Genomic DNA, 144,179 nt, shown 5'->3' on the forward strand with positions numbered 1-144,179 from the left:
TAATATTTCCTTGAAGGGGCAATCAGAACCACTGTAGCAGAATCAAATGGGTGAAGCCTGTCCATTATTTCCCAAATTTCAGAAATGTTCCCCAGACACCAGGGTTTTCCAAAGACACCAGATAGAGGCCCTGTGGGGATGCTGGTCAGCTCCTTCAATGCCCATTGAGTCCTTCACCTTCACACTTGCACCAGTTCTTCCTTGGTTTGCCAAAGGTCTACTGCTCTCCTTTCAGCCAGAGCCAAGCACATCAACAACGAAAAGAACCAAGGCAGCCATGATTTTCCCTTCAAGCTTGCAGCACCAATATCTATCTACCAAAGCTTTCCAAATATTCCCCCAAGACAAGGGAAAATTAAGAGCAGATGAATGTTAGTGATTGTTGACATTTTTTTTCTCTTCACTTTGTATTTGATCTTTTGGTTACAAGCCTTTGTTTTTTTTTTTTTTTTTCTTGCAGAACTGCGCCTTGACTCTTGAACTTTTGTGAGGAATTCCATTTTTACATTAGTGACTTAAAGCTATCAATCAGATATAGAGAAGATACAGGAAGGAAGGGAGGAAGGGAGGGAGGAAGGGAGGAAGGGAGGAAGGGAGGAAGGGAGGAAGGGAGGAAGGGAGGAAGGGAGGAAGGGAGGAAGGAAGGAAGGAAGGAAGGAAGGAAGGAAGGAAGGAAGGAAGGAAGGAAGGAAGGAAGGAAGGAAGGAAGGAAGCAAGGAAGGAAGGAAGGAAGGAAGGAAGGAAGGAAGGAAGGAAGGAAGGAAGGAAGGAAGGAAGGAAGGAAATATCAGTAATATGATAAAGCCATTCAATTTTTCTACTTTTCTGGAAAAGCACTACTATGATGTGAAGAACATTAAACGTGAAAGGCAGAAGAAAATCAAAGAGAAAAAAAAAAAGAACTGCTGAAAGAAATCTCAGCAGGGAGGCAGGGAGGAAAAGCCTAAATGTTTCCTGTAGTAGCTTTGAAATAAACAGTGTTTAGATCAGAAATTCACTCCTTTGCCATTTTGGAAGTCTATAGCTTGGGCTTGATTTAGCTCATGTGCCCTTCATGTTTAACACAAGTGATGTGTTTGAACATTGAATATGTATTTTGCATAGTGTCATTAAGGCATGAAACCATAAATATACAATTTTGCAAAAATTCTTTGTTCACATACCTGTCTATGTAACTTCACTCTCTCAGGTCGCTCGCAGAAGAACTACTAATGTGCTTAATGTTTGTGGAGGGTCTTAAACTACAAGCAGCAGATAGTGAAAAAAGACTACAACAGCTGCAGGCAAGAGAAAATAACCACCATTTCCTGAGTCACTCACTCAGGACATGGTATCTGTTCTGCAAGGCAGATTGGCAAAGGATATCTCACAGACTGCAGAGATACCAACTATAATAGGAAAAAAATTACAGAAAGGGACACAAGCACCTCACAACCTCAATTACAGTGAGTCCCTTGTGTATTGAAAATTGCCTACAGAACCATTTTTTCTTAAGTGGAAAAATATTTGAAGTGGCCTAATATTCTGCAGTGACCATAGACCCAATGGACACAATGGACCCAATGTTTGTTTGTTTGATATATCACTGATATTCTTTCTGTCACTGAATTCCAGAATCTTTGTGTCTTCTTCAAACAAGGAATTCTGTGAATCTAAAAGATTCAGCAGAAGATAAAGGCATAACCATCAGCAGGGAAAAAAACCATCTATTGTATTTTTGTGCAAATTATACAAAAAATCATGGATACATGGATGCGATATTCTCATACTTCCAGGTTTTTGTCTTGTTTTACTCTGAAGAAGAGCCACACAGAACTTGATAATCAAAAAAAAAAAGAAAAAAGAAAAAAGAAAAGACTTTAGAAGTATTAAGCAAGTTCTGTAAACGTGGTTATAAGCATCCCTCTGGGATTTTAACAGATAATCTTTCTTTAGTCTATGCGAGCACCAAGAGAACTTAGTCAATCAGATGCAAAAAATCTATTTAACTATTCTTCCTGAGGTCAACACCAGTTGACTACTCTGTAGTATTTCCTTACGTAAGTCACACCAAATTGAAAGAAAAATAAAAGAAAAAAAAAATTCTAAGAGCAACTTTTCTTTCCAATTGCTGTAGAAAGGACTTGATCCAAGGTCACCAAAGTTTATACTATTTTGATTCCTTGACTTTTTGAAGTTTTTATTTTCATGACAGTGGAAATAAATAAGTCAACTTGCTCCAGTCAATGAACACTCGGCCCTTAAATCAAGAAAATAGAATTACAGCTCTTTGTAATCCTGCTTCTCTGTATCACCAAGGCCAGGGAGCCTCTTTATACACATCCTGAGTCATTTCCTTCTCTCTTGCCAGCTTTCTTTCCATCAGAAAATACATTCTGTGAGACACTGGGACTATATAGGTCATTCTCGGCTGCAGAGTATCCCTAGTGCCTCCCTTTAGGTGTTTTTTAACACACAGGATTAAAAAATAAAATAAAATAAAATAAAATAAAATAAAATAAAATAAAATAAAATAAAATAAAATAAAATAAAATAAAATATCAATTTAAGAAAATCCCCTTGACTTTTTGCAGTGCTGTTCTGCAACAATGAATTAACCAGGCTAGTGATCAAATATTTGCTACTTTTCAGTTTCTTTAATATTCCTTTGCTCATATATCAGTAGAAGGTGATTAGAAAAGTCCTACCTTCTACACAAGCCACCACAAGATCAAGTGTCTATTATCAACACTGCTATTATCTGTCCTATAAAATCTTGCAGAAGGAATATGTTTTCCCTCCAAATTTTCTAAGGATGTTCTGAATCACTAACAAAAAGATTATTATCTTTTCTGAAACTTCACCTAGACATAAAATATATCCCCACTTTATATATAACTATTGACTTAATTAGAAAGCTGCCCTTTACCTAAAGCACATAAAAATGTCATTTAAAACATTGCTAACTCATTTGGCTTCCTGCTCACTCATTAGCTATACACACTTTTCACCTGTATTTTTCATTATTCAAAGTAAGTTTATTTTTTACATGCATATTTTGACAACTTTTTAACAGCAAATGTTCACTGATTTTTCTGACAGTACTCTGCAGAATTTTCAGCAGTAGATGATTCCTTGGCATGCTACCAGCAGAACCTCATGTTCGCGCTTGTGGAAATTAACTTGGAATATGAAAGTCCATTTTTCAGGGGGTTCTAATCTTTCAGTCGGATTACTCAGTCTACAGCAAATGCTGTTAATTCATACAGCTTCATTGACCTCAATGAAGCAACAACAAATTACATTTCAAAATGCATCCTATTATCTCAGCTGAAGGACTTGAGAATCCAAAAACTAATAAACACAGTTCTGAAAGAATGATCGTAGTGATGCATCCAATGATGATTCTTAATGAGGCAGAGGTAACACATCTGCAGCAAAAATTCTGAGAGTTGATAATTATTATTACTATTATTATTATTATTAGTCAGTGAATAATTCATAGCAGCTTCAGCGGATCTAGTTTCTTTTTCTGCTCTATAGTTAGACAGTGCTTCTTTCTGGAATATTTGATTTTCCCCAAATTATTTGTCAAATGCAGTCTCTGGTAGATTCATGATGGTAGACATGTAAGAAGCAGTTTCTTGCAAATATTTGAAGGATAGAATTCAAATGTGAAATAGTTTCATCAGGACACAGGACTCAGGACAAGTTCCTTATTCTCCACATTGCCAAATCAGAACTTTAGGACACAGAAAGGACCTGGAATTCATTCATTTAATCATCAGATGTGGATTTATTTGGGGGATTAAGGAAATTTTTTGCTTCTTTTGCCCTCACACATCAACAATATATGAAAAAAATCATACAACCCCTACCAATCAACTAGTTTAGATTCCGCCTTGAATTTATAAAATATTTTTCACAATACATTGAAAGATTTCTATTTTTTTCTAAAGCACAATTTTCTTAATTTGCTAGAATATCTGCAGAAACAAAAGCAAATCATGAAAAAGTATTGATTTTATAGTATAAATAATTAAGGCACAGAATGAATAAGGAATTTGAACAACCATACGAGCTCTTTCATACAACTGAATCCATTCCTGCTAACAAACCAGGGATTTAACTGAAAAATGAAAGATTTTCCCAAAATAATACTTACCCAACCCACGTTCTATTTTGGGTAGACTCAGACTGTATGAATTCTTTGAGAAGCTTTCTAATATTTGATTGTTTAGCTCACTTCCCTCCATTCCAAAATGCTGATTCTTTCTTAAGGAGAATTTTTCTCCACACAATTTGTTTAGTTTTGTCTGTGTTTTTCTTCTCCTTAAGGTCCACTATTAGCCAATTCAAGCACTGAAATATCATCTTGTGGTTCCATATAACATATTCCCCACTGCTGAGTAATGTTAACAGGGCTAAGTTACTATTTAGGGAGATCCTTCAGAAGGATCTGGGGCTTCACTACATCTCTTTCCCCTCCTACAAATTTATCCAGGCTTAGCTCATGAACACTTTGTGTGCATGTGGCAAACAATACTTTTTTCAGACTATTTTCTACTAAACAGTCTTATTGAACATGCTTTCTTGCATGGCAAAGAGAGGACTCTGAACATTTTTCTTGTTTATACTGAAATTTATCAATAAAAATAATTTTCTCAAAGGATGTGTTGCACAAGAGCCTATAGCCTGGAGGAAAACTGTGAAGGAGGAGAAACTAAACACTTTAAAACTTACTGGCATTCAAAAGCGTCTCCAAAATTTTCATTTTTCATCAGTCTTTGTCAGTTATAAAAATACCTTTGCCATTAATTAGGAGCAGCCAATGAGCAAATTGCCAGATGTTGCTGTCATTGACATGCCATCAGAAATGCCTTGCTTGCACACATTGCCTAACTCCACCAGTGCTCCCAGGGAGGTTAATTTGCAGGTGCAAGCAATGCACAGGCTCAGTAAGTGCAGCATCTGGCCTACAGTGGTGGGGCTTGTGCTGCTTCTCTTTTGTAAGTGAAAGAGAAGGCATAGCCCTGCTTTTCTAGGAGCATGTGAGAAAAGTACCTGGATGCAGGGTGCCAGTACGCTTAACAATTTTCTCTTTAATCCAAGAGGCAAGTGTTTTCTATAATAGTTTTCCTCTTTCTCTCTGCTTGCTCACTTAGAGCAGCAGTGCCTTTCAGTGTAGAAAACCCACACTGAAGACAGGAGAATTATTCATTTTCTGGAGGCCTCTCATAACGGTCATATTAACCTAGCCAACTTTGTAGGTGAGTATCTTTCTAAAACGCAGAAGGCAGAAAAGAAATCCAAGCTCTCTGAGGTTGCCTTATTTATAATTTACTTTTCAAATGTATCAAGGTGCTTTTCCTTCTTTTTCAATATTTTTTCACAGGAAGTACCTGTGAAAGTACTTGTCAAATATTTTTCGCATTTTTTTTTCCATAGCTTCTTGTCAAGGGATAGGAAAACACAAGGCTTCACTCATGAAAAATCCAATTTTCACTTAACATGTTATGATTATGCTGATATTTTTGATGCTTTGTTATTTTTTCCTGAAGATTTATACAGTGGTGACCTGCACCATCTGTAATGATACAGTTGACCTTTGCTTATTCTCCTGTTCTGAGTACAAAAGATGTAAAAGCCTATCGTCTCCCTGTGAGAGGCTAAAGCAGTGCTAGAGTCTGTGTTTTATAGTGAGAAATTGAAATTCGGTAAGGATCCATAAAGTCTACAACAGAATTGGAAAGTGCAAAATGGCTTCCAAGCCCAGCATTGCCTCATAAAGTCTAAAATTTTCTTAGGATATGTCTATCCCTTGCTTTCCAGCACAATGTTAAAAATAGCTGAGCTTGCTCCAAAAGAGCCCATTTGTACAGTGGTAGTAATTTAACACCGACATTAGTGCTGGAGAATTTCATGAGAACATTGTTTAAGGCAACTTCTGTATTAAAAATAGCCTTTATAATCATCAGACTTCTTTTTAACTGAACAGATTTTTAGATTCTTCCATTCTTAAGTTGTTTCTGGAGTGTAAGGAAAATCTTTTGTGCTATGTACACGTCTGATTTAACTATTGCTTCTTCTCTACTACCTCACAAGAAAGCTATTCAGGATTGCATAATTTAAAGGCTCCCTTGAACAAATGCCACACACCAAGTTCAACATTTTCTTTCTAAAAACATGACCCTGGGCCAATCTCACAAGTCACTTTTTAACAGATCTTCCATGTACATGCACTGCAGTCTCCTGTGAGAGCCTAATCCTACCAGCTTTCAGCATTATTCAGCTTTCAAGACATTTAGTTGTATCAAAGAGTTTGGGGTTTTTTTTTTCCAATATCATTTTGAAGACGGTTTAAGTATAATCTTCAGTGTATCCCAGTTTATATCTCTGCTGTGTAGTCCGAAATGCATAGGAAAAAATGCTGAGTATGTCCTTCGTACAAAGAGTTTTTCCTCCATTCCTCACCTTTATCAGGGAATTTGACTGAGAAAGACTGGTTAGACAGATGTCAGATGTCCACCTTGAACATCTCTGAAAGAGTTAGCATGCACTGTAGGTTTACAGAGTGATCAGCCCAGCACCACGTCCATGGCCATCCTTTAAAGAGATTTTTGTTTTGTTTTGTTTTGTTTTCTCGGTAAGCCATGTTTTAGGGAAATTGCAATAAGAAGGAATATCAAAAGAATATAGAACGTGCACACACACATTCTAGTGAGTTAATACTAGGCAGAAATTAAAAAAAAAAAAAATAAAAGGCAAGCTACTGGAGAAAATATAGGCCTACTGGTTAACATCAAAAGGCAGAGTTAAATCAGCAGGTGTGGTTACCACATCTGTCCACTGGCTAGGAAGTGTTTTGGAGCTCAGCTGTCCCTCTCCCCCAGCTCTGGAGCTCAGACAGACCCTCCAGATTTTTCTCCCTCCAAAGAACGCCAGAGAGGAGATTCTGCACAAGGCCCAGATCCTCAGAAGGACCGGAGCTGGGTGCTCACATCCCTTTCGGAATATGGACCTGCCTCCCTCAGGGTGCTCCTGACAAGCTGCAGTGTCTGTCGGGCAGCTTCAGGCAATGCCTACAGGCACGAGTGAGCCTCAGGGGTTTCCCACGCGCATGGCTGCAGGATTCAGATTTGCTTGTAGCAGTAATACTTCTTAAAGCCATTAATTTGGGTAAGGTCACACCAGCTGCTCACAGTGAGGTTCTGCAAAGTCCAGCAAACAGCTGGGTTGAGTCCATGCTCCCTCTGGGCTTCTCCAAGGCTGTTTGCCAATTTTGCAATCCTGAGTAAACTTAAGAAAGCTGTGAGCTGGACAAATTGGGTGAATTATTTCTTACACAGATGTTGTTGTGGCTGTTTTGCTTATTCAGTCTTTTCTATTTTTCACCACCACTCTTATAATGTAAGGTTGATAAGTAGCCATGATATCCCACTCTCCTTTTCCTTTCTTATCTCCAAGTCTAGAAGGAGCAAGCGGGAACCACAGTAAAAAACATGGGGTACTGGAGATACCAAAGCTAAAGTCTTCACGTGTACTGAAAGAGTTTAAAGATTGCACAAATCTATAGTAATTTTTTATTTGGCAGAGACGTGAGGGCAATGCTACAAATTGACTGACACCATATGTCAGCAATGCATATAGAGTATTAGTCATTTTTTTCCTTCCATTTATAGATTCACAGAGTTTCCTGAGATCCTTCTGAGCCAGACAGTTCCAGTGAGAACACTATCTAAATCAGATGAAGTGAAGACTGTGGACTGTGCACTACTATCCCGCTGTGCTAAAGGTCTCTCATCCTGCTTTTCCACAAGATAGATCAATTATCACCAAAAGGGGCAGAACACATAATAAATGGCTTGATTCACCCATTCCTTACTAATTCTTTGTGGAAACTACATACAGGTCCAGGCAGATCTGACAGTAGCAGAGTTCTTGGATTTACAGTGCCAGAAGAGGCAAGGGGTAGGGTCAGGCAGTAAGAACTGTCTCACTCTCATTTATGAGGTACAAGAGAGGTGGCACTTAGCCCTTACTGATGAAAATCCATTAGACTTCACAGGGATGACTTCACAGGATTCAGTAATGGGTTTTGCCTATTAGGAAATAGGCACACACATATCTGGAGTACAGAGTACACTGTAAATTCATACAAGACTATAACCAGAGTTAGGTGAATTTTTTCATATATATATAATGAAAATATTTAACATTTTTAAAGTAGATTTGGATACCTGAAGGTAGCTGAAAATTTCAAAAATACTTCTGACCTGGAAAAGACTTGTGGTGGAAGGAATGTAGGATTTTCTTTTTTTCTTAGAGTGTCAAGATATATTAAAAACATAACATTTCAAAATACCTGCAAGGGCACTTAGAAAACCTTGGGCATCCATTAAAGCTAAAAAGAAAAAAAAAAAAAAAAAAAAAAAAAAAAAGGAGATGAAACAAAATGGTTTATTCTGAGCAAGTGAAAGAATTAATTTTACCTGTATACCTGAATAGTTTTTTTTTTTTTTTTCCTAATTCTCATTTTTTTCAGTGATTGTTTGAAGGGGGAAAGAAAAAATTTTGTTTCAGGCTGAGTGGCTAAAAATGGATAGACGAGCATAGGAGCAAGCAATCTGTCTCTGGCAAACCAAAGGAACTTCCCCCTTGGGGAAAGGGAAGCAGAGCAATAGGGGTATGTACAAGAAGTCAGACACAGCCTATTTCCAAATGAGCCAAGTTGCTCAGAAGAAACAGGCCTTGCAGAGGGCCGCTGTGATGTACCCAAGACAAGTGCCTCCTTCCTCATCCCAGAAGAAGGAAGAAAAAAGATCCTATTTTTCAAAGAAATGATGAAGAGGCAAGCAAGCAGAAAAAAAAGCAGCAACAGAAATACGAGTGGTGACTTTAATCACTTGTCCTTAATGCCTTTCTCACTGCTGAGGGGTTGAGCTTTAACTTTGATGCACAGTCACTGATCAAGGCTGAATGCTTTCCGTGGTCGCTGTTCCTTAGCAATCAACACCACGAGCAATGCAGTGTTTTGCCATGGTCTGCCTGCTCTGACTTTAGTTGAATGTTTAACATGGGGAGAGACGCTCTTACTGCAGCAACTGCCATGAGAAAGGGAAAAGGTGGAAAAGACAGGAGAAGGAGCCAATGCTTAGGCAGAAAATCAAAATTCAAGCATCAGGCAAGATTTAAAAGTTTATTCTGCTGGTAACCTTGGAAGAGGGACTGCAGAGCTTCCAGAAAGCCCAGTGTGTTGACACAGGGCAGCCTCAAATTCCCTTATGAGACCTCTTTTCCCACACCATAATATGTTTGCAAATGTAGAGGGAGAAATAATTATGCACTTCCCCAATATTACACAATACACTTTGATGGGGTTTGTGCAATTTTTCAGATCAATTTGTACAAATATTCCAGCCTCTTGCAGATCAGCATTTAGTGATTTAAATGCCGTCTTAATTGTAAGCATAGGGAAGGTCATATTTAAACGATGTTCGAGTGGACAATAATGCCAATAATCAAATTGAAAGATTTGCAGAGCCAAATTGATTCTAGTCAGAATTATCATATCAGCTACGGAGTTGGCCCATTCTCTACAGCTTTAAGGTCTAGCTGTGATCAGTTTTAGGGCTGTCTTAAAATGAAACTTGAGTACATTACATGAAACACTCTTTTTTTAACCAATTTAACCAATGTAATCTGTATCCTAAAACTAGACGGAAATCCATTACTACAATGAAGCTTCTAATAAATGACTTATATAACTTATCATAAAACTATACTTTCTTATAAAACTTTACTGCATTTAATCCAATAAATAATAAATACACTTCAGACTATGCAGTTCTAGTCTACATGTTTATGTGAAGTTTCTATCAATCAGCCTCATATACCTTCTTGGTGTAGATAGTAAGCTAGAAATCACAGGGTTTTGAAGACGTGGTAGTTTCAACAAGGTTCCACATAAATAGCCTTTCCCACAGTGCAGGAATAATACCTGACTCTACTGTGCTTATCAGCTTTATACAAACCTGGAAAAAAAAAAAGGATGTAAACACAGGTAACTGCTCCTGAGAGACAGAGTGCTTATTCACCCATCCTGAAACCTAACTCCTGCAGTTTTAGAAAACATCACTTTTTTCCTCTTGTACACTGTATGTTTCTACATTCAAAGACAGTTCTCACAGACATTTCATTATTGATAAAATTTCAATATCATTATTGATACAATTTAATATCAATTTCATTATTGATACCGCATATTTCATTATTATAAAATTGAAGAGCCTTGAATACTTGAATTAAACGTACTCATTCCTTCAAAAACAGTGAGGAAAAGTTATGGGAGGAAGGCAGAAGGTTTTCAGAGAAGATAAGAGGAAATAAAGATGTAAGTGATTATAAGACCTGAAGACAGGAAAGAAGGTAAGAAGAAACAGGAATCACTATTAACTATTAAACAAAGTATTGGGTATATCTTTATTTATAGATCTTTGAGGGTGCACTCAGCTGTGGTCTATAGATCACCCCTCTGCTATTTGTGGCTTCCTGGAGTACCAAGGGACCAGTGAGGAGGCATTTTGCCATCATGTTCATAGAGTGCAGTGTGGACAAAACAGGCTGTATAAGTCAGCTGAAAGATGACAGCAACATGCAGATATAGGAAAATGCTAACAGGATGGATCTAGGGATATATATGAGGTGAAATACTTTTCACAGACACAGGGCACATCAGCACTGTTGCACAAGACCTCATTTGGAATGCTGTATGTACGCTGCTGGAGACCTCAGCCCACAAAAGGTTAGTTTAAATCAGCAAATGTGTAAATGTGTAAATTTAAATGAGCAGAAGTTCAGTTATTTTAGGACATATGGACCACCTACAACAAGATTAGAAGCATTTTTACTCACTCAAAGTCTGCTTACACCAAATAAAAAAATAAAATAAAATAAAATAAAATAAAATAAAATAAAATAGTAAAATACTGGGAAAAAAGAAAAGAGGAGAGGGGAGGAGAGGAGAGAGAAGGAGAGCAGAAGAGAGGAGAGGCGAGCCATATGGTGTTTATTCATAATTACCTCTGAGGACAGATCTCAAAAAAGAGGGAGAAAACACTTGCATTCAAAGAAACGAAACGATTCAGTTAAAGAATAAGGCTAGCGTCAGGTTAAATTGCTTGTGAGAAATGAAGTCTCAGAAAGATCTCTAGCCGCTCCAGGAGCGCAGCTCTGGAGCAGTCTGTCCAGCCAGACAGCACAGATCCACGCAGCTTTAAAGCAGAGCTGAATCAGTTTGGGGAAGGATGCCAGAAATTCTACAGGCAGAAAATAGATTCAGATCTTGGGGTATCTATCATGTTGGTAGACACCGACTGCTGCTTTCCTGCGCCATGCTGATACTGTGTTCACCTCATAGTTCAGAGCTGCCTGAGAGAGACATGAGTATTATTTCCTCTCTGATGTACTACTTGGCTGTGGGACAGGGTTTCTTCAAATCCTGAAGACCGGTTATGGAGCAGGGGAATAAAGCAGATCATGCTGCTGCTCCGTTTGGCATTAAAATCTCAGATTTAGGGCTCACGTGTCTTCTGACAGTGTCTAGGAACAAGGCAAACTACCAGAATTGAGACAAGGCAGGGACTTTCCACAGTCCCTTGCACACACACACACACACACACACACACATGCGCCTCACCCGTCTCTATTTCCTCCTACGAGGAGGGTGCTCTGTCATAAAAGCAATTTCAGAAAGTGTTCATGCCTTGATGAGCAGAGATTTCAGGTCCCACATGCTGAAAAATGATTAGATTTGGAGCAGTAGCTGAGTGAAAAAGACATCTAGAACGATACTGTATTTCCCAGAGTGAATGGGGCAGAAATGAGGAATATGCCGGCTCCAGTCAGGGGCCAGGTCCACTACCCTCCTCCCGGAGAGGGAGGTGAAGAGGGCTATGAAAGTCAGTGCTTCCCATGCCAGCTACGCCGGGGACAGCCTGCAGCCCACGTCCCGCAGCAGAGCTGGCAGCACGACTGGGGCAGCAGACAACGGCTGTGAGCCCTGGCAGGGGGTGTTTCTTCTCAGCCCCTTAAAACTGTTTCACTGCTGCCGGTACCCACTTTTGGGATGTTTTCAGGCAGGGAAGCCTCCTGAAAATACCTGGCAGAGATTCCAGCTGAGAGGCTTTTCCCTGGGGGAAGAAACACTCCGGCCGGACACCGGGCAAAGAGGGACGGAAGGGGGGCTGAAAGAGAGAGAATTTCACGGAAAACCCGCCCCTCCCGCGGGCGAAAAGACCCCCCGGCGCCGCGGCTGCCACCGCGAGCTGCGGGGAGGAGCCGCGCGGCGCTGCGCGGGGCTGCGCGGGGGCTGCGCGCTCGTGTCGGCGCTCGCTGCAGCGGGAGCGCAGCGGCGCCCAGCGACCGTCCGAGCCCGCCCGCAACTTTTCTCGCCTCCGGAGCCGGGCAGGGGAGTGAGCGGCGGAGCGGAGCGCGGATCCGGGCAGGCAGAGCGCGGGGGGCGCCGCGCGAGTGACCGGCGCCGCTCGGAGGGCGGCGCGGGGCCGGTGCGGCCGCCGGGGCGGGGGTCCCCATGGGCGGCGGCGGCGGGGGCGGCGGCGGGGGCGGCTCGGCGCGGGGGGCGCCCGCCGCCGCTGGTGCCGCTGCCGCCCGCCCGCGGGGCGGCTGATGCGGGCAGCGGCGCGGCGGGGCGGGCCGGGTCCGGTTCTGTGGGTCTCTCGGCCATGTGGCGCTCGGGCGTGTGCGGTGTCGCGGTGCGGGCGTGCGTGCTGCTGCTGCCGCCGTGCGCGCTCGTGCTGGCGGCCGTGCCGGGCTCCGCGTCGCACCCGCAGCCCTGCCAGATCCTGCGGCGCATCGGGCACACGGTCCGCGTGGGAGCCACGCACCTGCAGCCCCGCCACGCCGGGCCGCCCTGGCCCGGGGGGCCGCCGGGCGGACGGGGCGGGCGGCGGGCGGCGGGCGGCAGCGCCGAGGGTCCCGCGGGCGCCGCGGACGGGGGCGCCGGGCCGCGAGGCCGCCGGGCCGGGGCCGGGACCGGGGCCGGGACTGGGACCGGGGCCGGGGCAGGCAGCGAGCAGCGGGCGCCGCTGCCCGCGCCCTCGCCGCGGGACGCGCTGCTGCTCGCCGTGGCCAACCTGAACGGCGTGTCCGGGCTGCTGCCCTACAACCTGTCCCTCGAGGTGGTCATGGCCATCGAGGCGGGGCTCGGCGACCTGCCGCTCCTGCCCTTCTCGTCGCCCAGCGCCGCCTGGAGCAACGACCCCGTCTCCTTCCTGCAGAGCGTGTGCCACACCGTGGTGGTGCAGGGGGTCTCGGCCATCCTCGCCTTCCCGCAGAGCCGCGGCGAGATGCTGGAGCTGGACTTCATCGCCACGGCCCTGCGCATCCCTGTGGTCAGCATCGTCCTCAGCGAGTTTCCCAGAAAGAGCCCGGTAAGGAGCCGCGGTGTCCCCTGCGTGTTCGCACTGTGGAGCGGGATGTCACCCCCCGGCTGCCACCAGCGCCACTGGGAGCCTCCTGTGCAGAGGGGCTGGGGTCCAGGCCATAAGCAGCTGGTGGGACAGCTGTGTACCCCATCCTACACCACTGCTGCCAGCATCACCTGGTATGGGTCAGCAGGGAGACGAAGGGACTTAGCACTGGTCCAGATCAAGGGAAAGCTCTGATTTTGAGACTGTTTCTTATCAGGCTCTCTTCTTGCAAGGACACCTCTTCTCTTTCAGGAGATCGGGGTCTAAGCTGCTGTTGGGAACAGTGGGGCAGGGACAGGCACTATTTACTGTGTGAGGCAGTGACCAGGCTGTAAAAACCGAAGTTGTGATTGCAGAGTTGTGCATTACTAGGTTGAGAAAGGGAACTCCTTTGGTGGGGCCTGCGTGCTCTGGAGAAATTGCTCTTTAAAGGGTTCTTGGCCTCTCTTCTGACCCTGGCCCCTGAATGTCATTATCCAAAAAAAAGAGAAAAAGCCAAAACTAGCATTTGGATTGGTTAAATTATTACTGGTCTAAATTATGTTTGACAGTTTGTGGGGTGGATGGTATAGATTATTCACCATCACTGTTTACTAATTACTATTTACACGTCTCAGGGAGTTGTGGGCTAAGATCTGATTTTGTTATCTTGCTGTGGTCTCTAAAGCATAGGGATTTTCTTTTTTCATAGTTCTTGCGATGCTGCTCAGATCAGATATTTCGAGCACTAGATTATTTAGCCGACCACATAAACTAAAACTTGACTCTGTTTGCTTGTCAGAATAAAACAGTAGAAACTGAATTCTGACTGTATTTGGCTGTCTAATGAAAGCTAGTGTTTGAGAGGAGCTAAAGGTTCTCTTGTTGAGAGATGGCAACTTTATACTAGACATTCTGGAAAAGGATGACAGTTCAGTGTTTTGCAGGTGTAGGTGTGTGTGTTTGTGTTTGATCCCAGTAATCATATTCAGGAAAAAGAAGAGGAATCTTACGGAAAAATAACTCACTCTCTTCTGTGTAGTCGAAGTTAAGGACTACTTGTAAGTAAAATGGCAGAAGCTGCCATTTAAGTAGCCCGGAGAAACCATTGTTTTATACAAAATATGATATTTTGCAGCCAGAAAGAACTTTTGGACTCAAAGTGTAATCAGAAAAACAGATTGCCAACTGAAAGTGTGAAAACAAATGCAAACCAAAACTTCAATCATTTTCAGGCCTTTGCATTCATATGTTAGATAACAAAATAGGAAAGGTAGGCAAAGAAGGTCTATGCAAGGCACCTAGTAGGCTATAATGGAAGGTGTAACTGCTTCATGCCTAATATGAACTGAGCTAGTATTGTCTAGTTCAAAAAAAGAAAAAAAAATGTATTTTAGGTTTCTCCACAGATTTGTCTAGAAACTCAAGGGTAGTGTGCCATACTTGCTACCTGCTTGGCGCCAACAGAACCTAAGCTAGCTGAGTTCATCTAAAATCCTTGCAGTTACAATCTCAGATGCAACTGAGTCAATATTCCAAGACTACTAATGATGAAAGTCTGGACCCAGCATATCCTTACTGCATCTGTTAATATCAGAAATATTTTCTCTTCCATATAAACTGTCTCTAAGTTGCCTGAGAACACTAAAACATCAAATAAAAATGGGAACAAACTGCATACTGTTATTGGCATTTCCATTGGATATATCTGTCCCGGTGGAGGTTTTTTCTTTGGCAGACTTTAAATTGTCTTCAGTGACACTGAAGCTAGTGGCTAGCACTAAACCTGTGCTTAATGGCTGAAGAGATTTCCTTTTCTTCGGGTGAAGAAAAAAAAGAAGTCCAAAAGGAAAAGATTCTTCAAGTCTTGGTATATTAAAAAGAACTCCTACTTGTCCAAAAAAACTTACCAAAGGCTATCAGGTAATCCAAGTAGATTAAGTGCCAGGATTGGCTTGCAGGGCTGTGACATATTTCCTCATGCTGTTTTTCATATATTCATCCAAAATAAAATAATAACAATAAAAGAAACATTTTCAGGCTAACACTGGAGGCCATACCCCAGCAGCCATACCTCACACGCTTCCCAGGGTTAAACGTTTTCCACCACAAGGGAAACATCTGCCTGTGCTGGCAGCTGGAGGTTTGGGGCATGGTGCAGCCCCATCCGAGTGCTGCTGGTGAAATGGGCACCTCATGGTCCTCCCAGCTACCCACCTTTGCATCCTCTCATGAGCCCAAGAGACAGAGACCCAGAGCTCCCAGTGACCAGTAGTTTTAGAGGTGGGCACCTACCCCTCTATAAATGACACCTGGGAATGTAGAACAGATTTTGCGTATAGATCTAGGGCCTAGCTTTCGCAGGGGAGAAAAGTTATGAAAGTCTTAGTGGCTAAGATCCTTCTGAAATGTGAAGTATTGGCCTGCCTGACCTACCTTGGCCATTGCGTCTTTTCCTCGCTCCAAAACAACACGGCACAGAACCTAGCCCCGCAACGAGCCTTCTTCCAGGCATGGATAGAAATAACTCTTTAGCTCCTCTTTGACCTTGAGGAGCATTTCCTACTGTTTGTCTAGGACTACTGCTAGGTACTGTCTCAAGCTAGCTGCTCTCAGTGCTTAGACTTTTTGCTAGAATGTTTTTAAAGCAGACTGAGGTTATAGCTTCCATATCAGGACAGCCCAGGAACGTACACACGTCACATTTCTGTTGCTATTGAATGTAGCAGGAATATGTAATACTGGATATTCACTGTAAGTGATGAAGTATTTTATTGCTCTCTAAATGATCTCTGAAATGGCAAAAAGGAAGGTTAGGAGCCAAAACTGAAATATGCTTCGTTAATTTGACCATTGCCTCCTTTACTTTTGGTGACATACTTCAAACATATAACATCCAGAGAAACTCTGCAATGTCAAAGCGGGGCACCTAGAGAAGTCAGCTGGACACTTAGAGTTTCTACAAGCTCTCTGAAGCATCTTTTCAGAGAAATTCACATGAAATTTGTATTCTCCTGAAGTTAAAAAAATGAGCAAACAATTGTCTCACACAACAAATAACAATCAGAAAACGCCGAATACCACGAAGGTGTAGAATCTCTTCTGCCACAGGCAGCAAGCTTATGCTGAAGGTTCAGTACTGTGTAGGTCAAAACATACACGCAGATTCAGAGGATGTTGCACCAAGTAAAATGTGGCATACTTTCTTTTCATTTGTATTTCTATATGTGGTTTAATTAGTAATGTCTACTGACAGTAAATCCAAACTGTTTTGACCTGAAGGACAGATGCTTACTTTTCAAAATCTACTCTCACTGTAGCAAATTTTTACCCTCTCAGTAAGCAAAAGTAATATTTTTTTTTCACTAGCATTTATCAAGCAAAAAGCTAATAGATTTCCTTGCTATTAGCACAAATGCAGATTGCATTGAAACTTTGACAGATAGTTGCTTTGGAGACCACAGTTCACAAGTACTGACGCCACTGAACTTTTTATGTTATATAGAAAAACGTGTGTGGAAAAGCATGCTTTATTTTTGAAATCCATGACTGACAATGCCCTTGATAACTTTTCTCAGGGATGAAAGACAGAAAAGGCAGGAGTATTGAACCAGAAATAAATGCACTGGTATCACTTCTAGTACTACAGTTTTGAGCCGAGAGCTTGGGAAGAATAATCTGTATATAGCCCATAATATACACTATGCAGGTGATGCTTTTAGAAGCACAAAGGAGATGATGATTGCAGCAGTATTTTCTGAATTTTAGAACTAATGGCATATTTTCTGAGGCTAGACTTAAGATAAATCATAAGCTCTTATGTCTTTCTAAGCATTAAAAAGAAAATTCATTGAGCAACAAAACAGTTTAAAATACATCCGTTATCATCTTATTCCCTCCATACTTCTACTGTTTTTCTCAGTAATGGGAATTTCTAGCATTTTCAATCATCACTAAGTCTTCAGAGAGGGTTAAAAAATTAAAAATCAAAAGTAGTTTTAGGTTAAACTCTGAATTTCCAGATTAAGTAGGAAGCCCAGATTTTGAAGAGAAGCTATAAAAAGAAATTGACTGTTAACTGAAAATTAAATTCTCAGTTTGTTTTTAGAGGAATTAAGCTTTATCTTGAAAACAGTCTTATGGTACCTGTAAGCATTTGCTAGAACATTGTACATCTTTCCATTTGGGAAATACCCAGGAATAATGCTGATTTTTAAATGGTGTCACTATAAAGCTTCCAGTTCTGAGCACCAGTGAATATAGACAAGGAAGTGGAGATAGCGTTAAATCTTTTGTCCAGCTTAATGCCCAACTTTTTGCATAAAAGTATTTCTGATTAACAGCAGCAAAAACAATAACAACAACAACAACAAAAACCCCTTGTCCTTTTTTTCCTAACAGAAGATTGCAGGAGTAAAGTGAGACAGCAAAGCATAAATATCTAATTGCAGCCAGTGGTACTTCTGACCATCATTCCTAATCTGATGTAATCTGGCTACTGAAGACTGTACTAGCTACTATATGTAGATGTCCAATACATCTTCAGACTTTCCCTTCATCACCAACTCTCCCTGTCTCATGCTGCAAAATATTATTGTGTATACCTGTTGTATACTACAAGGGAGTTTACGAGAGATGCCCTGAAGCTAGGAAAAAGAATGGAAATTGAAAGGACATGCACATAAATGTCCAGTTGATACTGTTAACAAATGTCCTGAGAAATTCTGCTTTTGAAACTTATTCAGTTTGGGCCATAGTTTTTCTATAAAATAAATTCTTTTCATTATCAGAGAGTGTGAAAGAGCTTAGCACAACTAAACACAGTTTTTCTCTCTAGTCAGTTATCCTAGAGAATCATTATTTTTTTAGGCACTAATTTCAGAAGTGTAACTCAAATTTTGCAAGCAAAGTTGTTGAGCCAATGTCATGCAAAATATCTCTCTACTGTAATATGCATTGATTTAAAAGCCATAATGCACTAAATGCTAGCTGATCCGATTTAGACTCAAGGTGAAATGTGCTAGCCTTTGTCATGTACTCTCAGATACTCTTCCTTTATACCCAACATAGTCCTCAAAAATATTTTCTTTCCCTTCCCTTCCCTTCCCTTCCCTTCCCTTCCCTTCCCTTCCCTTCCCTTCCCTTCCCTTCCCTTCCCTTCCCTTCCCTTCCCTTCCCTTCCCTTCCCTTCCCTTCCCTTCCCTTCCCTTCCCTTCCCTTCCCTTCCCTTCCTTTCCCTTCCCTTCCCTTCCTTTCCCTTCCCTTCCCTTCCCTTCCTTTATGTGTTCTCCTGTGCTGTGTTGAGATTCATGAGTTATTAGATTAGAAGAGTTCTTACTGTCCACTTGTCTTGTCAGCTGAAGTCAATCTATCTATTGCCCTTAAGTTGATAAAGTGTTGAAGGGAAAGGAGTTCTTTTTTACATTCTGGTTGTGACCTGAGAGCCTGCAAGTTTTCAGAAAGTGATGTTGGCATAATGCTTAGAGTATGTAGTGGTATCTAATGTATTTTGTGGTCTTTTTCCCTTGTTTAGTGTCTTAGCTCAGCTTCTGTTTCTTTAGAGTATTACACACTTGATATTCCAGGAAGTCGTCCTTATCTGTCCCCAAAAACGGTCAGAGTCATGGTAAACATCACTTTAAACACCATTAGAGGATGACTGCTTATTTCTGTTCTTTGCCTAAACACATGGTGGCTTCTTTAAATATAGTACCTCCATGAGTAAACTTTGCATTCACAGATGCACAGGGCCATCGAAGGAAAATAAGGAACTATTCTTTTTATTTCAGCTACAAGGTGTAAAGATTAATCATGACTGACTTTTTTTTCAGAATCTCAAAAGCAGTGAGAATATATTGGGTTGCAATTTTCTCTTTTAGATTCTAAATTTTAACATATAAGTGTTAAGAGCTGGAAGGAACCAGAACTTTGTGGGAGCCAACTTTTCTAAATAGCACTTCTAAATACTATCTTCAACCCCTCTCATTTGTAGGGATTGCTGCTTATAAACCCATTGAATTTGCTGTCCCATTACCGGGCTTCTGAAATGAAGAGATTTTTCAATTTTCAGTCTGAATTTTGGCATGATATATGCATGATGAATGTCTGTGAAGTTTTGAATTAAAATTATTGCTTCATTGTTTTGTTGCTTACAGAGGTACATGTGTGCCATACTTTAGAGATGGAAAAGAATTTTCAAAAGTATTAATTCAAATTTTAAGTTATTTTTAATTCTAGGAAGTTATTTGCATTCCTTACAGCACGAATTGTTGTGAACTATTTCAGCAGGCTTCTTAAACTCTGCCAAGTTAGCTTTGCTTCCATAGTATAAGACTGTTCTTATTTTATGGTGTTCATAATTTAGAAGTTTTGAGGCTTGGTGTAGACAACCTTCATTCACAGCATATTTGCCATCTATATTTTCATTTCCCCTCTCCTCTCCTCTCCTCTCCTCTCCTCTCCTCTCCTCTCCTCTCCTCTCCTCTCCTCTCCTCTCCTCTCCTCTCCCTCCTGTCACCTGTCTCATTTTTCCTTTCTTCTTTCCCTTTCCCTTCCCTTTCCTTCCCTTTCCAGCAGTTATTATGTAGGGAAATCTTGAATACATCTCAATTTGAATGTCTACTGCTTTTCAAATTAGAGGAAGCAGAAACACTGTACAATGTCGTAAGACCTTTAAAAATGGATAGGTCAGCATTGTTTTAAATAAATACACCAAAGTTTCATCATTCACATCATTTCAAACACCGAGCAAACTGTATCAAATACATCAAGGAATTATTACGTAGATTCGGAATGAATATTGACTCTGTAATTATTTAAGGTATCTGTCTCTGAGGATCCTTAGGTGAAAATATTTCATCAATCACTTTGTTCTTGAAGTATACCTAATTCTGTCCAGTCTTATCAAATCACTTAGCTTTATGAATTCTTTAGCATTTTTAGTTATATTAATTTAAAATTTTAAAATGATTGTAAAAATCAAAATTTGGGAAGGGGGGGTGGGTGTTTGTTTTTAGATTGAACTAGTAGACATGTACAACATAAAATAAATAACTGTACAAATTGAATTGATACCAAAAAAAAAAATCAAAACATAGATATTTACTTTGTAGTCTGAAATACATTTGTCTGTTATTCCCATTCCTCTCCTGTACTTATAATACCTTAACAGAATTTGGACAAATATCTGAGCTGCATAATGACAAGATTTTCTCATTCCTAATCTTGTACTACTTCTGTTATGCACAAAAAGCTAGCATTGGCTGTGATGCCTTACATGAGACCTTCTTCTGCATTTTTTTCTATTACAGATACTCACAAAGCAAAGTTTCACTTCTTCCACAGTCTAAAACAACTCTTAAGTAATCAGCATTTTTATGTTAACAATGACTGTTGAAATTATGACATCCTCTATTACAATTTAATCATTTTAAATCATTTATTACTTTTTTAAAGGAAAGGCATTATCAGAAAAAACACCAAAGAATACTTAACAGTGCCAAGACAATTTGCTTGCAGATACCACATTAATACAAAAAAAAAAAAAGAAATGCATTTGAAAAAATACTATTCCTAGTATTTACAAAAAAAAAAATCTATAATTGTTCATTGGGATGGACAATGTAGCTGTCCCCAAGAATCCACAGAAGTCCGAGCATGTAATCTTTCTACCAACATACAAAGTTTGTCTGGGTAAGCAGAGCTGTAGAAATTGGCAAACAGACAAGGATCTTGTCATACTCAAAATTCAGTTCAAAGACCACTTACAGAAATCCTTATCTAGGGTATGTTTAATGAGTTATTTATTATTTAGAAACATTAAATAATGAATACTCATAACATGAGAAGTTTAGGCTATGTTGGTTTTAGTTATAGTTTTAAGTCATCAAGTAAAATGTTTAACTGTTGTGTTATGTTCTTTCTACGTGATTTTTTGAGTTTGAAAAAAAAATCTGGGCATTGTATTGCTAGAATTTTTGTATTCCCTGTGATTAGCAGAAAAAAGCTCTTTTTTTTAATATTCCAGATCTATCAGTCAAAAAAAAAAAAAAGAAGTACGTCTGACTGAAAGGCTTTTAAAGAGGGAAGGATCATCTTTAGAGTTGTGTTTTACAAGGGAGTCTTCTGGATCTTACCGCAATGTGAATTGTTATATATTGCAGAGTTTACTGTGAATAGCTAAAGTATGGGCCAAAGTGAAGGAAGAATATGAGAAAAAGAAGTGGGAAAACTAACAGAAAAAAGTGTAAGTGTCCCAGGGAGAGAGAATGAGAAAATAAATGAAACAGAGAAAAAAGAGAAGTGTCCTTCTCTGTGCCTTACTCTGTCACTCTGGAAGTGTAAAAAGGAGACCTGAATTTTACATGACAGCATTTTACAAGCAGCTGGGATCACCAGCACAGAGTGAAACAGCTTGCCCAAGCACAGTCCAGGTTGGATTAGCAGGAGCATCTTGATCTCTGGCTAAGGATGATTATCTCCAAAGTGTGATGCTTTCCAAAAGAATAGTGAAAGCTTTGCAGCGGACTGCTAAGCCAAAATCTAGGAAGCAATGAAAGGTACAGGGACTAGGTAACGCTGGATGGGAATTTACCCTGCTGTAGGGAGAACTTCTGGCAAAGAATATGAGTTTGGATGGTTGCAATTAATGAAAGGCTTTTTTTTCCCCTTGGTACTGGGAATGAGACCTGGGCAGAGGCCAGTCATTCCGGAGCACTGTACAAATCTGGGGTTCAGCATTTCAAGAGTGCTTGGAGATGGGCCAAGCCAGTTTGGACACTGCCAATATCAGACCAGTAGGTACCCAGAAGTGATTTCCTGATAAACAGGAAGGCTGTGAGCAAGCTCAGGCATGGGGAATTTTGGACTGAAGTTTTTAGTCACCAGTGCCAACTCTTTGCTTCTTATTTGGCGCTGAAAGTCTATCCACTTTCCCAATTATCCCACCGATCAGCCAAATTGGTTCTCACCACAATGAGGAGAGGATGTGCAGATGGTGGAAGTTACAGCAGATTCTGGAGGAAGATTTAAGCTTGAGTAGGCAGCAAAGATAGATGATTCATTTATTAAGAGAGTCACACGCGAGCAAAGCCATTTGTGCAAGGGACTTCTCAGCAGTGTGACTAAGAGGTTCACAATCTGGCCTCGAGTGTTTCACAGCTGTCACATCAAGTAACTAACATTATTTGTGGTAATTATTGGCAACTGCACACACATACACACAAAAATCCCTATATCAAGAAGGGACTTGTCAAGGTGGCTTATCACAAACTGCAATAAACCACAGTATGTATTGTGTGCCACCTAGATAGGGTAGTGGGATTAAATGTTTATGCTGCTTGGGACCTGGCTGTGGGTGTAGAGATTCGCAGAACCTCACCCCAGTCAGACTTAATGTTTCACCCCTGTGTTGAAATCAATGATGTCCTTTTCCCCTGAGTCCTTCAGTACAGGCATTCAGGAACTACCTGCATTCCCATATGCCTCCCTGCTGGTATATGCAGAGAGTCAGTAGAGTACTCTATGGCATGGGAATACATAGATCTGATCTGCAGCATGCTAGTTAATTAATTTTTATCTAAAAGTTTTCAGTCACCTGAATCTGCAGCAAATGGGGAGGTGGAGAAGGAGAGGAAGAAAAGAAAAGTGAAAATACTCTATCATTTGTTCTTATTATGTAGGAGAAATTGAATGTGAAGAAATTTAGAAGCAGGCACCATTTTCAGTTTCTTGCTATAGTATTTTCATTACTTTTTCCTCACCAACTTTCATCTGTGATGGTAGTTTCCAAAGCTTATTTTACAATGTGGAAAGTATTTGAAATGTGTTATAAAAATCTATGAATATGCTGCACAGGCATATTTTAAACATTTCACATTTCCCTAAAGACATACTATTCCACTTTCAGCTTTTTTAAGACTGTGAAAATCATTGCCCATGCTGTTCGTAAGACGTTTTATAAGGTTTTCTGACTTAAGAGAGATTTTCAAGAGTAAGCTGGGATTTTAAAAAATGAAATTTTGAATTTGTTGCAAGGAAAATCTATTAGACATAGCAATTAATATCCAGCAAGAACAGCTGTATTATGCACCAGGCTCTCTTGATGCTACTGATAAAGCAGTTACATTACTCTCATCTTAATAGCCTACTTATTCAAACCGGCTTAAAAGAACTCTTTTTTTTTTTTTTTTTTTTTTTTTAGCAAATCAGATGAAAAGTCAGTATTATGAGTTTAGAGTTTGATGATTTTCTGGTGCTATTCTGGATGATAGCATAATTATTTGTCACTTTCTCAGCTTGTACGGCTCAGTCATATATATTGGTTAAACAGCTCTCAGTAGGAGCACATTTATTTTTAAAAATTTAGTGTGCTCAATAAACAGCAGAGCATAGGAAAAAGTAGATCTAAACTTTATCAGGAGGTAATAGCTGCCCTCTTTAGACAGGATGTGGGAACTGTTTGAGCTATAACGTAACTTTTCTCAACACATTAATACCAGAAGGCTGCCCAGAGAGGCTGTGGAGTCTCCTTCTCTGGAGATCTTCCAAACCCGCCTGGATGCCACCCTGTGCCACGTGCTCTGGGTGTCCCTGCTGGAGCAGGGGGTTGGACTAGATGATCTGTAGAGGCCCCTGCCAACCTCAACCATTCTGTGATTCTGTGATTCTGTGGTAAAGTTAATTTTGCTTCTACATTAGAAGTCAATAAGAAGAACCAAAGTTATGTATTTAGATTTCCTCAGTTCAAGTTTCATGTGATAGCTGAATACTATAATGCTCTTAAGGGACGAATATATGTCCAATAATTGACTTGAGGGAAGCAGATGTAAGTAGTTAAAGCAAAAAAAAAAAAAAAAAAAAAAAAGTTTTTTCTGTTTTAAGCTTTGGAACATGAAGGCTTCCAATGTCATTGCACCATGTTACACTTGCCATTTCCAAGAGAGCTTATTTTTATTTCCAGAGAACAAAATCAACAACTCTTTATACTCAACTCTCATCTCTTTTTTTTTTCCATGATCATCTGGCATGCATATGTCCTGTGTGCATGGCATTGTCTTGCCCCAAGACCTGCGCTGGAGGGACCTTAGCATCACATGAATCCCAAGACCTTCCTAATTCTCTTTGAAAAACTATTCACACTGCTCTGCATGGCAGGCAAATGTCCTGTTGCAGTTATTAGCCACCTTCCATGGAGGGGCAGCTCACGCCAAGGACATCAATAAAATTGCCTATTGCAGAGCTGTGTGTACTGTACTTCCCTTGATGTAGTTTGGTGTTAGTGATCATGAGACAAGGGATGCTAAACTGAGAAGATCAACAGATCTTGTATGCTCTTTGAGTCTAAAACTTAGGAAAAGGTTGGTAAGAGGGAGCAGTGTTCTCCTTTCCATGGCTTCCACACTTGCAAAGGATGTGAATAAAAATGTCTAAATAGTGTAGCTGACACACTCTGCTCGATCAGCTATGTTTTTCAGCACGAAGAGTAAGGAGAAGATGATAAAATATGGCAGTCATTTTTGTTTCTCAGATATTCTGGAGAAAAACATAGCTATTAAGTAATCACATTTTTTAGAAGTTTGTATGAAAATATAGCAGCGTAGAAACATACTGGGTGGACTACTAATCACAGGTCACAAGGTCTTGTGACCTCTGAATAAGAATCTTGCATCAACAGTCTTTAGAAGGAAGCCAGAATCATCACTTATCCACTCATCCTGATGATCTTTTTTTTATATACTTGAATTATTTACTTAGGACTGGCTACTTAAATACTTCTTAATCAACATCGTTTTTTTTTAATTCAGGTATATCCATAAGCCCTCTTTAGGTTATGTAATCCTTCTAAAAGTATGTATTACACATGCATTATGCCGTAATGTGTTTAATGTTATCTTTCTTTTTGTGAATAGTAAATCCTTCAATACAGAATACTCACGAAAGGATTCCTTCTTATGGAGGACTTGCTTAGAGAGAGAGGGAGAGGTGGATGGCTGACCTGCTTTTAATATTAATGCCCAGAATCCTCAACAGGCTTCAAATTTTATCCACTTTCTTTAGACCACATCACTTGCTCCCCTACTCTTTCATTTTTCAGTTCAGCATGCTCATATAATCCTTTTTTTAACTAGCCCATTGATCTTTGTTCTGAGGTCTTGTTTTCCACTGTAGGATTGTGCAGATCCTAAATTAATAGAGTCTTGACTCCAGAAAAAGACCTTACGGCTCTATTGTGATACAGATGATCAGCAACATAAATTGCTCATCATTCACTGTTCATCACATTTTCTGAAGAGCACCAAAAATAAGACACTTGTTTATAAATAGTTCAGCCTACTAGATTCCAGTGAAACAGAATTTTGTATCTTCCCACCATTTCCACAGTGCATATAAATATGTAACATATAGTTATATGAAAGTTTGCTGTTTTAGTTATGTCCTCCTTGGGCATTCACAACCCATGCAGATTCACAGCAAAATTGAAAATTGAGATCTGTGGTGGGATGCAGGGACACATGATTAGCATAAGAAAAATAACTTGCTTGACAGAAAATGGGAGGCAATTGCCCAGATCGTATTACTTTTGTACTCCTCCCTAGAAGTGTCTGTTAAGGAGAAATGAATTGAGAATTCATAGTGAATGGTACACCTGATAATTACAGATGTATTGCTGTCTGAAAAAACATGTAAAATTTTTTTGAATAAGCACAAAGAATGTAAGCTTTAGGCTTGCCTGCATGTCAGAACCTTCCCAAGGTTTATGGATGTGCTGCCTTTTACTTCACTGGCTTTAAGAAGTAAATCAGTTTGAGAGGTCGTCTTGGTTGCCTAGCTAAGCTACCTTTATTTTTTTTTCCTTCTGATTGCTCTAACATAAGAATTTGAGACACACATGGAGGCTGGACCTTACAAATACTGCCGTGTTCAGTTTTGCTATTCATTTTCTGTAAACGCTTATCCTAACATAATTTGATTACTCAAATGTTCATGGAAAGCAAATGTTGAAGAGTACACGAACAGCTGAACTGTTTTTGTACTTCATTCACCTGAGTATTTGCCATTATAAAAAAATCAATATATTCAGATTTCATATACTTTTAAGCACAAGGGTGCCCCTTCATAGGATGAGGAACTAGTCCAACAGGATCCGTGGCTTGTAGCTATGATATTATATATTCACAAATAATCTTAACAGTTCTGTCAACTTTTATTTTGTCTGACTTTGCCTTATTTTCACCAGAGAGTTCCCTCCACTTAAAAACATGTAGGAAACTCTCCGCTGAGTAAGATCAAGTATAATTTGGACAATTCCTCTCCTAGTGAGAGCTTTTATTATGAGAGCAAATGCACGTCTTATGAGAGCTATAAAGAATTACTGCAGTATTATCTGGGATTAAACAGAGGAATGGCTTATTATTGTCGATAAGAAGCGGATAAATGAAATTTCAGACTGCCCATTTAACCCTTGTGAGGATTCAAAAGGGATCATAGAATCATAGAATCACAGAATGGTTGAGGTTGGAAGGGACCTCTAGAGTCCAACCCCCCTGCACAGGCAGGGTCACCTAGAGCACGTGGCACAGGGATATTCTGTCTTCTCCAACTGAGGCTTACAAATTAATAGGAAAATAAAAATGACTAAAGACTGAAATAAATGTTGGTTCGCCAGCCCAGGAACACTGGAGTCCAGGTTCTTTTCCATGCTTTGGTAGAAATTTCTCTCCAAGCTTAAAAGTTGTCCAAGTCTGACAAAATTAGCAACAGCTAATTGACTACCTCTGTGTAAGCACTGAGCCAACTCAGCTCGGGGAACCATGTCTGTAGTACTGACTTGCTACCTGGCGCAGGATAAATGCATGGAACTGGGCAGTGCTCTCCTAATAGAAGTGAAGAGGACTAACGGGCCAAGGCCTGTGATTTTGAAAGGCAACTCTCTGTTAATTTGGGACTTACAATAAGGTGGATGGAACTCTAACGGGAGTCAGCAAGAACAACAGCAAGGAACAGGAAAGGGAACACTGCCCTCCTGGTGGGAAAGTTCCCATTTCCTTCGCCATGAATGTCAAAGGGTTTTTTTCCAGCAGCTTTCTCTTTGTCCAACCCCTCTCCCCTTCAATTGCTTTTAAAAATTGACATGTGCTCAAATCAAGATATTCAAATCAGTACAAAATCCTAAGTCAGTTTAAGAATGGTCTTCAGACAAACACTGTTTCTTTCCTTTCATTTCAGGGGAAAAATAAAATATTTTTTAAAAAAGCTTTTCACAGAAGATCCTACTCTCCATATTAATCTCTGTGTTTTTTTTTTATTTTTTATTTATTCCCTCACAGCTGCCTGCTTCATTTCTATTTACTCGTAATACATATGATTTTCACTTCCTACACTCAGGCAGAAGGGACAGTGAACCCTCCTTATTAATGCAAAATATCAAAACAGTGGTATAACAGAATTCAGACCTTACAGCTTTTCCTAAGCTGTATCCCATGTTTTGGAAAACTGACCAAGCCTTATATTCAAGTGATAGTGTCATGTGTTAAAAGAGAAATAAAACTGAAGTGGAGCAAGAAAAAAATGCATTCCTGTTTCCTTAGGGAATATACTGCTTTTGTGGCTTTTATTACAGGTTTTCTCTCCCTGAAGGAAATGATACTATCATTTCCTGCAGAGAGAAGCAGTAGCTCTGATCATATGTTCTTGTCAGACTCATAAGAATGGTGCTTTGTCATCCCTTCCTTTCAGGTTGTCTGGAAGAATTAGATCCTCTGCTACAACATTCCCCATTGCTCAGATAGTTAGGAAGAATCACTGAGCCAAAAATAGTCCAAGTCCGCAGGCTTGGTTCACCAGACTCCACAGAGCCATCACGGGGTTTTGGCATGGAGATAGACACACACGTCTTGCTGAGAGTCATTAGTGAGACATGACACTTCCATATTTTATCATAACTGCTTACCCATGCTAAAATCCCAGGGTGCATTTCATTTTCACAAGTCCTTACACTCTCCTGTAAGAAGAAACAATCACCGACTCAAGAAGCAGAAGTAGTGCATGTCTAAGTATGTCACAGAACAAATGATTAACGCTAAGCAGTTTGTGCTAGATGTTTGCAAACAATCCACGTGCTGGCAATTATGTGTCGAAGCAATTTGGTGAATACCTAACTCAGGGTATTTTGCATAACTCAAGGTTGATTACTGTATCATTATATTCATCACTTTTGGGTTGTTTGTTAAATTCATAAAATACATTATTTCTGCAAGACTATAGTATTAGTAGCATTATAGTACTTTCCTAGTTAATAATACTGTGATGCCAAAGGTTCATAGCTCAGATGAATGAGATGCAGCTCAAAATGAGTTACAGCTGCTTTGCATTAAGAGTTTATAAACCATGAAGTGCAGAGGAAAAGCAGACAGTTGCATTAATATGCCTGATGTTTTCAGATTTGCAGGTATGCAAATCAAGATACTGATTTGCCCCGGTTGCACCCAGGCTACGCTCTGATATTTCGATTTACTGCTGGAGTGTGTCATGATGCTTGTGGAGTTGGTTAGCATTAAGACCTGCTCTTCAGCCTCTTCATCACAAGTCTGTTATGTTGTTGCTAAAGAACTGACCTAAAAAAGGCATAGGAATGATACAAGTCTTCAAATGTACTGGAATAGAAAGAGCTGAGCTGGAAGAAAGAATGTATGTCAGTAATGTCAGTAGGAAATTCATCTCTGGCGAAGTATATGTGGGGGAGAATTTTTAAGACTTTTCTATTCACTGAGATGTCCAGCCCTACCAGATTCTAAAGCACAAAGCCCTTAAAAGATAAATTGAATACTTTCAAAATACTTTAAATAGTGTTTTGCAATTAGAGTGGTGATATTCCGTTTTTACAGAGCTGTGCAACTTTTACATAGCATTGAGCAGGAGTGAGTTATTTTATGAGGGGGTATACTGAGGCAGGCTCCAGCAAGTCTCTGCCACCCACCGGTACCGGCTCGGAAAGCTACAACAAACTGGACAGGAATTCTCTTTCTTGACTGTCAGTCCCTGTTTAAGTCAATGACACCTCCCCAAAAATTAGTTGTACTCCCCAGCACAGGGGAAGAAGCATGCCTACTTGCTTCCATACCCACATAGACAACTAGAGAGCTCCACACATTTTACAGAGCCACTGGAATAACTGACTGCAAAACAAATAAACCTAAACTATGCTATCCACTCAGCTTCCTGGATTCTGACATGGGTACCATGTCAGAAACTGTAGTCATTTTTTTACCCCATCCTCCTCTCATTTGTTTGTTTTTCCTCTTGTATGTGTGGCTGATTCCCCAGGAAAGCCTCTTCTTGAGAGCGGTGCTTTACGCTGATCTCCAGCCTTAGCAAGTGCTACAGCATCAGCTTCTCTGCTGCTGAGCTTCCTCCAAGGCTGCGTATCAGCATATCTGCAGCTGAGCTGGGCTGCACAACCACGGGGAGGTTGTGGGAGAGCAGCAAAGACAGCCTTAGAGCTGAAAAAGCACAGAGCCCGACTGCTCACTGTGTGTCCGTCCCTATGGCCCCAGTGGCGACTTGTCCATATGGTGCAGAAAAGGCACCTGCAGGCGAAAGCTGATAGGCTTCCGCTGGTCATTTAGTATTGGAACTGACTGTACTTGCTCTAGGCAGAGCTAGAGGAAAGGAGAATTGCATTATTTGACTTGTGCCAGTGTCTTGTGATTAGTGCTAGCTGCTGGCAAGTGATCATGTCAGAGAGCAGTGGAGCCATGTGGTCCCACCAGCCATGGGATTCTGCCTTCCCCAGAGTGCACTGCCACATACTTGCCTTCAGCCTATGCCCACTGTCACACACTACGTATTTATGGATGGATGCGGCATTTAAAGACTAAATTCTCAGACTAAATTCTAAAGACTAAATTCTCCCATTGCTTCACTGCATCCAAACTTGGTGGTAGGTACAAAGGGGGCATACCTAAATATCGTTCATATTTCTCAGTGACTTAAAAACCCCATGCAATTACTTGGTCATTGATCTGAATGTCCACTGAATGTCGGGTGAAAGAAAACTTGAAAGCTATAATCCGTTCAGATATTTATGCACAAAAGAGGGCTGACAGTGCTTTTGAGCATTCAGATGAGAAATGAAGATTGAGTCACAACAGGAAGCTATAAATATTCACTCAGATGGTCTTAGGCATGGCAAATCAAAGGCCAAAACAGTCATGGAATGTGTTTTAGTGTATCTTTCCTACCTCTAGGCATATTATTCAGTGTAACCACTTTGCATGTTTTTGCAAAGAGGTCTGGTTTCATGACTGTCTACCCGAGACTCTACTGGGGTATAAAAGATAATTAACAAGTCCCTTATCCACTGAAAACTTCTGAGGAAATCACAGCTCTCTATTGCTTACAGGCATCAAGTCTTGATGAAGCAAGAAACAAGGTATCAGTTAACTCTACTCAGTAAAGAGAGACTGGTATACTGTACATACCACGATGTACTGCACTATACAAATGTCCACATTACTTTAGCAATAACCTGTAAAATGCCTGATTGTTACTTCATACATTCTTTTATGTAGTGAGGCAACTGTGTCTAGCAGTGAAAGAAATGGGAATTTCAAGGCCTAGGCTCTCTTTCTGTCAAAATCTTTATCTGTCCCTCTACAAAAGGATGTGAAATATTTATCTTACTTGAAGCTTTAAGAGTTTGAGGGCAGAAAGCCATCTCACAAAGGAGTGAGAAAACTGAATCTGCTACCACCGTTATCTATACACCTTGTACTCTTTCTTCATTGTGCTCCCTTGTACACCGCTTTTCCGCAGGGGTTCTCCCCATTTTGCATTAAGACAGCAATTACAGAAGTTTATTCACTAAGGAAGAGCCGTGTGAGAGAGGGATGTGACACTGGATCACCCAAATCCTGCATTTAACATCCAGACGCTGCCTCTTCTCCCTGTGTGCTACGTAACAAGCCCTGTGCAGTCAGTCACATACTTTTGTGGCTGGTTGTCTTATTGGAAATCCATATGCTCCTGCTCTTTGGAGGGGGTAGGCAACTTCTGATTACAGGATTATGCCCTGTTTTGTATTTTACATGCCCCAGGGAATAAATTTGCTAACACTGCCAAAAAACTTCTGCCTCGAATGATCGCTTTTTTTTTTGATTTTTATAAACGGAAAATTAATTCAGGGTTGTGAAAGAAAAACAAGGAAGCAGTGGTTAAAACCTTAAAGTGAACATTACTCAAATCCCTGCCTTCTTTGGAAGAACGGTGAACAGGAGCGCTAGGAGCGGACAAGCATCTCCAAGGGTTTGGTTTGGTTTTGCTTTGTATTTTGGCGGGGGCGGGGAATGGGGCATTTTTTGTTTGTTTGCCTGTCCCCGCGTCCTGAGGAGGATGCTGGTGCTGGCGCAGCAATCCCGCTCCCACGGAGTGCAGATGCAGTTGCAGGGAGCACCGCAAGGGAGAAGCGCTGATGTGAGGCGGGCAGCGGGTGCCACCTAATGGGCTCCACCAGGACCCGGACGCAGGATGTGCTTGCTGCATCGTCCATTAAAAATAACCACTACCTGTGTTTATCTCCAAAAGAGATGTTAGATATATTATCATTCCTTCACCTCCCTTCCCCTGCACACTCAAGAGCCAATTATAACTCTTCTGTCTAATTTCCTGTATTTCTAACTGAATGCTTAGTGTATTAAATAAGAAACCTCAAGTGAAGACTTTTAAGTGCCATGCCTGGTTTCAAGCCAAGTAGGTACATAGAGAATTCACCTCAGAGTTGTGATTTAAGCGTCTAGCTTCAAAAAGATGAACTACTAACTTCATGTATCTGGGCCTCATTTAATAGAGTTAAGGGATCTGCCTTTGTGGGCTTATTTTGTAGCTTTTTTCATATGAAGAATCATTATGCACCTGTAGATGGATTTTATTCTGTAGAACTTGCCCCAGCAAGGCCTGGAGGAAAAGGATCTAGTGGTGGGCTTGTGCTGTTTTGTTGAGGAGCGCAAATTAGAATTCATTCCTCCCACTGCATTTTCCCATACACAGTTATCACTTCGCAGACTGCTGGTGTGCAGGCACCTCTGCGCTTAACTGCATGCAGCACAACCCCAACACACAGCATCATTTAGAGACGTGGAGGCTAATTTGCACTGGCCACCGTGTTGGAGGAGCAGCACCCAGACTCCAGCAATATCTGCCAAGAAATGCCACAGCAACCCAAGCTGTCATGGCCTGGAGGTGCTGTTATGATCGTGAATATCTTTTTATGTCTTTGGCTCATCGTGAATAGGAAACAATATTTTTTTGTTGAGTTGCCACCTCCTCCCCATCTGCCTCCAGATCGAATGACCTAGTTTCAGTCTGCTGAGCCGTGAAGACAAGACAGGATTGCATTGCCTCTTGGTAGGTACATAGTCATTTGTAAATATAATGAGACTTGGAGGGGGGGCCTGTTACTGAGAGCATAGGGACTGCAAAGCCACAGCGGGAGGTGAAGACAGCTTTGGAACCAGGCTGCTGCTGGACTGGTGGGTGAAAAAGATACTCTTTATTTTATTCCTTACTGCAAGTGTTGATGGTGATAGAAATCTAATTGGCTTCAATACTCTGAGTACACACTTCAGCATGGACACTGTCAGTTTTCATAAAACAGGATCCAATTCTTTTTACCTGCATAGTCTGAATCTGTCTTCTCTGTACACCCTTTCTTAAATTCTACACTTTACATGTATATATATATATATATTTTAATGATGTTTTTCATGCCTGAGAAGCCAGGCCATAACCTGTTTTGCTCACGAGAAAATAGCATTTTTCAGTGATTTATTGCAAGGCAATCCATCTTGCTAAGGAGAAAGTGAGAGCTGTTGTAACACGGGAAGGAGGGAAATCCATTTCAAGAGGATTTTGAGCTGAGGAGCTGAGCAGGGGTGATATGCCAAGAACCATGGTGTGGAACTATGCTTGACAGTACTTGTTCTAAATTACACCCTTGGTTGTCTAATTCTCTGCTAGGTATTTTTAACAGGTAGTCCTCTAGAACAAGGCAGCAGGCAATCAGCATGTCTAATTTATGTGAGCTATAGAAAATCATCTTATATACAAAGCCAAAAATATATTGTTAGCCTAATTAAAGTTTCACAGTCTAATCAAAGACTTATTATTGGTCCCATTGCAATGATAATAATGCTATAGGTAAGTTTTCCAAATATTAAAGCTCATTTTCAATAATGGTACAGAAAACATTTTTATGCACGTGCTTTCTAGTGTCTGTTACGTTTCTTAGGAAAGTTGTGCTCATCCTTCCATGCTCCTCTGTGCCCTAATGTCAACATCACAAATCTTCTTTATGGAGACAGAGCAAATGAGGTGGAATGAGGATGTGACGGCAAGACATCTGTGCCCTAAGTTCTCTGACAAGGAGTATAATGTTGATGGTGGGAATTTCTTTCTCCTCTAGGTTTGCTTCTGATATTTTTATATTTATTAACTCTGCTTAATTTCTTGCTCCAAATTAATTAACAGTTCCGCCTTTTGTCCAAAATTGCAATGTTACAAATTACACATATTGAATACTTGGGGTTTTTTTTCTACTTTTTTTTACCCCTAAAACTGTTTTTAGCCAGTTCTCAGTTTGCATTCTCTTAGTGATCAGTAATGGATCCTTAGCCCTGGCAATTCTGGTGTCGCCCTGTGCTTCCTGTTTCAGGGCTTCCAATATCATTTGGTGGTTCCACTTTTGGACATTCTTGATATAACCCTTTTTTTTTTTTTTTTTGGTAGCCTTGAAGCGGTGGTTTCCTGATAACCCAAATAACATTTTGTTAGTGGAGCACATATCCTTTACCTGGGTTAATAATCACTTTACAAAAATAATAATCCACCAGAAGACATGTACACATGCACACACAACAAGTACTCTGGTAACCACATAAACCACAGATAAACTACAGATAAAACAATGCCATTGATATGGTGTCAGAACCACATTACCACAACAGGGCCTTCCTCTATCACACCTCAGGCATAAAGATGTCCAGGAGTAAAGCAGTAGAGATGTGACTTAGCAGTCCAAAAGTGCATGTTAACATAACAGTCCAGATGAAAGCAGACATCACAAAATACGTTACTGGGAAATGTCATGATAAAGAAACCCTGGGGCAGAGCTAGCAAAGATCTTATTCTTGATGGTTCATACGTGCTTGCTGGAGAGACGCTGATCCCATTCTGTTTGGAGATTCAAGAAAATACTGTTCAGTAACGAATTGTCCACTGCAAAAAATGTTCACAGGGCTTATTTCCTAGCATCCTTTATCCAAACACTTTCAAGGGCTTTGCAGACATTAGTTACATCCGCTTTCCCTGAAGGGAAGGCTTTTCCATATAAGCATTTTGACAAGGACATAAATAATGATTTACCAAGTGTCAATAGTCATGTTAGGAAGAAGAAATAATCATTCAGATTCCCCACATAACCTGTAAATTCTTTAAAAGCAGACAGAAATCTCCTCTCCCACCACCTATGTCATCTGCAATAATGTTGCACTTCAAAGTAGAGCCGTGGTCAAGGAGCACTTTCTCCAATATGAATCCTGTTACAGAGAAGAAGAGATTCTCTAGGGCTTTGCATTTCATTTCCAGGATGGAGGAAAGCTTGCCATGGAGAATTAATGCAGCTCCCCCACATCTATTTTTATTTACAATCATATGTCTTTTTTAATTGTAATGATAAATTTTAGACAGGGAAAAACTATTTTGGCTCTTGGCATCTGTATGAAATTGCCTTTGACAAACTTTAAATAATTTCCTTTTCTCCCTCTGGAGCAAAGAACACAAGGTTTTTGAAGAAATATTTTACTTATGATAATTTGTAAGTGGTTATGTAGATAAATAATGAGTTTTACTTTCCAAAAACAGCTGAATGTTTGCTTTCTATACCGTCTGTTTGACCTTGTAGTGAGCTTTACATATTCAGATTAATTTGTAGTATTTGCATGTACTCATTTGAGATGTGAAAAAAACCCTAAGTCAAGAATATCTGGTCTAAAGAGAAAAATCTTTTAAAAATCATTTTCAAGACAAACTAAGAAAACTTTAAATTATTGTAGTTGTTGTGGATTTTTATTCTTTTAAATCAGCAGTAAATGCCTTGTTAATATTGGCCTTAGAATTTGCCTGGAGAGATGCCAAGCCTCTTTTGCTGCAAAAATTAGATCTGCTTTAGCTAGTTTAAATTAGCTTTTCCTTCTCAGAGACCAAAAACTGTCTGCAAATAATTGCCTTTAATTTTGAGATCTACCTTGTTTTATTTAATACTCTTTGTCAAGCATGTCTATGTGTGAAGACAGAAAAACTGTGTAAGAAAAGAAATAGGTGAGTTAGTTAAGACATCCTTTCTTTCTTGGGCCAATGAAAGAGAAATGTCTTGCTTGATAAAGGCCCGTCCTTAAAAAGATAAATGGCCTAATCATCTTAGGGATAGCATGTTTTATTCCCCAGAGAAGCAAGAGAGAGCATTTTTCTGCTGGCTAAATAGCAGAAGAGGCTTACTACAGATATTTTTAATCATACTGATGATGCTTAAATAGAAGCTTAAGTGCTTTGCTGGATGGAGGATGTATTAATGCCTAGAGGCCAAACCTAATGATGACTGAAGGCCATGGCAAGCCTCTCTGAGTTCCAGTGGTGCTGGAAGTGAGCCTAGGAAAAGCGTGACCTCATGGCCCAGTGCTGGGTGTTGTGCGGAGTGGAAGTGGTGGACGTGTCCTCTGCAGTGCCTGGAAAGGAAGGAAGGGAAGGAGGAGGGGAAAAAGGAAGGGCTGTCGCAAAGTTCACCTCTTTTCACCTGCAGGAAACGCCAAGCGGTATTCCCAAACTCAGAATTTCCCTCTGCTTTGCCAGGTGCCCTGTAGACCAAGTAAGTAGCAACATAGTGGGCAGCTCAACATCATATGGGGCAGTTGGCAGGACATCTCCATCAGAAATCCTGCCAGGAGCTGCTAGTTTTCAGCATAGACACGTCGCAGCTTCAGCTGTAAGGCAAATATCCCATTCCACCTGCAAAAAATAAAGAAATAAAGCATGTCTCTGTATGACATCAAATGAAAAAGCAGTGGGTCCAACTTTGTCATTTAGGGAATGGAGTTTTAAGTCTAAAATTTATAAGTTCAACCATTGAAGAAAAAGACTCCAAATTTCTGCTGCATTAGTGATTGTTGTCAGTCTTTGCAAACCTGTGAGTCCTCAGAGTTGTTCTGTAAGCCAGAAGGCATCCCTTAGATGAAATTGATTCTGAAGTAACAATGTAATGTGCTTTCGCTTTTTTGTTCTTATTGTAAATATGTATTTGAGTATAGCCTCTGCCCCCAAGAGGGGAATAACAATATTTTCTATGTTACTTACTGTTAGAGTTAACGAAAGAACATTTGCATATATGCTTTTAACCCTGCTAATGAAGCTATAATAATGTCAAATAAAATGTCACTGTAACTGTGCCTAATTAGCATTACAGATTTGGCTGAAGAGATACATGGTAAGATCCTTTGGGTTGTAAGTCAGTCTAGCTCCAGGCATTCACTGTGTTTGTGAGATTTACAACAGCTAAGAGTGGGTCTACAGACTACTGAAACACAGGCTTGAAAAATACTGAAGGAGTTTAATGAAATGCAAGTCATGTTTCAGTTGTTAAATGAGCCTGTTATCTCAGGTATCTCAGGCAATGAAAATGTAAAACTGTTCTTGTTATACAAAAAGTAAATAAGTAATTACTGTCTCTTTTGATGAAGGGAAGTGAAACAACACAAACCATATAAAGTTTAATATTCCACGGGCAGCTTGGTTCAAAGACCGCTGAAAGTCAGTGCAAAGAATGTTGACATCTGATCCCAAGGCCATTAGTCAGAAATTAAAGATTCTAGTCCTGTCCTTTTCTCAGTTAAAATCGAAGTTGATCTTGGCTGGTTTATGAAACAGAAACAAAAGATAAGCAATAAAAAAACAAGTTCTCATGAATGCATAAAATGTTTTTCCTAAATCAGACTACATAAATGCAAGTGTATTATTAAAAGTGGATCACAATTAACATTATTCAAATGAGTTTTAATTTTGTTTGTGTAATTTAAAGAAAAACTTATGCAAGTTGTATCATCTTTAATAGCAGATTAAAGGCAAAATTAAACAAACCAATTGTCTTTCCATATGTGCTCCAATTTTAAATGAGACCATTTAACAGAAATAGTCAAACTGTAGAATTTCTAAAGCAAGTTTATAGTGATTTTTTTTTCCTAAGAACTTCAGTAAGGATGAATGGGCACAGTTCAGTACACTGAAATTACCTCATAAATCTTCTGCTTCATGATACATACAGTTATGTACTTCTAAACTATCATTTAAGATGTCAAAAGTCTTTGTTATGGGAATCTGCAATCTCAGTGATTGATGCTGTATCACTGGATTAGCATTTTTGGATATTCTTCATTAGAAAGCAGAAATTGTTTATCACTTTAAAGGATGATGAATCAGCAAAAATATATAATAGCATTAAGAACGCTGTAATATCAGAGACTGTATCCTGACATGTGACTTTTACCATGTACATTCTTCATGGCCTATTTGCTCAACTAAGTCATGCAAATGATAAATAAAGCTTTTTGGTAGAAAATTAAAAAGGTATTAAAACCTCTCCAAATATTATTACTCATCCACATGATTTTCTTGAAGATATTACTTCTTTTACATTAAAAAAAAAAAAAAAGTAAAGTTAATGAATAGTACTCTGGTCTCCTTGGTTAAGGTGTAAAGCTGCCTGACCTGTCAGGTATCCCAACCCTCGTTCCCCATAAAAGCAAACATTAACTGCTAGAACAAAATTAACTGCCAGTTCTTCCCCAGCATCTGCAGAGAGGCTGCATGTTAAGCTGGAGATGAGGAAAAATGAACCAGAATACAAATCCCTACTGACTGGGTTTTATGCATATCATTGCATCTGAAAATTCTGAGGACAAATTCACAATTATTTCCCTTTGGACTATGATCTGTTCCCAATACAATAAAGAAAAGATACACAGTAATATGGAATTGAGTAACTAATAGATCATAATGGTGGTGAGAGCTTGCATAGATGCACCTGTGCTGTCTTTAAAAACTGGTGACAGGAATGCAATTTCACATCATAAATCATTTTTAAAAGCAATCTCAATCTAAAACAGGTTATCTCAAAAGCATCTCTGTTGAATTAGGAGGTGATGTATCCATACCCTACAGGACCACATTAAGAGATCCAAGTATTTCACATGTACAACACACATGTTTTTACCCTGGACATACTGTGCTGTGGCCAGACAAGAGAGGTTTTACATCGTGTAAAACAGAGCGCATGCTCTGGCTATAGCATGAGGGCACATGGATCTTTAAAGGCTGAATGAAAAATGAAAAAGGATGAAAAGTGAGTTCCCATGCAGTCTTATACATAATGTCTCGTGGAAAGGATCCCAAAATGTGCTAGGACTGAAACTGCTGGTGTATGGTATCAGAGACAGCTTAATCATGTGGGCCAAAACCAGATCACGGAAGAACTAAGCAGTGGAGGCTTGATTGTATTTCATTTTGTTTTATTTTAATTTATTTATGCATCTGTGTATTTATGTATTTATTTTTCTTCCCTTGGGTCTGTTTTATTCATTAGTGTGGACACGGTCGTTATTGCTAAATTCTGTTGCTCCTCAGCACATGGTAATTTTTCCGCATCCAATAAATCTTATATCGGCACCTATGCTGCGATAATTTTACCACTGTGCTTTGGATGTTGTATTTCTGGTTAACCTAAAGATATTTGCTCTTTATAATACTGGTATAGCCAGGCTGTGTGCTATCATTTGTATATATAAAATATACATTCTCACAAGAAAAAACAAAGTCTTGATTTAGATTGAGGGTACTCATTTGTTTAAATTAGCTTCCCAAGCCCAGGTATCACACATACTTCTGTTTCTTTTATTTCTTTGTTTTGTTTTCAAAATTCATGATGTATTTTAAGCAATGGACACTGTTTTCCAGCATAGTATTCAAAGTCTGCATTGCTTGGATTCATGTGCATTCAGTAACTTGTCCTTTATCAAACAGTCAAATCTCTTGTTTATTGGCAGTACATGATGTGCATTGATCATGGACAGTGGTCTATTTAATTAGCTTATTCATGTGCCCGTGTTAAAAAACCTACAGGTAACTTAAACAAGAGGTAGCAAAAAGAGCTGGGAGAATCTTCAATTATAATGTTCTGCGTAGCAGGATCAGAATTTAAATTATTTGCTGTGGAAAACGCAGGATGAGTTCATGGAACTGCAAGTTAACACAACGAAATCTGGCTATTTATAAATAGCATTCAGCCCTTCTCTGTGTTTCTCATTCCGCCCTTTACATCTGCATTGAAGCCCAGATTCTAATCTTAGTAAAACTAATGCAAATCAAGAAATTATTGTATTATTCCAAATTCAGAATGGCATTTCTAAAATCCAGACAAACTAGAGTAGATAATGAGCACTAAAATACTAGAGATAAAATCAACACAACAGAATTTTGCAGCAACTTTGTTGGATTGGTCTTATACATAATACAGTATAAAAGAATGAAAAAAGGGTTTTAAATGTAAGTGTCAACCAAATAAAATTATCAGAACAGAGTGATTAGCCTTTGATCCTTATTCCTTTTTTGGAAATAGTGTAAAGTTCTGTTATATCATGAATTGCACAGAAAAAGTGAATATGGAATGATTATTCACCAAGTACTTTCCATCAAACAGTTCATGGAGTGTGCCTATCTTAGCCTCTTACACTTTCAAAAAACTGACCTTTACCAAAGAATCAATCTTCTCATGTGTTATTGGCAGTACATAATGTGCATTGATTTTAGACTGTGATCTATTTAATTAACTTATTCATGTGCCTGTGTAAAAAAAGACACGAAGTACAAAAACAGGAGATAACAAAGAACTGATGGTTCCTCTTATTATTTTTATCTTTTGGCAAAGTAGTTTGCAGTATCTGTTAAATTTAACCAGATACCAGGGCTGAACCAGAACAATACAGGCATGCTTTTTCATGCATGATGTTACAAAAACTTGGAATTCTTTGCCTAAGAGTGCCAAAGAAACCAAAACTACAAGTGTTTTTAAATAAATATAGATTCTTAAAAGTAGGCTCTTGCGTGGCTGTTGAAGTCGGGAAAATCTTGCTCTTGAAGTCCTTGAATTAGCAGTCTGTGTAAGCAGAGTGGATATGGATTTCCTTGTTCTTCATGTTGTTCCCTTGGTCAATCCTGGACAGCAGCAAAAGTCAGTAAGCAAAGTCATTAAGGTTTGGCTCTGGAGGTCCCTTCCAACCTTGAGCATTCTGTGATTTTGAACTCCTGTGATCCAGTATCTTTCTAATCAGTATCTTCCATATTTTTAATTGCAGAATCCCCTGCACCTGCAGATGAGCTTAGAAAACTCATTGAGTTCTGATGCTGATGTTACTTTCTCAATCCTTGCAATGAACAACTGGTACAATTTCAGCTTGATGTTATGCCAGGAGGAGTGGAACATCACAGATTTCCTCTTCCTCACACAACAGAGCTCCAAGTTCCACCTGGGATCCATTATAAATATCACAGCAAATCTCACTTCAACTAATGACCTTTTAAACTACCTACAGCTTTACCTGGAGAGCATCAAAGACACAACATCTACTATTGTGATGTTTGGATGTGACATGGAAAAAACACGGAAGATATTTGAAATAACCACCAAGTTTGGTGTGATGCCTCCAGAACTTCATTGGATTCTTGGGGATTCACAGAACGTGGAAGAACTGAGGACAGAAGGTTTGCCACTAGGTCTCATTGCTCATGGCAAGACAACACAGTCAGTTTTTGAGCATTATGTGCAGGATGCAATGGAGCTGGTGGCAAGAGCTGTAGCAACAGCCACCATGATTCAACCAGAACTAGCTCTTATTCCAAGCACAATGAATTGCATGGACACAGATGAAAGGAATATCACTTCAGGACAATATTTATCAAAGTAAGTTTTTCCCTTTCTTTTTTTGCAGCTAATATTTATAGTATAATATTATATATTCATTTTTCTTCTCCCTCCCCCACCATTCTCAAGTAAATGACTTGACCATAATGTTGTTATTCCTCCCTAACTTGCATTTATTTCAGTATTTCTTTCTGCTTCTAATAATGAAACCTAAACATAGCTATAGAGAGAGATGAGATCTGGTATATAATAAAATACTGTTACGTGGAAGTAGAGACAGCACAGAAAACATAATATAGGTTACTGGCTAAGTTCCAATAGCATTTTGTGTTTATGTTCATAAATATAGCAGGAACAAATGATGTGGTTTTCAGATACTCAAGGGAATACAAAACGCACAAAGAACAGTCACTCTCACTCCAACTCCCATCACAGAGCATAAGAACAAGTGTGTAGTTCCACTACGCTAATGTGCTTCCATGGCAAAGAAACCTTGACCCCCTCAGAGGGCACTGCAGCAAGCTGAGAGCTGACAAAACTAAAAACAGTTCTAGAAACCTATCTCATTATTACTGGTGCAGGAGAGTCTTCTTAGAGCTTGTTCTGAGACTATTCCCGTAGACCATTTCACATCGCTATACTGAACTTATACCCAAAACAGCCTGGGGGCTCGTGTGCACAAATATTCTGGTTTTGAAGAAACAAGAGCAATGTAGGGTCTCTTTTAGAAGCAAACAAACAAAAGTCAAATATGTAAAATTCTGTCCGTGTAAGGAATAGCCTGAGAAATGACCTGAATAATCTAGGAAAAGATACAGTTTATGGAGGATATGACAGAGCTCTGCAAAATCACTTTTGAAATGAAGAAAGCAGATACATACATATTGCTTATTGTCTTTTATTGTAAAAGAATCAAGAGTATGATGTAAAGGTGACATAAGCAAGGTTCAAAACAAATACATCTTAGTACATCTTAAAGATTTCTGCCAAAAAGTCAGCAAACATAAAAAGTTTAGTGGTCTCTTGCAAAAGAGAGATCCCAGGGGAAATGCTGTCTAGACAGATCACTACAGGTTCTTGAAGTCCTTGGAACTCACTTATAGCCTTAAGAGGAAACATGATATGTCTTGTCTGATTTTTTTCATTTTGTTTTGTGTTTTTATTGCTTAGGCATGTGCTTATGGGCACTGTTAAAGACAGGATAACAGGTTGGCCTTAATCACTTCAATTGCCTTTATAGTACTTGAGTGGGACAGATATTTGGTGGTCAGGGCTGGTGTATTTGAATTAGAAACCTAACATTTAATTCATTACAGTAACAATGATTTCTTAGACATGGACCACTGATGAGCAGCTTCATTGTGAACTATCTTGTGGATTTCAGTGGTGTTTCAGGCAAGCAGCTCACCTTCGCTGAGGATACTTTTAGCTTTAGTATTTAGTCATATTTCTGTTTGAGTTCATCTGCCTTTATTTCTAGCCCCAAATATTTATATTTGGATATTTGGATGTTCGTAACTGCAGTGGGCTGCAGAAGGCCAAGTTTTGGAGGTGGAGAAGGCACAGTAGAACAGATTTTCAACTGTTTCAACTGTAGAACAGACCATCACTGTTACAGAAATGGAGGTTGATGGAAGTGATCCTGCAGTGAAATAGCACTCCCACAAACTGGTATATCTGAAATCTGAGCTTTCATCCAATACGGTACTCAAACATTGTCTCTGCAGACCTTTAAATGCCACCTTATGGCATCCCCAAGAGCAGAATAATAACTATAAGCAGGAAGATCATGCCCATGACACAGAATGCTTTTTTTTTTTTAACTTTTTCTTTTTCTTCCTTTTTTTTTTTTTTTAAATACATTTAAAGATTAGGCTGTTGTAATGCTCCATCATCATTAATTCCTCTTATAATGAGATCAGATGCCAGGTCTGTTCAAGTCTGCTCAGGGGAGCATCCCTGTTGCCAGAACAAGGCATTAGAATATTAAAGTCATCTAGTCTTATAGCTTTAAGAAGCTCTGCTTCTTGGTAGCATCAGCAGCTTGCTATTTGACTGGCTGCTCATTCTGGTTATTGCGTCTTGTAAACTGTTCAGAAAGAAAGGGAAGAACTAAGACATCAAGCTTGAGTGAAAATGAAATCATTTAATTAAATCATTCTCAAAAGTGCCACAGAGATATCTCTGCCAGGATATGACAGAACTGCTAAAGCTCTAATAAGCCATTATTACAACAACACACATTGAAAACAGGAATAAAGCTGCAAAGAGCAAACAGCACAGTTTGATCTCATTGTCATTAGCTAAATTGAAGCAATGCTAGCAAAGCTTTGATAGCAGTTTCATGTCCTATTGGTCTGATCACCAGCTCACTGATAATGACATAACCAGGAGGAAATTAAATCAGTTGCCTAATCTGAGGATCTGTTCCTTTACCTTCTGTAACTTGTGCACGTGGTCTTTCTGTACAAGTCTGTAAGGAAGCCAGCTTAAAAGAACAAGTTCAGATATTGCCAGTGTGTCTGTGATACTCGGCAACTATAATTCCCAAAGACTTCACAACACTGGAGATTCCTAGCCTAACCCATGTAGTTAAGCTCTCTTATTGTTTTACCTGTGTCTGAAAGTTGTTGACGAAGGCAACTTCTCCATGAAGCCTCTGTTACGAGTTTTACTGCGTATAGCTTTTACTGCATACGAGTGCTGCATATAGCACAGAGAAACGATTACCATCTGCATATATAGCAAAGCATTGTTAAAACGTGTCTCTCACTTGGTTTCCCTCATTTATTTTGACTAACTTCCTGTCACTACCAAAGACATAGAAAATGCAAATCAGCTGTAAAAGTAAACCTCTACTTTGCTAAGGCAGAAGATACATATATTTAAGTGCTACTAAATCTCTCAGGTAAATGCTTCTAACACAGTTCAGCCCCCAGAGGTACAGAGGGTTTGATTCATTCTCATGGGCACACTTATTTCTACTGTAAAACTCAGGGAACACAGTGCATAAATTGCACTGTTCTCATTCTATCTGTTGAAAATAAATCTAATGCACTATTCTGTAATTTCATCTACTTTCAAGACACCTGGTCTGTAGTATTCCAAGTTATATTGTAATAGAAACTGTAGATATCAGAGATTTACTGGTTTATTCCATGTGAGAATTCAGCTGCCTTAATTTTTGCATTTTCTGAATTGCAAACACTATTTTCAACACTTACCACTTCTTGCAAAATTTCACACACAGATACATCCACACATTCACTGCTTTTATAGTAGTGATGATCTCAGCGTATAAGCCCCGCAATGTTCCTAAGGAAAAAGGAGGATTTTTTTTTTAATTGAGAAGACAGATGAAAAACAGATAAGCTTATGGGTCATCTTTCTTTCCTAGGATTGCCTTGAATTTCTAGGATTCCTAGAAACTTTGCCTTGATTACATTTTCATACACAAACACGTACCAACACACACTATTAAATATATATAAAACAAAAAATGGGAGGAGAGCATTAGTCAAATCACCAGCAAACACCACTGATTAATAAGTTACAGTATCATTTAGCTAGTATTAGATTAATTGGTAAAAACCCATTTTGAAAATGTGGGTCAGTTCCCCTATACAAATATCTATATGCATTTTTAGGTACAATTCTCATGCAGAGTGAGACACATACAAATCAATTGATTTTGACCATACTGACTGCATCAATTTTCTGCAACACAACATACTCAAACTGAAGCCATTTTAGAGAAGGGTCACTCACAAAACCACAGTAGGAATTATCTCATCTAGTTTCGTAAATTTGACCTTTGCTGGGGATAATAAATTGACATGACTTCAAGACCTATAAAGTTAGGAGTTTTAACTGCTCCTAATTCACCAAAACCCATCAAAATATAATAAAAGGTAAAGTTCAGACAAAAATGTGCATCTACCTTTTCCAAATCAATTTAAGGTTATTGTTTTCCACTTTAACTATTGACAAACGATTAAGACTACTTACAGTTTATGTTTTGTCCATTGAAACTAGAATGACAGCTATTGTCTTTACGCCTATATCAATACTTGCTTCTATCCAATTTCTAAGACTAATGTGACATGTTGTATTCTACTACAACAGCTAAATAGTCTTTCTCCTGAAAAGCATGTGCTCTTTTTTTTTTTTAATCTTACACCATGTTATTTGCAATAAAACTCAATTGTTTCTGTTGAAATCACACTATTAAGGCTTATGTAGTATTAGTAGGGGACCTCTAAAGCCCTCAAAAATGTGTAGCACCTTCTTATTAACAGAGTTAAGTTATGCTAGCCCATATGCTTCCCCTCCTCCCCCCCAAAAAAAACCAAAAAAACTCTTTACAACAATTGTTTCACGCTCAGATCTATGCTCCTTTGTCCGTGTGATAACTCATTATACGAGATGCTAAAATGACAAGTTTTTCAAGTGAGGACAACCACGAGGAACTTTACTAGCTCAATATAAAAATAGTTTTGTAGACGTTTTAATAAACTTTTTTTTTCCTCTTTAAGAATAAAAACCGTCTCTTCTGAGGTAATCATCTTTATCTGAGTCCATTTCTTCATGCTAAGGTGGCTAACAGTGAATGCCAAAATTTGCATTTTGAAAACAAGATTTGTTCACTTCAGAGTGTTTGAAAGTTGTTGACAGCTCTTCACTATCACCTCTTACATAAGCTAAATACTACTAAGAATAGAGAATTTTCCTTGGAAGGATATTTTAAACATCATTACTAATACCCCATTTTTGATACGTATTTTTATTTAGAAAAAAAAAAGCTGCAAGTCTATTGAGTTCACCTTAGAATTAATCTATATGTTATTTATTAGGCAAAGTTAACAGAAAAAAAAAATCCCTTATTCAGTTCTTCCAATGAGTAAAAAGTCCATCCTTCCTGAAGGGTTTTCATTTACTTTATACAAGATATAAACAAGAGAGAGAACATTCACAAGTTTTTTATTCTTAAATTAAGTGGCTTGTTGATCATGTCATAGGGGAACTATGACAGATGTGAACATTCATCTAGATCTCCTACTTTCATTCTGTACTCTCAAAACCATCATGTCTTGTACAGCATACAGCTTCAGCGATCTGTTTCTGCTTACTCTACTTTCTCCCTCCGACAGGTTTTTAGCCAACACAACCTTTGAAGGACTTAGTGGCCATATAAAGGTGAAAGGGTCTTCCATTGTCAGCTCAGAAAACAACTTCTTTATCTGGAATCTGCAGCATGACCCCGTTGGGAACCCCATGTGGACTCGTCTAGGGAGCTGGCAGGACGGAAAGATAATCATGGACTATGGGATATGGCCAGAACAGGCCCAGAGACATAAAAATCACATGCAACATCCTACCCGGCTGCACCTCAGAGTGGTGACTTTGATTGAGCACCCATTCGTCTTCACAAGAGATGTGGATGATGAAGGTCTTTGCCCAGCAGGGCAGCTGTGCCTGGATCCTATGACCAATGATTCAACTGTGCTAGACAACCTGTTTGAAACTCTTCAAGGAGGGAATGACACTGTGCCCATTGAGCTCAAGAAGTGCTGCTATGGCTACTGCATTGACCTGCTGGAGAAGCTGGCTGAAGATATGAACTTTGATTTTGACTTGTACATTGTTGGTGATGGAAAATATGGTGCTTGGAAGAACAGCCACTGGACTGGACTGGTGGGAGATCTTCTTGCTGGGACAGCTCACATGGCAGTGACATCATTTAGCATCAACACAGCCCGCAGCCAAGTGATTGATTTCACCAGCCCTTTCTTTTCAACCAGCTTGGGCATCCTGGTGAGGACCAGAGACACAGCAGCACCAATTGGAGCCTTTATGTGGCCACTTCACTGGACTATGTGGCTAGGAATATTTGTGGCTCTCCATATTACAGCTGTCTTCCTCACCTTGTATGAGTGGAAAAGTCCTTTTGGGATGACCCCCAAAGGAAGGAATAGAAACAAAGTGTTCTCCTTCTCTTCAGCCCTGAATGTCTGTTATGCAATTTTGTTTGGAAGAACAGCTGCCATCAAACCACCCAAGTGCTGGACTGGAAGGTTTTTAATGAATCTCTGGGCTATTTTCTGTTTGTTTTGTTTGTCCACATACACAGCCAACCTAGCTGCTGTCATGGTAGGAGAGAAGATCTATGAAGAGCTTTCTGGAATACATGACCCAAAGGTAATGCATGTCTACTGTTATTCACTCAGAATTTTCTTCTTCTCAGTCAAAATTGTCTGCTGCAGAATTTATGTGCTTTTTTTTTCTGATAAAATCAGAAAGCAGTCTGTCTACAAAACAGTGGTTGTGCTACAATTAATTATCATCTACCTATACTTTAGTTGAAAATTTCAGTGAAAGCATCTTTAACAGATATGCTTTTTAAAGTGTTAAAAAACTTAAGGGAGAAGGAGAGTCAAGGATTTAGGTTTGTCCATTGCATGTAACAAGTGGCTTCCATATAAAGACTAATGTTTATGTTTTGATTCTGATATTCTTTTGGCTGTCATTGTTTGGATCAGTTTGATGATTTGGGTCGTCCTAAGATCTATCCCCAAAAATCTGAATTATGAAGCCATAACCACTAACATTCTAGATAGAACACTTAAAAAATTCTATGGGGTTACCAGAAAAAAAGATCACCTGAAGAACCGATCATTTATTTTTCTTTCCTAAGCTGTATAAGTTGTTGAAACTGTTCCTCTGGACAAGGAAGGCCAGCTTCTGCCCTGTAAAAGTTTATGTAAACTTTTCATTCAAAGTAATGACCCTTCTGTTTTAATCTTCTGCATACAACTTCTGACTAACTTCCTCCAGTGTAGACAAAATTTTTACCTGCAGAAGTATTTTAAAGAAAGAACACTACTTGCTATTGTTGGCCTAAGATACTCTAAAATTAGTGCCTGTCCTATACCTGGTTGCTAGTAGTGACCTGCCTCTCCCATCAACAGAAAAAAGTCATAAATATTGCATTGCTCATGACATACATGTAAGTCTCAGCATTGTCTGGAATAATGTATTTTTTTTACTCAAAGCATTCTGAGCAAGCAAATGAGAGGTTAAAGAATTTTAGGCTGAACTTTTCCAGTTCCAGACATACCTGTTTTCTTCAGTCTGGGTCACTCACTGCCTGAGTGGTAATGCTGACTTAGAAATGAGGATACTCTACTCTTTGCATGTGTATCCCCTAATCCATGAAATTTAATCCCTTCAGTTTCTATCCTGTTTTTTTATTCATGGTTGTTGTAACCGCAGATGGAATTCAGGGCTTGGAGGCGTTTCTACAATTACAAGAAAATGAAATTAATATAAAGCCATACTGGATCACCTTGACAGCAGGATACAAAATCAAGCACAAAATATTGCAGCATATGAGATGCTACAAACACAGAACTGAACCAGTGGTCACTTATGGCTTGGGCTTAACAACATCAATGATCCTATTAAATTAGTAGAATTAATAGCACTTCTTAGGTAGTCATAGGAAAGTTCACTGCTTCATGGAGTATATTGGGCTAAACGTGAAGGTAGCTACCAATTTATGATGTGGTATTTAGATGAAGTAGACTTTATAGGAAAGAATGGCTTGCTGTAAGATGAAGTGCAAGAAGAGTTTCATATATTTCCTTCACACATTTGTTGCAGAAGTCTTAACTTGACCTATAGGAATAGTTATATATATAGCGGAACAAGTGCTGACTGCTTTCTATGCAGTACTTGATCTCTGTCTTTTCAAAAACCTCTCTGACTTTTACAGCTTCGGTTTGGAAGTATTGGTGTCACAACAGTTGTAGAGGTACATGCAGTGCTTTAGTTACTTATAATTATTTTACATGATTTACAGATTTTATGTTGTTCTGAGATGTGCTTGCCTCTTTCATTTCAGTAGTGGATACTATCATTTTAAAAGTATGACATCAGAATGCAAAAATAATCTTTTAAATATTAATACATTTTAAACATTCTCTTGATGCTCTCTAGACAAATATGTCCTTGTCCTGTACTTCTGAAATTAAAAAAAAAAAGCTCAAAATACATCAATAACCTTCTTGAGGTGATGAAAGATACATCTAATTTCTTCAAGATGGCAGCCACATACAGTAAATCTCATTTGAGCTTGCAAACAGTCAGGAGGGAAATGCAATCTGGAAAAAAAATCAAGAAAAATCAAAAAAAAATCAAGATAAGAAACATGGTATTTAAAGTCACTGTTGCCCAGGAATACTTATGTTCTCTGTCTTCTTCTTAAAAAGAGAAAGGAGGAGGGGAAGGAAGGTTAGTTATAGCCTGAATAAATGGTATCCATCTTACTATGAATACACATGTTATTACTGTGATGCTTAGTTGACCAAACAATAGTTTTCCTTAGCGTTTGGTCAGTATGGCTCAGCGAAGGAATCACAGTGATTCCATGTTGTTGGATGCTTGAAAGCACAACGCTTTTTTTTGGCAATTGAAAGAAGGTGAGCTTCATTATAACCACTAATATACAATGTATTGCGGAATTAAAGGTTTGAGTTAAATTTTAAAATGTATTAACAATTTAGAATTAGAAGCAGTGAATTGTTGAAATATCAGCATGTTGTGGAAAACAGGAGTGGCCAGTAACACAAGAACCATTAATGAGGGCATAAGGGGAAAAAAAAATAGGAGGAAGAATTAAGTTCTTGAAATACGTCTTGATTTTGGAGTGATTCTATGTGTTTTCTGTGTTACTCTTCCACAGTACCTTAACAAAAGTAACTAGAGCCAAACTTCTGTGTTGTCCATCAAAACTAGCTGCCTCATTTACTTGTTTTTGGCCCAGATTATCCATCTGACAATTCTGAGAATAATGAAGTATTCCATCTATTTTTGTGCTGTTTCCAGTCCTTCTCATCACATTCTGAAATAAAGGATCTGCATTCAGTTTACCCACAAGATGAAGCAAGCAGGGGCACCAAGTACAGCTTCCTCAGGAAGGTCACATCACAAAGGCAGAGAGCCATGGCAGTCTGCCTGACTTACAAAGTCCTGGAAAGGCACCATGCCGCGCGCATTCCAGGTGACTTCTTTACAGCGGGAACTGCAACACTTACACAGGCAGCAAGTTGCAGAAATAGTAAAACGATGTTCTGACACCTTAAAATCCTACTTTTATAAGCAATAGGACAATTTTGGGCCCCAGCATATTTTCCTTCATCCCTTTTTTAGTCTTTTGTTTCTTCCTTTGCATTATAAACCATAAGCTCTTCCCGGTGGAAACTGGTAAACACAGCCTTTGGGAAAGCAACACTCACTCGAGCATATTCAGAGTGCTGTTTAAACACAAGAGGATAGCTACAGCCTGAATGTGATGTTTACTCGCATAAAAGTTTCAGCAGTGCCCTAATTTCCCCAGATGAAGTGGCAGATAAGTTTCACAGCCTGTTTGCAGAAGGGGAAAAACCTTTTGTGTGGATTATCTTATTTTTCTTATGTCCCTTTTCTTTTTTTGAATTCCAGAAGTTTATTCTTCACCTAACGTCACATCTTTTGATGCCCCCCCCCCCAAAATAAATCCACTATTCCTCCTAGTCAGACTATTTGACAGAATAGTTCCATGTCAGTCCACTTCTTTGAAAGTCAGTAATTCAATCTGCAAGCATGCCAGCCGGCATACTGCCTTTGAGTTGCTCTGATGAATTGTCCTACCAGCTTGTAGTGGCCTCTAGGACAGCTGGCATGGATCCTGACATCTCCCAACCCTTGTTTATTTTCCAGGTCCTTAGTACCTCGAAAATGTCACAACGCTCAGTCATAGTTCAGAAAGCTGCTGTCCTTGAAAAAGTTGCTTATATCCTTCCTGAGTCCTGATGTATATTTTCATAGTGGCAACGAGTAGCTCACAGTAAGCAAATCCTCAAAACAGAGCTGGTGCTAGAAAAGCATTTAGGTACTCAAATGTAGTCAGGTAAGCCCAAGTCAGCTGGCCACCACTGTCCTTCTCTTCATTATCAGGTGGCGATGGCACCTCTACAGCAGCAGGCTGAGCACACAAAGGTGCAGGCACAGGCTAAGGAGAGATGGGGCATGTCAATAGGCAAGAGGCTCCACATACAAAAATGAGAATAAACTACCATTCTGCTTCAGTCCTGCACCTTTATGGCTCTTTTTAGGCAGTATTGTGACAAAACCCTGTATTTCACTGTTTAATTCACAATGTGTTTTCCGTAAAGTGATGCCATCTGTGTGTAAGTGATATGGGTCTTGGTTCCACAGAATGGAAAAAAATGAGAGTTTATTTTAAATTGCATGTGTAGTCCCACTGCCTACCCTTTGCCAAAAGCCTGCAATCTAAGGCCTTGATCTAGTGAAACTCTTCATTATCAATTTCAAACAAAAAATAACAATCTTTGAAAAGCAGGGACTTTCAGGCTTCTCATGGAAGAACACATGATGAAGACGCAGCAGAAAAAAAAAACACAAAAATCAGGCATAGGCCACATTATTTGAGGCAAAACAACTATGGAAGCCCGGAGTACAGAGGACACAATTCGAATATGCCAAGAAAATAGCATACAACAGCAGGAGCTGAAGAACTGGACAGATCTTCTAGTAGGTGGTCCGCCACCTGGCCTTTTTTTCTGCTGAAGGGGTAATTTTTCAACATAATGAACTTTTCAAGGGAAAAATCTTACATCATCATTTCTGCAACAGCTGTCAGCTTTTCTTTGCTGTCTTTAGGATCTGCTTTAGCATCTGTGTGTGTTAATTTATTATGGTTATATTTTAATTTGTCCGGATCACTTGGCCTTCAAAACATCCCTTGAGCCTGCCAAAGGTGATCTCCACATTGTACTTTGACAGCAAAAACTGATGCTACTAAAATCCATTTAATGAAAAGAGCTAGGCCTATGAATCCTGCCATTAGCAAATTGACCTGTCTCCAACAGGTACATTTACATATGATTTGCTCATTCCAATATGCTTTCATGGTTGGTTGAGAGAGTTAGGCACATCTACCTGTGATTCTCCTAAGACAATTATTTCAGGATGACATCGCTCAAGCTCTTCCCAATTAGTGCCTACTTCTCTCCACTAAACGCAGTGGAGCAGTAGCATGGCCAGCATCATGGGCAGTGTTGTACAAACGCTGCAGACCTCCACAGTCACCTGGTGAGCCCTGTCTCAAAAGTCCTTTCAACAGCTTTGGATTTCACGCTCAGCAGTCTCCCATTTTGTGCTGATAATCTCTCTCCCCCACTGTTTGGTATACCACCAGAATGCCTCTTCCTATGTGCTGTCCATGCTTTCAGTTGCAAAACTAATCGAGCTGAATAATCAAAGCAAAATGCTTCTAAATGGGATTTTGTTGTTCAGGATTTCAATTCTTATAATCACCTGGATTTTTTTAATTAAAATAACCTATTTAATATCTCACTTTTAAAAATATGATGCTGCAAAATTATACTTTTGATTTATGAAAATATCAGGTAATTTAGAGGCTTTACGGCCATCATTATATCAGTTAGGGACTACCTATTTGATACTATCAAAACATTACAAGAATATCAACGGGCAGATAAGTGCAGATTGGCTTCAGCAACACCACATCACAGAAAAGGAAAGGTCAAGTTTGTTCATTGACCTTTTTCAGTCAGAAGCATGTTCTAAATACCACTGAGTTTAATGAGATTTCCTCTCCAGTTCAGTGAGCTTTGGACTGCAACCCTAAGTGTTGAGTGTTTATTGATAAATTTGCCAGGGAAGTGTTTTAAAAATAACAATAAAGAAAAAGCTTTTCAAAGTTGAAATGGTAGCTGTGCCTACCTCATGCCATGGTCTGTCAGTGCAACAAGCTATGATGAATCATTGTGAGGAGCACTTCTATGTATTAAACACATATATGTATGTATAATAGAAAATTATATATATTTTACAATATATTATTATTTAATATCTATAATTTAATAGCATGTACTTAAATTTGCATTACATGCATTAAATTGTATTTCAATATCCAAGCAATTAACTCAATGAGGTTAAAAGGAATCTTCTCAGAGCTCCCATGAGGTTTTTGCATCTCTATATAGGACTGCAGAATTCTTTTTTTTTACAGTTACAAAGTTGGCTGCAATACCTATGGACAGATTTCTCTGCATGACTTCACTGGACACAGGAAGATCATGACTTACATCATGACAGCCTGCTAATTAGTATATGGTGCTTTTCTGAGTATTAATGAGTTAGCGAAGCATTTGAACGTAAGAGAACTTTAATCTCATATAGACCAAAGTGAAAAAAGAAAACCCAAAACAAAAGAGAAATTAAACATTAAATTGAAGTGATAGAATAAAAACCAGCATTTGCAACTTACGGAGGTGAAAATGTTATTTTTTTTAGGTTCCCCATCACCTCATTATAGGGCTTTACTTTAAAGTTACAGTGTAGAAGGCTGACTAGTTTGCATATTTATCGTGCCAATACCCATCTTATCACAGTTCACTATATGTGCTCCAAATCTGATTTCCTTCTTCACTGAGATGCAAGTTTTAATGCCTTCCAGCCAGCACTGATGCTTTTGGAATCGCTGCATACCTACTCTCTGCTGTTCCTGGTCTTAATCTACATGAAATGGCTTGTACTGTAACCTACTCCCTTAGCAGCTCTTTATCCTACTACACTGATTGATCTGAAGCATGTAGAAAGAGAGATGGGAGGGAAGAAATCTTGTTCTCTTCATTGCACTTGGTGTAGGTAATGTAGGTTGTTCTTTCTGCTCCAGAAACAATTAATGTGTTTTAATGTTTTTCCAGCTGTCTCCAAATCTTTTTCTTTTCTTTTCACTCTTGAGTGCAGTACATCTGTACGTCATTTTATTAAAAATGACCACCAGAAATAGCAACAGCACCATAGATGGAGGTCAGCCTTGCAAGAAGTAATGTGAGTAGAAAATATGAGGAGAGGTGCTGGTGGAGTAAACGGCGAAGAGGAGCAGATAGAGGAGAACATGAATAATGTTGATCTTATCCTCTGACATATGGAAGATCATTATATAGCTGACTTAGTAGCATTAAGGAAATTTATTGTTGTTCACAAAGGTCATAGCTGTATTTTGATCAACAAACACACACCTGGATACTAGCCTGGCTCAACTTTCTGATGATTCAAGCCCTCAGTGAGTTCCAGCACTGTTGGAGTTCGGGATGCAGAGAGGTCAAACTCTCTGGAACAACGGAGTTCTCATTGAGTACGATAAGATCTGGCTGAATAGGTATAGTCATATAGATAAACCCATTATTTTTCTTTTAAACTTCGTGCTTAACATGATTCACTATGTTTAAAATTAATTCCAAAAGTGCACAAATAACATTTACCTGCAAAGTTAAATCTACCAGCAGCTAAGCAACACTGGTGCAAAGTCATTATCATTCAACTTCATTTGATGCTTTTCAAGCAAAAGCTAGTATAGCAGATAACATATTTGAGAAATCAGGATTGTGCTGATGTGAAATTCCACAGTTGGCAATTAAAAAGCTCTAATGTCTCTAAGGACAGCATGCTAATCACATTATTTTCACTCTAGTAAATAGTGACCTATTTGCAACATGAAACTGATGTCTCCTCCTTTCCTGGAAAACACAGAGCACTACCCTTACTTCACAAGTTCAGACAAAGTTACCCCAGAAGACTGTGCTTAACAGATTCTCCTGGTACCTGGTTCTGTACTGGTACAAACTAACCCCTTCCCCTGATTAACTCTGTCTTCTTCAGAATGAGAAAAGTGGCCAGGATCTTTAGCTCTATTTGAAGCCCCATTTTCTGGACATGGGTACAAGCATGGGCACTGACTGAATCGTGTGCCATTTAGGTGGGAGAGGCAGGCAAGGCAGAAAAATGCCATATCTTCAGGGGCTGGCAGCACTGTCCTAATCAACCAGCACTAGCTGAAGTCTGTAGGATGTTCTGAAAGGAGATTATTTCAAAACACGTGATGTCTAGGAAGCTATCTACATGATATGCTACCGTAACGCTAGGTTTCCCTCTCCACCAGCCACTTGATTTTAGGGAAGATTCTCCCTTGCCTTTTCTTCAGCAGATGTGAGGGCCCAAGTGGAAGCAGAAAGGGGCTATTCAGCCAGAAATCTCCCATGTCATTTTGGACTTCAGCTGTCTCAAGGCAATGTTAGCACTGTTTTACTGATAAGAAGAAAAATAACACAGTAGATAAGTGGTTCCATCTAGAACATGTTTATGTCTGCTTTGTGCTAAGGTACAATCAGAACCAGTGATCTATTTCCCATGAAGAATTACGTTCCTTTATTTTTCCCCCTAAATCTGCCTACTTTGCCTACAACTATTTACACTTAGTATCTTGCAGTTCTCAGCTCTGCAATCCAGCAGAATAAATTCCAGCTCAAAGATCCCTCTGTCCAGGAAACTCTTAAGTGCCATTGAAGAGAGATAAACACACCCTTACACTGCTATTCAGTTCTGCTCTTGTGGAGCTTTTCGCTCTAAGGCACTGCCCAGCAATCTAACCAACAGAGCAATCCTGATAAATTAACACTTCCATAGAACAGTGTTACCCCTTAGCAATAAGGTTTCTGCAGCACACAGGAATAGAGCAGCCTTATAATTAATTCTTAGCACTCTCAGTGGAAGTGTCAATAAAGAGATTTTATGTTTTTAAATAGAGGTCTAAATAACACTTTCTTTTCATGTATGCTTGGGTTGGTATAATGGAAAATAAACTCCCAGGGCTGCACTGTGCATTGGTTTCCTGATTAAATCTGCTCGTAGACATCAATGCAGCTGTAAAGATATATGACAACTTATGACCTGTCTGAGCTTGATTCAAAGTGACAAGATGTTTAACAAAAAGTCTGACATTATCCTGGTAAGCCAAGTGTCAGCTCCACTGACACTTTCTGAACTAGAGAAGTGAAGGTGAACTTCCAGATCTATCCTACATGCACTGGCTCCCGAAGACCCTGGAAACCTTCGCATCCCAGTCCTGGAAATACATGAGCTAATACCTGAACAAAGCCTCACTTTGGGTTCAGTTGTGCATTTTCATCTTGTAAAATTCGAAATTCATGCATTTCACTATGAATAATTTTCCTTTCTTTCATTTCCCTCCCTACCCCATAAATATTCACAAGAGTCACTTTTCAAAAACTGATACAGATAAATTGGGGAAAGCTCTTGAAGAGAGTTCTGTAATGTTGCTTTGTTTTGTTTTATTTTGTTTTCCCATGAAACTTAGTTGTGATTATTAACTCTATTTCTTTTATTACTGGGTCAGGACAAATCTATAAGCTAGACAACCACTTAAATGTATTAGCTATAAGGCAAGATAAAATACTACTGCTTCATATGCCAAAAATGGAAGTCCTACTGCAAAACTGCAGATCCCCAAAAGCATTTTCCGTTCTTCACAGCAGAGCCAACTACTTAATGCCACCACCCTCTGGAGATTAACAGTTGGAAGTGAACATTTGTTCAAGGTTCTGCAGCAACTGGCAGAAACCATTTTGTCATTAGTAATGATTTCTGCTCCTATATGAGTTGTTCATTAAGCACTACACATGGTGTTATATCAGGTAACAAGCATTATTATTATGTGGTGGGGCTACATAATATCTCCATAATATTTTTAATATTATTTTAATATTTTATCTTTCCATAATATTTTTTTCCTCAAAGTTGCTGGAATACTTAGGAAAGTTATTTTGGCCACTTTTTGTGCCTCCTTTTTATGATCTATTAAAATTAAAAAGCGATATTGTAGATGGTGGTAAAAGCTGAATCCATGTTAACACTGTAGGAGACATTGCAGGATGCAGTCACTGGCACTCCAGCTTCACTGAAAGGTAGTTCTTTTCTCATTTCCATCATCAAATAATTAATGGAAACAGAAGGTCGTGTATTTTTGGAAGGCAAAGGCTAACTGAGTGAATGATGAAATCATTTTAATGATTTGAGTAGCAGATTAGAAATCAAGTTCCATAAGCATTTCTCCTCCAACCGGCTATCAAGGTGCACAAAACATCCTTTGAAGCAGATCAGTGAGGCAGTTACTCTATCCCATCAATCAAGTACTGGAAAAGCATTTGCTGGACTTAAATCACTGAGATACATTAATCTCACTGATTATACAATTTAGCCATAATTTCCTTTTAGCAACAACCACTCAGTGTTGTACTTTGCTTACATCGTCACAGTTTCCTGCAAGATCACATGAACAGAAAAAAGCAACACCAAACCACTTTTCAGCAGATGCCACGGCTTATTCATGCTTGAGAACAAGCCATGTCATGTGGAGACCCCATAGTGCTCCACATATTAAGTAGCTTGAGATAGCACAGTATCTCCTGCTTGAATGACTAGTTTCTGTTAAAGTTGTCAGGAATACAGTGGAGGCATTGCAATCATCTGTTCCATATGTATTTTTCCCCTCATCATTTACACATGCACGTACAAACTCTATTTACTGTGGAGAACTATGCAGGCAGGACACAGATTTTCCACAATAAATGTATGTTCTTCACACTGGGTAGTTTTTCTCACCATATTGTGTATCCTGCCTTTCTGGAGCTGCAACCATGTTTTCATTATATTTGTGCCTTGAAAATCTAGGGTTCCTACATGTTGCAAAGACACCTGTGAAACCAAATGTAATGTAAACCACAAAAATATTGAATAAAGTAATTGAGATAAGAGGAGGAAAAGTCTTCAAGCCAAATCTTCTGTTGTTGTAGTATGGAAAGTTCTTACAGAATTCTACCTTGCTAGAAAGATTGCAAACTCCAACAGTCAACCTTAAGACTACATCAGGGTTATCTCCTGGCAGCATCTCGTGGATGTGTGGTGTTAAATCCTAACTTGCACAGGACATTTCTATGCATAAGTCTTTTCAAGTCTGATTTTAGGTGATCTCATCCTGGCTGATATACAGGATACAATGGTGTCGGAGTTAATACACAGTGAAATCTCACCACATTACATAAAGTAGAATATAACGACTAATGTAAAATCCCTGACATTTAGGATGTTGTTTTTCTGTGTTTCTGCTCCTGTGGTTTTATCACACTGGCATTTTCATGCATAATTGGCACCCCAAGCCATAGATTTTTGCACATGCCCAATTCTTCTCAACATCTCCTTTCCAAACTAAACACAAGTTCTCCAGTTCCCACTCAGCAGATGTTTTAACAACACAACACAGAAAGCAAGAAGATTGATGTGAGGTGCCAAGCCAAGAGAACTGGTAGCTGCAGTACTTTGAGTAGTAAACACCACAAACATCATTTGTGTAAGAACACAATGTCTTAATGTCCATTCTAGATGGCTCTGAGAAATCCCTAAGTTTTCACTTATACCCTCAGAGAAGCTGGATGTTCTGCAGTGCTCTTGAGTTTCCTTAAATGCTGGACTCCTCTCCTTAGTGCTCAGGTGACCCTTTTCCAGAGATGATCATTTGATCATCTTGGCACTTAAAGACATCCAAGTCTTTTGGAAGTTTAAATGCTTTGTTTTCCCACATTGTTTCTACCAATACCAGCATAACTCACACATCCTGCAATATATACAGTACTTAGTAGTCACAAAGACAGCATTGGGACCCTAATTACAGACCATCTATTCATTTTCAAAGCTCTTTAGGCCTTCTCCTTCTACACCATCCTGCTCTTCCCTGCAGCATTGCCTCCACCTCCCTCTGAGAGCTCTGTGTCCAACAAAGGAGGATCCTCTCCTCTTCTCACTTTGGTCCCTGGTCCCTGGCCAAGATCCTTTGGTTTCTGCATTTCCCCGCCCTGGGTCTGCATTACAGGAAGACAAGCGCTCAGCCCCTGGCACCCCTTTGCTGTGAAGGCTGCCGTGTCTCTTCAGATTTGATCCTTACAAGAAACTAGATACAAGTAAGGGGCTACCATGTTCTTCATTTGACTTCGTGGCTACCACCCATCTCACAAAAACAGCTTTTAAAAATTTGGAATGCACCTATGTAGTACAGCCCTTTATGATCAACATCAGTTCTGCAGAGGTATAAACTCTTATTAATATGTAACTCTTATTAATATGTAATCCCTGATGTCCAGTAATGGAGCTGCAGAAATGTTATTGTTAGTTGGTAATGCTCCCCTTCCTTTTTTTTTTTTTCTTTTCTTTTTTTTCTTTTGAGCTGTTAAGCAACAACACTAAATAGGTTTTTAAACCCTGAAAAATACTGGCTTGTAACTACTGCAGAGATAAACTCATTCACACACTAGCTGTTATGTTGCCTGGCTGAGCATCGTATCACCAAAACAGATATCATATTTTAATTCTGGGCCAGGAGATACAGGAGTCTGAAGGCTATATATAGCCCCTGGGAATGACAAATGTGCTTTACATACAACTTTACTGCACTGGCACTATTAGCAAAAATACTGTCTTTAAGAGGGCTCTGGTTTGACAGGCTTCAAAGTCGACATTTCCCTCCGTGTTCAGCAGGTGACAGAGACTTGCAGCTTTCTAGGGAAGCGAGAATACTTGAGCCCTCCTGGCCAGCCTATCCATGGGGTGCCAGCTGGGAGCTGCACTTGGATACCCCCACCTTGGGCCCCCAGCTCCAGCTGTGCCAGCTGCATCTTGTGCAGCTCAGTGGCCTCACCGGTTTCTCACTGAAAGCTAACGAGCCCCGTGCTCTGCAGCAGGGTTTGATGGGCATGCACTGCATGGGAGAGGGTGCTTGGAGGCACACAGAGCCAGGCGGCCTACTGGCTGAGGAGCTCTTACATGGAGGAGCAATGACCCTTTCTGAAAAATGGATGAATGATTTCCTTTGCTCACAGGCCTTCAAAGGCAGGTCTGGCAGTTGGAGAAATGATATATTAGTCGTAGCCATAACTATATAGCATGTTCTTTGAATTATCAAGTATCCTCTAGGTCTCCTGAAGAGGATGAAATCCAGGCCAAAGCAAACCTTGTTCTTTTGATTTCTTACAGCCATAGATATCTGTATTTGGAGTTTGTCATCTCAGCCGTGTGCCAAGAAAGCTCATGTGGCAACCTGGAGATGAATCTGCAGTGTTTGCATTCATTTATATTTAACCATTCTTGAATTGCTATCAAATCTCCAGGTACTGCACAGAACAAGAAGTGCTGACAGCTTCCTGTGCCTGTCACCTGCTTTGTGATGGTTATTCACTTTTCGGACAGACTAGATTTAAAATGAAAAAAAAAAAAAAACACAGTAGAGTATACCCAGAAGCATGGTCTTCATATACTAAAATGCTATTTTTTGGCTTCTTTGCAACCAATTTTCTAGTAAGACTGCTCTCATATTTATTATTATTGATTACAAAAATAAGTAATTATGTGTCCCCAAATCACCTGCTAAAAAAAAAAAAAAAACAGTTCCCGAATCTTCAGATTCAAACCTCTAGGTTTGACCACTCTCAGAGCTCATTCTTTAAAGGGTTTCTTGGGAACCGCAAACATGGTCATTCTCTTATGCATTATAAGGAAATAGATTTCAGCACATGTTCCGGTAGCACACAGAAACACAAAACAAACAGAATATGGAAGCAGAAAAGATATCTATGAAAAGAGACAGCTAATAAGGCAAGATGCAGGTGAAGATCATGAAATTTAGCTATAGCATAGGGATCCAAATATTTGAAGTATCCAGTGTGTCACTGAATCTTCCCAAAAGAGGACTACATAAAATAAGAAAGCAAGGCTGACAAATGAGAAATCTTGTTTCCATACTGAAATTTTTATCTATCTGCTGCCGAAGCAAGTAACCCCTAGAAGAATTAGTAGATTAGACAGTGAAGAAAGTGCAATTAGTCCATTATCTGCTTTTGGCAGCATTTTGTGCTGTTAATCTCTACCACACAAGCTTTTTCATCATTGGGATATACAGCACTAAAACAAAACAGGAGTCACCAAAACATATTGGCTTAGAATAAGGTTAAGACTTATCCTTTGCAGACAGAATAAAGAGTCATCAAATACAAAGTTGCAGGCACATCATTATGCTTAGAAGAAAGCACAGATTACCAGAAGCAGGAAGAGCATAAGAAGGAAGGGATCAATGCATACCTTTCCCACACACACATTACAAGACTTCCCTCCAGACATCTGGTATTGGTAGAGGTAGCATGGTAGTTCAGATGGACTTTGGACCTGTTGCATATTTCAGTATCATTTGTGGTGAAATTTGACAATATGCCCAACACAAAGCAAAGCCTGACCAGTCCCCAGTGAGACTTTAACACAGAAAACTGCACAGAGAGGCATGGAGCTTTCCTCGCCTTCCTCATAGAGGCTTAAAAATTTAGCTAGATTTAGACACTGGCAACAGTGAGAGTGAAGGATGTCTTCTGGTGAAGCCTGCAGATCAGATGTTGTACTGCAGTTGGCGTACAAAAGCATAAGGAAGCAGCATGACGGTTCAGTCTTCAGAGCCAGTGTTTTTTTTTTTTTTGGTCTTTCCATTGAAACTGCCAATAAATAAAGTCTAAGTAATTAATCAGTGCTAAATGTGGTGATAAGTATATTGGGATATGGAGTCCATGGAGCCGATTCCAAGCTCATTCTCTAACCAGACCATCTTGAGCGTCTCAAGACTAGACCCAGATTCAAACTGGCAGCATTATGCTGGAAGGCTTCACAATGTATTGTTAATGCACTACTTTGTTATTTATGTCTTTGGCACTTAAATGATACTTCCACCCTTCCAGGCAAGAACATTTCCCTCTGCACCCACAGTCCCCCTGGCACAATGAGCACTGTGTCCAGATCCTCACAGAGGCACACCCCGTGCTACAGATCCCACGGTCATCCAGACCAGGATGCCCCACAAAACACTGCCAAGACCCCCTGTACACTTACGCACTTGCTGTTATCTGCAGGTCTCACTCGTGGATTGCAACACAGGAACCAGGCCAGCAGAGAACAGAGTGGAAACCACGTGTCCACTGTATATATTCGTAGATTCCAGGCCATCAAAATACCTTCCAAAACAGTTCATTCTGTCCCTTGTTGGACTGAAGTCTGTGAGTTTGTTGATGGGCTTAGATGACCGAATGTTGGTGCCGTCATTCTAGTAGGAGGGGGGATGGGAAAGAGCTTCTGGATGTCTCTGTAGAGGCCTACACTCTGTTCTACGTAGATGATAATGCAAGGGGCTAAGTGAAGCAGCAGACCTGTTCTGTTTCTGTTTGGTCCACCCCAAGTGGGGTATTCTTTCTCCTTCCTTGCTGCCAGGGGACATTTTTCAGTACACAATTCAGTCTTCAGTTCCACTGTGGAAAAGGGAAGTAAAGACAGCAGTGTTCTGTTTTCTAGGCAGGTTTTCTGGTCTTCCAGAAATGAAATGGTGATGTGAAATAGTAATATTATCCTGCTTCAGAAAAGTAAATTATACCCTTAGAGAGTTAATAAAATCCATTCACACAAAACAAGCTCAGGTTATAGTTGGTCTTTTACTGGATTTCCAGGGCCACAAGAAGTGCATCTGGGAAAAAACTAGACTTGACATGACACTTCCTCAAGCCTAGACCACTTTGAAAAAGACAAATAATACAACAAAACACCAAGATTTTTGTGTTCTGTATGCCTCAAGGGAAACCTTTTTCACATTGAAGATCTAAGAGTACAATAACAAGCTGATCATGGACTAAATAGGTCTCAGAAAGCTTTTTCTGTGGTAGAGAAAGCTAGCAGCAGAAAATGTTAGCTGCGGGTCTATGACTGCTGATGGTTTTTGACAGATCTTTCACACATAAGGACAAGATATGAGCTGTGAAGGAGGCTAATGACTCTATTAATCTATACTTTCATCTCTGTAGCTCCACCACCCATCCCAAGGCTTTCGCTTCGGAACCGTGCGAGAAAGCAGTGCAGAAGACTACGTGAGGCAAAGCTTCCCAGAGATGCACGAGTACATGAGGCGCTACAATGTCCCAGCAACCCCAGACGGAATAGCAAACCTGAAGTGAGCCTCTACATGCAACACCAGATCAGCTACTTCACCAGAACGCTGAGACGATGATGAGTTTCCCACTTGCAGTAACATTAAATAGACATTGAACGCAGCGTGGAAGTTTGGGAAGGAAGCACGTAATCAGATGGAGTGATGCTGGTAGAGCTGACTAGCATAGACACTCCATTGGGTGGTGTGTTACTGAAGGAGACAGTGCCTGTCATTACCTGCTGGTAATGGAGAAGTAGAAATCCTGGCATATGTCTGTGTTTGGCACTGCCTTATTAGGCAGTGAAATTCAGAAGAATTTCACCTAAATAAATAAATAAATAAATAAAACAGTCTGGGCAAAAGTTGAGCATGAGGATTCTCAACATCTCTGGCAAGCTCATAGAAGACGAGGCTTCTCAGAGAGAAACATTAGAGCATTTGTCAATAAAATGAACAAAATAGCATTAAACTGGTAAAAAGTAATAAACACCAAATCTTCTTGCCCTAGAGATTCATGATATCACTGCAGTTCCAGGACATTCATGTCTATGAAACTGGAGTTATAGAATTTATTCATTCTCATGTAGAGTTTATTCATTCTGTAAGGTGCTTTTAATAATTGATTCAATTTACAGATAGGACCTGCATAACAGATGCTCTTAGAATTTTTTAGTCAACAGATGTTTCCTGTTTACATATATTTCCCAAACCCATCCTAATGATAGCTAAGATATGTGGTATTTAGCAGATCCTTATTCCCTTAAATCAGAAGCATTTCTCAGCATCACTGAAGTAATGTAACTCAACCTTAGGAGACCAGGACCCTTGAAGTGACAAAGGGAAGGTGTGGTGTTCTTGGATCAGCAAAGGAAAGGCTGTAATAAAACTGGAAGTGTTACTTGTGTAGTCAATGTATGCAAGACTGGTAATCCTGAATGGTCACATCAGTAAATTTCAATCCATTTGTGTTCATGAAAACATAATCTGGGTGAAGGTAATTTACCACATATATAGAGAAAGGAAAAGAAACACCTTTGTATGAGTTATCCTCTCCATTTTCGCTCTACTGATCTTAACATAAACTGCACAGAGAAGAAGAACTCAAATTTGTGAACAATTTTTGTTCTTTTCTTTCAATTGAAGAAAAGAAAAGCCATTTCAACTGAATCAAGGTCGAGCATGTTTTAGTACTTTCCATCTTCCAAATCACTGGTATTTTCATTTCTATATCAGTGGGATCAAAGTAGGTCCCAGCTCTCCTGTTCTGCTTTAGATGCACAAAGTTCATGCTCTCCATGCAAATTCCTTTATATATATATATATATATATAAATCAGTTTTGCATTTAAAATAGCAGCTTCTTTGTCTTTTTTTCATTAGGTAAGCTTCAAAAGAACTAGATAGATAAATGTTTAGTAATACCACTGAGGAAAATCTTTGCCTGTGAGTGATTCCCTTTCTGACTTTCATCTTGAATACAGGAATGATCCAGAGAAACTTGATGCCTTCATCATGGATAAAGCACTCTTAGATTATGAAGTATCAATAGATGCTGACTGCAAGCTTTTAACTGTGGGAAAACCTTTCGCCATTGAAGGTAATAATCAGCTTTTGGGATTCTGCTCTATTTTTAATGTGTTACATTTTCCTTATTGTCATTTGGAATTTTCAGTGGAAGAAAACATAGGACAGCCTGTGAACCCCTTGAGGCTTATGGCAGAATTCTTGCCTATTATGCAGAAATAAGGCTTTACCTTTTCACAATCTGAGCTTCTGAATGATTTAACACGCTCTTGCCATACTCCCTACAGAAGTTATTGCAGGCATTCACAAAGTTCAAGTTTGGACAGAAATCTTTTGTTTTGTTGTGGACACTGTCCAGAACACAGACCACACAGGGCAAAGTCTACATTTCTCACCTCAGCAACTCTAATGTGGACAAAAAGTAAGGCTCAGGTTTGCTGAATCTAGCGGCATGACAGAGCCAAGGCCCTGGGTCTAGGAGAAGAGATGGGAATAGAGATTATCAGGAAAACAGGACGCAGTGGGCTGACCGGGTGCACGCAGGATCAGACCAGCATACTGACCTGACAGCATGTAACTGACTCTTTTATCCTCTTATCTCTTAATTTTTTTTCCATGCTTGGTTCTTCCCAAAGCACCTCAGTCCCTCCCTTTCCCTACCTTTGCTGTTTGCCTATCAGTCCTGTGCTGTCCCCATTGCTGTCCCCACCTCCTGGCTGCCCCACAGGTCTCACCTGAGGCACTAACCCTGCCATCCAATGGCCACTCCGCCCCCACCCCCGCAAGGTCACCAGGCCCCTGGCTGGGACACACACAGAGATCACTGCAAGGGCTAAAGGGGCAACCCTCGTCCCTTACAATCCCTGCTGTTGTGTGTTCTAAGGATTATTTCTACACCAAAGCAAGAGAGGAACAGGAAACAGACAGGCGTGCTGGATACTGCCTAATGCTTCCAGGTCCACTGCTTACAGGGATATTCTAAGTGTCTAAGACTACCTCATACAAACTCCATGATGAGCAGTTTTGGTTCAGCAAACAGGATCTGGTTAAAGCACCGTAAAAACAGCCCATGCCCTAAAGAAGTATGAAGCACAACCCATTCCCCTTCTTGCAGTGGAATAAAGTGGATCCTGAAACACAGCTTGCTTTTTCCAGGACTCACTTTCATTATGAATGTATTCAAAATTCAGCAAAATATTTTCAGAATACATTCAGAATTCTGCAATTTCACTCTCCTCCAGAGCAGATAGATATTGTTCCCTTTTCAAAGGTCAGATTAAGGTTCCTGCAGAACCAGCAGTTAATTGAAAATAAATAAATAAGCATTTATATGCAAATATAGTACTCCCAGTACTCCTGCTGTGCTGGCATATTAAGAAAGATAGGTCAAGTAGTCTGGAAACAAGGGTTGTCCAAACCTGCCTCCAGCACAAGTGAAGACCTGGCCAGCTATTAGTCTTCAGCAAACACTTTTGTGGCCAGGGAAGTGATTGAAGCTCACTCTTCCCTTCCCTCCAAGGGCACCCACTCCCTCCCCCATCACACATTAAAACAGGCTCCTGAACTGTTCAAATGAGATTTGGGAAGGCAACATCTCCTAAGAGAAGCTGAACATTTTAACCACTTCAACTATAAAAATTTTGTAGAGACCTCTCTTTTACTATTCCCGAGCAGTGTCTCCCCTGTGGGTCTACACCATAGACTCAAAAGCCATCCATTTTCTTCTTTTTTTTCTTTTCACAAGAGAGTTTAGACATGTGGCGAGAGCTGCTCTTATAGCGATAGGATTCTCCTGTGGGTGCAGCTGCATGTTTCATCACATGCATGTAACACCGATAAATTTTCTGTTTCAGGAAGGCAAGGTGTACTGAACTAATCCACCAGCTTCCACAACTTTGAATTAATTAAAGCAAATTTCAATACAGAAAAACAAAATGAACCCAAACCTGAATATTTTTACTGCATATTGCTTGCGTATTTTTGCTGCTTACTTCATGGCACCCAGCTTGCAGACAAATATGATGAAAATGTAGTATTCTCAAATTCCAGTTATGTCTTTTCTGAAGCCAGCTCTTGATTTTTAGCAAGTATATTCAGAAAGAAATATAGACATAATGCACAAATATCAGCAGCCAGAGAAAGCATCAAAAAGAAAATCACTCTGCATCATTGGAAAGCAAACTGAGCTGGCAAGTGTACCAGTAGTGTACATTTATGTTTCTCTCTCCCTCTCTCTCTTTTTTCTTTTTTTATGTTTCTGTTTGGATTTTGTTGTTGTTTTGTTTTCTGAAGGAGACAGATTGAAATTTTGAGTTCTGGAAAGAAAGAGAAAACAAAAATTCACTGAGTGCTGAGTGGGTGAGCTAGAAAGGAAGTTCTGCAGGTCACTGGCAGGATACCTCTGCTTGAAACTGCATATATTACAGGCACAAATCATGTTTATCTAGAATCAAAACCCATCCTCTGTTTTGAACTGCAATGGACCACTTTTACAGTTACTGAACCTAATTCCATTTACACTAAGTCCTTTACTAGCATTGTAAAGTGGTAAAAGACCACATACATAGAGGCTAAAAACTGTATTTATTACTACCTGAAAGCCCATATCATGCAGAGTTGCATGAATGGAAATTACAGCCCTGGGTTTTAAATTGCTGTGTGATAACAATAGAGAGAGCTCCCACATATACATGCACACTTTTCATCAGAAAATGTTCATGGTGGAAAGAAAATATCACCTCTGTCACCATGGGCATCTGCACTGAACTATCAGTGAAAAAAAAAGGAATCACAAATTTACTCAACACTTTGCTCTTTACTTGACAATGCTCTTTTACATTGCCAAAAAGAGTGTAAAAAGAAGGAAGGCATAAAGGCATGGTAAAAATATTAAAAAAAGGTTATGTTTCTAAATATAAGATAGAAGAATTATGCAGGCACCTGCACCTTAAGTTTCTGAACCTCTAATTTCATATATTATTCTTGTGGCCTTGATCATAGTAAATTTACATACCCTGTTTGTATTGAGATACTTCTCAAAACAAATATCTCAGCGTTTTCAGTACATAGTGAGCAAACAACTACCTCTGAACTGGCTTTCTGAAGCAAAGTCAACCTGCCAAACCAACTCAGCCTGCCAGTTGGTCTCTGAAAGGAACATACTGGAGCAAAAAGCAAACACAGACAGAGACGACTGTGCTGCTTTTCCTTCCAGGCTATGGCATTGGCCTTCCCCCCAACTCTCCGCTCACCTCAAACATCTCAGAGCTGATCAGCCAGTACAAGTCCCACGGCTTCATGGACGTTCTTCACGACAAGTGGTACAAGGTCGTTCCATGTGGGAAAAGAAGCTTTGCTGTCACAGAGGTAGGTGATAAACATAGAACTGAAGATGCTGAGAGTTTGCTCAAGTTTCTTATTCTTCCCCTCTCACAAAATATTCACCATGTGTAACAAACATAAAAACCTGACAAGGAAGGGCTGTAGTTGAGGGGAAGCACTAAACTTCAGCAGTAGCTAAGCCCAGCAGCATTCCGGGCAGTCCCAAGTTCCTGGCAGACCATTGGAACAGCAGTGACAAGACTGTTGATTTAGGCTGGATGTGCATTCATTGAAACACTTAACACTTCTGGGAATAAAATAAAATAAAATAAAATAAAATAAAATAAAATAAAATAAAATAAAATAAAATAAAATAAAATAAAATAAAATAAAAGTGTTGCTTTAACAGGGAATTTTCTTTTTAATGTAGCTTACATATCTGTTCTTGACAACCACTTCATTTGATGACCTCTTGTTATTCTAAATTATAACACATTCTTTTGAGTCAAATCTCAGGAAAATTACCAGATGGTAATGGAAACTAATTATCACAATTGTCTTAACACTAAAACCTCTCTTGCAGCAGGGGCAAACTTACTTTGTTAGTGAATTCTCAGTGAAACATTTAAATGGCTTATTAACTCTGTGCATTATAAATAGGACTCTGCATTTTACATACAGCAAAGAGATCAGAAATATACCTGACAAGAATCCTTTTGATACTTTTTGTCATGGCAAGGTAGGGTACCAGTTCCTTTGCATCAAAATGTGATCTTGCATTAAGTATGAAGCTGAAGGTATAACAATAAGCCTCATTAAAATTACTTTCCATCATAGTTTTTTGTAGGCTTTAGTCACAAAGAAGTGTACCTTTACAGTTTTTGCTGTCACTTGTATTTATGTGATACCCATATTCAAAATCCTGACCATGGTATCCCCCCAAAAGATATTTGATGTTTCAATTAAGTGTATCAGGGGCATAAATACTTACAATCACATTAGCAATATCTAAAGATACTCAGTGTAAAAGTATGGAGAACACTTTAAGTCAAAGCCTTTTCCTTTCTTCTTTCCTCTTAAATTCGTCACTGATACAGACTCGAATTCCCTCCACTGAAAGCATGCCGTTGCCACCAAATCTTTTACTTCCTTTCCCTTCTTACCATCCTTATTCATAGATTCAAGGAAAAGTTCACATCTAGGAAATGCTTATGCTACCTACCTCCTTTACTACCCAATACTAGAATTAAATCAAACTAATGATTAATTAGTGATATCTTCATAACAGCAAAGTGTCCTGGTAATCAGAAAGCTTCAATTATAAAAACCCTTTTTACTGGGGAAGACAACAAAGATACCTGTGATCCTTAAGGACCTCTGGAGCAGCTCACCTAGGCCAGCATTATGCAGCTTTTGACTTTCGAAACAGATGCACAAGGGAAAAAATAACATGCCTCCATATCACATGGTCTAGACCATGCCACCATCATGTGTCTTCTTTGCTCATATCAAAAAAGGGAAACTTCAACAGTTAAGTTAACCAGGCCACAAGAAGACAGATAGCTCAGATACCTACAGACCTGAGAATGGAGGCCATGAGATCTGCAATGCTTTCACCTGCAACATCATATGTGGATGAGGAGGTGCGAGGCAGGCACAAAGAGACATAAAGATTTTCCTCTGATCGTCAGTATCCTCACTTCACTAGCTCTACTCCATGGATGTTCCAGTGCAGCTAGGGAAATATCTAACCATCGGAAAAAATTTTAAACATCTTTCAGTTTAAAATAATGGTTCTATTTAGTATTTTTTTCATCCTCAAAAGTACATTGAGAATCTTAAAGATTTTTTTATAGTAGCAAAGACAGTAATAGAGAAAATAAGTTTTGTCAGGGCAAACTGCAGATGTATTATAAAACCAGTCTTTTTGTAAAGAAGAAATCAAATATGAGTAATGCATCAAAAACCTTGCATTTATATCAGAGAGAATAATATGTTAGGTAGCATGTCATTTTTTGCTGTTACTCTTCTGAAAGTCCCCACAATTTAAAATTACAAGGAAAAACTATGTAATTTTTCCTGAACAGCTACCACTAATGCTTTATCTTGGATGCAAAACTAATTCTTTCACTTTTCAAAATTTTCATTAACTCTTCTAGAGTTAAATGGATTTCTCAGTGATGAAATACAGAGAGACATTGTTTCATGGGTGAATCTTATATTTCCCTTATTGTGTGTTCAATGTATGAAAAAATGATTACATTGTGAAAGGATTGAAAGATTCCCCAAGATCTGCCAGGAAAGGAAGAAAGGTTGGTGGGAAGATATGCTGTAGCCAAAAAAAAAAAAGGTCCTGTGGCATTTTATTTTTCTGAATGCTTAATTACATAAGGGTTTTAGCATACACTTGCAGCTGGAAGCCCTGCTGTGCTTTAAAGCCTTTTGAGTGCTTTTGCGTGAAACCTTAGTGTAGTGGTCAACAAGGAGATTAGGTCTAGGTGCTTTGGGTTTGGTTATCTACCTGTAGTCCTTACTTCATCTTCAGTGTGAACCCAATATACAGAGCTGAATTTTCCTCCAGAGACCAGTAACTAATAAGCTAGATAAGGTGACTACAGAGTCTTCAAACTAATCCCTCCCTTATTCAAAGGCATTCAAAGGCATTATGAAATCAGAAAGAAAGAGCAGAAGCAACAAACAGTTTACAGCCTCCCTCTTTTCCAGTGTTTTATTCTTTCTCTGCTAGTATGGAGCAAGCTTTACCAAGTCTACTAAGACCTTCCTTTTCCTGAATTTCCTACCCCTACTGCATTCCCCCCTGAGCATCACCCTCATGTCCCCAGTCTCCTCCTATAGACTACGAACATGCCAATTTTAGAGTTCGCAACTTCACAGAGGATAGAAATCTGCTACCCTAAATGGACCCAAGCAGAGGATGCTCCCCAAAGCCTAGCTTGTCCATCATTTCCTCAATAAGTGCTTGGTGTTATCTTTGTGATGAATTTGTGTCCTCTGTTCCTTTATGTCCAGAAATCTCCTTTCTTTAGCTCTCTGCAGTAAGTAAGTTATGAAAACACTGAACAGATTGTCTGAGGTATGGACAATGATCAACACTAGCAGATAATTCTCTCATTTTCAAAAAAGTTTCAAACTTTAAGTGAGAGTTATTATATATCAAACTAAGACCCAGCAATTACTTTGAAGTAGATGGATAAGGCTTTGTATTTTTCTATTTCTTTTTTGATAAATTTAGCTTCTGACACATTGCACCTGTCAACCAAGAATAATGATCTAAAAATGAGAATACACATGGGTGAAATATTGACCTGTATAGCCTTTAAGTGCATGAAATATCCATCTTCCTGTTTTGACATTTCTTTTTTAGGCTGTACTTGATTCTCATATGTCTGCCACTCCAGCTCTTTGAGATTAACTTTTCTTTACATTTATTTTGAGATTCTTCTTCCTACTCATCATTCCTTTCAGATCTTACACAGGGAAATATAGGTATTACCTATGGCTCCTTCCATCTTTTTCTGGCAGAACTTTGCTCTTTCTGATTTGTATTTGAAAACAGGGTTTTCTTGGAAAGGGATGGGACTGGAGAAGTTTCAGTGCCTCCTCAAGCTGAGAAACCAAATTAAGATAGGAGTGAGAAGGTACAGAGATCAGCAGGGCTTGACTCCACTGTTTTCTGTGAATGTCTGCATCAAAAAACACTTGTTTCAGGTGCTTTATTCTGAGCACAACCCATTAGGTTATTCAGAGAATCACAGAATGGTTGAACTTGGAAGGGACCTCTAGAGATCATCTAGTCAAACCCCCTTGCTCAAGCCAGGACACTTAGAAGAGGTTGCACAGGATCAAAACCAGGTGTGGTTTGAATATCTCCAAAGAAGGAGACTCCACAAGCTCTCTGGGGAACCTGTTCCAGGACTCTGTAAACCTCAGAGTAAAGAAGTTCTTCCTCATACGGAGATGGAACATCCTGTGTTTTCATTTTTATCCATTACCCCTTGCCCTATCACTGGCCATGACCAAGAAGAGTTTGGCCCCATCCTCTTTACATCCTCTGCTCAAGTATTTGTACATGTTGATAAGGTCTCCTCTCAATCTTCTCTTCTCGAGCCTGAACAGGCCCACCTTGCTTAGTTTTTCCTCATACAATAGATGCTCCAGTGCCTTAATTATCTTTATTGCTCTATGCTGGACCCTCTTGAGAAGTTCCACATCCCTCTTGTACTGGGGAGCCCAGAACTGCCCCCAATGCTCCAGGTGCGGCCTCACCAGAGCTGAGGAGAGGGGCAGGATCCCCTCCCTCAACCTGCTGGCAACGCTCCTCCTGATGCTGCCAGGATCCCATTGGCCTTCTTGGCCAGCTTGTGGTTAACTCGCTGTCAGCCAGGACTCCCAAATCCCTCTCTGTGGAGCTGCTTTCCAGCAGGTCAACCCGTAGTCTGTCCTGGTGCCTGGGGTTATTCCTCCCCAGGTGCAGGACCCTGCACTTGTCCTTGTTGAACCTCATGAGGTTCCTCTCTGCCCAACTCTCCATCCTGTCCAGGTCTCTCTGAATGGCAGCACAGCCCTTGGAAGTGTCGGCCACTCCTCCCAGTTTGGTGTTGTCTGCAAACTTGTTGAGGGTGCCCTCGGTGCCCTCGTCCAAGTCAGTGATGAACAAGTTGAACAGCACTGCACCCAGTACTGTCCTCTGGGCCATAACTAGCTAAGGTCTGTAATTCCATTTCCTGGGATTAAGCTATCATGAATTTGGATTAATTACTACACTGAGTCGCACATAACCCACTTAGCCACAAGCACATGTTGATAGTGGCGGTTTTTCTTGCTGACTGCTATTCAATAGCAATTATTACTTCAGTAATCTTGATTTAAAATTGTCATATTGTAGCCTTTATGGAATTTCTTTGTTGTGAATTTGCTACACTTCTATTTAGGGCAAAGCACAGAGCAGGAAGAAAGTGGGGCATGCAGAGTTATAGCTGCAGATATTGACTCCGGACCTTATCAGTTCACTGCAAGTCTTTCAATTAGCATACAATGCACTTAGCCCATCCTGGACCCCACTGTTGCTCTTACTGATGAATAACTGCCATGTCAGCAGGAACTGGACATTTAAGGCTTTTCCCATCCAGCACATTAGTTTCACCCAAGCTTCTGTGGCATTTTTGACAAACAAAATACACCTAACTGGCAATTTTTCAACTTTCTGCTCCTTATAGTGAAATGTGTCTTTGGCTCTTAACCACAATGATAGTGGGCAGGCGAAATGAGCTGACCAGGCAAGCTGCTGATCAATTAGCCATGGTCTTTAAGGTTAGGACCAAACAAGGCAAAGCGATCACGAGACAAGCTGGCCTAAACAGGCGTCTCAGGAAGGTAAGAAGGAAATGAGCCTTTCCTGAACCAGGGGTTAGCCAGCCTTTGGAGAAAGCTAGCAGACTGTTTCATAGCTTTTAAGAGATATTTACAAAAATGTTACCCTTGAAATTGTATTTTCTACTTCACTTCCAAAGCTTGTTTATTTTCCATTTGTAAATGTCGCAGGGTAGCTGGAGCTGTGGAACGTAAAGATTGATTTGCACAAAGACTGAACATTGAATCAGGTGACAACCAACACAGGGAATATAAAATTATTTCTTTGTTCAGAAAAGTAATATTCCAACTACTCCTGAAGCTTCACAGCAACCGGGATCTTTCCCTGACACTTACCACACTGTCGTGCACACACACACACAGGTCATGGCAGCACTCACTGAGCTCCCGCCCCACAGGCAGACCCAGAGACTCGCGGTGGAACAGCGGGGGATGCCACACGCTCATGAACCACCCGGCCGAGGCCTGGAGAAGAGCATCCATGTGGCTGATGGCAGGGAAGTGCTCTAAGGCCGGGTGCTCTGTTCCACCCAGGCCTGAGGCCCTGTGCAGAGCAGCTTCTCTGCCCCCTACACACAGTTACCTCCCACCCCTCTGTCCAGTGGTAGGGTCTGCCAATAGCTCTTTTCTGCCATCTTTGAAGGAAATACTCCAAACTTGATATGAAGTAACTTGTACCTGTGTTGGTGATCTTTGGTCTTGGTGCCACATTGGGCATAATTTCAGGCTATACTTACTTCATCGTGCCGCAATTTTAGGTGGTTGCCATCAGTATGTGGCAAAGCATCCTTTTCTGCTGTTGGTTTTGACTAGCCTCCTTAAAACTTTAGTTTTTTTTCCTTTTATCAGTCACGTTGCACCTCAATGGTTAGCTTTCTACCTGTCATCTTGACACTAGGGTTAGCATGCATCACTGGCATACTGCGGGTGTCAAGGAAAGGACATGCAGACGTCCACAGGCTGAGAGGATACTGCTGTGTGCTTGCTTGGCTCATAAATAAAAGGCTTCTGTCAGTCACCTTTCAGGATAACTTATTAACAGCTTGTGAGAAACAAGCACAAATAATGGGAACAAAATTACTGCTGCTAAGAAAATTTACTTGTCAGTCTGCCTGTGTGATATCTGAGGGAGAAGGACTGGTGCTGGCTCACTTCAGGAAATGTTAGGAAGAAGAGCATTGCTCAATGACAAACACTGTAAAAGGGCTGTCTCAGTGTGGGAAGAGGCAGTACCACGTGGACTTGTCCCAGGATGAAAAATATTTTCCACACTCGTTCTTGGAGAAAGAAGTAGATGAGCATTAAATCTGACACCAGAAATTGAAGAAGAGCTCCTGTTGGGGTATCTTTGAAAATGAGTAACAGATATGGAATCACCTGTCCAAAGTGAGAAGAATAAACAAACAATCAAAATCCTCATTATCCAGGGAGACAAACCTGTTATTCCCAATTCCCCAGCCAGTGATATAATGTGAACGCTACATAATTATGAGGGTATATGTATTGTTTTCCCTGCTACAAATAGGGCTTGAATGATGGATATTGTTAAAAGAAAAAGATCTGCCATGGAAGAGAGTAGGTATTTCTACAGATCTGTGCAAAACTTCACAATAGGAGAAGAATGGAAATCGTTTAGCTAATACCTGACACAATGATTTACAAGATATTAAGCTTCGGCCCTTGAAACCCTATGCTTCTTCAACACTACAACTTCTTTGACTACACATAAAGCCGTAATAAAGAACAAAAAGAACAGTTTCCCTTCACAAGAAATGCCACAATCTGAGGACAAAGTTACTGTTTAATTACTTAAACACAGGCAACAGCATCCGTAGGATTTTGAAGAAGTACTGGGATGTTCAAATGGCTTTTAAAATCTGTCCTTCAAAAATATTCCTATTTATCACTGTGCATAAATACCCATGCATCCCCAGTAAAGCTGGAAATAATTCCTTCTTCACAGAGGTGCTCCAAAATTTGCCTGGGTAATTCTATGAAAAAGGATAGCTTATTTTATTGCCATAGCTAATACATCTGTGGCACCACTATTTAGTGCTTGAATTCAGCAGTGCACGGTGTCAATAACTGTAGTATGTTGCCAGCCCACAAGAAGCCCATAAAAGTCTTTACAGGCTTCTAATCAGTGAAAGCTGGACAACAGAGGAGGCTTATTCACTGCTTTCAGTACCATCAGGGAGGCTGAAGCATTTACAGTTTCTTGTAGCAGGAAGTAAATCAGGAGTTTTGTCTATGAAATCTAACAAGGAAACCATTCAGTGCATTTTTTTTTCTCCACTCCCACTTCAGAGAAAATACTGTTGAGCATAAACATCAAAATCTCTTCTCTGCACCCTCTTCCTTCTCCTCAGACCTCAAAGGAAAAACATATGTGACCTTCATGCACAAAGAAGGCGGCAAGAAAACAGTACCAGCTGTGGGTTATATCAGAAATATCTTTCCAAGGATGTAAAAAAAAAAAACAAAAACACCACGCTTCTTCCACTTTTGTTCTTGTACGTGTTGTTTTTTGGAAACTGCCACTTTGCTCGTTTCCAATTAGTATGTAGGAAATTGCTGAGAGGTTATTTCCACTGCTCCCCAGCACCTATTAGCTATAACCATCACAGAATTTATGAGGGAACTTCAGGTACGCACCATAGTGCTACCTCTTGAACCGATGCTTACAAAGTTGAAATGAGGCCTGTGTTTTTGTTCTGGAGAGGATTAGAACATTCTTTGAAATTGTTTCAGATACTGCAGTACAAAAAAAAATCATCAATTAGTTTCATACTACTAGCAAGGAGCTAGCATATACAGCTGACCCCACTTTAGCAGAGAAAAGTAGTGACATAGTTGTCAGTTTATTGCAGCTCTTTCCAAATATATCTATACATCTGCAAATGCATGCATGGAGTACAAAGTAACTGCTGGTCCTTCCTGCTCTGATATTGATCAGCATGAAGGTATAAAAATGAGCGGTGTCTTTATCAGATGCTTTCCTTTATTATTTGACATATGTGTGTGACAGGAGTAATATCAGCAGATGAGAAATTACCTATTTACTGTAGTGTATATATCTGCCAATATCACTGCAGATAAATACTACATATACTCTTAGGACGCACTATACTAATTATTTCTCCCCTATCTACTACCTCATTTAGTTTATTCTCAAAAATTTCCCACTAATATGTGGGCTTTATCGGGTGGCTTCTTCAAGTAGTTGCATTTATCTTCTTTATTATTAGATAAAGTATTATTGATGCTTTGCTTTGTCATTTCCTTTCCTAGGGAAAGATGTCTTGTTTGGGGCAATGTAAAAAGCTCTCTGTTACAAGTGAAAGAGACTTTTGGGATACGAGTGCTGGAATTCCTCTAACTTGTTTGCAGGGAAGTTTGATTATTCTTCAGAGCTGACAGGAAAGTGAGCCAGACCCTCATCAACATAAACTAGTACAAATTTACTGAAGAAAAGGGATTTGTTTTCCCATATGAAGAGCTGCTTGGGCCTTCCTTCTGCAGCCAGTACTGGGATGGCAATAGCCACCAGCCTCAGGCCACAGGAGACATCCCAGGCATGCAAGAATCCCCACTGCAATTGTCACTGTGTCCCCTTAATATTTTTCTTTTCTCAATTGCAAGTGTTTTGTCGTATTCCATTGGATTTGACTGCTCAGATCAATATAAATGCTCTCTAGCATACAGAATCACGGAGTTTTTGAGGTTGGTAAGGACCTCTGGAAATCTGCTCGTCCAATACCTTTACTCAAGCAGAATTACCATTAACAAGTTTTCCAGGACACGCTTTTTGAGTATCTCCAAGGACGAAGACTCCACTGCCTCTCTGGGCAACCTCAGTCACCCTCACAGTAGAGAAGTTATCTCTTGGATTCAGAAGGAGCTTCCTGTGTTTCTGTTTTTTGCCCTGTCACTGGTAACCACTGCAAAGAGTCTATACCTGTCTTCCTTACACCCTGCCTTCAAATATTTGCACACACCGATAGGATGCCCCCAGAGCCTTCTCTTCTCCAGCCTAAACACTCCCAGCTCTCTACTGCGGTACAGAAAACCCAGCACTGATGGATCAGGCCTCCTTAATGATCTTCCTTGCCTAATGATCTGCCTTTGCTTCTTTCCTGCATTACTTCTAACACAGCTGAGGAAAAGCACCTTCATCCAGCAGATTTACAGGTTCTTGTCAACACAAGTGTTTATAGTAAATTCAGCCCAGAAAACTGTGCCAGTTCCTAGCCTATACTTCTATATGCTATCCAATAACAAAGGAGCCCCAGAGAATATAAGCAAGTGTGTTCTTCAGATGACCAGGTCAATCTGTTTTTCTAGTTCAATTTCTTCCTCCATTTCCTATTAACTCTAGCTGTAAAGAAGTTGATTCCTACTTGCCTCTGAGCAATTATAGTCATTCTTACTGGAGAAGTGCTTTGCAATGGTGCCTCTTGGAGAATTAACAGGAGAACATTTAGGCTGTGTGTACAGGTAGTAGAGATAACAGCCTTTTGCCTCCTTAGTCATTACAGGTATTTTTGATTTCAGTGTTTGTAAGTGGGTCATACTAAGATCTTGGCTGTAAAGACCTCTGGAAAAAAAAAATCAGACCAGGGGCTTGATCATACTTTTACAACCTGGAAGAAGGCTTGTGCTTTTCTGCTATTTTTAATAGCATTAAAATGCTATTAAAACAGCAACAGCAACAATGTATATGCAATGACTAAATGATCTCTAGAAGTCCCTTTCCCTTCCAACCCTAAGCATTCACAGAATCACAGAATGGTTGACGTTGGAAGGAACCTCTAGAGATCATCTAGTCCAACCCCCTGCTCCAGCAGGGACACCCAGAGCACGTGGCACAGGGTGGCATCCAGGGGGGTTTGAAGATCTCCAGAGAAGGAGACTCCACAGCCTCTCTGGGCAGCCTGTTCCAGGGCTCTGTCACCCTCACAGGAAAGAAGTTCTTCCTCACATGGAGATGGAACTGCCTGTGTTTCAGTTTGTTCCCATTACCCCTTGTCCTGTCCCTGGCCACCACAGAGAAGTTTCGCCCCATCCTCCCTACACTCCCCTCAGGTACTTGAACATGTTGATCAGATCTCCTCTCAGTCTTCTCTTCTTGAGGCTGAACAGGCCCTGCATGCTTAGTATTTCCCTGTACAGGATAAGCAGCTCTGGCACCACAAGCAAGTAGGGATGGGCTGAGCTGAACTGTTCTTGGGTGAGAAAAAGAAGATCACGGTAGAAGCGAAAGAACCTGCAACTGGGTGCACATTCTGTGATCCTGTGTAATAGTAGTATCAAAACCTCATAAAACCCCCCACATCTCATTAAATTGTAAGACATGCAAACATTGAGCAGCAACATATTCACTGGAGTGCATAAATGAACAGACCAGTCTACATTCATATCTTTGTCTTTCCATCAATTGTAGGAATATGAGAATTTGAGTACCACATCAGCACTGTACGTTGTTTAACATGACACTAAAAGCAGTATAGAAAAAAGGTGCAAAAATGGATGTAATCAGACAGAAAGCATCTTCTTGACCCCAGCACATTCATGACTGACATTTATGTTGAAGCACGGAAACTTCCACTCTTTCTCCTTTTCCACACAAAATTTAATAGAGCTGTATATGCTTCACTGGCTATAATAACATCCAAGAATAGTGATGACTATGACAAATGACTTAAAGACAAGGAAACAGAAATTAGTACATATTTCCCAACTAACACAGATTTAATTCAGGGAATAGAGAGATGCTTTTACTTAGGAACATTACATTTGTGTTTTTTACTTAGGAACATTTTTTATGGCCTTCTATCAAATGCAAAACATGAAAAGGGCAGTTATCAAATTTAAGAAAATAGAAACAGTCAGTCAGTCTTGGGTCACTGCTGACTAAAGATTTGCTCTACAATTCATTAACTATGTTCTGTCAAGCTCCTCTAAATTCAAGTGAAAAAACACCACAAGTACTGGATTCACGTGTTCTCAAGACTTAATCTCACTAGGAAAAAAGTGCAAGGATAATATTTCCTAGTCTTTGGCCTGATCCTCATTGCCATTACATGTCCTTTGCTCTGGCTGGACACCAAGCTTTCAAATGTCCACGCAAGACAGCAAATCTTTACTATGACCACAGTCCAGACTACTCTGCAATATATCATCACTTTGTATTCAATCAGACCACATTTCCAAGTGAGAAAATAGAAACATCTGTTAAAATACACTAACTGTCTACTTCACTTTTATTCTTTTCACAGACACTTCAAATGGGCATCAAACATTTTTCTGGGCTCTTTGTGATGTTGTGCATTGGATTTGGCTTGTCCATTCTCACTACCATTGGGGAACACATAGTATACAGACTGTTCCTACCACGAATCAAGAAGAAATCCAAGCTGAAGTACTGGCTCCATACAAGCCAGGTATGTATATGGTATTAAATTAATCAAAGCCACACTGCTGATTTATAGTCCAGTACTAGCATAGCATCTAACTAGCTGGAAATGGATTAGTGCAGAAGTATAATCTTTGATATCTCATAAGTTTTACTCTTGTTTATCTCTCCCAATAAAATGCCTGTTGTTTTAGCTGAGCAGTATGGTTGACTTGTGTCCATACTGAGATGCAGAATTCTTCCTGCAAAACCTGCTACCTTGTCAATGAGTCCTCCTCCGGTATTTGTCTAAGGACATATTTGTCTAGAAAAGTGTGATCTCCATTTCTATATATGGTGATGGTGTCTGAACTTGCGTGGTCTTTTAAGAATAGACCCTGAGGATCATAGTAGAACATAAGCGTCTGACATTTTCTGCAATCACCAGAGCCAGGATTTATTCTGCTTTGATTTTTTCATGGTATCAGTAACATAAGAGAACACAAACAGGTCACCCTCCGAATGCTGAGGCATTCGAATGCTGAGAAGCCCAAAGGACAAATTCAAATATTCACAATTGCTAAGCCTACAGACAGGATCCTTCCATTTATACTATTAACTTTGCAACTCCTTTTGGTCAGTATTATTTTGCTGGTCAACAATGTTATTTTGCTGGACTGGCTTGCAATTGGTGGACACACTGGATAACTTCATTAATCTAAGGAAAATACTGGGAGAAAATTGCTGTAGGTGTTTGCACCTAAGAGAATAAGTCACTTTGAAGCCAAAGGCACAAGTAGTACAGTGGAAGAGGCCTGTTAGAACATTATGAAGTTTGCTAAGATCTGTCTTTTTTTCCTGAGGAATTCCTAAGAATATGGAGTGTTTGCAAACTACTTATCCGGCCTACACACTGCCCTTCTTTGGAAACTTGGGGAAATTAACGTTTAATGACAAACACAGACATTGTTCATATCCTTGAGCACGCAGAGTAATTTATGCTCAAGTAGATCATACAAAGTCAAAATTGTTTAAGCATTTATGGATCTATTTTTAAACTTGCTTTTACTTATTCATTTTCTTTTTTTCCCTACAGAGATTACATCGTGCCCTCAACAGTTCATTTATTGAGGACAAACGCCAGCCTAAGACAAAACGAGTAGAAAAGAGGTAGGAAGCTCTGCTTGTCTTAACAAACAAACTACAAAATCTACTTTGAAAAGAAATACATTTTGTCTGGATACCTACTTATGAGTCTAACGTACCTGAAAGACAATGGCACAAACAAGAGAGTTTGAAAGGAAACAAGACAGCAAAGACACTAGGGTGGCGTAGAAACAAATTATTTTCAATACCAATTATTGACTCTAGAAATTTTATTATTTTATGATTTCCCATATGACTTCCCAAAGCTAAGCACAGGCTTTGAAGTCCTTGCTTTTAAAGCATTATTTGCTCATACAGCAGATAGCCAGGGGTTCATGTGGTAGGTATGTCAGAATTTTTTTCACACAAATACAAGCCCTAAAATGAAAAAGCTGGAAAAAAAATGCAGTCCCTCAAAAACCACTATCTCAATTAACTTGGAAAAAGAAAAGGGAACAAAATTGTTTGCTTTGATAGCCCATGTCTTCTGAAGCAAAGACAATCTTGCTTATCTATAGCTACCAATATATAAATATTTTCCTAAAACTAAACATTTGCTAACTCACTGAAAACCCCAAGGCACTTCTTGAATGTATAGGTAACAGTATTGCTTTCCTAGAGAGGAGGCACAGCAATAGAAATGCAACTTCTTCCAAGTTGTCTATAGGGATTTGGCACGACTGAATCTCATCAAAACTTCAATCTTGTCAAAATACATGAATGTGTCTTTTGCTTGGCAGGAAATCTAAGAAGTAAACAGTAGTCTTCTAGACAGTCTATATAAATCAAGTATATAAACACATAAGCAACTAATTTTCTCATTTTTTTCCTTCATTTTATGACCGCACAAAAGCCCCAGTGCAGCACCTCATAGCACCGGGGCAGCAGTAAGAGGAGCTGACTGGTGCAAGACGTTTCTTCCTTGCGCCGGGTGCTCACTGGGGTACTGCAGCGTTCACATCACACTGTTTGCATCACTGATGGTACACAAAGCATCAGCTGAATTATTTGTCAGATAACAAGTAGGGTAGAAATTCCCTAGCATGAGGAGATTGCCCTAAAGCCCATACTACAGTAGCGCAAAAAGTACTTTCTGATCATTTCTCTAGAGGTCCCTTCCAACCCTAAGCATTCTATGATTCTATGATTCTATGATTAAGAGTGATGCTGCTCCTAAAATATCCCTGCCTGTGCAGCAGCCAGCATACCTATATGTGGACATGCATGTTCACCCACCCGTTCCCTGCTGCTCATGGTCAGAGCAGCCACTTAAACTGGATTTTAATAAGTATACATCTGGCAACATGGGACCTAGTGTAACGAATGCTGATGTGGCAAGGTACAGCCCAGTGCTCTCCAATCAATTATCTTGTAACACTTCCTGTTATTCCTCTTGGAAGCTGTGGAAATATTAAAAGCACCACAATGTAGAAACGAGGTGGAAAGAATTTGTATCATGTTACTGCTATTTATGTCAGGGCGGAAACTGTCCTGTTTTTTAGGTTATATCTTTACAAAATACTGTACTCTGTAATAGAAGATTCAAGAGCACCAGTGGCTCAGCTGTGAGGGTTTTCATCTCCCTGGCTGTACAGAAGTGAATCCTGGTCTTTGTTACAATCACCTGCCTGTACTTCCAGACAGAGCAGCCACCACCACAAAGTGTAGAAGCTGTTTCTAGAGCTCTTATCAAAATGCTGTCTTTCAGTCTGTGGGGTGGAAGAACAGAAATTACAGTTTCGCTGTTTGACGCTGGGAAGTACTTACAAGCCCAGGGTCTCGCAGCATCTCTGGGACTGCTGCTATTCCTCCTTCAAGGCAAGTCTGTGGCACAGGAGCTCTGCAGGGCCTTCCCACCATGCAGCGAGGATACAGCACGGGCAGCGCCAGGGCCTTCCTGCACCGTCCTGCCCTCCTGCGCACAAGGAGGCGCCACAGCGGCTCATACTTCGGTTTACCCTTCACCCTTGGCCCACCTTTGTTTATCACAAAAGTTTGGCCATTTGCATTCCTAAATTTATGCTTCTGAGGAAAATGATCCGAAGGATAAAGAAACAACATTTTTATGTAAACCATAGTAGCATCACTTTTCTTTTTTTTTTTTCCTGCAGTGGGAGGACTCACAGGAATGGTTGTACACCCACAGGAGGAGCCTATGATTTCTTATTAACTCTCTCATCTCTCTTCAGGTCCCATGTAGGGAATAGCCAGCATGCCGTGTGGAATACGGCTAATCCAAGCAACTGTCACCGGAAAAAATACATCTGCACCGATGAAGGGCAAAATGAAGTGACGATCCGGCAGCACCAAGACATCCCCTTGCCTCAGGTGAGGAGAGAGACTCCAGCTTCGTTAACGACCAACGGGAAAGCAGATTCCCTTAATATTGCTAGAACCTCAGTGATCCAAGAGCTCACGGAACTGGAGAAGCAGATCCAAGTCATCAAGCAGGAGCTGCAGCTTGCCATAGACAGGAAAACAGAGCTGGAAGAGTATCAGAGGACAAACAGGACTGCAGAGACCTAGGCCAGCATACATCGTCCCTTTCCCACCTTTATTCCCCTCCTCTGTAGAATTTGTAACACAATTTTGTAATGCCAGAAAGAGGCGTGAAAGTAAAACGGGCAGAATGCTCTTCATGAGAGCAGAATTGCAGCAGCCACAGCCACTGCCACCCTCCCGAGCCCTCCTCCTTTCCTAACAAATTTCTCCTTCCCTTGACAAACATCATTGGCTCCCAAAGAACTATAGAAACAAGGAGCACCTCAACAGCTGCTGAAGAGTTCCTGGTTCCTTCACGTGGCACTACAGTGAAGTTTCCACTTTTTAGCCCTTTCTGTGCATTATTTCAAATGAGAAAAAAAAAGGAGAAAAAAGAAAAAAAAAAAAAAAGAAAAAAAAGGGGGGGATTTAAACTGTGGAAGCATGTCCCTTGTTGGTATGTTTTTGTGGTGTCTATGGGCCCAGTCCCATTTGTGCTAAGGCTCCTTTTGGCTGCCTTATTACAGCAGGTGCTAGTTCTATGTTGGCAACCCCTTCCCTCCAGGCATGGGCCATGGTTTCACAGGACAAGTATTTGGTGGCAATCCTGGTACTCACTGTTCGCTCAGCGCTCTCAGCACAATTGCAAATGTGGCTGTTCTGTGACCGTGGTAAAGGAAACCACCCAGCTTGACAGTAACTCAGAAAGAAGCAAATCTCATCCGTCTGCTCCTGAGCCCAAGTTCACTTTCCGCTCCTGTCCAGAGGGAAGCTGGCAAACAGCTGCACTGGCAGGAGCGAGGGGATGGGTTCACAGTAGCACGCAGGAAGAAGGAGTGAAAGAGGAGGGCGAGAAGTACTGTAAGCCAATATTACTACCCAAGGCTCCTACTGTGAAACTACTCCCTTAATATCCTCTGACTACAACTGACGATAGTTTTATTTTTATTTTTTTTTACAGCCAAAGTAACATAAAGGGGATCAAGTCCGTTGAGTCATTTTGATATCTAACTCCCACTAAAGCCAAAGGGAGTCAGGCACCAAAGTTTTAGTGGATGTGGGTTCTTAGTGTAAAGCAGAATGAGATTTGCTGTTTCAAAGGGGATATACTGAGTGCAACTGCCTCACACCTGGATGATGAATAGAGGGGAAGGAAGGGTAAGCTGTTCAGCATCTGAATAAATAATACATCAATCCAACTGACTGTGTTATTTAAATGGGATTTCTATTAACTTTTACACAGCACTCCCCAGCACATCCTGCATTACAGATAAAATGCGTGTAACGCTGTCAGAATTATTTCTGATAAGTCATCAAAATGTCCAGCCAAGTGTGTGAATGTTGCCAGAGGGTATCTTCTCAGCAGGAGCTGTTAAAGGCCACAGGCAGATCTGAGACGCTGTATTTTGCAGTTTCAGACAGGCATACCTTTCGCCTCCTGTAACCTTTGAGAAACATGGGCAAAGAAAAGCTCAGCATGGACCACTGAAGGCTGAGAGCTGCCCACAGCCAAGCCCTCATTACTAGCCCCATCATGAGGAGCAGTCGCTGGTCTGCAGTTGCTTCTTTTAGCATAAAAGACTGGAAAAGATTGGATTAGGACATAAAACAGAGAAGTGTGACCCACGGACACACACCTCAGAGAGGTCTGAAGGAGTTAGAATCTCCTCCTTACTTTGACCCTGACAAGCTGTATGACCGGGAACAAGTCACTTAACCTGTTCTGTTCCCTTCAACCCCCTTACGTACCTCGATCAACAGCTGCTCAGGAAGAGCTCTTCACTATATAGCACCCAGGACTTACATCCTCTAATATGGTTAGAATAGATGAACATCATTTTCGTCATTATTATGATACGAACGCTAGAAAAGAAATATCCCAAGCAAATTCTATTGGTGCATTTAGCAATAGCTTGTTAATTCCCTAAGCCTGCATGCATGAGCCCAAGACCCATATTGTTTCAAATGTCTGTTTGCCAGACATTTGACCAGAATGAGCCGAATACTGCTCATGTAAGAAAGAGAGAAAAAAAGAGTCAGGCTTGACTTCTAATAGAAGTGCAATGCACCTCCAGGACTGAGAACAGGAATGGAGCTTTTCGCAACTTTCCTCAGCTATGAAAGTACGTCTACTGTTACAGGAAAAATTGCTCAAAGCTCAGACAATTTTTGGGTGGTAATCTGAGTCCTGGTTTTTGACAAAGAGGCATTTGTATCACAAAATCTATCCCTCAATTAGTATGCTTCAAGAACTCTGTTTGTTCTCTGATATGAAACCATAAACTGGAATCCAGGGAACATCATCTGATGAAAGCAAAGTGGGTTTTGCTCTCATTTCTTCTACACACTATTTATATAAACTTGGTATGTAAGAAATACGGTATGAAAATGACATGGGTTTCATATTTAAAAGTGGATTTCAAATACGGTCCTGAATTACAAAAAAGAAAACAGAGTCTAAAAGCAATGCCATGTCTTTTTCACAAACTTCTCAGCAGCCATGACAAAATGGATGCTTTTGAGAATGCAACAGCATGGCTTTTCTGTTGTGTCAGGAATAAGGCAGCAAAGGCACAGCCAAAAGGACAAAGTTTATACTACTAAATTTCTTGAAGTTAAAGGGAGGAGGGAATTCATCTGTCTGCTTTAGAAGATTAAAATTTCCAGAAAAAAGTTTAATGATTGGATGAAACCACACTTAGATACCAGCAAAAGCAAGCAAAACAGCTTTTACATACCACAGCTTTTATTAAAGTTTGTGCATTACAAGGTTAATCTTTGTGGCAAAGTTGCACCAAAGAAACCCTACAAATTCTTTTCTGAAAAGGAGAAAGACAATAAAGCCTCGGTCCACAGGAAAAGTTCCATATCAACGAGGCTTTGTCAGTACTATACTATTCTTAAAGATTTTCCTATGACTTTTGTTTCTTCCCTTCTGAATAAGCTGTGCATATGGTTTATGGGGTAGGATGGGTGTTTTCCACTGCCCATCTTTCACAAGTTCTTATCCTGACTCAAGAAGATAACGTGCCCACAGAATCACTGCTTATAACCCATGTACCAGTTCATTCCTTCTTTGGTCCTTTAACTGCAAAGGATCCACCCTCAGGAATCCTACCATATCTTGATGAGATTTACAAAATATCCAAAGTAAACTCCTCAAAGGCCACACTTATCTATGTTGCGCCATGGACAGTTCCCATCTCCTCAAGCCAGGACTTCACAAGGATGTTCCCAACCCGACAGTGTGAAAGAGATAGAAAATGACCTCCGAAACACAAGAGTCCACAAAAACTGAAGGCAGGAATAAGAGAAAAGGGTTAGGAAAGGAACTAACTTTCATAGTCTATTCCTCTCCCTTCTCTAACCATACTTCCTGGAGGAAACTGCAGGTCATCTGACAAAAGCACTGACTGCCCCAAATCAAAATAAATGAGGGAGGCTGGGTGGTCAGCATAAGCAGCACCTTTACATCACTTCAGTGGAAAAAATCAGCCAATGTAGATCCTGTGGAAGTCGTTGGCACCAAATGCAGCATTGCACTTGGGGCACTTACGCTGCCGGGTGTCATACCGTGTCTTAACGCATTCGAAACAGAAGACATGAAAGCACTTTGTGAGCACAGCGTCCTTCTTGCGCATGTTGCAGCACGGGCATGTCAGGCGGGCCTGCAAGGCAGAAACACCACAGTGAGGTCGCCTGCATTGCACTGGGTGAGTTTACAGATGACAGAAGATGAAGATCTAGCCATTCTTCAAAAAGGGCTTTTTTGTTGTTTTTTGTTTGTCTTTCAACAAACTGAGAGAGCTGGGCCTGTTCAGCCTGGAGAAGAGAAGGCTGAGAGGGGATCTAATCAACCTGAGGTACCTGAGGAGAGTGTAGGGAGGACAGGGCAAAACTCTTCTCCGTGGTGGCCAGTGACAGGACAAGGAGTAATGGGTATAAATTAAAACCCAGGCAGTTCCATCCCCATGTGAGGAAGAACTTCTTTCCTGTGAGGGTGCCAGAGCCCAGGCTACCCAGAGAGCTTGTGGAGTCTCCTTCTCTGGAGATCTTCAAACCCACCTGGATGCAGTCCTGTGCCACGTGCTCTGAGTGACCCTGCGTGTGCAGGTGGTTGGACTAGATGACCTCTAGAGGTCCCTTCCAACCTTAAGCATTCTGTGATTCTATGATTCATATAGAAGAGAACTACAGTGCATGAACCCAGACAAGGGATGCAGAATACTGACAAGAAGAATACACAGCCTCTTGACTAAAAGAGAATTAAAGCGAGAGGCTGATAGAGACATGTACTCACTTTGTAATCCTTGATCTCCTCCATCAATATTTCATCACAGTTGGGTACCATATCAGGCTTCTTAGTGGTCTCCAGCTTCCTGCGTAACCTGGAAATGTCTTCCTGCATAAAAAGGACCAAACAAGTAATTAGTTTCCTCTCACTGCTATTTCAGGGATCAAACAGTACTAGCAACTGTTAACAACACTATTCCCGGCTAAGTTAGTCCACTCACAGATTTCACCCCAGATTATCCAAAAGACTTGGTGTCAGGTGCAACAACCTTGGTCTCACGTGCATTGTCAGTTATCAATGGACAAAATGTGAAGAAATTTGCACAACTGGAGCCTATCCCAAGCAGAATGCCTAAGGAGGCAAATACTAGGGAAGGCAGAAATTACAAGTTTTTGAGTGAGGCATATACCTCAGCTCTTTTGAAGTTGAACATCTCTTTCTCTCTAGTTACTCTGCTTTCCACAATCTCATCCTGGAAGTCATGCAACTTCTTCTGAGCTAGTTCTAGCTGGGCCTTCAGGTCATCTGCGAGCTGGGCGGCATCCATGGCCTGAAAAAGAAAACCAAGCAGAGAAAAGTCCTGATGTTTTCCAGCTCCTTTATCTGGATTGCTCACATGAGTTCTCCTAGGACTGCTGATAACTGCTTTTTCAGCCTAATTTTGGTAGTTTCAATCGGAAGAACTGGAATTACTCCCTAAATACCACTTCAAAACCAAAATATCTTACTATCATCAAGTTCTGGTTTTAGCTGAAAAATTCCTCTTTACCCAAATAGAGACAACTCTTTTTGCACTACAATTCATCTCATTCAGAAAAATACTAATCCACATACAGTGTTTTTCTCATTCATGTATTTTCAGCTTTTCACCTTCTGTACTTTCTCTACTAAATTGTTCAGATAAATAACTATAGAGAACCTCAAGATAAGCTTTTATTTTTACTTTTTAAATAGACCACATAATTTCCTTTTCTTTTTGTATTTTTAATGAGATTCAGTTTTACTCTACTCACAACAGATCCCGTCGCTTTAGTTACCTTATACACTTGTCAAATTAGCTCCTGAACTTATTTTACTTTTTCTCTTTTCCTCATCTCTTTTATGCCAGTTCTAGCTAATACCAGGTATCTTCTCCTGCCCCTTCTTCCACCTTCACTATAGGAGCCCTTTCAACTGAACTTTACTCCAGCTCCCTAGTCAAACTCTCAGAAGGACACACCCATTCCCAGTTTTCCTTTAAAAGGGAACTATCAGTCTACCACATCTTAATTAGAATTATTTTTAGGACTGCTCAACCTTCTGGTAAACCAGCCCCAACTGACAGCTAGGCACCTTCTATCCTTGCAACAAAAACAACTCCACTTTTTTACGCAAGAAAAAAAACAAAACACTCACCTTGCGTTTGTTCATTTCCAGGGCTTGTGTTCGAAGACCTAGTTCTTTTTCTCCTGTTCCAATACTGCTTTGCAGTAAGTGCTCCTTCTCTTCCAGCTTACGTACAACTTGTAGCTGGGCATCCACCTTGGAAAGGGATACAGCAGATGAAACAAAGGAATGAAAAGCATGCTCTGCAGGTACCCAGAGTCATCATGAAAACTATAAGCTAAAACTACTCCTGTCTGCCTGAGGAAGATCTCTCCAGCTTGTCCTTCTCTCCAGACCTCTCTGATGAAATCTTCAAACTCTATCAGCCAAAAACTTAAACTATAATTTAATCTATTTTTTGGAAGGTGTCTCAGGAACTTGTTCCAAGGCTGTGTGTGAACTTGTTCCAAACCTGTGAACAATTCTGCCCTGGTTCCAAGAATAGCAGAAAACATATCCCGAAGTCCTGCTACTGTAGGAGTATGACTCCCGATTTCTCTCTTTTATCCTGCTCCACACAGCAATGGACCTCTAGGACACTTTATGCTCATAAGTGGTCTTCTTGTTGCTCACTAAGAAGGGTGCCTTTGAGGTCTAACACAGCATGTCTAGGGTTGATTAGAGAAATACTCCCTCCACCTGCCCATCCATTCTGTCATGCTCTCTGATTCTGTCAGGTTACCTGTGTCTTCAGTGTCAAAACTTGGTCTGCCAACTCCTCCTTTTCCTCTTTCAGGAGCTTGTGGATCTGGTTGGATTTGATGCGTTCTGACATCAGCTTGAAGTTGGCATCATCCTTCTCCCGCAGCTGCTGCATCAGGCGGATATTCTGTTCCTGCATGTCCTCAAAGGCTTGGCCTGTGACGTCCATTTCTGAGAGCAGGGCCTCTTCCTCCTGCAAGAGGATAAAATGTCTTGGCACAACTGTCTCCTGTACCTGCACAATGAACCTAAACATCTTACTGAGAAACATTAATCCTAGCAAAGATGAACAAAAGATATATGAGTCTCTAGCTTCCCTGAAAAAAAAGGAAAAATAAAAAAAAAACACCTCCCTAAAACTATGCACCAAAACCAAGATGGTATGGATTTAGAGGCTGTGCAAAAGAGATGGTTACCCTTGCAAACATTCACAGATTGACTCACCTGCTGGGTTTAAAAAAAAAAAAGAAAAAGAAAAAAAAAACAACCAACTGAATTGCAGAGTCATCTCCAGAAATGATCTCTTGGATAGAAATGATCTCCCACTTAGCTGAATAGCTGTCAGAAAAAAATAGGACAATAATTCTACTCATGGATAATGAGTAGAATTACTAACCGTCTGCCAAGCCCTTAAACCGACTTTGGCCACTTCAGCATTAGCGGAGTAAAGAACAATACTGAACCATTTTGCATTATAAACAAATAAACTTTAAAAAGGCACATCTCAAGCCTCAAGTCACTGGTTTGCCTCTCCCTTACTCAAGCAATCCTGCTCTCTTTAATTTAGACTATCCTATTCTACAAAAAAGGGCTTATATCAGAGCGCGCATGCGTTAATTACATTACCCACATTTATGTAGGTAAACACACTTTTAAAATGAAACAGCAACCTCTACATCTAGACACTAACCCTGCCCTCTGCTCTTCACCTAGGCCATATGGACAATGCAACATGCCCCCCACAGCCAAACCCACCATAAACTTTGTGACCCCTATTGTTTTTTTCCTTCAGTAAACAGGAATAAAAACAGCACTGCATCTGGCAGATACAGGGTGGAAATGTCTTCCTTGAGAGATTTTCAAGCAACAGACATGGAAGATTATGTGTTTCCCAAGTGCCCAAGCCAAGACAGAAGCTTTTCATAATCTCTCACCTGTTTAGCCATGGCTAGTTTCTTCTGTAAATACTCAATCTGCTCCTCTACTGCTCGAATCTTGCGGAGCGCATCCTCATCAGCCATCTTTTTACTTTCCTTTTTCTCCTTTTCTTCCAGTTCTTTCACCCTCTGCCTCAGTTCCTCCAGCTACATCAAAAATGGAAGAGAAATGATACTAAGCACAAAAACGTGGCCTGGACTTTCAACAATCTGCTTTCCCTATAATACTCTAAAATATTAAAAAATGTCTTCAAAACAAAGCAGGAAAAGAAAACACCATAATCTTGATAGGATATTACTGGCAGATAGGCCATTAAAATGAGTTATAAAGACCAGGATCTTGATTTCAAAAATCCCTGAAAATGCAACAGTGCCTTTCTTTCTTCAGAGTAAGAACACTAACTTTAGTTTCTTGTAGTTCAACAATTCTGTGCAGCCTAAGCTCTCCCTGCAGCTCCATTCAGATGCAATGTTTTTCAGCCCAAACCTCTTTTTTAAAATCACAGAATGATTGAGGATGGACATCATCCAAACCTCCTGCACAAGCAGGGTCGTGCACAGCACTTTGCACAGATTCATGTCCAAGTGGGTTTGGAAGATTTCCGAAAAGGAGACTGCACAGCCTCTCTGGGCAGCCTGTTCCAGTGCTCTGTCACCCTCAGAGTCAAGAAGTCTTTCTCCATATCCAGACAGAGCTTCCAGTCTCAGATACATCAAGGGATACTTTTCATCTAATTTGCCCCTCTATTCTTTTCAGGTCTTTCCAGTATTTGTACTCATAGAATGCTGATAACCTACAAGTAACTGCAATAGAGAACAAAATACATCTTTGCAAGAACAACTGTTTTTTTATCACCAGTAATGACACAGTCCCTTAAAAGAAAAACATCCCCATTTCTCACTGCTCATTTCCCATCTTCCCAACTGTTCCAATCTAAGTGACAAAGATGAGAGGAACAAGTAACCTTCAGTTTGAAGAAAAAATAAAAATAAAAAAGAAATTAAATAAAGAGCATTTGATAAGAAAATTTAAGTAACATGATAAAGAGAAAAAAAGGAAGAGAACTGAAATATACCTCAGCTTTTGCCTTCTTCTCAGCTGCCATGAGCTGCACTTTGTCTCTCTGTTCCTTGGGGGCAGAGCGGTACATATCCAACAACAGCTTCATCTCCTTCTGGCTTTCCTGGGCCTTCCTGGAAACAGGGAGAGACAACTGTGAGAAGGCAACACTTATGTGACCAGCTTGAGAGCAAGTGTAATATTCTTTCTGCCTCCCATAGGCTAGCATATGGAGTACCCTTGGCTCATCTTATCCTGAAATGAAGTAACCAAAGAGCACATGCTGGAGATTGAAGATGGATATGTTCAAGCACATACAGATTGAAAAGCAAAGACAAGGAAAAAAGGAAAAAAAAAAAAGCAGAGGAACAACAGCAAAAGATGTACCATAAGCAATGATCTGTTTGTGCTTTCATACTGACCCAAGACAGGGAAAAGACTACTGCATCTGTAAATGCTGAATCATTGTAATGACAGTGACAAAAACTACAGGACCCAAACTACAAAGTATCTGGTTAGTTTTTTTGTGCTTCAAGGTATCATAGGAACAATGCTACTAGATGCTGTTTGAGTAACAATCCAATGAAGAGTGTTTCAGAAATCTGAAATTTCATTGTTAATCTCCTAAATAAGAACTACAAGTCAAGCTACATGAATGCCTCAGAAGAGGCACAACTCAAGCATGGAAGGGAGACAGCCACTCTTACTTGAGCTCTGCCTTCAGCTGCTTGATCACTTCAGCCTCCTTCTTTCTTCCATCTTCATGCTTCCCCTTTTCCTTCTCTTTGGACTCTCTCTCCTTCTCAGACTCCTTCTGCTTCTGCTTTTCCCGCTCTCTCTCCTTTTCCTTTTCTTTCTCTTTCTCTCGCTCTCTCTCTTTCTCTTTTTCCTTCTCTCGTTCCCTTTCCCTCTCCCGTCTTTCTCGTTCCCGTTCCTCTTCATCTCGCCTCGCCTTTGCTTCACCAGCATCTTCAGAGGGAGCCTTGGGGACAGACACTTGGGCAGAAGGATCATCAGGCTCCTGCTTGATCTCTGGAGGTTCCTCCTTTGTGTCCTCAGTGCTGGACTGCGACTGTAGGAGAGCACTGCCACTGCGAGAGCGGATCTGTTGTGGAACAGTGACAGAGAAAACACAAAAAGAAATAGATGGTAAGTTCTTAGCCAGAGGCCCACACCTCGTAATTATTTCTTTTTTCCCCAATCTTCCCAAATCCTTTCTTGCACAAGTCATTCACAATTGCCACTGACAATGGAGCATCATATAACTCCAGAAGGAAGTCTATTTACTCAGTGAGTAGAAGGGGTACAAATGCAGGGCTACTGTCTAGAGCTCCCCTGAAAATCACACAGCCTATTGCGTCTTCAGCCAGAAGGACTAATAATATAAATGAGGCCTGCCAGGCTGCATCCATCTTTTAAGCACTGTCTGCTCCAGCTTTCCCACTCTGATACCTTGCTCAAGTCGGACTGGGCTTCTCTCAGTTTGCGCTTGTACCTCAGCACTTCTCCCTTCAGCTGGTGGTTGTGATTCTGAAGGCTGCTAATGAGATGACGCATCTCCCGATTAATTGGACCTACAGAAATGAAAGATACAAGTCAGTAAGAAGCCACAGTTTTGCTGGTCTTCAGAGGACTTTAGGCTGGACCAAAAAAAAAAAACCAAGGCTAATAACTCTATTCCACAAGAAAGTAACACAGTATATTCACAGAAGTTATGCCAGTCTTACATGTTACCCTGTGTTTCTGCAAACTGCCAGCCCTACATTTCACTTAACATTACTTTTTCCTGTATCCCTACTCTAAATCTGAATGTGAATAATGTTTCATACTGTCAGAAATCTTCAATTTAAACACTACATTAGCCTAATTCTTATGATGAAATGTGAACATTACTGGTTTCTTTTCCAGCTTGTCATCCTGACCATTTAAATTCATTCGTCCCAGAAAAAAATCTAATACAAAAATACTTTATATTCCAAAGAATCTCTATGCTACCATAAATGACATGTTTGTAAAATATTATAGAATATTTTAGGACATATTTTGCAACACCTGAAAATAAGTCAGATAACACAGAACTGGCTTTCTCTAAAAGTATAAAAGACATTAAAGGCTTTTGTACTGCAGTGCAACCTCTAACATTTTGTTTTGCTTGTTTTTAAATACAGCAGAAGGAAACTTCATACCTGCTTGTTCATTGGCAGCAAGCGTTTGTTCAAACTCTATCCTTAGCATCTCGTATTCTTTGCGGACTTGCGCCAGGGTGTCCTCTAGCTGAATAACCTCTGTGCGTAGCTTCTTGTGAAGGCTGACCTCATCTCTCTGAGGAAAAAGAAAGGGAAAGAAATTGGTGCTGCAGCTCTGAAACATCTCTCAACTCATCAACAATGAGGTGCAATAATAGGTTAATTATCACCCAGAAGACAAATTTCCCAATTAATTCCAGAACCACACAGGCTAACGAACAGTGATGGTTATGTCAGGACAACATCCCCTACTTTAATGGGAGGAAATACGGATGGAGAGCTGGTATAGCTACCTCAATCAGTTCCACCTGGCGCTGATGCGTGGTGCGGGTGCCATGGAGCAGGGTGCGGGCCTCATCGAGATGTGCCTTCAGCTGCAGACTTTCATTATACAGAACAGAAAACTGGGACTGCATGCAGCGATATTCCGGGGTCTCCTTCACTGCCTCTTCCACTGCTCGTCGCAGCTCAACCTGGCCAGAACACAACAAGTCACAATATGAGCCACAATGACCAAAAGTGTAAGAAAAGAATCTGAAATTTTCCTTAAGCAGAAATCTAACAAGTGGCAGTAAAGAGCAGCAGTGAAACAGATATATATATATGATACCCACATACAGTTTATCATTTATAACAGAAAAGGAAGGGTGTACCACAAACAGCATTTCCTTCAAAAGGAGTTCACATGGATGAAAGAGATTTACAGCTGTCCCAAGACAGCTCCTGGAATGTCGTTTCTGAAACCTGGTTAATCAGCTACGGCATTTCTCATAAAAGGCTAACGCTGTTAGTGTTCACCATAATAAGTATAGATTATCATGTATATATTTACGTACTACAGATTCACAGCTTTTTATGCTATTGCCATATAATAACAGTAAGACATAAGGAATTCATATGCTCTACCCCATCTACACTTCCTGCAACATGCAGAAGTCTTAAGCCTATCTACTGTTTTAAGAACTTAAGATTCTCCTGAACAAGTTTCTGAATTCTCTCAGCCCCCTGTCCACTGAGTGGGGGTGGTATGGGGAGAAGGCTGAGGAAGGAGTCAAGACCAATGAAGTTGTGAAATTAGTTTTAACCAGAAATCATTAAAAATGTACAAAATGAGTGGATCAGAGAGAGGGAAATAGAGACCACTGAGATTCTGATGTGTGACCACACGGTGTCACCAACACACAGAATTGCAAGTACGAGTCCCAGGATTCTAATATTTGTGGAAAGCAGAATCTAGCTAAAAAGAGAACACTGTAAAGTTGTCATTTAAAAGGCTTTCCAAAGCAAGCAAGGTAGAGTGTTTCCAACCACATCAGGACAGGTTCATCCCCATACAGGTACACATCTCCCACCTTGAGTTTTTCATTCTGTGTTGTTACTTCCTCAAGATCCTGGCGCAGCTCCTCCAACTCACTCAGGCGATTCCCAGCAAGCTCTTTATTCTCTTCCAGCTCTGCATTCATCTCTTCAAACTGTTGGAGACAACATGCTTGTAATCCCCACTACTCGCATACGGCAAGGGCACTTGAGGGCACTAACTCAGTGGCTGTCTCTACAGTAAGAGAAAAAGCTAACAGTCTCATCATTGTCAAGTGACTATTTCTATCATCAGGTCTGCTTAAGTAGGCAACTAACAGAACACAAAATGTCTTGCCTAAGGCCACACTGAAGCAAAGCAAGTATTCAAATTCAGTCCCAAGCTGCTCTTAACTACAAGTTCTGTGTGTCTGTTCTTCCCCTTGGCCAGAATGACCCTCTGGCATTACCTTGCGAGCATTAATGGTGATAGTGCCCCCATAAAGACTGCTCCCAGCTCCATACACCTTGTAGCCTTTGGAATTTACCTGCAAAAAAGGCAACAGATTTTGTAAATATTAAACTAAATCTCAAGACTCTATTGACAAAGCAAATTCAGGACTGAAAATGGTACTTTAAAGATTTTATCAAAAAGTGGTCAGGAAGATCTCATGTAGTTCAAAACTAGGCCCTTCTCTTGGATTTCTTGGCAAAGATGACAGTAGTTACCCGTTCCAGAACATCTGCTAGGTGACGGTTGAGTCGCTGCTCTCTTTTGCGGATCTTGTCGATATCCCACTGAAGATCATCAATCATAGTCTCCAATACAGACACTCGAGATTCTGCTGTCTCCACCTTCTCTTGCAGTTTGGAGAACTACAAACAAAGCAATGTTTCAAACAGTGTACTGAATAAACCTAGGTAAGGTCCTCCAAGATTGCTCAAAATTAATTTTAGCCAGTATATCCTAGATTCTTTCACTTTCCACCTGTCTTTTGCCGTGGGATAGATTAATTTCTGAATGGTTATGAAATTTGGAGTAACGAATTCACAATACATCAATAAATATATAACAGTAATAATAAAGCAATAAACAACAACAAATAATAAAACTGGAAAAAGAAAAGGGGTAAGAAATTGATATTAGCCAGCAGAAAACAAGGGCATCTACCTAAACATATTAAAAGCTACTTGTTAAACCTTTTGTGCTTCTGCTCACCCATTACATCCATGGCTGAATATTTGTTGCAACAGCACAAAACAAAACACAAACAGAAACCAAGAGAAGGAATAATTGTGATAATGACTGAGATTATGTTATAACTAAGGCTGTTACACTTTCAAGTATCAAGTTCAAAAACCCTGATGTTTACACAGTCACCTTAGTATCACCTCACCACTTCCTATGACGCCTTTTCTACTAAAATCGAATCCATTTGCTCTTTGCTTCAGCGATAAATAAATACTGTTGAATCACACAGAAAATCCAAATGAAATTCTTCACAACTTCTTCCTTAGCCTTTGTTCATAATCTGATCTCCAGTTCTGGTTGCTCCTGACCTTCCCCAAGTCAGTAATCCGCTTTCTAAATTATGGTAACCACAATTACTCTGTGTAGGAAACTACTGAGTCCTAGACAGATTAGGAGATTCTTTCTTTTTATACCTCCTGAGACATGACTCGGTGCTTCTCCTGAAGAAGATCAGCCAGTTCCTGCAGCCGTCCATTTTCATGGGAGAGGTAGGAATTCAGCTCCAGGACTGCTTCTTCCATCAGTGAAACATCTGAAAAAGGCACAAGGCACATGAAATGAGGAAAAATGAGGAAAAGGATTGTTTTTCATTGTTCAACAGCACAAAGGAAAACAAAGTAGAAAACATTACTACTAAGCTTTTCCCATTATCTTCTCTAGTAGGTGGTTTCTAACTCTCATTTCTATTCACACAAACCTCCATCTTGCAGTCACCAAGTAAAAGGCTCTGGGGTGTAAGATACCAGGCATTTGCAATTGTCAGTTACTGCCTGCCAATGCCAGCATCACTCCACACATGTCAGTGTCAGCAGAACAGAACATGTGCCTTGTACCCCAGGGATACTGAGGTCCCAAGTCAAGTTCAAAATGTATATATCTGCCTCAGCAGGAGCCTTCACCTGACACATAGATCACGAGCTGTAGCAACCGAGTATGGGCCACGCTGTGACACCAGTGTCACACCAGTGACACTACACAGTGTGAGACTGACAACTAAGAACATAACACTTCGCTATACTACTGCCAGACTTGCCTGAGCTGTTATATGGGTGAATGTAAAACATTCTGGCCAAGAGGACAACTTCAGGTTCCACTCACATTTTCAATGAAATGTTTCCAAAAAGATAAAAATTCTAACCTTGAGCTATAACTAATAATTTCTCATCTGTACGTGCACATCACAGCAATGAACATATCCTCTTCTTAGCTCAACGCTTTAGAGAGAATTCTCAGCATTCAGATTTAAAGGCAGTATTAGTTTTCTGGCATAAAGTGCTGCTTTATGCCCAAAAAGCCATTTTGCTTGTTGGGAGTTTGGCAAGTTAGGTCAGTTTATTTCAGCAGCTAAAGAAGAATGAGAAAAACTAGGACTTAACACTTTCAATATAAGATCATCCCTAGACTGGAGGTAGATGGGGATCTTTGATATCAGCCAGGGATCAGCCTGCTCAGTCATACCTCCACTGTTCAGCTTGTGGGACAGCACGTCCATTTTCTCCTGCAGCTTGTCATACATCATCACAATCTGGGCAACAGCACGGCGGGAGGACTCCACACGCTCCTGCAGCTGAGACTCTATCTCCTCACTAGTACTGCTGGCCAGCGTGGCTAAGAAGGAGAAGGCTGGCTCTGGACCTTCACCTAGGAACACAGAGTTGCATAAAATAGATGTGTTCTGTCAGGCAACATAATACTTGTCTTTATAACTGCAGTCTGTGACATCCTTTAAAAAGCATATCCAACATCGCTCACAATCAAAATTTAGCTTTTCCACTGTCAAAGTCCCCTGTCAAACCCTTCCAAATGACTCACCTCGTTCCCTCTCATCTTTGCGCTCCTGATTACTGTCCGAGTCCGGTTCAGGTTCTGGTACCACCAGGGCTTTTCGCTCAGAAAGAAAGTCTCCAAGACCTTGGTCCAAGTCAAAGCGTTTAAGGATGATACGAATATTTTCATCAAACTAGAACATGGGACAGCAAAAAAGAGTAAGTGACAGATACAAAATAACTGAATGCAGGCGAGGAGATGAATCAAGGGCTAACAGCCTAACGAAGTACATTGCTAACCTGGTTCCAGTAGCGATTGATAATCAGCAGAGAGGCATCATCAGTGGCCTGCCGCCGCTCCAGCTTCTCAATGTGTTCCCGCAGCTCGTCTTCAATCGCCTGACGCTGGTCCAGCATCTCCGCGAGCTTCCGGTTCTTGGTCTGCAGGGTCCGGATGTCCAGCTCCTCCTGCGCAGAAGCAGGAGTCACATCAACACCGCACTGACATGTCCCACACCAGCAAGGTCACTGGGCTCCCAAAGAAGCAAATAACACAATTCTGCTTCAAGATAAGCAAAAGAGAGTTTGAGTGCAGGTGTACAGTGAAGACATACCGTTGAGGAAACACCACCCAGCTTGATGGTCTCCACTGTGGTCCCCGAATCTTCAACCCCTGCCTTCTTCTCTGGGGGTGCAGAAGGGCCAGGCTCTGCGGCCGCCCGTTTGTTGCCAATTCCTGACATGGTGGCTGATGTGCAGATACTCCCCCTTCTCTAACTTTTGCCTTAACCTTAAAGAACAGACACAAAAAAATAAAAGCAGTAAGCACACACACACACAAATACACACACACGCAGATTCCACTCCATCTTCTAATATTCCAGTTCATTGTGGTAAGAGACCCAACACATTAAGGGAAATCTAACACAGAAGGTTTTGGAAAATACCGCTCAAAAGCCCCACTGGGGCAAGCACTACGAGCAGCAGGGTAGTGAAAGAAATAACACAGCAGTAGAACCCCTGCTCTGTAACGTTCAGAAACAATCACTATACCTTGTAAGCCCTGTGAAAAAAAACAAAAAAAAGCACCATAAGGGTTCAGTCCCCGGTGTTTCAGACTCCTTGTTTTAAGAAAATGATTTGTGTCTTCCTTTTACAAGGGACTATGTATAACCCAAAGACTTCCTGAGTTTGTGTACATATCCTATTAGCCAAATTGTTATCATACCAACATGCACAGGCAATTAAAGTTGAGGGCAGAGCCCTACAAATGTTCACGTAAAGACCTAGAAACACTAGTAAAAAGAAAAGGCAATTCCAAAGAACAGTTTGTGAAGACTCCTGTGAACACGATTGGCTGTGTGCTACAAAAGAAATGCAGACATTTTTAGAGTGTATTTGGGAACAAATCAATGCAATTTAAAAAACTTCAGGCTACTAGTTCCTTATGATATTTTTTATCAGAAAACAAGTATTCCTCTAAAGTATTTGTTTTTTATTAAAAAGTATTTTATTTAAATATGACAGTTAGTGCTTGACAAGTGCTTGACATTCAAAGCAAGCAGTATTACTCTCCCCTGTCCATTCAATCGACACTCTACCTCCAAACTAAACAAATATACACAAAGCTAATAACGTACAAATAAGATCTCTATTTTTCCACATTACTCTATTTTGACATTTACCGTGCAGCTAAAAGTTACAAATTGAACCAGCCAGTACTTACGTATTTGCTTCACTGCAGCAGTTCTGCTGAAAGTAATGAGTCTGCTGCATATTTCAGGTTTAGCTGGAGCACTGCTGGCTTTGCCAAATGTTGTTTAAGGAGCATTTTACCTTGACAGCGGCTCTTACCGTGCCCAGCTATTATGGGTATTTCACAAGGAGTTACTGAAATACCACACAGCTCTCCCAGTGCTCCTATAAGCGTCTATGAAATACAAATTTTAGACATATGCCTAGCAATAATAACAAAATAAAAGTGTGGGGTTTTTTTTTTGTTGTTTGGTTGTTTTTTTTTAATCAAGCTGCAGCTCTCGGCCGCGGCCTATCCGCACACAGCCCCACGACGGCCCGCCCCGGGGACTCCGCCTCGCGGCGCCAGGCCAGTGGCTGCCCCGGGCCCCTCTGATCCCGCCGGGCACTCACGTTCCCTCCGGGCCGCGGCCCCCGGCCCCGTTAACGGCCGCTCCCGCCGCCACCGCTGCCGCCGCTCCTCGGCCGGCCGGAAGTGACGCACGCCGCCTCCCGCCCAATCCCGGGCCGCCAGGCGCTGTCGCCCTCGCGGCGCCGCCATCTCGCCCTCACCCGTCATGGCGCCGCCGCCGCCGCGCGACATGGCCGCCGTTGCCATGGCGCTGCCGCGGCCTCCGACGCCGTCGCCCTTGCCCTCAGCTGACATGGCCGCCGCCAGTGCTGGTGCTTGGCTCGTGCGGGCCTGCACGGGGGACCCGCAGGGCCCAGGGCATCTGCACGGTGCAGGCAGCCTCAAATGCCCGCGAAAGGGTACGCGCAGGGAAGTGAAGTCTCCCCAGGCCTCGCCGCACACTGAACGGTGTAAAACTGCGTTTCTGTGGCCAGCCGTCTGTGTGAAAATAAACACGAGGGGCAGAAGCCAACGTGATCAGCATGGCTAGGTGGCCCTTCTGTTAGGGCAGAAGTTTGCAACTTCTGCATTTTAAGGAGCTGCGAGCTTTCTGTGTGCATTCTTTCTCTGCTTTCTCCGGGGTTGATTCTGTATTTGAAATCAGCAACAATAAAACGGTGCCCGTCCTGCAATATCACAATAAAACGAACTGCTATCCCCAAGCATAAACTTCCACTAGGGAGAACTGTAATTTTATGGGAAGTCACAAACTTTTATTTCATCTTCTGTTTCTTTTATCTCTTCATTATTTGGCATTTCCATCACAGAGAGGAGGCAGAAAAAAAAAAAAAAAAAGAAAAAAAAAAAAAGAAGAAAAAACTTTTTCTGCAAAGCAGACTCATATTCAGCACATTCTTTTCAGTGTCTGTGTTAATTACCATGTCTTAAATAGATAGCCAAACTGATCTTTGATCCTTTTTTTTTTTTTTTTTTTTTTTTTTAGGCAGTGTACAGGGTAAAGACTTGGGCTTGCCCTAAAAGGGGCTTTTAAAGGGAAAGTCCATTTAGCCAGCTAGACTGTAATGCAAACAAAGAGACAGCTATATTTCAGGACGCCTGTGTGCTTTTGAACACTGTCTGCAAAGTGAAGATAGGAAAATTGCGTTCCTCCATCTGTTCTTTATCACTGTGATCTTACATAAGTCCTGGAAATAATGAAATCTTTCTGTGAGCACTGGGATTCTTGTTCCACCTTCTTTACGAAGAATATGCCGTTTCCCTATTGCTCTTTATAAATTCACTGTCACGTCCTTGTGAATTGTTATGCAAAGATAATATGGCAGAGTCATTGAAATCCAAGCATTGCTAAGGGCCTGAAGAGAGAGAGAGAGGAAGGGAGGGAGTATAAATGCTTGAGATACTTGTGTGAAGAAAGTGTGAAAACTGAGCAATCTAATCTCACCTATTCTCATGGGGTGTAGAGGAGGTATTTTCACCCTGTTGCAGTGTTGTTGCTCCTTGTTGAAACTGGAAGGTTTAGCCACAGTCCTTCAGTTGCAATAGCACTAGGAGAGAGTTAAGCACATACTTCATTCAAAAGTACAGCTTCCCAGGAATTCGAATTATTGGGGCAGAGAGTTTCTGGAAAAGCAGCTGTGCATATTTCAGTATGAGCAGAGAGGAGCCTGATTTGAAGAAATGCATCTACTTATTCAGCTTATCTCTAGGTTTGGGTTAAGTTGTGCAAGGGTAAGGAAGACCTACCAAGGACACTTCCAAACTCCCAGTAGTAGTATCCTGCAGCTGGGATGAAAAAAACTCTCAGATTGACTGGTTCCACCTGTATAAACAGAACTTTTTAATGTCTCATAACCAGAATTGTGATAAGATTACCCATCTTGCCAAAACAATCTTAATTCCAAATCAAAAGGACTTATGAGAGCCCAAATATTAGCTGCCCCTCAGATTGTAAGGAGAGTAGCATATACACATCCCAGGAAGAAAAACAAGTGTGTGGTATGGAAGAAATTGGCTTTAAATGTTTCCTCTTCAGTAAACCAAGATGATGAGACTCTGTGATGAGGACTCTTCACGTACTCTGTCCTAGTGTGTCCAAACAGACAGCATGCAGATACGTAGTTAGATTATAAAGTTCGGTGCACATAGGACCGAACCTGAAAAGTACTGCTTTTCAGAGCAAACTGTACTGCTCTTGGGAGAAATTGACAAGAAGAAGTTGCATGCTGTTGATAGCTGATCCTAATAAAAATAATTGAAATAATTAGTCATAATGAATTTTCTGAATCAGTTTCACTTATTGCTCATTTGAGCTCACGGTATTAACATGCAGACCTACGGCATGAATGATTAGCATGCACACGCAAGGGACATATGAACTATATTCAACTTTGGTTTAGGAATGAAATTTCATTTTCACCTGATTTTAACTGACTAGATAGAAATGTAGAAGTGTAGTAGAAGTGGATTGTGCATACTGTGCAGACGTTCAGATTTGTTTTTGTCTTGACGTGACTTCTGAAATTGTCCTGCTGTGGCAAAGGAACACTCGATGCTATAAGGCAAATGGAGAATACAAATTGTAAGGCAGGAGATGACCATATTCTTCTTTTTTATGAAATAAGAAGGTCTGAGAAACATGCCATACTACTTACTTCTGCTGTTCGTTAACCCACAAAGGCCCTCCATGTTTTTATCCGAAATAAGCTTTGAATATGATTTGTTCTCACAGTTCCAACAGTAGCTTTGCACAACTCCATGAATCCTAAGTAGAGCTTTCCATAATAATCCAAAGGTTGTTTCCCACACCACTCACAATGGGAACGCATGAAGAACCAAGCAGCCGCAGAGCTACAGAAAGGGAAACGTTGGAAGAGCTCAATTAAAAATCAAGGCCACCCAGAAGAAAAGAGCTCTCTCTTTCCCAGGGATCCCAAAACATCCTGACAGGCTTCTGAAGGAAGGAGAATGAAAGACTCCAGGCAGTGAGTAGACCCAGACTAAGCAGAACCAACAGGATTATTAGTTACTGCCTTGCTATCTAACTGCCCAGTTTCAGTAACGAGGAGGAGGGATAGAAGTGTCAGAAGATGGAGCAAGAGCTTGAGTGTTTCTTGTGCTTTTATCTTTTGGGGGCAGCACAGCCCCTTCTCTTCTGTCTGTATAGGGAGGGATGTTGTGAACTTATGATTCTGGAAGGAGGCCTGTGACGAGTTTCCTCAAAACAACCCTAATTCTACCATTCATTCCTATAGTGCACTTAAACAGCTGTTATTCAAGAATAGGTTTGTATCTTGTAAGCTCTACATTTTGCATTATGAGATGTGGCAAGGAAAGTGAGAGTTGTCTGAACATGGTCATTACTTATCAGCAATTAAATTTACAAAAGTAATAAATCGTAGAGAAATCACATCTTTATTCTAGCCAATGCAGCTCCAGATCTTATAGTAGGTGTCTGATACAGATGAGACATTTGTGTCTCTAGGTGAGACATTAATACCTTCTTAAGTAAGGCCAGTGACCATAGTTGGGGAGCTTGTCTAAACTGAAATGCTCAAAGAAATTAGTTGGAGTTAATAGTTGGAGTTAATTAAGAAATATGAATTGAAAGTGAACCATTTAGTCTGTGTTATATTCTATACAGACACTGTCATTTAGAATGAAAAAGCTTTAATTATTCTGCTTCTTTCACTTTGAAAGAACATTCAGCTAAAGTCAATTAAAACCATTTAAAATTTTCAAATCGTTTTGTCTCCTAGCAATTTCCAACAGTTTTAAAAGAGCCATAATTTAATAGAATTTTCCTGAGTCTTTGTGTTGTTAAAATCTTGCATCATTGGTATCCAAGCTTTCTGGCTGTATAGGATAAATATCTTTTCCAGGCTATATAGAATAAGTTTGCCTAAAAATCTGCAATGAGAGACAGCTATAGAAATGACTAACTCTTTGTGCTTCTCACACAGGCACAGAATTTGTTGGTGAAATGTGCCCAACAACCACACAAAATAAACCTTACTTCATTCTGTAAGTGAAAATTAAAAACTCTTCAGCAGGTCCTGGGAGAAATTCCTATCTGATCCTCAGTTTGTTAATCCAGTGTTTTTCTAGTAATTCTCTTTATTATGATCTACAAAAAGAACACCATTCCAGGTTACTCTCAGATCTTTAAACATAGAACAAGTACCTGAGAACCAATGTGTTCTAGCAGATACTTTGGAGACCCTCTTCATTCCATTTCTAAATAAAACCTTTGTTTCTGTCTTAGACTTGATGGTCTGCAGAGTTCAGGATGATGGAGCAAGACTGCTAGTAATTTGGATCACCGGAATATATACAAATAAACAGATAAGATACATCAATTTCTATGAGTGCTACCACAGTTACAGCTCTTCTGAAATTCTTTCATCATCTAATACATTGCTACGTTTTCTGACATTAGTATTTCTTTGCTATAATCAAACAACATAATGATTTGTTCTGGGAAGCAAAGGAAGCCTGGAAAACCCTTGTGTGTGTTTGTGTGTATGTGCAACATGCAGTAGTCCCTAAGAGGAAATTATGGGTAGCAGATGTCTGTAGCCAGGCTGGAAGACCTTACAGGAACAGTATGCCAGATTGTATCTATAATATGATTATGTATACGGCTGGAAAATATGAAAGACTGCACAGAGCGAAGGTCTGCAGAGCAGATGAGAAGTGTTTAGCATTGAATGGATAATCCAATGTGCAGACCAGCATGAAGAAGAGATCAAAAGATTCCAGCCCTTCGGAGAATGTTTGTACGCCCTGGACTGCCAGGCCAGCATGAATTCATCCCCTTCAGACCTGTATTTTATCTCACCACTGTTGTTCTACAGTCAAACACAATAGTCCTGACATATGAGCTCATTGTGCCTCTAATAGACAACAAAGGATTCCAAATACCTTTTGTTTCCAGCAATCAATACTGAATCTGAAAGAGAAGGAGAGAAAGCCATTTCATGTAATATGGTCTTCATCAATATTGCATTTCGTTTTTAAAATCTATCAGAAATGTCTGCTACTTCTTAAAAGACATAATGGAACTGGAAAATATTACTTACTTTGTGGGTTTTTTTTTCCTTTCTTTCTTTAAACAATTAGTAAGAGAAGAAAAATATTAAATCAGATTTTTAAGACAGCAGTAAAAACCTGCAGGGAGAAGATACCTACAGTGCAGCTGAAGGTGCAGAAATAACCAGATAGTTATTATCATCATCTGATAGCTGAAGGTGAGGCACAGCCCTTAGCTACTGACCAGGTACTGTATGGACATGCCAGTAGTATATATGGTTCACCCTCCTGCTAAAATGCAATCACTCTGGATGTTTTCTTGAGGATACAAGGTTCACAAAATCTTTTTTTTTTTTCTTTTTTTTTTTTTCTGGCTTTTCGCCATTTCCCTGAATACATTTGTTAAATTTCATTTTAATTGGATTAAAGAGAAGTCTCAGCGCTAAGTTCACTACTACGTATTGCAGAGTCTGTGCAGAGGTCAGATAGCCTCATCTCTGGCTGACAGAGTGCGAGGCTTTAACATCCGATCAACAGGTTTTTGTGTGTCTGGTTTGTCAGATGGATAATCAGCCCACGCAGCTGAAGATCAGCCAGGATGCAACTTCCTTGCCCTCTGCTAGAAAAACGTGAAGGAGCAGGACATACTTTGTAGGAGGAAGCCTAAGGAAGGCAGACAGTGGTGGGGTGACAGGGAACCTGGTGCGTTGGGACCATAGCGATGCGCAGGGTAGGAACAACAGAACCGGTTCAGCTGCCCAGGACAGTGTATTTCTGCTCTGCTGCTCTCTAGGAATGCAGAACAGTGTCTAAATCACCTTGCTGGCTCATCCTCCTTCTCACAGGCATTCCCTGTGCCTCCTCTCAGGCAAACCGAAAGGAAGGTTAGTCCCGTTCCCTCGCACAGATGCGTAGCTCCGAGATCCACCGGGGAGGCGGACGGGGCGGCGGAGGAGAAGGCGGCTCCGGCATGGGAGAGCGCCCAGAGCCGTGTGCCTGGCCGAACCAGGAAAGGCTTCAGCGCTTCTCTGCTTGTTTGTTTTCCTGCTGGAAACTTCAAAATGTTGTTCTGTTGCAGGCCAAATAACACCCGAAACAGCTACTACTTCTCAGCGCTTTAGTGTGCAGTTGTGTAACAGAGCCCGAGCACGGGTGTCCCCACATGTTCCTTCCTGCTCTCCGAACCCCTCCCCGCCACGCTGGCAAGTTTCACGGGGTGAAATGCAGAGAGGAAGTGGCCCAGGTAGAGCCACCATCGCCAAACAAGGTTTGTGCTTTAGTCAGATCAGTTGTTCCTTTAGCACCGACCGGGGGAAAACCCACTGATAGAAATGAGCACTCGGGGTGGTTGGTGAAACTGAGCCATGGCCCCTGAACTACGAGCGACTCTCCAGCCTCAGCCTTCCAGGTCTAACGGGAGTGGTTTCAGGGGGGTGTCCTAGGGGTGTTTAGGGGTGAGCACTCAGCGTTTGCTGAAAACTGAGTGAGTAATAGACACGCCAGCAGAGAAGACTGTACATAGGGGTCCTTGCAAGAGTGCCATTGTTGTAATTTTGCCCTGAAAAAGCCATTCTTGCTCATCTGTTACTGCTAAATTGCTCTGCTGGCTGAAAATGTATGTGGAATGTAATACTAGATACAATGTGACATGTGTTTCTGGTGATGCCACTTCGTAGCTCTCCCACACACATATTGCCACACAGTGGGAAAAAAAATATCATCCTCTGTTTTTATTTCTTATGAATTCTGCAGCTCTAATCTCAAGAACATGCTAACAGACCTCCCAGGAATGCAAAGTCTCTCAGATCTGCCACTTCCGTATATTCCTTTGCCTCCTTTCTGTCACATCACCTTTTTTTTTTTTTTTTTCCCTCTAGTACAGCAACATTTGGAGGCCTAGAGAGCATCTGAGTGGGAGGTTGTGGAAGGAGTGTTTGTGGAAGAATTGTTTGAAAGCAGGAACTAAGAGGAAAACTAGGGCCTAACACAGCTCTGGTATTACAGAGGCCTGCTTGGGGTGCCACACAGTTGCCACTTCCAGGATGGCTGGTGCGTGCGGACTCTGCTCCTCCACGGTTCCCTGGGCAGCACAATCTGCCCTCCTCACAGCTGCAAAAGGGAGTAACGGAGGATGGAGCGGGGTGAAGGCACCGCGGCCAAACTCTGCTGCACTCCCTGTGCTGGGCTGCTGATAAGCTGCACAGTGGCTGTCTAATGAGAGATATACGATAACAAGTCCGGTGCTGAGCCAGCAAAGGTGGCAAATGATGAAGTTTGTTTGAACTTTGCTCATTATAATGTGAAAACCACACCTCCATCCCAAAAGTTACCCGCCTCCGAGGTACGACCACCCCTCACTGAGCATGTGCTCTAGATTTTTCGATTGACTGTTCCTTTAAATGAAAGCGAGAAACTTTTTCACCAATCAATAACAATATTCAGTATGACTCTAGTCACTCAAGCTCCACCTGAATGTAAAGAAAAGTATGAAAGGTGAACTAAGGATGAAAAGTCTAGGGGGAAGAAACCATCGTAACTCCTGGGTCAGTCGAGAGGCTGAGCCCCCTTCCCTCCCCTTGCGCTGGGACGCTGCCTGAGGAGACTAAGGAGTGAGAGGGAAGAATCCATCATAAATTCTGGATCAGTTGATGCGCTGATCGCCCCCCTTTCCTCCCCTTGCGTCAGAATGCCGCCTGAGGAGACTCAAGACTGAGAGCCCTCTCCCATCTTCTGGGGTGAGTGATGATTGCACATTTGTACATCAGAGCTAGCTAAAAACCCCACGCTCTAGTAGAGAATTTCCTGTACTGACACCGAAACCTGCTTTGTAAATGTTGCATTTGAATAAATCGTACTGTTTGTGAACTAGGCTACTTGTTTGGGGGGAGGCGATCGGACCTACAGTTGACAGACTGTTCGTGAATCCGATACTGCCAGGGTCGAGCTTATAGTGGATCACACTATTTGGGAACTCGATTCACTCCTAGGAAGGCGATCGGACCTACGGTCCACAGACTGTTTGTGAATCCGATACTTTTTTTTGATATCTCCTTCCCCGCCCCCACCACCACTACCACTACGGCTTTCAACTGCAACATTTTCAACACAGAGGTAGAGGGATGAATCAGAGTGGGAGGAATCATTGTCATTAAAACTTTCAAAACGATGGTCAGCAGAGAAGGATAATGGAAAACAAATCACCTGAGAGACTATGATTTCTTCTGCTGTGTTTTCTTGTTACTTTCATAGAATAACAAGGCAACGTGCCTCTGGGGACATTTGGCAAATCTTCCAGGGGAGAAGACCTTTTCCAGGGAGAGCAAGTTGCTGTAGGAACCAAAGGTTGATGCTTGATGATATTTCCATTCAGAGGATTACTGTTCCTCTTGTGTTGCTTTCCCCTTCATCAACATTACCTCAACTATAAGAACCTCCAGCTAAGTGATGATTTCTGTTGATTGTCAGAATTGAGAATCACAGGTGCACAAAATTGAGTTCTTTTATCTATAATGTTTATGAGAGGGAATAATATAAATTGAGACATTAAAAATGAAATTAAAAAAGAAGATGCATCATGCTAGAACTTTCTGATCACAGGACTGGGCTGTAGCAAAATTGCAGCTGTGTTTGACAGAGCACTGAAATAGACGATGTAAGCGATCTCTGCCTGTCTCAGTCTGTCTCTCTCTCTCTCTCTCTTTTATTTTCCCCCCAGATTCTTCCATTAAAGAGAGGTTACAGTGGTTACAGTCTGATAATAATTTAGCCTGTGTAATTTGCATTCACTCTTTTTTTTTTTTTTTTTCCGGAGCTGCAGACACCTAAATAAATAAATAAATAAAATAATTCAAAGTCTGTATCATCCTCCAGATAAGCTGTGGCTGGAAATAATTTGTAAAATTTAGAATTATGATAACAGGCCTTTTCAATCATCTTGGTATGATTTTTGGGCCCTCAGCAGCCTGATACAAACTTGGCATAGCCAATGAGCCTCACGTCTTTATATAAATATGTTATCAGTGTAGTAAATGTGCTATTATTTCTACGTATCATGGAGTACGTCCAGGTGAAACCACCTCCTGGTGAACGCGAGGCAGCAGCTCGCACGCACACATGCTCTTTGCATCTGCACAGGCATCGCGGCCGTGCCAGCTGGCCAAGGGCCAGCAACATGTGCGGCCTCGGCCAGAACCGAAGCACCTGGGGGGCTCGGAAAGGCCACAGCGATGGCAGCACGAGCGAGGCAGGACCCTCACACAAGGGTGTGGGGAGAGACATCCACAAATACAGCTGAGTCCTTCAAAATCCTGGCTGGGGTGGGGGGGTTTATGCAGCCGCAGAAGACCACAGATCTCTCCGGCACTAATTGGGTTAACATTTCACTACTGCTAGTGGAAAGCATTCCAGGAGGAGAGCAGAAATCAAGGACTCCAGCTGTGCCGAGGATCTCCACCCTGCAAAGTCCTTCCACATTCCAGACAATGTCCTTTTTGTTTCTTAACTGCCCTTCATATACCTACTTCCCCCCTGGGTTCCAGCTTTTTCACTCTTGTCAGTTTGTCTGTCCCCTCTTTCTAAGCATCTCACTGTTGTGCAGTCACATGTTCAGGCTTAGATGCCTTTAATCCCACCCTCGCTGCCTGAGAGGGAGGAGAAAAATTTGCAGGAGAGAAGTGAGCAACAAGCAGAGTGGCAAGGCAGAGCAGAAAGCAGAGCTGCATGGATTCCTGTGCTAGGAGCAGAGGTGCATAGCCCGTGCTGCTGGAGAGCAGGGAAAAGGAAAGCAAGAGACATGCTGGATTTACGGAGAGCCCACGGCTGCTGCACCCTCCAGGGTGTCTCCTGACTCGCAAGGCTGCTGAACAGGAAAGGGTAATTTTCTTCTCGCTGCATTTTCTGTCCCACGTTGCTGCCTTTTCCCTACGGCTCGGGCTGCGATAGTGGGTCAGGCTTTGCTTTTCCAGTGGGGACTCGGGACACAGGGAACGGCGCTCACCTGGTGGGGCCCCGGGCACCCCAGCAAAGGCGCCTCCATGGGCAGAGCGGGAGAGCTGCCTCCACCCCCCGAGGGCCGGGCGAGGAGAGGCGCCAAGTTCGCGGCCTCCCGAGCGCCGAGCAGGGCACGTTCCTCAGGAACCAGCAGCCTCCCGAGCTCCGAGGAGGGCACGTTCCTCAGGAACCAGTGGCCTCCCTAGTGCCCGAGGAGGGCACGTTCCTCAGGAACCAGCGGCCTCCCTACCTCCCGAGGAGGGCACGTTTCTCAGGAACCAGCGGCCTCCCGAGCACCGAGGAGGGCACGTTCCCCAGGAACCAGTGGCCTCCCTAGTGCGTGAGGAGGGCACGTTCCCCAGGAACCAGCTGCCACCGGCTCCAGCACCTGAGGCGCTGGAGCCGGGAGAACGCAGAAGTCCCTGTGGGAAGGAGCGTGATGTTTCCTGCTTCCTCTAAGGATGTGACCCAGCGTGGGGGCAAGGGGAAGAGGGGGCGGTTAGAGACTGACTGGGCCTGTAGAAACCTTCCCTTGGGGGGAGAACAATTTTAAATGAACAATGGGAAAATAGCCGGCTTGCTCCCTAATGCTTGGTGCCGTCCCAATGAATCTTTAAACCTCAGACAAAAGCAGCATTGACAGAATTTCTCTTTGAGAATCTGGGCAAGGAGGTTCAGGGCTGCGCACTCCGAAACGCTGTTTGTGCCTCTGCGGTCTTGTGAGGGGGGAAAAGTGGAGGGGAGGATCAGCTTCGCTTATCTAACGCCCCCTCCTCTTCAACCAGCATCACTAAGGTAACTGCTATTAATCCTGGTGCTTTAGGGGTCACCTTGTGCTACCTGGCAGCTCTCCCAAAGCAGAGAGGAGCACCTAAGAAATCTCAGGTCTGAAGTCACTGACATTTAAAATCACAGGTCATAGAGGAAATTTGCAGTTGAGCTGATGGTGCAGCAAGACATGAAATATATGAAATATACCAACGGTGAACTTACAGGTTCATAGGTTTTTCTTATGTGGTCCACAAAGAAACGAGTGAAAGAAATTTTAGTGTACAACCAATGGAGTATCATAAAGACATGGCAGTTTGGCAGTATTTTCTAGCAAACGAAACCATGAGAAAGCACCTTGCACACAAGAAATGTGCTGCTTTCTTTATTGGCCAACAAGAACTATGAAGCAGTATGAATTATATAACCTACTATTTTTTAAGCTACCGTATTTACCTCATTTTCTTTGCTTGGGGCTCAAACAAACTACCGATACACTTCAGAACCAGGACATTCCATTTGCCATGCCTTTTTACCTGGGATATGTTATATATTTCAACATGAGAGAGGGAAGAGGAAAGACTGAATCCTGCTGAGTTAAGTAAGTACCAAAAAAGGGGTTGTAGTAATTTAATTATGCAGGTTGTGTCTCTAAAAAGAAGTATGCTGCTTATCAGCATTATTGAACATTTTTGCCTTTGCACACTGCTGGACTCAGAATATTCTTGTTGGCACTTGCTACAGTTTTATATTTTATCCTTACAGTAACCTATTCCAACTGGAAACTTATAGCTTTATCAGCAAGTACCTTTACTCACGTAAAATGATATTACATTTCCCTTTTACCTTTTTTAACTCATGACTTTGTAATCATAAATGGACAACAATAAAGCTGCAACATTTCCGGAGTTGAGCAGCAATAAGCACATATGTTTCCTTTACTTTCCCTCTCCCTCATTTTATACATCTTCACCCTCGTCCTTCCCAAATCCCAACTGCTGAGACAACTAATCTAATCTGCACGCTCCTGTCTCAGAGATTGGAAATGACGGGTTTATTAGAAAGCCCCATGGGCACATCTGTATATAGAAATTTAATAAGAAAGCTATGGCAGAAGGAGCAATTCTGGAATAGCTGTAATGGGCTAACTCATTCACTGCCATTCTGAAATAGCTCCTTCTGGACAGACTTTTCCATGTTTAAGTGTTTTTTTTTTTTTTCCCTGATCTGTTCTATTATTTTTATTTGTAAATAATTGTTATTAGCTCAGAATACCAAAAGCAGTTTCTTTTTCAATAACTATTCTAGGTAATTTACCTCTGCTAAACTACAAAATGCCTGCTGTTTATGACAAACAAAAACATTTTGATTTATTGCAAACCTGGGAAAAACAGATTTGCTCCTACTTTTTATATTAGTCTCTTGTAACATATATTTATGCACAGGATCTTACATAAGGCCTTGGCCTTCATTTAGCAAAGGACAGTAACACAAACAGTTAAATACGAATTATCTATAGCACCTCTATAGCTGTGGAGTGAAAGCACTTTTAGCTCTGAGATACCAGGAGCAGACAGAGAAAGGCATTAGTTGGTGCCGACTGCTTTGTCTAAAATAGATTTTCTTTTTTTAACAAAAATATATAGGCAAGTTTTTTAACAAAGTAGAAGCAGGCTCAAACTAAAAGCCTCTTTTCAGTTCTTGGAGGGATTTAAGCAGATCTCTGTGAAAATATGCAGCAGTTTTTATATAGATCATTACCCAGCACTATAAAAGCATGTCATTTTTGTTTCCTTTGGCACAGAAGAAAATGTAAATTTAGACGGATGCAGATTGCATAATTTATTTCAAAGCTGTATAAACCGCTGGTGTCACCTTGCAAAACTCCTCCCAGAACTCCTTGTCCTCAGTCTCTGTGTGATCCTATTGTTCTGTAGGACTCTTCTCCAGGTTTTTTCTGCTCGCTCTTGATCTTAGTCTTGACCAACATCACTGCTTGACAGCAGCAGGGAAAAACAGTGCTTTCCCATCATACTTGTGCATGCACAGGGAGGCAGCTGGATTCTGCAAGGAGCTTCAGTTACTTGGGTATGGCAGCAGAAAGTTAACCTGCTTGAGAAGCAGGATAGAATTCGAGGAAATAATGTAATTAATCCATATTGCACTTCATAGTCTGTTTCACTGGTGGCTTTATTCTTTTAACTTAGGGCAAATTGAGAAACTGCCTTCCAGCTGCCATATCAGTGTGCTTCACCTCTTAGTTCAGTAGCTGCTGAGCGGTGGTCCCTGTATTTCTAGACATTTATTAACAACTCGGAAAAGTTGTTAATAACTCTTAGACTTTCCTCCTGGGCAAGCTCCGGAAGTATGGGATAGATGAGTGGACAGTGAGATGGATTAGGAACTGGCTGGATGGCAGAGCTCAGAGAGTGGTGATCAGCGGTGCAGAGTCTAGTTGGAGACCTGTGGCTAGTGGGGTCCCCCAGGGGTCAGTCCTTGGTCCAGTCCTGTTCAATTTATTCATCAATGACCTGGATGAAGGCACAGAGTGCTCCCTCAGCAAGTTTGCTGATGACACCAAACTGGGAGGAGTAGCCGATACCCCAGAGGGCTGTGCTGCCATCCAGAGGGACCTGGACAGACTGGACAACTGGGCGGTGAAAAACCTCATGAAATTCAACAAGGCCAAGTGCAAGGTCCTGCACATGGGGAGGAATAACCCCAGACACCAGTACAGGCTGGGGACCGACCTTGTGGAGAGCAGCTCTGCAGAGAAAGACCTGGGGGTCATGGTGGATGATAAGTTGACCATGAGGCAGCAGTGTGCCCTCGTGGCCAAGAAGGCCAATGGGATCCTGGGGTGCATTAAGAAGAGCATCTCCAGCAGGTCGAGGGAGGTGATCCTGCCCCTCTACTCAGCCCTGGTGAGGCCGCATCTGGAGTATTGTGTCCAGTTCTGGGCTCCACAGTACAAGAGGGATGTGGAGCTGCTGGAGAGAGTCCAGCGCAGGGCTACAAGGATGATCAGGGGCCTGGAACATCTGCCCTATGAGGAGAGGCTGAAGGAGCTGGGCCTGTTCAGCCTGGAGAAGAGAAGGCTGAGAGGGGATCTAATCAGTGTATATAAATACCTCAAGGGAGGGAGTGCAGAGGACGGGGATGGTCTCTTTTCAGTGGTGGCCACTGATAGGACTAGAGGAAATGGCCGGAAACTGAAACATCAAAAATTCCATAGGAACTTAAGGAAAAATTTCTTAACAGTGAGGGTGACAGAGCACTGGAACAGGCTGCCCAGAGAGGTTGTGGAGTCTCCTTCTCTGGAGATCTTCAAAACCCGCTTGGACGCAGTCCTGTGCCACGTGCTCTGGATGACCCTGCGTGTGCAGAGGGGTTGGACTAAATGATCTCTAGAGGTCCCTTCCAACCCTAAGCATTCTATGATTCTATGATTCTATGACTTTGCCCATCACAGTCAAATGAGAAAAGCAAACCAGCTTAACAGTATGTTCACATTCAAGATGCAAATCTGCAGTTTCAGGGGTTTGGTAATTGAAGTGGGTTAAAAAACACTTATTACCTTTTTTTTTTGTTTTTTTGATAAGAGTTCAAATTACAGCTCCTTGAACAGGAAAAAAAAAAAACATATCTTCCTTAGCAGCCTTTGTGAAATGGTGAATCAAAATAGACTGCATATGCCATTGATTCCCTTCTTTCATGGCCATGATAGCCCCCTACACTTCCCTCACTCAAGTTACCACTAACCTGTTAGACTGTGGCAATGTTATGCCTTTAGTTTAAAAGAATCAACATGAGCAAGAACAAATAAAGTTCTTGAGGAGATCTGAGCAATTCACTGCATCACCAGCATTGCTTGTCTTTGCCTCAGCATGGACTGTTTAAAATTAAAGTTTAAATGAAACCATCAGTTGGTTTGATATTCATTGCGTGACAAGTGACAAAGGCAAAACAATGCCTTTAATAACCTCCATAGAAAATGTCTGCTTTACTGTAAGTTTGACTGTGTCCATCACTGACCAATATGCATCCTGGCAAATTGTTAGTGCTGGCATTATCTGAGTTTCTTTACACAACTGCTTCAAGCACTGCTTGAGGTTGATATATGAGACAAGTTAGATGCCTCTTAGTAAAGCCCATTAAAAAGTGAACTGTTGAGCTATTACCATTTAGTACTCTGCTGAGTGCTTTTAGGAGCAGAGCTCTTGTTAGGACGGTATGTGTTTCTTGGATGCCAGTCTGGCACTCAACTGTAGTGACCAGATCTGTGCATGCTTGGCTTCTACTGCACAACACTGTTTTCAGTGAGAAACTATTCACTGCAGAAACGTTATCTGACACCTCTCCTCCTCAAAGCTATCCGGAAGCAGGACAGGAATTGCCATATCCCAAATGAAAAAAGCTCTCCATCTGGTCCAGGAATACGGATCAGCTTTTGGTAGAGAGCTTGCTTTTCTGAAGATGAGGGCATCTGAACAGAACATTGAACTGAGAGCACACTTATATGAAACTGGAGAAGATTTGTATTGCTATTTAAGACTTTGTGAAGCACCTGTCAGCAGCTTCATTTGATTCAAACAGGACTGTTTGCTTTCAAACTTCCTTTATATTTCGGTGAGATTTAATTGGTGCGCTAACAATATCCCCCTCAAGACAAAGGTCTTGTTTCTGCTCGAGGAAGTTAATCATTAGATGAACCTGGTCCTGGGCTTGCAGCCTGTCTGTATAGTGCTAGGTTGGGTTTCACACATAGGTTTCCATCTGGATGCCTTTGCAGGATCAATACATACATCATTACTACTATCACTATGGCTAAGCTAAGGACTGGTAGCTACAAACTTCAGCAGCTGGCCTGTCTATGGCAGTTTGTGAGAGCCTTTTGCTTTGTTTATGTTAGGAATGGCTTCTCACATTAACACTGAAGAAAACTTTAGTTCGTTAAAAAGGATCACTTAATATTGTGATCATAAAGGAATATTTTTTTCTTGCCTTGCAGACAAGGTAGTGGAAGAGAGAGAAGACCTCTACCAACACATAGTATCTGTCTAGAAGCCTCCTTGCATTTCACAGTTTTGAAATCCGTAGGAAGATTTGCTCTAGGAACACCTGCCCTCAGGAGTCTCTCTGCGGAGGAGTTTTGAATGGCAAAAAATCAGCTTCTCTTTTAAAGCAATAGCTTAGGAGAGTGTTTTGCATCCCAAAGAGGAAGTTATACTTTTTTGTCTAGCTTCCTTCAGTTATATAGAGAACTGTTTCCTAAACAGCCCAGTAGTTAAGAAACTAGTGAAGATTTGGACGCAAACCTGCTTTTCCTAAATGGATGCCAAATTAAGTGACTGAGCATCTAAATATGGAAACACACTGAATACACAACTTTATGTAACTGCAATTTCCAAAAAAAATTAAGCAATTGCTGACATAGTCCCACAAAGAACATGTATAAAATGGCTTTTACTGCTATTTTATATATATGTATGAATGTATATATATGTATATCTGGCTATATATATGTATAAATGGCTTATACTGTCATATACACGATTGCAAAATACTTACTATTCATGATTTATGCAGTTTTTTTAACCCACTATAAAATGCAGTTTAGATTCTTGTATTTTTTTCCTCAGACCTATTTTCCAGGTACAAATGTTACTTAAGTTTTTAAGGGGAATAAAGAGAACCTCTAAAAACAGAGGGAAAAAAATATCAGTACAGACAGTTTTGCGAGTAAAGTCATGAAAGAACCATCCTGATGAGTAGAAAACAGTTTGACCTCTGGGTTTGAGTTATGCACATGGGATAAAGCTTCAATTTGGTACACTGCAAAATAAGTTTGATCCACATTGAGAAGTCTCAAATTCCTATAATTACAGCCAAAAAAAAAAAAAAAGGGTGAAATCAGTGTTTCTACTTCCTTTCTTTTCTACATCCTGGAGCTTGTTTTGGCATAAGCTAGAGTATTTCTTGCACTTTCATGTGGTTTTTGCAGCTGTTAGCGTCCATGGTTGTTCTGCTACCAAAGGCAACAGACTCTTCCCGATGGGGCATCAGAGCCATAAAGAACAGGGAGACCCAGCACGGCCGCTCTCAGTCTGGCAGAAGCACCGCTGTCATGGTCGCTCTGCTTAAGCTATTCTGAACTGGAGGATCAGAACACGACTTGTTAGTTTGGCTCGTGAGTATCAGAACTCAGAAGTCAAAGCAATTCAGGAATGCTGGCCGGTGTCCTCCCATCCTCTCCCGAGCTGGCCTCCTCGCTGTCTTAGCTTCCTTGCTTTCAACTCGCAGCCTCTCAGCCTCCTTGTGCCATGAAGCAGGACGTCGGCAGGGGGAGGCCCAGCACAGCTTTCCAAGCAGACAATCCAGAGGAGAACTGGCTCCTGGGCACAAGGACCCCAGGCACAGGGATCCCGCACACCGAGATGAGAGATCCAGGCAGCACACATTCATGGTGCTGTAGGCCCGTCCCTTCTGCAAGGGCTGCAGAAGAGCAAGACCTTATGCAAGGGCTTCATCAAGTGAGGTGCTGTGTGTAAAATACAACATCTGTTTCTTCTTTCTCCCATTTCAGCATGAGACAGGAAAAGGGCTCTTGCTTGGATGGGTGTCTCTAATGGTTGAACATACATACATCCTGAAAGCTGCAGAGCTCACTGCAGGCCCGTACTTCATCTACCTCAGATTTCCAGCAGACCTGGCAGGTAGAAAGTAATGACTGAAATACCTGAATACCTGAAAAATTAACCATCTTTTAGCTCTTCTTCATGTCCATAAATTTTCCCCCCATAGTCCTCATTTTTAAGTCTGGAGTCTGATTTTGCAAACTGTCAATGTGCCAACAGTGCAACTCACACCAAAAGGAAGCTCAGAGGCATAACCAGTGTGGGTGTGACTGTGGATTTGCAGAATAATATTTTGCATTTGTTTGTTCTTTTAATGTTTTTGCTTTGTTAGCAGAAAATGAGAAAAAGGAAATTCCTGGATTTTAAAGTAAGTGTACTTGCATGTAAGGTCTTCCTTTTTGATAGCTATCAGGTCTTCATATCCTGAATCATAATAGCTTGGGTTCTAGTGGCTTAAAAGCAACTATTAGGGCCTTTACAAAGTGCACTGATGAAACACAATGCACTGTCAGTGAAACAATATGTTATTGTTAGCATGGAAAGTGGTATTTGTAAAGACACTGCAGATTTTCAAGTATTAATGTGAAAATTTCATGCTATTACGACTTCACTGCACAACAGATATCGTGAGTTTTGTGCTTTCACGAATTGTGGGGTAGCACAGCACTGATGCTATAATCTATCCAAGAAGCATTCGAGCTCTCACAACATGTTAGAGAAACTTGGCGTCTAACAAAGATTTGGAGTACTCTGCTGTATTTTTCATTAATGGTAGCAAAAGGCTTTCCATACGAGGAGGTCAGATTGCCATATCGCAACAGGAGGCAGCTCCCCCTATCGCTAACATCAGCAATTCGAATCTAGCAACGTGTCCTCGTGGCCAAGGGGCTGCCTTAGGCTGAGCGTTGCCCGTGTCAGCCAGCAGGAGGAGGGAGGTGATCCTGCCCTTTGCTCCGCCAGGTCTGGAGAGCTGGGTCCAGCACCAGGCTCCCCACTATGAGAGGGACATGGAGCTACTGGAGAGGGTCCGGGCTATGGACGTGATGAGAGGACTGGAGCATCTCTCCTGTGAGGAGAGACTGATAGAGCTGGACCTGTTCAGACTGGAGAAGGCTGAAGGGGACCTTATCAATGTGTATCTTCAGGTAGGTGTCAAGAAGATGGGGCCACTGGTGCCCAGTGACAGGATAAGAGGCAATGGCCTCTTGTTTTGTCTGAGTATGAAAAAAAGCTTATTTCCTATGAGGGTGACAGAGACCTGGAACAGGCTGCCCAGAGAGGCTGTGGAGTCTCCTTCTCTGGAGATCTTCCAAACCCGCCTGGATGCCACCCTGTGCCACGTGCTCTGGGTGTCCCTGCTGGAGCAGGGGGTTGGACTAGATGGTCCCTAGAGGTTCCTTCCAATCTCAGCCTGTCTGTGAGTCTGTGAGAGAATTGTAGAAAAGGAAAAGGGGCAACATTTTTGTCAGAGAGCACTAATTGATGTCTAGATGTGGAGAGCTACAAGCATATGGAGAAGGGATGGAAAGTATAAAGGACAGTCAAACAGCAGATTAATAGGAAAACTAATGACATCTGGAGGAATCACATAAAAAGCCTAATTGTCTTAATTTTGTTGAAGGTTACTTATAGGCAGGCTGTTAGTTGTGAGCCAGTATCAGCCCAGAGAAAATCGCTGTCCCATTCAGAAAATGTGTAGATGGGGCACTTAGGAACATGATTTAACAGGCATGGTGTTGAAGGGCTTAGAGTTGGACTAGTTGAACTTGAAGATCCTTTTCCAACCACAATGATTCTACAGTTCCATGATTCTATGACAGAAAAGCCAAATTTGGCAAATCCTAATCAGGAAGAAGATGGGTGCTTACTTAGAGCATGTCTAATAAATATACATATAGTAAATGAGTATTATAAATTTCAGCTTCAAATTAAAAGCACATACTTTTAAATTACAAGTAAATGGCTTATAACAACTTGTTCATCTTGCTACTGTGTATTTCACAAGGTCTAAGGAGAACTGCTACCTTTGCTATCTTGCTTCATGCTCTGGGAAGCAAAGTATAAACACGTATACAGTTTTGCAAGTGTATGAGTGACAAAAAGCAAATGTGTCAGTTCGCAAAGGCATAAAAATGTCTCCCAAGCATAAGCTAACTAAGACCAAGTGACTGGTTTTGGTTCTAGGCTGTGACCAAGTCTTACTGTACGACTGTGGCTGAAGGACAATGTGTAGGTTCTCCTCCTTTAACAACAAAGGATTGCTTTATCCACAGCTCCACCACATCCATGGTGTCTGTTTATTGCAAGCTGTGAGCAATGTAACAAACACATAAATGTGGTCCAATCTCAGTCAGATCAGATCTCGTATATGCTGAAAAAGCTTTGTGGGCACTTTGCAGGCAATATTTACTCTTGTAAACAGTGTCTCCTGACACCATGATGCCCTCCAAAAAGGAGGACCTTCTTTGGGGACTTTTTTATTTGGCTTATTCAGTGACTAACCCTCAGCTTTTCACCATCTTGAATCATCTTCTCCCTGCTCTGCCAGTCCCTGTTTTTCTAACCATCTTTTCCTACCTAGGTTCGATCAAACAGTGAGAGTTTGGCACCCATTTCCCCAGCGACATCTTGCCATCCAAAGCAGATGCAGAAGAACTGAAGGAATGGGGGCATGAACAGAGCAGGAGTGCCTTCCTTCACCAGCAGTCATGTTGCACCAAGGCTGGCAGCTCTACGGGAAGTGGTGCCGCTGGTCCAGTCCTTTCATCCACCTCCTCACACTGACTGTGGTGACATTCGGTGTGCTGGCTCCTTTGATTTGCCACCGGCTCCTCCACTCCTATTTCTACGTGCGGCACTGGCACCTCAACCCCATGAGCCAGGAGTTCCTGGAGCGGAACCGACAGCAGGGCCAGGCTGCTCTCCGTTACTTTGAGGAGCTGCAGGTACTGAACACTTCTGAGGCGGCCAGCAGTGAGGCCTTCCGGCCCTTCCTGCTGGTCACCATTATCACTGTGCAGCGGCGGAGTGATTTCCACTACGTCCTGCAAGTAGCCTCCCGCTTCCACCGCCTCCTCCAGCAGTGTGGCACACGCTGCCAAAGCCACCGCATCCTCCTCTGCAATGTGGAGCCAGACCCCAGCAGCCACCAGGACGTCAGGCTGCTTAGCAGTTTTTTTCCCATGGTTAGTCGTGACAAAACCAAGGAGGACCCTAAGCCTAGAATGAACCAATTTGAGAAGGAGAAGCAGGACTATGTCTTCTGCCTTGAGCAGTCAGTGTCAGTTTATAACCCAGAATACATCTTGATAGTGGAAGATGACGCTGTGCCAGAGGAGGAGATATTCCCTGTCCTGCAGCACCTCTTGCTGGCCCGGTTTTCCAAGCCATACCTCAGAGATGCGCTCTACTTCAAGCTTTACCACCCCGAGAGGCTTCAACGCTATTTAAACCCTGAGCCCATGAGAATCCTGGAGTGGCTAGGTTTGGGAATGTTCCTGGGGCCAATGCTGAACTGCGTCTACTCCTGGGCAGCCGGCCGCCCGAGCCTGAGCTGGCCCATCGTCTCGTTCTTTGCTTTGTACAGCATGGCGTTGTCAGAGCTGGTGGGACGCCACTACATGCTGGAGCTGCGCCGCCTGACCCCCACGCTCTACAACGTGGTGCCTGCCACCGAATGCTGCACGCCCGCCATGCTCTTCTCTGCTGCCTCTGCCCGCCGTGCCTTGAGCTACCTGGAGGGGCTGCACTGCCGCCAGGGTTTCGCTAAGGATATAGCCCTCTACTCCCTGCTGCGAGCTAAGGGGGAGAACGCCTACGTGGTGGAACCCAACCTGGTGCAGCATGTAGGCATGTATTCCAGCCTGCGGTTAAATGACAACCCCAAGCTGTTGTGATCTGCCCCTGCCCTTCGAGACACAAAGACTGGAGAGCTTTGCCACTGGGCAGAGGGACACTCTACAAATTCAGATGCTGTGCCACTCACACGGAATGTGCTATGCCTCCCAGCGAGTTTCTCCTAAAAAAAAAAAAAAGTTTTTTTTTTTTAAATAAACTTGCATACACCAAGGCCCTACACAATAAATGCCTTGAACTAATCACCACACACCCTGTGGGAGGGAAGTAGAGGCTTTCTGATGAAGGTTTGGATTATCTACTCTTCTTAATCATTCTAAGAGAAAAGCTCCTACAAATACATTCAGAGGTGCACTGTCTACGTTCCTCAACAGTAGTTAAAGAAATCTTCACCTTAGGGCAACCAAAATGCCGAACAAAATGAATGCTTCCAATAAGCCAGCGAGTAGGATAGCCCCTTATTTTTCTGTCCTTGGCAAGGTCTGATCTCTGGCTTCAAAGCCACATTTTTGACCAGACCTTTCAAAAGCAGCTTGTCTATAATGAGAATTCTCCCTTAAATTTCACGTAGATTCTCCAAATTTTACTGGTCTTCTATTTGCTACTGTCTACCTCTACAGATCCTACCTGTATTTCCAACTTTCCACCTCCTTTCTTGGAAGAGAGGCTCTTAAAAAGCAAAGCCTCTGCTGTTTCAATAAAGCATACCTCTCAAGGTAGGAATGGTAACATCAACAGCCTTTAGTGTTACACAGCCAGACCTTAAATGCATGTTTTTATTTCTAGGTATGTTAAACAACTTGGGGAAATAAACATGGTGGTATCATCACTATTACTCTTAGTGCATCCAGATCCTTAAAAACAGGCCTTACTCTTTGGGCTATGATTCTGTCAGCACAGAAGAAAAGGAAAAAAACAATTCTAGTGCTGCCATTGTTGAGGATCCTTCTTTGCTTCGGAAGTTGTAATTCACAACTCAGGCTAGTGGTTCTTCTGCTGCTCTGAGCAGCAAATGTAATTGCCACGAGAAACAAAGCTAGCTGTTTATAAAAAAGCAAGCAACAATAGCTCAACATATGAGGGACCACCTCTGTATGGACCCATTAACTTAATGTGTCTGGTTGTTTGACATTTGGGATGCGTATTTTGTAGCATAGCTGTATGCACAGGCACATGGACACATGAAATACAAAGACACCTGGAGAGTAGGTCATAGATATCTCTTACCAATATAGCACAAACATCAAAATGTTTATGTCTAATGAAAAGCCCATGATTTCTCTAGCTTCTGAATGGACGAAGCAAAATATTTTCACTGAGTTTTCGCTGGGGATTTCATAAGGGAAAAGCTCCATTTTCTATCCTCCATTCTCTCCCCTGGTTATTTAAGCCTTAAACTAATAACAAGTCCAGTCAGAGTTGGGAAAGGCACAGAACTCTGGAGGGATGAAATAAAACAAAGTATTTGTAAACTTCCAGCTATCTGCCATGACGGCAGATATCCAGCCTGTACAAAAACACAGTATACCCATATACCCTTGCATAATGCAAGTTTGCCACCTAGACAGGGGATTGGAGCGTGGAGCGGTGCATGCTAAGGCAAGTGGACTTCACCCTTTCACTAGCTCAGCTAGGATAGAATTTGATAGTGTCTTTGGAGTTTAGATGTGGGAACAATGACTTGCTTGGGGGATTGTTTATCTTTCAAAGGGCAAAACATAGGAAATTCACCATTTATCCTTAGGTGCTGTAAACCTCAAAGATACCACAGAATGGTAATGCAGAAACACCAGCGGCAGGTGGGTGAACCTGTTCTCAACCTGTACTATAACATGGTACAGGATGTTGTACCATGCCAATCCATGGCAGGATTGGGTGTCAGTGTATATTTATTCCACTAAGTGCCTGTGCATGTGAGGAAATACAACTTTTTTATCCTTATTTAATTGCTGAATGTTTCAGTGTGTTGTGTTTTCAGTGCTACACTTTTTTTTAAATCTTTGTACTGTATAAATCCAGAACAACACCCTGTTGTTTTCATGAGTGTCTATTCATTCTCATTTCTGCAAAGAAAGTCTCACAAAATGTGCAATAAACTACTGATTTCTTAAGAAAGAAACAGAAAAAGAAACCTTAGGGAAAAATGACAATATAGAGTTAATAAATATTTTGACATGGGAAATAATTTATCAATGTCTCCACATTATTTTTGTTTTTGAGTGGTAGTACCTAAATTGTTATCGGAAAGGTCAAACACAGATTCCTCAATAATTTTGCTAAGCATAGATTGGGTTTTATACCTGAAAGTTAAGAACATGAACTTCAGGGATCCTAAACTGGAAGACAATTTTCAGATTGAAAGTGTCAAGAAAAGATAGCTGGGGGAATCATTTCCAAACAATACCCACAAAGGCTAAAACTTTCACTTGTTAGTGAAAGTTTCTAATAAAAAAAAAAAAACACCTTATCCTGCTTGCTAGCATCAGTTTAATAAATTCTTTATGTCCTTCTGGAAGTATTAACCTAATTGTCCAGTTTATCTTTACAACAGAGATGGCCCTTCCTGCTGCAGCTGCCAGTAGCTACTTCTGAGTTTTCAAGTATGTTACTTATCCAGTGCCCACCCCTGTGACATCTCAGGCATTCAGCAACAGGAGTCACGTTCACAGGACGTGATTCTTTCCTTCTTCTGCATCTGGACTTTGAAAAGCATGTTTAATCCTATCTTCTGTACTATGTGCTTTATTAGAAATTACAAGTCAGAGAAGTGTACTTTGCCCATTGAACGGAAAGAGGGAAGGTAGCATTTAGTTCCACAGCTGAGGCCAATTACGTAGTTTCAGGCAACCAAGTTTTACCTTCCTGCTGCGCCAGGGAGGCAGAGCTGAGCTGCTGTGTCTCAGGCTACAGAAGATCGAGGACGAGCATTAATTCTTGCATACATGGTTTTAAGAGATTGTTTTATTAAAACAAAATAAAACAAATCATCCTTTTTTAAAAAAGAAAAGACATGTTATTTTTCTCAGAAGTTGATTCATTTCCAAGCACTCTGAAACTATATACTTCTCCATATAACAACTAGAGCTTACACAAAATATTTTTTTCCCCATGGGTCAGGCAAAAGGAGTCAGGGCATAACCATCCAAGGCAATATTGAGGAAGTATTTATAGTAAACAAAAACTGACTTTGTTTCCAAGGTATGTCCAACATAATTTTGATTTCTGGCAGAACACAAAGCATAAATTGGTCACTCTCTGACTAGAAGCCAAAGACAATTTCAAAACTATAGTAGGTATCAGTGTCCCAGTGGGAAGGCACTACATCTGAAGAGAAAAGGAAAAATATTTCCTCTTCATTGTGAGGAGTTGTGGTTGGCCGAACTGGCTATTTCAGCAGCAACATTGATGACAGACAGGACTCAGCATGGTTCTGTTTAAAGTCTATAATTTTTGTATAAGAAATTTATAAGCACACTTTCTACAAAACAAACTAGCTTCCTCTTGTAACACTGCTGTTCATATGTGCGTTCTATGCGCTACTGCTGGTTTCCTTACCAGCAGATCCATCACTTCCATTACTGTAATTCCGTAACAAAAAATATTTCTGTGTTTGGTGGCTTCAGGCATCTGCATGGACAATATAATCATTCTTAGAATCCTAGAATAACTCGGATTAAAAAAGCACTCCTGGAGGCCTCTTGTCCAAACATCGACACAGAGCAGGTCTAGTTAGATTAGGTTGCTCATGGCCATCTCCTTCAAGTACTGAGATACTTTAATGGGGGACAGAGATAAATTCAAACTCTAACTGCTAGAGTTTAAATTTAGTATAATTTTGCATGGAGTAGGGTACATTTTCCATTATGTATGAGAGGGAATTTTCTGCAGAAGACAGCTGTGGCAACCAAAGTGCTAGCAGTTTGTCTTCAGAACTTAGACTTTGTTTTTGTACACCTCCATACCAACATTACAGATATATTTTCCAAAACAGCTCAATGCCAGGGTCCAACATATTGTTCTTCATAATCTTCAGTATATTATATATATATGTATATATATATATATATATCATATAACACAAACAGTAGATCCATGTTTCTTGGTGGGTATTCCATTTCTTCACTTTTGCATGTGTCTCTGTTGCTTGAATACCTCAGTTTCCATAAATGATCTTCTGTCCCGACAGTTCATGCTTTGGGAGAATTCTCTAGTTGATCCATGCACCTACAAGCAGAGAGATCCATTTACAAGATTTTGTTCTGTGTAACAAGCTATGAATGACACATACCCAGTTAAAACCTTTGATAATTTTTAAGCGGTTCTGTAGATCAAAACAAAAAAGTGTTCTATTTTCTTGCACTGGCTAGATATTCATTCTCCTGTGCCTATGTTCTCTTTGAATTCTGCCAAGGTATTGTAGTTTTCCTCCATCTTTGGAGAAATCTTATCCACAATAGTCTTTTCAGCAAATGGGTCCACTTTGTATATCTGTTGCATTTACTATGTTAAAAATCATATACCAAGATGAGTAGACAGTATGCAAGAATGTGTATTTTTGGGACTATGTACCATTCGGTAATATGGGACTAGTAATAATAGGGTCAGTGCTTCCCATCCTAGCAGACAGGCCTTTGCCTATTTGCTTTTCAAAAACTAAATGTCAACAAAAGCACACAGAGATCAGTGTCATGACTGCATTTATCCTCATGTCCTGTAGTACATGAGTGGAGTAAGATAGTTATTTTGCACCAGTCAGAGATGTCGCCACTGCCAGCATGACTTCGATTCTCATCCAGATTTGCTATCACCATTACTGAAATTATTACAAAGATTTGGGTTATGACAGCAGTAACAATAAGAACCTGCCCATACTTCATTCCAGTTCTTCACAATGTCTGCCGCAGCCCAGTTTTGAGTCAGAACAAGCGGAAAGCAAGCAGGACCCTCCCTTAGCTGCAGTCCTCCCCTTCAGGAGTCTCTTGCATGAGTCAGTTCCCCCCAAAGCCCTCCATGTCCCCTACAATGAACGTGTCTGCAGGCACCGCTGAATACAGTGCAGCCAGACACACAGGAGATTTATCTTAGCAGGGTTAAAGGCCAAGCTCTCTGGATTAGGGGTTAAGAGTACAGGTGAGGGGGAAAACAAGCCACTTCTACAAACAATACCTCTGATTAGATAGGGATGAACAAGCTGGACTTTGAGATAGTTAAGCAAGACTGCAGAGTACAAAAAACAAGAAACATCCAGCACAGCTTGGATAGGTGGAAATAGGCAGACTCTGCTCAGCTCAAGCACACTCCGATTATACTTTAACTCCAACACGCAGGCAGCACTCTCTTGGGGCTCAGAGGCACTTGTTTTTCATGTGAATGCACATTATGCTCAAACATTTTCCAGCTATCAGTGTTTCTTCCGTTCAATTTCAAACCTTTTAGAGGTCTGACCACAGTGTTGGTAAGATTAATACTACCTAATTTATTGAACTGCAGAGACAAGCTTTAACTCTATTTCACTTTCATGTGGTGACCAACCACACAGTCTCCGAAATTATTCAACTGTTTCTTTCTTCCCCTTTGCTTCCTCTCACAGGTCTGCCACAGTTTGTCCTTCTTATCTCCTCACATTTACTGAGTGTTTTCATTTAAAATATTAATTAGTATGAGCATTTAAAAGCCAAAATCACTATCAGAATGATATTAGAAACATACACAAAACAAAATCTTAAATCCAAAGAAACTTAAGCAATTCTAAATTTTTATCTGATATCTGTAAATTAGGCTTTCCATTGATTTTGAAGTACTTCATGAGGCAACAGATTTCACTCAAAACTGTAATGTAGAACTGGTAGATCTTCTGCCAGTAAGATTGGATATAATAAAGACAAATATCAATTTTACTTGTGCTGTGAATATCCAGTACTTGTAAAATGGTACATATTTTTTTCTAACTCAACAAGCCACAAATTAAGACCTAAATAATAACTTACATCAGCCATAAAGTTATTTTGTGGTCTTTAAACTTTTAAAATACACTGAATACTTCTGTCAACTTTTGTGTGGTAATTTCAGATGGAAAAAATCAACATTAACATACAGCAGAGCAAAAACCTCCAGGCTGTTCAAATACAAACCCCACTTACATTGTGCGACATTTGTGCGACAGAAAAAAATGAGACATTTAACTTTATCCATCTCTTTCATAGCTGCTCACCATTTTTCTCTTCCTGTTCCTAGGCTATAAAAGGTAAAGTAACAATGAACATTCACAGTCTCTTGCTGTGTATCAGGTTTTTCAGTAATTATTCAGAGATTTGAGTGAGATTTAAAGATTTTTATATGAAAGAGTGTTTATGTCAGTTGCTTCATTAACAAATAAAAAGGCTATTATAACCCACTTATGAAAATTTAATCACTCCATTTAGAATCCTTAAGTATGTATGTTCCTTACACTTCTAAAAACACTTAAGACCTTCCAGTTTTAAAGGATTTTTCTCTACGGAAACACTTTAGCAATCACCACAACCATGTCAATTTGCCAGTAAAACTTCTGTCACCTGTGATAATAACTGAATGCACTTGTTTGTTTGCTCGAGTGCCCCCCCTTCCCATTCTCCCCAGCCCTACCCTACTCCTGAGGTTGCTGTGTTACCTCCCCCTCTCAAAGCCAGAGGCAGAAGGAGATTATGATCCCCAGAAAAGAACTTCCTCAGGAACAGAACTCTCAAAGAAAAGTCTTCCTACATGGTCAGCTCTACAAATCCAGGAAGCTTCTCCAGCCGCCTTGCCGGAGAGACCAAACCCCACATACCACTAAGAAGCTGGGAACACAACCAGCCTCATAGACGCCAACCATTGGTGAACACTAGAAAATGGCCTCTGTTTCACTGCACTGGCCTTGCCACTTTGTCATATTGCTATCGTCTGTACCCTCCTCTCGGCCTCTCTTTGCACCTCTCATTTCCTGTTCTATCGGAGCACCCAAATCTACATCCTGAACTTCATCCTTACTCCTCTGACTCCACCTTCAGTAATCCTCAAAATCCGTGTCCACCAAAAGTCCCCCAACCTTCCTGCATGGTGCTTCCTGTACTGAAGTCATGCTGTCCATAGCTACAAATCCAATCTCCTTCAAAATAATGTCCTCATGTAACCACCTCTGACAAGGCTCTTCACACCTGTAGACAACCATCTTGCTACCTTTAGTCCCATCTGTTACTGTGAGAAGGGCTTACATGAAAAAAGAAACAAATTCAAAATTAATTTTGACACTGGAAACCTGAGGGAGTCAGTGACACTGTAAGCTCAAACAGTAATTCAGTGAAACAGATACAGAGTCTAGCCAATATATTGATTTTGATGTAGAACAATTAGTGCAGGTAATAACTTTTGTTATGCTGTTGGTTGATTGCTGGGTTGAATGCAAATATATTGCATTCCCCTTACCATACAAGCTTATTCCCCTTACCTTATCTTGTAAGAACATATATTTTCTTAACCTAAATTTCAAATGGGTTTTGAAATCCTCTTACATAGTTCTAAATTTCAATCAGTGTTTTTTTTTTCTTTTTTCCAGTGTCCAGCATGCAGACCACTACTGATTTCTAAGCAGCACTATCTGAATCATAATTTGGAAAGAAGAGGTTTTCTGGCAAAAATGTGAAATGAGTAGTCACTCTAGATAATGTCACTGTCAGATTTAGTGCTATTAATATTTAGAACTATGATTCAGTGAAGTGAAAAAAATTAGCCGCCATGTTTATTCACTTTTCATCTCCACACTTCTCAGAACATCTGCTGGAACCTGCAGATCTAGAAGAGCTGGCTTTTAGCTGAGAAGGAATGGAAAGGCACGCACAAGGCACGTACCAGCTACTGCACAAGTTAAAAAAAAAAAAAAAAAAAAAGCTCTCAAAATGTAAGAACATAGGGCAGAATATAAGACTATCTAAAACATTTTCAAAAGATGAGAAAGCTGTCTTTTTCATTTTTTTTTTTTTTTGGAAAAGGAAAAGGGAAAAAGGAAGAAAAAAGAAGAATCTCAAATACTTTCTTACCTGTGACAGCTTTTGACCAAAGCAGGAATGACAAAAGGATTTTCTCTGTGGCACTGAAGTATGCCATAATTATGACACCTGCATCACCCCAAAAGGGTATTAGATAAGATAAATTATTAAAAATATTTTTAATCCATACTAGGAGCCTTTGTGGACGAAATTTCACAAGATATTGAGTTCACCTTTCTGCTAGAGTAAGGGACATGGGATATAAAGCAAATACCATAACCCGGTGAAGGTTTTCTTTCAATGTTACGTACCACAGCATTCTTCAGCAAAAGACAGATCAGAAAGGAGACAGTTAAAAACAACAAAACAAAAAACGCACAAGATCTTCCATTAAATTTGGTAGACTGAATTCACAGGTTTCTTAGATCTTTATTGTTTGTCACAAAGTTCTAGGGCTGGCATTGTATTAACTGCTAGGTTTTCTACACTCATTTACCTTGCCACACACCTCTAGAACTGATAGGCTCAGAGAGGAAGTGCCCTAATAAAGTTAACAGCTGTTCAGTGAGAGGCAAAATCACCTTTCTCACTTAGTTCATGCAAAGGTTAAAGGTGTCACTACATGAGCCAAAAAATTGAGAAAATACGTCACTATCCAAGCAAACACTGGGCTTTTTGGATAAAGACATGCCAATGTCCAAGGTCACTGGCTGCTGTTGCTGAAGATAGGATATTTGCCTAACATAGACCCTATACTGTACTTCTCTCCAGCGACGTGGAATGTAAATAAGAGAAAAATCAGCCATATCTATGTGGATTAGGCGCACTGCTGCACTTGATATAAAATAAATGTGGATATGCCGTTTATAGAGAATTTGCGCTTTTTCACAGAAACAATCTATTAAGTAACTGAGGCGATTTCATGTCATAACTCAGGCAGAAGGTGTTTCAGTAAGATTTCAGAGGACAGTTTAGCTTGAGCTTGTGCATCTTCATGTGGGCATACTTCTTCTGATAACCCTCACTGCCAAATGTGCCACACTGCACTGCTCTAAGGGAAATCTGGATTTGTTGCTTCATTAAACCTAGTACTGTAACATTAGCTTTTGCTTTTCTAAATGTGAACTGGAAAGGGAAAACACATTTTTGGCTTAAATTATCAGTGCAATAGGTAGGAAGTGACTGAAATGAGAATAATTCATGCCAAGCAAGAATCTACTCCATTGTTCCTGCATTTTGTTTTCTAGCCTTCTTTCCCATGTAGCTGCTCTGCACACTGTGGAGTTTCCTAAACATAAACATCTAGCCCTAAACTGAAAGTTACCTCCAAGTTGCATGTAAACAATTCCTCTTGTTGCTCTTGTAATTGTTTTTGCTATGTTTTTGAAAGAGGAGGAATACTGTAATATGAAAAACTGCTCAGTTCCACTTCATCATAACCTGTGCTATATGTACATGGGAAGGAGGTGGGGAGGAGAGGCAAAGGAACAGGGAGAAAAAAGAGATCCAATTGGCTCCGCATCGTTGTTTTCCAACAGCCAATGAACGATCTCCAGTGATAACATTCCCCCAACCAGCCAAGAGAGGTAGGAGAATAAAAAAAAAAAAAAAAAATTATAAAAGCTAGTGATAAGAAATACTAGGTCTCTTCGCCTGCAACCACCTCGTCAGGAGCTTGCAGCAGCAGAGGCAGTGTGTACAAACAAGTAAGTATAACCTTTTTGTCCTGAATCGTAAAGGTTGTACGCATATTAGCAGCTGAGTGTTGATGTGAACTGCATAGGCTTGGGGAGTTGTTTTTGTTTCCATTCTTTTCCAGGAGCAGCTTACAAGAATTAAACATGCAGAGATTCTGCAGTGATCTTCCAGTGCAATTCATTTACTATTTACACTGCCTTCCTACCTTAGTTTAGTAACTCGGAACTCCTAGTGTAAGTGTATAGTTTGAGGATACTAATATAATAACATACCTGAATTGTTTTCTACTGCTTCATTTTGTATGTGTTTGTTTATGTTTGCAATTTTTCCTGACAAATATTTATGCTGACAGAAATGCTATTATATGTATTCCATATGCAGTTTCCTCTAAAGTATAAGTGCACTTATGTTGATAAGTTTCTTGGCGGAGTGAAGAAAGGTAGGTTGGAATGGCAGGAACTAAGAAGAAAGAAATACTGGAAATACTATTTTTTTTTTGTGCTAGCATTAGGCTCTACCCTTGCAAGGTGTGAACAGCCAGCCACAGGGAACTGCCAGTTAATAAATACAATTCCTTACAGAGTCTGTGATTCTTTAACGTGTTCTCAGTGATCCTTTATATTTGGCACCTGAAGCTGAGGTTTCCCTGATGACATTTCAAAGACTTGAACTCTCAAGCAAATCTGACAACATTTTCTACTTTCTCTAAGAAGAGCTCAGCTCCAAAATAGAAGGAACTTCACACTAATTGCTGCACTTAAAAGAATCCAGTTTCTTGCTGCCTCTAGCTGTCTTTACCATCGTGAGTACACAAGGGTGCTTCACAGCAGCTGCAGAGACCAGATGCAGAGACTATAGTTTCCTTTCATACTTATAGAAGAGTGGGTATATTTGCTCAGAGCTATGAGTATAGCTTCGAAATCCATGTGACAATCAGATCAGGGAACAGCGAGTCTCATATATTTCCATCCACTTGAGATAAAATGGCCAGGAATGATCCCTAGACAGAGAACAAGGATGGAAAATTGTTCTCTCTGTCTCTCATAAACAGGAGCAAAAACCTAACAGGAAATTTACTATTACACATGCCAAAGTTCAACATGTATCTCCAAGGGCCTATCATGATGAAATCAGATTATGCTGAAATCTGCTTTTTGAGAGCTTTCACAAGAATTACTATGTCAATGAAAAACATACATTTCTTTTTCTAGGTTAATAAAAGTCTGAAGATCCCTTTTCTCCCCTAACATTAATTCACATTTTATCCTCTAGCAGTGAAGCATTTTGTATATTACAACTCTCATTTCTGTCACAAACATAAACAGAGAAACAGCCTCATCTTCCCTCTCACATCCTTATTAATCATACATACAAAAGGCACAGCTTTCATTGCAGTTTTCCAAAGCAAGTACTCACAGGATCACAGGATAATTCAGCTTGATAATGACAACAGAAGTCTCTAGTCCAACCTCCTGCTCAAAGAATGGTCAGTTATGGAGTCAGACCAGGTTGCTCTAGGCTTTATCTATTTGAGTCTTAAAAACCTTCAAGGATGGAGTCAGCACAATCTCACTGGGCAATCTGCTCCACCCCTCAACTGTCCTAACAGTGTAAAAAAAAAAAATCCTTTTATCTAGTCTGAATCTCTCTAGCTTCAGCTTATGCCTGTTGTTGCTCATCCTCCCACCATGGGAGGTGGAAGGTGGAAGTGGGTGGAAGAGCCTGGGTCTGTCTCTTCAATCACTTTCCCATAGGCTCCCCATAGGCTGCTCTTATGTCCCCTGAAGCTGAACAAGCTTGCAGACTGAACAAGCTCTGGTATTATAGTCTCTTCTCTCAACTGTTCCAGCCCTCAGCCTTCTCAGTGACCTCTGTTGAATTTGTTTCAGCTTCTCAGAGACTTTCTTGTACTGGTGTGGGGGACAAAACTGAAGAGAGTATCTAGATATGGTATAACAAGTGATGAGCAGAGAGGGATAATTCCTTCACTTGCTCCCCTTGCTCTCACAGCCCTTGTTGCTGCCAGGCATAATGCTGAGCTGTGCAGCGCTGCTTCTGGCCCTACTGGTCAATATTGCTGCTAGGATGCTGCATTGCTAGGGGCAAAGCTAGATGTTTGTCGAGCCCAAATGTCTTGGAGCCTCTTCTGGCCTCTTTCTCCTGTCTATTCAGGTCCTCCTGAATAGCAGTCCTGCAGGGCACTGTATCAACTGATCCTGCCAGTTTGGCATCATCTGCAGACATGATGCGAATGTGCTTCTCTGGGTTACTGATGAAGATGTTACAGAGGAAAAATCCAAGGCTAGACACTACAGTACTCCACTGCTCACTGGCACCCAGATAGATGACAAGTCACTTGTCCATCTACCCTTCTGATTATATCCTAAAATGTATATAGGATATTATGGGAAACTACGTAAAAAGCCTTGCTAAAGTCAGGATAAATTCCACGTTACTCTGAATATGCTGCCCTGTTTCAGATTCTACAGAAACAGAAGACTGTGCTCAGTCTGTAAAGATTCATCTTTTAAATCTAGATAGCAGACAGTACATTCACTTTCTACTCATTAATATCATTTAAAATATAAAAATATATCACAAAATTGCTCTCAGCAATATAATTATTAATAATTAAGATTATCCTATAATATTGCTCTTAACAACAAAAGTATTCCACACGCACTGCATCCTCTAGTGGGGGTGGGCTTATTTAACCGCTTACCATTTTCTCAAAAGTCAAAAAAAAACCAAAAAGAAATAGCTTTTTAACAAAATTATTTGGTGAAATCAGCCAATATATAAACTTATTCTCTTTAATGAGAATATAAGGTGTGTAGAACATTATGGGTCTGACCTTCCTACATACACAAATGAAATAAGGGACGAAATCCAAACAGGTTAATATTAGGTACCTGTAGAACAATTAGAATCAGATCTTGTATTTTGGCCTACACTTTAAGATATTTCATGCTCCGTATCTATTTCATGTAACCATGTATGGAACTTCTGCTTCTTCCAACCTGTCGCACATACTTTTTTGAAGAAGAATCTATGGTGTACACAGTGCAACAACATGCAAATATGATTTGTATGGTTAATTTTCAAAGAAATGGAGATGGTGTTGAAGGATTGTGTTTAGTGGTCACTGATTAACGAAGCTACATGTATTGCATATATACCATATTGCAAGAGTGGTGCCTGAAAAGAAGACAACAAGACCAACAGAACAATACAATTATTCTAATCTGATTTTTTCCTACCTGCTAACCAGTACTCAGGTGATTTCTTTTTCTGTAACATCAAAAGATGGCAGTCACTTCAGGTTTTGGATACAAAAGAAGTCAATAAAATATTCATGTTTCTAGGATGACCTCAAGTGGAATGCAGCAGTTTGTTCTTTCTGATGTTCGTCTTGCCTCTGCCCTTTGGCCCACGCTATTAATATTAACAGAATGCAATGTTTGTGCTGATATCTACAAAGATGTTTCCCCTGCAGCGCTCCTTTTTGGTACCTGAGACAAACATGAGATTTCGTCAGTACAATATTTACTTTTATAACTGTGTTGTTCCCTATAGCCCCATCTCCACTGTCACCTGGTCACCGATTGGGAAGAACTAAGAATACTGTTTAAGTTGCTTCTAAAATCTGACAAACACTGGAGGTAGCCCTAATGATGATTTTGATGTATGCTGTGCAGTTTTTTATTTGTTTGTTCTATTTTTTAAATGATAAAATGATATACTGTGAACATTTACCACAAAGAGATGCTCATCATCATATGCTCGTCTAAATAAATGTGAAATCACCTGAGCTTATGACACATACATGACACATAGAGTAACCTGCAACTTAAAACAGTTAAATAAAAATAAGACTTCTTGAAAACCTTTACTGGTGAGACAACTGTTATATTTTGCTACTAAGAAAAAAGGTCCTCTGGGACTTTCCATGCCTGGAAAAACTGACAAATTAAAAAGATAATCAGGCAAACTTCATTCACAGAGGAAATAAACACGGCGTCAAAACTGTGCTCACGACAGGGACATGATCATTTTTTGGGGGACCTGTGCCATGACATATTCAATTAGATTGCAGTGGCTATTTAGGGAGGCATTAGTGCTTCTCTTGATATGTTGGGAGCTTATTCTTCGCATGGCAGCAGTAATGAAGTGTTATTGAACTGCAAGCCTCTCCATCTTGTTTATACATCCACAGCAGCACATCACAGCAGACACACCCCTTCTGAATCCAGCGGAGAAGACTGTCGGAGATTATGCTCCTAATGAAGGATCATAGAAAAGGGCCCTAAATCAGGTGCCCCTGAACACCAAAATCTGGACTTTGGAACCAACACCAGCCTTACCAGTTTTTTTGCATTCACTTCACCATTTCGTCCCGCTTCTTTGCCAGTTATATGTAACACTCTCCATGTTATAGTTCCATGTAGCTCTACAGAGAAGCTGTGAAATACTCACAGTAGACTCATAGATCTTTTGGGGATCAGAGGTGATCAGATCTTTTGGGGAAAACAATACACAAGCCACCAAAATGGCTGTTTTTGTCAAGTATCCACCTACTCTACCATATTCTAAGGGACTACAGGCATGAAAACAGAAACTAACATGCTGTCTTCCAATTCATTCTTGCCTTGTGGAATGACAGAGTAGTGTCTCAGTCTCCCACACTACTCAGCTAGACTACTGCAAGAACAATCTATTGAAGCCTCTTGTTTCCATATTTCTGCTCTTTTTCTGCAGGCTCGTTTTGGGTGATAACCATCTCTTTGTTATCTTTATGTAAACACAGGAAACAAACAAGAAAAAACAGATGTTAGCTTCATCGTTTAGTGCACTACTGGGGAGAACGTATACTCACAATAAAGTAACCACAGTGGTTGATGAGGTTGTAGTTCTGCTAGCTGGGTTATAAATTATCTAGATCCACCTAGATCATACTGCAGCACACCTCCAAGCTTCAAGTAGATGTACTTTGATAATCCACTACTGATCTAGCAACTAACTATCTTTGACCTTGGGCAAGGTCATATTTTCCCACAACTTGCTGGTGTTTTCCTTTTGCACGGTGAATTAGTAGAGTTATTTCTCACCACATTTTACATAAAAATGTATGTAACTGTACCATGGATTTAGCTGAAATTCCTACAGTACTGTTATTAATAATTATTATATCAACAAGTTAGTTTTCCATTTTTAAGAGTTCTCTAAGAGATGTAACAGATCTGGAGAACAGGAAAGGACAAGCAGGGCTATAGATAAGCTTAATAAACTGTGCAGCACAGTCCATGGCTTTTCAAATTCTCTTTTAAAAATAGTACTAGTGGAGTTGTGGTCATCACAGAAAAAGAAGGGTGAGCTTCACAGAGCTCTGTCCACTAGTGAGATACAGAGAGAGGATTTCAACAACAGCTTCTTTGTAAGATCAAGGCATTTATTTCATTATTTCAGCAGTTGGGAGAGGAGGAAGCTCTCCCGTATTTGACACACACTTCATCACAGACTCTCTCAAGCTGTCTGTAAATCTGGAATGACTCATCTTTGACAAATCACATAGCAACACTTCTATCCTCCAGCAACTTATGCAAAGGAGAAGCAGACATCTGGACACTACATTTCAGTAACACTAGTCTCAGCTGGTAATCAATATTGTTCTTAATTTTGCACAGTATCATAACTGATCTTAAAGTGTCCTCAACTATAAATCAGAGACATAACAGCACTGGACATTTCCTGTGGCATTACCATTGCCAGAAAATTTTGGCACCATCTGGCAGATAACAAAACTCAATGGTGGCTGGCATCTGCCATTCCCCCTGATGATCCCTCCTCATTATGCCCTTCAGTAGAAAGAGCAAGCTAGAGATTCCCTAGTAACACAGTATGTGTGGGAACTTGAAAAGGTTGAAGAAAAATGGCTTTCTCTGTGAGCTGATCTCTAGTACACGTTGAAATGAATGGTGGGAACTATGAGGTGTTGACAGATTCTTATTCCTCTCTAAGGCTTTTCGAGAATCGAAAGATAAATTTACTGCACAGAAGCCTGCCCTCCCTGTGGGGGGAAAACTCGTAATTTGAGATCTGATGTGTCATTTTTAATGATTCCTCTCATGAGTGTACCACCTGTCAGTAAAAACACGGGTGTTCCTCTAGCTAGAGCATGTGATAAAGTCTTCTTGTCTCAGGCTCCACACTCTTATACACAAGAAAATTATTTGGTCTGTTCAGATGATCTGAGGAACTGTAATTTAATCCCAGATAATCAAAACCTTATGAAGGTTAAACACTTCATCAGAACAAGACAGAACCTGAATTTCAGGTGTTGGATATCTGCATCTGGTAAGCCTCTCTCAGCACTGAAAAGACAGAAATGGGGTGTGAACCCTTCTGACATCTTTAATCTCTATAATACAGCCATCTTGCTACAGATTAAAAGCAGACATGGGCAGGAGAAACACAAAGTAAGGTAGTACAGAGAGGATGAAAATGCAGGTAGACAAAGCAAATACTGGCAACAAACACTAGCTATGGAATGAGAAAAGGGGCATTGTTCTTTGGAGCGTAAAGGTCAGCTGTGCGAAAATGTTAACTGTCTTCCGACCAGGACCAAGATGTCCTAGCTGTTTTGCACAGGAGTTTGCGCTTTCTGCAATTAGCATACTTGTTAGTTTACTACTGGTTTTTATGAGAAATGGACCTCCCTTTAGGCTCTGAGCAAATCTATGCAAAATGCAAAATTTTTCCTACTTTGGTTCTGGAAGGATACATGAGCATGTGATTTCTGCATTTCCCTCTTCTAGTATCATAAAACACACCAAGTTCAGAAGACATCAAACTAGATTTCTGAATGACGTTTCAGTGATGAAACAAATCAGACAAGAAACAAGAAAGAAGCCTCTAATAGGAATACTTGAGACTGCCATCTCTGATTCACATGTCGTGCATACCATCTTCCCCAATTCTCTTCCACAGATAAGGCATCATGACCCACCAATTCCCAGCACTGTCTCCAGAGCAGAAGAAAGCTCTTTCAGACATCGCTCAGCGCATTGTGGCTTCAGGAAAGGGGATCTTAGCTGCAGATGAATCAGTGGGTGAGTGTTGAATAACAATCAACTAGGATTACCAGGGCCTTTTCCCTTCATTTTGCTTAATCTTCCAAATCAGTGGAGTAAATCAAAACAATTAAAAACTGCCTGTAGGAACAACTGTTCCAGCCAGACAGGGTTGAGTCTGTAGCAATGAAGGCTGCTAATCGGGTTTTGAAGGGAGGCCTTGAGCTGAAGTCTCCAATCTTTCTTATTACTTCCTGTGAATACTAAAGACCTAACTACACCTGACACCTTTCTGTGGAACCTTTGGCTACCTTGCCAGGTACCATGGGCAACAGGCTGCAGAAGATCAACGTGGAGAACACAGAGGAGAATCGCCGTGCGTTTAGAGAGATTCTCTTCTCCTCGGATGCTTCCATCAATCAGAGCATTGGGGGAGTGATCCTCTTCCATGAGACTCTCTATCAGAAAGACAGCAGTGGGAAGCCATTTCCAGCTCTCATCAAAGAAAAAGGCATTGTGGTGGGAATAAAGGTGGGTATCTGTATGTGTCTGGCTGTCACAATTCTCGAAGCCCTATTTCCAATGAGAATTATAATACAGGGGCTGCACTCTTCCCTGCAAAACCTTTTTCCTTTTTTTTTTTTTTTTTTAATAGAGGATCTCTGTCCTCATTCTCTGTATAGCTTTTGAAGAAATAAGCAGGACAGATTTGTACATTTATATATGATCCAGAACCTTTTCATCCAGCACTACTTCCTTGCAACAAATGTTATATCATTCACTAACACCAAACCTCTTCTCTCAGTACACAAATTAAAATCCTTTCAGAGACTGGCAGAACTCTTGAGCTGTTCCCTTTGTTCCCTTCAGCCACCTGCGTACGGCCAAGTCCTCTTTCTGAGTTCACTCTTTTCTTCTCCTTTGCTTCAACACATTTTGGCTATCTCCCCTTAGCTTGTTCAGTCCCATACCTTACCTATAGTTTGTCTGCAAAGACAGACCAGCCACGAGTCACAAGATAAGTAACAGACTGATCTCCATCTATTTTTCCTGTCTCCACAGCTGGATAAAGGCACAGCACCCCTAGCAGGAACAAATGGAGAAACCACCATACAAGGCAAGGAGAGATCTAAATGTGATTATGATTGTAAAGTGAAAGCTACCAGATGATCTGATCGCAGCCTTAGCTGGGGCCATGATAGTTTTGGTACTGTGTTGAGAACACAAAGTTGAGCCCTACCCATAAAGATTCTTTTATCTGCAGGGCTGGATGGACTGGCTGAGCGCTGTGCCCAGTACAAGAAAGACGGTGCTGACTTTGGCAAGTGGCGGGCAGTGCTGAAGATTACCAGCACAACTCCGTCTCAGCTTGCTATCCAGGAGAATGCTAACACACTTGCACGCTATGCCAGCATCTGCCAGCAGGTATCTACCCTCCACTAGCCTTTATTGAGATGCTGTTACGAGTTCTCACTGTTTCCTGTGATAGCAACTATATCTCTGTAAGCAGATTAAAAAATAATAAGAAAGAGCAGCCAGACTGCAATCAGGACACTATCAGTGTTGGGTTGGGCAGTTTTGTTTCCACACCAGCAAAGATTTTTCCGTTTTCTTTCCTTAGCATGGGTTGGTGCCCATTGTAGAACCAGAAATCTTGCCTGACGGAGACCATGATCTCCAGCGTTGTCAGTATGTGACAGAAAAGGTAAGCTATCCTTGCTATGCCCCTCTTCAAAAATCACTGATTGTCTAGTGCAGAGTTTGCATTCACAAATCTTATGGGGTTTTGACCAAAAAAATACTTCATAACTACACTGTAGAAATGAGATGTCACAAATGATGATTTAATAGAAAATAAGAGTTTTAGAAAACAAGAGAAATTTAGTCGCTTGTCATTTGGATGCCAAATCGAATCTCTGTTACAAGCATCTCACAAAGGTTAATGGGGGGTAAAAATATCTACCTCTTATTCTGTACCCATGTCCACAAATAAATCCAAGAAACATAAAGAGTATCTTAGTCATGCCAAAAGCAGTAGTATCTCCAGGGCTGCACTCGCCACCGCTGTGCTAAACTTCAAGAGAAAGGGAAGTTCAGTTTGATCTTCTCTCCGCTCCCTCAAGCAATAAGCTGTCTTTTCACAATAGGCTGAGCACACTGCATGTGAGAATTAGGTGAGTCTCAGTATGTCAAGACCTCAGAGGCATGGGTGAGGGATGTGAAATCTCAGCATACTGTGATCATGGGTCTATATTAATCCTCCTGTTCTCAGGTTCTGGCTGCTGTCTACAAGGCCTTGAATGATCACCATGTCTACTTGGAAGGGACACTGCTGAAACCGAACATGGTGACAGCTGGGCATTCCTGTCCCAAGAAATACACACCTCAGGATGTAGCTGTAGCAACTGTCACTACTCTCCTGCGTACTGTTCCTGCTGCTGTGCCTGGTGATTCCCAATTTATTACTATGTACCCATTACTATGTATCACACTGTCATTCTCACTGGCCTTGCTCCTGAACTCATTGCTCTAGCACATAAGGGTCAGGGGCTATGGTGGCTGCAGCACTCAGCTTCTTTTCTTCTGTATTGCAGGAATCTGCTTCCTGTCTGGAGGTCAAAGTGAAGAGGAGGCTTCTCTCAACTTAAATGCCATGAATCAGTCCCCTTTGCCAAAACCCTGGAAACTGACTTTCTCATATGGGAGAGCTCTGCAGGCCTCTGCACTGGCAGCATGGGTGGGCAAGTCAGAGAACAAGAAGGCCGCCCAAGAAGCCTTCTGCAAGCGCGCACAGGTAACTTCCCCTCAATTCAGAGAGTATGAAGATACCTTCAGTTTGGACTATACTCCTGATGACTGCTAAGGCAGTCACCTTCCTAAGACTCTTGATCCTAGCCTTTCTGGGTAGCCTGATACAAATCTAATGGAAGAAAAAGCAGACATACCAACCAATGACAATTAGATCATCTTCTTTGGTAATGTGGAACTACATCCTCTGTGTGTCTATCTGAGAAAAGTGCTTCCCCTTCTACCACACCAGCAAGTGATCAAACAAAAGCTCTTACCTGGGACCACGACTGGTTGCCTTGGCAGTGCCACAAAACTGAGCTAGTTCATAAATGTCACCGGGAAATTCAGAATCTGTCTCCATTTTCCCTAATTTTGCCTTACTTCTTTGTTTGCTCCTAGTGTTTTCCTACAATTGTCTCTGTTATTCCTGGCTAACTGCTTTCCCTTTTTCTTTTTTTTTTTTTCCTCTCCAGATTAATAGTTTAGCTTGCAGAGGACAGTACGTCGTGTCTGGGAAGACTGATGCAGCTGCCATGCAGTCACTTTTCACTGCGAGCTACACTTACTGAAAGAACAGGAATCGTGCTTCTGTCCTATTCCTCTTCATAGGTTGAAGATGCTCAGAATGAAAGAAAAACGAAGAAATCTAATTACCTTTACCCTAAACAAAATTGAAAATAAAACGATTAGCTTCCCCACCACCCTTTGCTATTATGACTTAAGGATAGAATATTCCTCTCTGATCTACATGTACAAACAGAATACTTCCCAGAGTACAGGCAACAACTGCCATTGAAACAATAACTCGACTATCCCTCTGGTTTAAACTCCTTCCCCAAAATACCAGGCAGATTAAGTGTTTGAAATAAGTTTGGAAACCATGGTCTCCAGCAATTTGAATGCATGCCTTCCCGCACATGCTGCTGCCAAAAAAAAAAAAAAAAAAATCTGAATTACAAAACCTGACTGTCTTCAATTATACAAATAAAACAATAATCAAAGGCTAATCTCTATCTCGTAAGTCTTTATTCTGTACAAACTTTTCAGTCTCTTTCCTGTGTTTGTGATGTTCAGTTGCCCAAGTTAAATCATGAAACACTATTGCTGGTAAACTAGAAAACCCTGAGGAGATCAAAGTGAAATAAATCAGCAAGGATAAAACTAAAGACATTAATCCTACTAACTGGAGTCAAGCAGACTGTGAAAACTTTGTATATACATTTGTATATATACATATGACAAGCACTTCATTGGACTCCAGCCACAAATAAATAGGATACCTTCAAAAGCTGCTCATGTTTCTGGAAAAACTATCTCTTTGGTTTAGCATGATGCATCTGATATCCACCCAGTTAAGGCTGAACAAGTTGAGCCAGTGCTGTGCAAAGACTAATATTTCAAAAGTGCTTTTACTGTACAGCCTTCAAATAATTAGCATAACACATGCAAAGAGGTGTCTGAAACTCTTGATCTTGAGTTGGAAAGTCAGGCTGAAGTTGGGGACCCACTGTTTGGCCTCCGAAGCGTTGTTACGTAGTTGCTAGGGGTGTAACTTTTGTCAAATAAAGAAGAATTAGACAGTTACCAAAAAATGTGTTATGGAAACAGCAAAACCAAACTATACAATAATAGGTACCAAGCAACTTGCTACATTAACCAATAAGCAGCAGCTCAGAGCATGTACATACCAAATAATCTGGAAGATACTCTTCCCCTTTCTGCTCTGCCCAGAAGGACAAGGTACAGTTCTGCTGCTGGGTCGCCTGTCCGTGAAGGACCTTCATGGATGCCTGGGGACCTCAGCACATTCAGTGTCCTGCCCGTCTGACCACTGATACAGATGCTCCCGTCAGCAAGGAAAGGCAAGGAGAGATAACTGCTTTTCTGTAACTCTTTCGTGTTCTTTGAGATAATAACTGCAGCAAGTGCCCAAACCCCCTCACATGGATCCCATCATTGCACAGTAATTAATAACTACATCGAGTCTGTCCTGATGTAAAACAAGAAAGACAATCATGTGACTTGTCAAAAGGCACTCTGGAGGCCATAGCAGAGTCAGGAGCAAAACCAGTGTTCTGGCTCAGTTCTTGTCCTCTGGGCCTTCAAGCATCTGAATTCAAATAACTCCCTACTCCCAGCAAATAGATCATTGTTGTGCTACATACACAATACTCAGTATGATATTTCTTTTAAAATTGTGATATTTCTTTTAAAATGAACACTGGGGGAAAAAAAATCCCCAAAATTGGCGGGGGGGGGGGGGGGGGGGAGGGAGTTCACTGTCTTTCTAAAATGGAAGTTTTATCTTTGCTAAATATTTCCTGCTTCTCTGCTGGACAAAAATCTGTGCTAGGTACAGCTGCAGGCTGTTCTCTTTGACAAAGAGATTTATGACCAGAGCACGGTATTTGCTTAAACATGTTACCA

The 144,179-nt window shown here is 40.9% G+C and overlaps 4 protein-coding genes across 5 annotated transcripts; 3 read left to right on the top strand and 1 right to left on the bottom strand.

Moving 5' to 3' along the window:
* The first annotated feature begins 11,933 nt into the window (after positions 1–11,933).
* On the top strand, positions 11,934–84,867 carry GRIN3A (glutamate ionotropic receptor NMDA type subunit 3A). The gene is made up of 10 exons (XM_088531366.1): positions 11,934–12,545; positions 12,627–13,430; positions 40,898–41,502; positions 46,614–47,661; positions 63,288–63,433; positions 64,893–65,008; positions 68,150–68,301; positions 79,926–80,090; positions 81,138–81,211; positions 83,377–84,867. The coding sequence occupies exons 1-10, from the start codon at positions 11,934–11,936 to the stop codon at positions 83,711–83,713; spliced, it is 4,059 nt and encodes a 1,352-aa protein (XP_088387492.1). The 3' UTR covers positions 83,714–84,867.
* Positions 84,868–87,105: 2,238 nt separating this feature from the next.
* On the bottom strand, positions 87,106–100,972 carry RNF20 (ring finger protein 20). 2 transcript variants are annotated; one of them, XM_088531367.1, is made up of 20 exons: positions 100,955–100,972; positions 99,421–99,590; positions 99,107–99,274; positions 98,853–99,000; positions 98,499–98,681; positions 97,454–97,572; positions 96,518–96,664; positions 96,259–96,336; positions 95,845–95,964; positions 94,786–94,965; positions 94,433–94,568; positions 93,699–93,820; positions 92,954–93,351; positions 92,263–92,380; positions 91,184–91,333; positions 90,010–90,222; positions 89,358–89,483; positions 88,372–88,512; positions 87,969–88,070; positions 87,106–87,336 (listed from the first exon to the last, which is right to left on the bottom strand). In XM_088531367.1, exons 2-20 carry the CDS (start codon positions 99,547–99,549, stop codon positions 87,160–87,162), a joined length of 2,955 nt encoding a protein of 984 aa, XP_088387493.1. In that variant the 5' UTR covers positions 99,550–99,590; positions 100,955–100,972; the 3' UTR covers positions 87,106–87,159. The 2 variants fall into 2 exon arrangements, with proteins under 2 accessions (XP_088387493.1, XP_010217654.1); XM_010219352.2 differs by lacking the exon at positions 100,955–100,972 and having other exon boundaries at positions 99,421–99,616.
* A 20,030-nt stretch (positions 100,973–121,002) lies between these two features.
* Positions 121,003–122,291, top strand: PGAP4 (post-GPI attachment to proteins GalNAc transferase 4). Its single transcript, XM_010219348.2, has one exon. It carries the CDS (start codon positions 121,045–121,047, stop codon positions 122,230–122,232), a length of 1,188 nt encoding a protein of 395 aa, XP_010217650.2. The 5' UTR covers positions 121,003–121,044; the 3' UTR covers positions 122,233–122,291.
* A 9,399-nt stretch (positions 122,292–131,690) lies between these two features.
* Positions 131,691–142,443, top strand: ALDOB (aldolase, fructose-bisphosphate B). Its single transcript, XM_010219349.2, has 9 exons — positions 131,691–131,900; positions 138,880–139,001; positions 139,282–139,493; positions 140,025–140,079; positions 140,227–140,387; positions 140,584–140,667; positions 141,235–141,409; positions 141,557–141,756; positions 142,226–142,443. Exons 2-9 carry the CDS (start codon positions 138,890–138,892, stop codon positions 142,319–142,321), a joined length of 1,095 nt encoding a protein of 364 aa, XP_010217651.2. The 5' UTR covers positions 131,691–131,900; positions 138,880–138,889; the 3' UTR covers positions 142,322–142,443.
* The last annotated feature ends 1,736 nt before the right edge of the window (positions 142,444–144,179 follow it).

Source organism: Tinamus guttatus, unplaced genomic scaffold (assembly GCF_059628265.1).
Source record: "Tinamus guttatus ecotype Peru unplaced genomic scaffold, ASM5962826v1 Tinamus_guttatus_pri_ptg000410l, whole genome shotgun sequence".
Taxonomy (NCBI): domain Eukaryota; kingdom Metazoa; phylum Chordata; class Aves; order Tinamiformes; family Tinamidae; genus Tinamus; species Tinamus guttatus.

What these genes read in the sequence shown, in the direction of transcription:
- RNF20 (XM_088531367.1), bottom strand. Translation starts at nt 99,549, where the DNA reads ATGTCAGGAATTGGCAACAAACGGGCGGCCGCAGAGCCTGGCCCTTCT. An exon ending in TGCTGCCAATGAACAAGCAG is followed by an intron (nt 93,821 to 94,432) that starts GTATGAAGTTTC and finishes TCATTTCTGTAG; the next exon opens with GTCCAATTAATCGGGAGATG. An exon ending in CAGCTGAAGGCAGAGCTCAA is followed by an intron (nt 92,381 to 92,953) that starts GTAAGAGTGGCT and finishes CCCTGTTTCCAG; the next exon opens with GAAGGCCCAGGAAAGCCAGA.
- GRIN3A (XM_088531366.1), top strand. Translation starts at nt 11,934, where the DNA reads ATGAAAGTCAGTGCTTCCCATGCCAGCTACGCCGGGGACAGCCTGCAG. An exon ending in CGGAGGGCGGCGCGGGGCCG is followed by an intron (nt 12,546 to 12,626) that starts GTGCGGCCGCCG and finishes GGGGGGCGCCCG; the next exon opens with CCGCCGCTGGTGCCGCTGCC. An exon ending in GAAGCTTTGCTGTCACAGAG is followed by an intron (nt 68,302 to 79,925) that starts GTAGGTGATAAA and finishes TTCTTTTCACAG; the next exon opens with ACACTTCAAATGGGCATCAA.
- PGAP4 (XM_010219348.2), top strand. Translation starts at nt 121,045, where the DNA reads ATGTTGCACCAAGGCTGGCAGCTCTACGGGAAGTGGTGCCGCTGGTCC.
- ALDOB (XM_010219349.2), top strand. Translation starts at nt 138,890, where the DNA reads ATGACCCACCAATTCCCAGCACTGTCTCCAGAGCAGAAGAAAGCTCTT. An exon ending in GTCAGTATGTGACAGAAAAG is followed by an intron (nt 140,668 to 141,234) that starts GTAAGCTATCCT and finishes TCCTGTTCTCAG; the next exon opens with GTTCTGGCTGCTGTCTACAA. An exon ending in CCTTCTGCAAGCGCGCACAG is followed by an intron (nt 141,757 to 142,225) that starts GTAACTTCCCCT and finishes TTTCCTCTCCAG; the next exon opens with ATTAATAGTTTAGCTTGCAG.